Source organism: Lemur catta, chromosome 1 (genome assembly GCF_020740605.2).
Source record: "Lemur catta isolate mLemCat1 chromosome 1, mLemCat1.pri, whole genome shotgun sequence".
Taxonomy (NCBI): Eukaryota; Metazoa; Chordata; class Mammalia; order Primates; family Lemuridae; genus Lemur; species Lemur catta.
Window position 1 is genome coordinate 174,446,129 of NC_059128.1, and position 144,179 is coordinate 174,590,307.

The 144,179-nt window shown below is 39.6% G+C and overlaps 2 protein-coding genes across 2 annotated transcripts; both read right to left on the reverse strand.

The window, feature by feature from the left end:
* Window positions 1-14,573: 14,573 nt before the first annotated feature.
* Window positions 14,574-76,870, reverse strand: PCOLCE2 (procollagen C-endopeptidase enhancer 2). Its single transcript, XM_045539394.1, has 9 exons — window positions 76,514-76,870; window positions 75,424-75,532; window positions 43,732-43,987; window positions 41,090-41,214; window positions 29,315-29,451; window positions 24,336-24,490; window positions 19,507-19,590; window positions 17,195-17,362; window positions 14,574-15,175 (listed from the first exon to the last, which is right to left on the reverse strand). The coding sequence occupies exons 1-9, from the start codon at window positions 76,594-76,596 to the stop codon at window positions 15,045-15,047; spliced, it is 1,248 nt and encodes a 415-aa protein (XP_045395350.1). The 5' UTR covers window positions 76,597-76,870; the 3' UTR covers window positions 14,574-15,044.
* A 64,686-nt stretch (window positions 76,871-141,556) lies between these two features.
* Window positions 141,557-143,728, reverse strand: PAQR9 (progestin and adipoQ receptor family member 9). Its single transcript, XM_045539395.1, has one exon. It carries the CDS (start codon window positions 143,655-143,657, stop codon window positions 142,524-142,526), a length of 1,134 nt encoding a protein of 377 aa, XP_045395351.1. The 5' UTR covers window positions 143,658-143,728; the 3' UTR covers window positions 141,557-142,523.
* Between the last annotated feature and the right edge of the window lie 451 nt (window positions 143,729-144,179).

Consider the following 144,179-nt stretch of genomic DNA (forward strand, 5'->3'; position numbering starts at 1 on the left):
TCCTGTGGAAGAAGTGTTGCCCTTTCCTTTGCAAGTGTGTTGCTAAACACATACTTGTCTCAGGAATCAGAGAAGCTGAAGGAGGATCCAAGGAAAGGTGGAACAACTATAGGCCTCGCAGCTCTCCCCTATTAACAAAGTGAGCCAGCAGGTAAGTTACAACATGTGGGAGCTACCAAAGTGCCTGCAAAAAGAATGAAATGACTGCGCTTCACTTCTGCCCTCCAAATCTCACACTAAAATATCTCTTGTAACTGAAAGAATACATCCAAGAAAATTTTGGGAAACATAATTAGGCCTAGCCATGTTGACACATTATAAAGCCACTACAAGAACAAAATACAAGAACTGATAAATGCAATAATGTGGATGAATCTTAAAAGTAAGTGAAAGAAGCCAGTCACGAAAGGTTATACACTGTCTGATTCCATTTATATGACAATCTAAAAGACAAAACGAGAGGAACTGAAATTAGATCATTGATTACCAGGGTCTGATTGGAAGAGAGAATTGACTGCACAGCTCATCAAATTGTATATTTAAAAAGGGAATTTTAATGTATGGAAATTATGCTTTAATAAACCTGACAAAATATATAATGCTACAACATACTAAAATAAAGAAATAAGAAATTAACAGTGGAATCTTAAAATTCATTACTGCTCCAAAAGAAAACAGTGCTTGAATATGCAAGTTGGTAGCCCATCACTAACACATAGAGTGGGGAGAAGTACAGTAAGAAATGCCAAGGTGAAGAACTTTGTATTACTTTTCAAAATTATTTTTGCTATTTAAGTTTTCATTTTTTACAAGAAGTTTGGAATCTGCTTATCAATTTCTAAAAAAAAAAGCCTGTTGGGATTTTTATTGCAATTGTGTAGACTCTAGAGACCACTTTGGGAAGAAGTGATATCTTAACAGTATTGTCTTATAGTCCATCAACATGATGTATCTCTCCATTTATTTAGGTCTTTAATTTACCCCAGCAATGTTGTATAGATTTTAGTACTGAAATCTGATAGCATTACTATTATTATTATTTAAGACAGTCTCATTCTGATGCCCTGGGTAGAGTGCAGTGGCATCATCATAACTCACCGCAACCTCCAACTCCCGGGCTCAAGCCATCCTCCTGCCTCAGCCTTCTGTGTAGCTGGGACTGCAGGCATGTGCTACTGTGCCCGGCTAATTTTTCTTTTTCCTTTTTTCTTTTTAGTAGAGATAGGGTTCTCACTCTTGCTCAGGCTGGTGTCAAACTCCTGAGCTCAAACGATCCTCCCACCTCAGCCTCCCAGAGTGCTAGGATTACAGGGATGAGCCACCACGCCCAGCCTAATACCATTATATTTTAATAACTACACAAGTAAGTTGAAATTCTACCTCCCAGGCCATCCCAATGAAGATAAATGTGTTTGATCATTTAGTTATGTGTTCAGATTTCAAAGCTTAATATTTTTCCTAAAAGTAACTAGAGGTTGTTATTATTAGTTGTTTGAGGGACACACATAACCAACTATTAATCATTGACAGTCTTTCTTGAAAAATGATAAAACTGGAAATGTTCTTGATCCCGTTGCTAGTAAGTACTTGTCTCTCCTCTACCTAATAAAGGAAATTTTCGTTCCTTAGACTATTTAAAATTTTTGTTTTATTTATAAACTACCAAGTAGGCTGAGGTTATAGACCATGGAGAATAAACCAACTGGGTCTAATTAGTCATAATTACACTAAGAAAAATATTAATAGTAGGAGGGATAATGGCTGCTCTGAATTTCTCATTTGTAAGTTAATTTGTTAGCTTTCTGGCATCACTGCCCCATTTGTAAACATGCTGTGTTTCTGAAGGATATACTTACAAGAATTCCCCTTTACAGTGTTTCTGTTCATTTGATAATTTCACATTGTTTTTTCTTCTCCTGTGTACCTATCCCCAGATTGAAATAAATATTTTAGATATGCAACACATAAATTAGGAAAAACTGTATGTGCTACTTACAGGCTTTAAAAATAACCATCTTTAAGAGACACAATTTCTGATATAAATTAAATTATACTAATACAAAAGGCAAAACTGTGTTTGTATAGAAAGTCAGTGTATGTTTTAAAAAATAACTGTCCTAGCCAATCAGATAAATGACAAGTAAGCTCCATTTTCTTCATCCTGCTACCAGCAATCTGGAGGATTCTCTCTCTCCCCATTTAGAAAGATTATTTAATCTACCCTTCAACTTAGGCAAAATTATTCTTATTGAAAGATATTTAAAATGGTCAGGTGCTATTTTAAAAGAATTTTGAGGAGGAAAACACGAACTGCCTCAATAACTCATTCAGAAATTGAATTAATTCTGTGAGGTAATTCAGCTTCATATTTTAAAACTCATTTCCCCCATTTTATATTTCAGTGAAAATAGCAAACAATCACCATATTTCCTATAATGTTTGTTTTAATGCAGATGTTTCCTTTCTTTCTTTTCTTTTTTTTTTTTAAGAGATGGGATCTCACAGTGTTGGCCAGGCTGGAGTACAATGGCTATTCACAGGTACCATCATAGTGAACTACAGTCTCAAACACCTGACCTCAAGCAATCCTCCTGCCTCAGCCTCCCCAAGTAGCTGGGACTATAGTCTTTCTTTCTTTTTAAAAGCTATAAAACTAAGTACAGTAGGGAGCAGTTCTTCTCTTATTCTCTTCCGTATCCTCAGCCTAAGTACTGTGTTAATGTTGAATGGCACAAATTTGTTGAATGAAAATTTAACCATTATCTATTAGTGTAAATATTCTAGGAGTGACATCTAATCCGTTAGATACTCATGTAACAATTGTGTGCTCTAGATCCTATTTCCTCAAATTGGATTGGAAGAAAACTTAGATTACTTACTTCAACTTCCAAATTAATAGATGGGAAAACTGACATTTTAAGTTATTTGTCCAAGGTTATGTAATGACTGACTTGAGATCCTAAACTCAATTTATTGTTTATGTTAGTTAAGATATATCAGAAAGCTTTGCTTTTTTGAATTAATTTCTCATTGTAGGTTTATCTCAGTCAGCAAACAGAACTTAAGATGTCTAGTCCCTTCTTTTCTAAATGACTAGTTCATTAAAGATTTTTACCTTTATAACCATCATCAAGCAAAGACCAGCAAGATGAGCAAGAGTTAGAGGGAGAGGATGGACAGCAGGGGGTAAACATACATAGGAAAGCAGGAGTTAGCCTCAGAAAGTAACGAGCCAGGCCAAGGAGGGACCAAAGTGTTTAGCTAGACTGGTTAATTTTATTTCTGTGTCACTTTCTATCCTAATAAATTTCTAGATCCAATCAAGGATCTAGAAACAATTTAAGACCATAAGGGATCTCAGAAGGGATTCAATTCAACTTCCTGATTTTACAGGTAAGAAACTAAAAAGTTCTCCTAATGCTACACTATAAATGAGAATCCAAGTCTTTTAACTCTTCATCCAGGAGGCTGTTAATTGCATTATGTTACTGTTAATTTCAATTTTTTGTTTGTGAGATGAATTAATCAGATGTATGAAGTCTTACTTTAAGCTTGTAAATTTTCTTAATAGGTTTCTATATTTAAAAGATCCATGTCACTGTTTAAATGTAACCCAATCTTAGTATCAGAATGCCATAGGGACATCCTTCAAGGAAAAGATAATCTTTCAAATTTATACTGAATCAAATTTTAGCCTTTTAAAATCCAATTTATTTTATTTTTTATTTATTTATTTTTTTTACAGACAGGGTACTGTACTTTTGCCCAGGCTGGAATGCAGTGGTGCTATCATAGTCACTACAACCTTGAACTCTGGGGCTCTTGCCTCAGCCTCCTGAGTAATTGAGATTATAGATATAAGCCACCATGCCCTGCTGACTTTGTTTTTAAGAGGAAGAAGCAAATGACAAAAAAGGGGAAAATCAGAATTTTTACTAATAACTTTAAAATCCCTTAGAACCAATTTTTATGTATATCCCAGAGCTACTCAATCAGAACACCCAATTCTATAGATCTGTGTATACTTCTATAGTTATATATCCATAGATCCTGTGTTAAAAAGAGACTGTTAATATGTGGGGTCCATAATTCAAGACTCTTAATTATAAAAGATAAAATAATATTCAATATTTTGTCCTTAGGCTAGTGCTTATTTGTACATCTAAGAGATAAACGTGTTAAACTTCCTATTAATTCTAATCACTTACCTGCAGTTTACCTTGAGTTTTCTATTTGGATAATGACATCATCTTTGTGTTATAATAGTCTTGTTTCTTCTTTTCCAATCCTGATATATATTTCATTTTCTTGCTTTACCATACTGACTAGATCCTTCACTACAATTTCTAATGGAAATGATTTCAGGCATTCTTGTCTTACCACTGATCTTAAAAGAAATGCTTTCAGTATTCACCATTACAAATGAAGTTTACTGCAGGTTTTCTCGTTATCTTAAGGACATTCCTTTCTATTCATAGTTTGCTCAGGGTTTATCTTTTGTCATGAATAAATGTTGAATTAGGTCAAATGCTTTTTCTGCATTATTAAGATCAAATGATTTTTCTGCTTTTAATCTGTTGTGAAGAGGGTTTTACAGAACCTTTCCCCATTCTGTGAAGAATTTGACCTTTAACTCTAGGTTACCTAGTAATCTGATAATACAGTGTGTCAACTGTGTTGCCAGGCAAACTTGCTTATAGTAAAAATAAGCCCTAATTGGTAAATTGAATTTGAATTGGGAGGAACCATAATTGAATTATGAATACCTGATGGAGGAGCCATAGCGTTGGGCTTTCTTGAAAGGGAACTCTCAGAACTAGGCCTTTCATCTCTGAGGAGTCTGGAAGCAACGGTTATGGAGTTGTTAGGTATTGTGGAGATGTGATCTTTAAGCTGAGGTGTCTACTCCCATGTACATTCACCTGACATGAATCTTTTCTCCTTGCATCTGAGACATCCTCTTGGGAGGCCAAAGAAAACAGCTAATGGATGACTGTGTAAACTTCTGCCAGACTGCTACAAAGACTCCCACAAAAGACGAAAGTCTGATACTGTCCAACTGTTAAGTTCTGGTCCGTGTGCCATATTCTTCTGAGGAAATTGATACTGAGAAAGGTCTGTAGTACTCTTAAGAGTCTGAATGTTTAGTTGTACCTAAGCCTCCCTAGTTAGCATTGCGAATCTATTAATGCAGTAAAGTATATTCATTGATTTTCTAATGTTAAATCAAACATGCATTCCTGAATAGACCCAACTTGAATCATGATCTATTTTGTTTGCTGGATTTTGTTTGGTAATGTTTTGTTTAGAGTTTTTACATCTGTGTTCATAGGTGAAATCAGACAGGAGATTTCCCTAGCTTCTACCATCTGCTCAAGTTTTGGTATTAAGGTTATATCAATCTCATAAAAAGAGTTGCTGCATGTTCCTTCTTTATTTATACTCTGGAATAGTTTATGTTAGATTGACAATATTTACCCCTTAAATGTTTGGTAGACCTTCCAAGTAAAACTATGTAGGCCTGGAGTTTTATTTGAGGAAAGATTTTAAACTACTGATTGAATTTTTTCCTAATGGTTATAGGAATATTTATTAACAGGTATTCTATTTCTACTTGAGTCTGTGTTAAGTTCTTGACTCCTTGCCTACAAATTTGTTCACTTCATCTAAGTCTTTCAATCTATGGGATAAAGTAGTTCATAGTATCTTCTTTTATATATATATATTTAAGAGATACTTTTATTCAGAAAAATCAAGATACATTTTCCAAGTTTCTTCATAATTTCTATGTTAACAGTAAAATTTTTTTGTTAGGTTGTTCCTTTTTTGCATAAATTTATGGGGTACAAGCATAATTATAATTTTGCATAGATTGCATAGTTGTAAAGTCAGGGCTTTTAGGGTTCCTATTGCACAAAATAACATGCCCAAGTAACATGCATTCTACCCATTAAGTCTCATCATGCACCCCATTCCCACACCCTCACCCTTCCAAGTCTCCATTGTCTTGTCTGTCATTCCATACTCTACATCTGTGTGTACACATTATTTACCTTCCACTTATAAGTGAAAACATACAGTATTTGTCTTTCTGTGTCTGACTTCTTTCACTTAAAATGATGGCCTCCACTTCAATTCAAGTTGCTGCAAAAGACACGATTTCATTCTTTTTTTATTACTGAATAGTATTCCAGTGTGTGTGTGTGTGTGTGTGTGTGTGTGTGTGTATGTATATATATAACATATTTTCTGTATCTAGTCCTCACTTGATGGACACTTAGGGTGATTGCGTATCTTTGCTATTGTGAATAGTTCTGTGATAAACATACAAGTGCAGGTATCTTTTTGCATATTGATTTCGTTTCCATTCAGTAGATATCCAGTAAAGGCATTGCTGGATTGTGTGATAGTTCTAGTTTTAGTTCTTTGAGGAATCTCCATACTATTTTCCATAGCAGATGTAGTAATTTACATTCCCACCAACATTGTGTAAGCATTCCCTTTAATCCATATCCTTGTCAAGATGGATTTTTTTTTTTTTTTTTTTTTTTTTTTTTTTTTTTGAGACAGAGTCTCACTTTGTTGCCCGGGCTAGAGTGAGTGCCATGGCGTCAGCCTAGCTCACAGCAACCTCAAACTCCTGGGCTTAAGTGATCCTACTGCCTCAGCCTCCCGAGTAGCTGGGACTACAAGCATGCGCCACCATGACTGGCTAATTTTTTCTATATATATTTCTAGTTGTCTAGATAACTTATTTCTATTTTTAGTAGAGACGGGGTCTCGCTCAGGCTGGTCTCGAACTCCTGACCTCAAGCGATCCGCCCGCCTTGGCCTCCCAGAGGGCTAGGATTACAGGCATGAGCCACCGCGCCTGGCCAGATTTTTTTGGTATTTTTAATGATAGCCATTCTGACTGCTGTAAGATGATATCTCATTGTGATTTTAATTTGCATTTCTTTGATAATTAGTGATGTTGCACATTTTTTCATACTTTTGTTGGCCATTTGTTTGTTTTCTGTTGAAAAATGCCCATTCATGTCATTTGCCCACTTTTCAATGTTTTGTGTGTGTGTGTGTGTGTGTGTGTGTGTGTGTTGTTGCTGATTTTTTTGATTTCCTTGTAGATTCTAGCTATTAGTCCTTTGTTGGACACATAGTTTGTGTATATTTTCTCCCACTCTGTAGGTTGTCTGTTTACTCTTTTGATTACTTTTTTGCTGTGCAGAGTTTTTTAAGTCCCATTTTTCTATTTTTGTTTTTGTTGCATTTGCTTTTGGGTTCTTAGTCATAAATTCTTTGCCTATGCCAATGTCCAGAAGGGTTTTTCCTACTTTTTCCTCTAGAATTTTTATTGCTTCAGGTCTTACATTTAAGTCTTTAATCCATCTTGAGTTAATGTTTGTATATGGTGAGAGAAGAATCCAGGTTCATTCTTCTGCATATGGCTATCTAGTTCTCCCAGCACCATTTATAGAATAGTGTGTCCTTTCCCCAGTGTATGTTTTTGTCTGCTTTGTCAAAGATCAGTTGGTTGTATGTATATTTTTTTTTATTTCTGCATATTATGGGGGTACAAATGCTTAGGTTACATATATTGCTTTTGCCCCACCCGAGTCAGAGATTCAAGCATGTCCATCCCCAAGATGGTGTGCACCACACCCATTAAGTGTGTATATACCCATCCCCTCCTCCTCCCTCCCATCTGCCCTACACTCGATGAATGTTATTACTATATGTGCACATAAGTGTTGATCAGTTAATACCAAGTTGATGGTGAGTATATGTGGTGCTCGTTTTTTCATTCTTGTGATACTTCACTTAGTAGAATGGGCTCCAGCTCTATCCAGCATAATACAACAGGTGCTAGATCACCATTGTTTTTTGTGGCTGAGTAGTAGTCCATGGTATACATATACCACATTTTATTAATCCACTCATGTATTGATTGGGCACTTGGGTTGTTTCCACACCTTTGCAATTGTGAATTGTGCTGCTATAAACATTCTAATGCAGGTGTTTTTTGTTTGTTTGTTTGTTTGTTTGTTTTTATAGAATGTCTTTTTTTCCTTGGGTAAATGCCCAGTAGTGGGATTGCTAGATCAAATGGTAGTTTTACTTTTACTTCTTTGAGGTATCTCCATATTACTTTCCATAGAGGTTGTACTAGTTTGCAGTCCCACCAGCAGTGTATGAGTGTTCCTTTCTCTCCTCATCCACACCAACATTTATTGTTTTGGGACTTTTTGATAAAAGCCATTCTTACTGGAGTTAAGTGATATCTCATTGTGGTTTTGATTTTTATTTTCCTGATGATTAGAAATGTTGAGTGTTTTTTCATATGTTTGTTGGCCATATGTCTGTCTTCTTTTGAAAAGTTTCTGTTCATTTCCTTTGCCCACTTTTTAATGGGGTTGTTTGATTTTTTTCTTGCTGATTATCCTGAGTTCTATATAGATTCTAGTTGTCAGCCCTTTTTTGTATGTGTAGCATGCGACTATTGTCTCCCATTCTGTAGGTTGTCTGTTTACTCTCATGATAGTTTCCTTGGCTGTGCAGAAGCTTTTTAATTTGATCAAGTCTCATTTATTTTTGTTGTTGCTGTAATTGCCTCTGGGGTCTTCTTCATAAATTCTTACCCTGGGCCAATGTCTAAAAGAGTTTTTCCAACCTCTTCTTCTAGAATTCTTATAGTTTTATGCCTTAGGTTTAAGTCTGTGAGAGGTGAGAGGTGTGGATCCTGTTTCAGTCTTCTCCGTGTAGCTATCCAATTTTTTCAGCACCATTTATTGAATAAGGATTCTTTTCCCCAGTGTATGTGTTTGTCTGCTTTGTCAAAGATTAGATAGCTATATTGGGATGCTTTCATATCTGGGTTCTCAGTTCCTTTCCATTGGTCTGTGTCTCTGTTCTTGTGCCAGTACCATGCTGTTTTAGTTACTATAGCCTTGTCATTCAGATTGAAGTCTGATAAATTGATGCCTCCCAATTTGTTCTTTTTGCTTAAGGTTGCTTTTGCTATATTGGGTCTTCTCTGGTTCCATACGAAGCATAGAATTATTTTTTCTAGATCTGTGAACAATGATGTTGGTATTTTAATAGGGATCACATTGAATCTGTAGATCACTTTGGGTTGTATAGACATTTTAACAATGTTGATTCTGCCAATCAATTAGCATGGTATGGTTTTCCACCTGTTTATGTCCTCTGCTATTTCCTTCCTCCGTGTTTTGTAATTCTCTCTGAAGAGGTCTTTCACCTCCTTAGTTAAATATATTCCTAGGTAGTTTGTTTTCTTTGTGGTTACTGTGAGGGGTATTAAGTCTTTGATTTGGTTCTCAGTTTGACTGTTGTTGGCATATAGGAATGCTACTGATTTGTGTACATCGATTTTGTAACCTGAGACTTTGCTGAATTTGTTTATCAATTCCAGTAGTTCCATGGCAGAATCTTTGGGGTTTTCTAGGTATAAGAGCATATCATCAGCAAAGAGTGGTAGTTTGACCTCTTCTGCCCCCATTTGGATGCCCTTGATTTGCTCTCTTGTCTGATTCCTCTGGCTAGGACTTCCAGCACTTTGTTGAATAGAAGCAGTGACAAAAGTCAGCCTTGTCTGGTTCCAGTTCTAAGTGGGAATGCTTTCAGTTTTTCCCCATTCAGTATGATGTTGGCTGTGGGCTTGTCATATATGGCTTGTATCATTTTTAGGTAAGTCTCATCTATGCCTATTTTGTTAAGTGTTCTTATCATAAAAGGGTGTTGAATTTTGTCAAATGCTTTTTCTGCGTCTATTGAGCAGATCATAGGGTCTTTGTTTTTGCTAGTATTTATGTGGTGAATTACATATATAGATTTGCATATATTGAACCATCCCTGTATCTCTGGGATGAAGCCCACTTGGTCATGGTGGATTATTTTTTGATAAGCACCTGAATTCAGTTTGCTAGGATTTTATTGAGAATTTTTGCATCTATATTCATAAGGGATATTGCTGTGTAGTTTTCTTATTTTGTTGACTCTTTTCCTGGTTTGAGTATCAGGGTTATTTTGGCTTCATAAAATGTGTTGGGAAGGATTCCTTCCTTCTCCATACTGTGGAGTAATATCTGCAGGATAGGCACCAGTTCTTCTTTGTAGATCTGTATATGGTTTTATTTCTGGATTCTCTATTCTGTTCCATTGATCTATGTGTCTACTTTTATGCCAGTATCATGGTATTTCAGTTACTCTAGCCTTGTAATATAAAATTTGAAGTCAGATAATTTGGTGCCTGCAGTTTTATTCTTTTTGTTTAGGATTGCTTTGGCTAAGTGGGCTCTTTTTCATTCCATATGGATTTTAGGATGGGTTTTTCTAATTCTGTGAAAAGTGATATTGATATTTTGATAGGGATTGCATTGAATCTGTAGATTGCTTTAGTAGTATGGTCATTTTAATGACATTAATTCTTCCTATTTCTTTTTTGCTGAATGGCCTAAGCTGTCTGTGGCTAGCCGGGGCTAGGCAGAGGCCCCCCTTCCCCTGCCTCCATGTGGTGGGTTGGAAGGCTGCTGGGTCTCAGGAGCCTGAGGGAGCACAGGTGGATGGCCCCACCTGTAGAAGTGCCCAGGACCGTTATTGCTGGACAATTGTTGTGGTTCTTTGTTTGTATTATATTTCCTTCCTTTTTCCTGTTTTCTGTGTCCTTACCTTGATATCTGTGCATCAGTAACAGTAACAGTCACTTCTAATTTTTTGAAGTTGCTTTCATGGGGAAGGATTTTTTCCTGAAGATGTATGTATGTTCTTGGTTGAGTAGGACACTTTGGTTTTGATTTTGGGTGCCCGTGGTATTATGATGTCTGTATGATTCTTTTGGCAGTACATAAGGTCAGTGGTATCTGTGATTTCCTCTGTGGCTTAGGGTATGGTTATTAGTTGAGGCTGTTGTGATGTTTTGCTGGGAACTATGATGCCTAATGGGCTAGTCTTTGGACCCCACTGATGGGCTACGTATGCCTATTCTTACACACCAGTCTGGCTTATGCGGGGACCATTGTTAGTAGGTCCCGGAGAGCTTCTTCTTCAACTTTCAGGTGGCTTGCTCAGATGCTGGTAGTGACAGTGGTAGGCCAGGTGTGGGGTGGGTTTTCAGTTCCTTGAGCAGGTGGTGTGATGTGGGTGATGGCAGTGTTGGTGGAGCAATATACTGGGACCCAACTGGTCTATGTTGGCATTGCTGGTAGATGCAATGAGTTGAGTGGGACAGCCCCCTGGCCCACTGGTCGTGGGTGTGGTAGGTGTCAGTTGTGGTGGTATCAACAGGTTGAGTCAACCCAATCTCAGACCCCAGTAGGATTGATCAGGTTCCAAAAGTGATGGACTGGGCTGTGAAATTTCTGGGCCCTTGGGTAATATACTCAAGTACGGGGGTGATGGGTTTAGGCGAGCAGATTTTTCCTCAGGTCCCCTGGTGCCTTCACATGCTGCCTGTGACAGACAGAGGCAGGGTGCTCTCCAAGCCAGTGGTGGAATACTTGAGTATGGGCTGTGTTGGCTGTGCTGTCAGCCTGCCACCAGGTAGGTTAGGGGCCCTTTCAGCTGGAGCAGCTTTGAAGAGTGCTACCTCCCCTTGCCTTGGCTTCACAGAAGTCCATAGCAGAGTGGTGAGACTTGTCCTAGGGGTGCATGGGAGTGCTGAGTCTCCCCTTTCCCTCTGGGGTCTGGCAGAGGTTGTGGCTGCATCAACCTGAACTCAGCCCAAGGGCAGGATACAAACTTCTAGTAGCTGAACTCTCAGAATGGTGCCAGCTATGGGCCTGCCACCAGGGAGTGCAGACCCCCTCTCAGGTGGAGCAGCATGGATAAGAAGCTGTGGGGAGTTCAGACTGCTCCCATCTTGTTCCCAGAGTAGCCCACAGCAGGGCAGTGGGAGTTGTCCCAGGGATGTGTGGGAGTGCCCTGTCTTTCTTCTCCCTTCTTGGCCTGGTGGTAGCTCCAGCAGCAGCAGCCTGAATCTGGCTCAGGGCAAGGTGCAGCCCAGCATTAAACTCTGAAGTGGCACTGGCTATGGGCTGGTGACCAGAGAGGGGTGGTCCCTCTCAGATAAGCAGCATGGCTAAGAAGCTGTGAGGAATGCAGTCTGCTCATGCCTTGGTTTCACAGCAGCCCACAACAGGGCAGTGGTATTGTCCTAGGGGTGCAGGGTAGTACCTGGTCTCTCCTGTTACTCTTTGGCCCAGTAGTGGCAGCAGCAGTGGCCAGGTCTGGCTTTTTGTTATTAGTTTATATCATTTAAATAGTCCAGAAGGTATAATGGGAGCCTGGCAGCACTATCCTACATGAAAAAAAAAAAAAAAAGAAGGTACATTTCTTTCAACTAAGATTAAACTTCACATAAATAAGTAATATAACAGAATTTAAGACTTGGGAACTTTTCAAGATTCTTATTATTTTTTTTCTGTTTTTCCCTCCCCCTGACCAAGATTCTTATTTTTTTAAATAGGAATTGAATTCAAAGGATGAAAATCAAGCTAGCAAAATGTGCTAAAACACATCAGAGAGTCTTATTTATAATTTTGAAATGTTTTGTGATATTAATATATTAGTACGGTCATTTATTCATTCTTCATGTGTAGTCGATTCCCCAAGTACTTAAAGAACAACTATCAACTATTCTTGAAAAATAAATAAAATTTTAAAAAGAAATAATTCCTAAAAGAGAACATATTATGGGACCCCAGAAATCATCTAGTCTAACTCCCTTAATTTATAACTAAGGAAACTGAAGTTTAGTCAAAATAAATGTGTCTTAGTCTGTGCTGTGCTGCTATAACAATATCTGAGACTGAGTAATTTATAAAGAAAAGATATTTATTTATTACAATTTTGGAGGCTAGGAAGTCCAAGGTTGAGGGGCCCACATGTGGCAAAGAACCTTCTTGTCACATCATCTCATGGCAGAAGGTAGAAGGGCAAGAAAGTACACGAGTACATGTGTGTGCACAAGAGAGAAAGAGAAATGGGGGAGGAGGCCAAATACATCTTTTTATCAGGAATCCACTCCCATGATAACTAACCTGTTCCCATAATAATGGCATTAATCCATTTATGAGGGCTCTGCCCTCATGATCTAATCACCCCTTAAGGGTCCCACCTCTCTACACTTGCACTGGGGATTAATGAACTTTGGGGAGACACATTCAAACCATAGCAACATGATTTTATGAATAAGAAAGAAATTACAGAATGGTTTTTGCACCAGAAAGAGCAGCTTCACTATTCAGCTTGATAATCTCTATGTTTTGAATAATTCAATTAAAAGACAAAGCAGTGCCATACATTATTAACCATAAATCCTCTAAACATTTGTTAATATCGTGTCAGAGATGTCAATGGTATCAGTAGTTCAGATTACTTCTGTGTTACCCCATTATGACTCAAACCCATATCAGAAACCTATAGAAGTCTTTCTACTGGTAATGCAAGAGGCTTGTAATGCACCAATAAGAAGATTCTATTAAGAGAGAAGAAATACTGAAATGTTTGGTAATCACGCCTAAGTCCCATAACATGTATTCTTGAAAGGAACTAACTTGCCTTGAGAAGGCTAGAATCAATTAGGGGTCCATAGTTACATCCCGGCTGGTGCAGCTAGTCTGTGAAGTCCACCCGGCTGAGAGGGCCCTTCTAAAAGGTGGTACTGGCCACTGAAGCCAACCATCGGTCAGCTGTGTCCTCTAGTTCATCCACTTCCTCAGCTGGTGAATTCCCTGGTACCAATGGCATCCTGGTGGGAGAGTTTAGGAAAGATTCCAACCTTGCCAGCCAGCCTACATTTCTTGCTTCCTTTTCCTCACTCAGTTGCCAAAACAGGGGTATTCTTTTTTTTTTTGAACTTCTATTTTGCTACCCTTTAAATGTCTGGTTACCCTTAAGGCTGGGAATTATTGTTTTCACCCAAAAGAATATTTTTCCTTATTCTTAAAACTTCTGCCATGGAGACTTTGTGACCCGAGTCTTTGTTCATCTCTAATGTTCATTCATCCTTCTTTGGATAGGGATGGTTGTCCCTTCTTCCACAGCCACTGGCTGGCAACCTCCTGGAAGGCTAGTTACCACACATTTTGCAGGTATAGCTGTATTTTAAGCAGCTCTGTGTGAATGATGGGAGTCCTTTTGCAGTCTATCCACTACTGAGTGAAAATAGATTTTTCACAGGCAATGGCAGTGAGGGCACTGGGTTTGGAATTAGGACTCTTGATCAATTGTTCTGTCTCTTAGGAGATGTGTGCTCTGGGAAAGTCACTAAATATACCTGAGTTTCCGTTTCAATTACAAAATGAAGGCATTTGGACTAGATCCCTGAGGGATCCCGTTCTAGCTCTGACATTCTCTGTTTCTGTGGAGAGAAGAATTATTAGTCTATTGACATTATTGGATCCATTTAGTCCCTGAAAGTCTTGGAATGCTAACTCTTTTAGCAAAGTATAAATTGATACAAAGACAACCTTACATAAAAATAACAATATTCATGTTGTTAAAGGGGAATATTCTTTTCGTAGTGTCCCACTAGCTATAAAAACAAGTGGCTGCTATGTAATCCTTTAAAAATATTTTATTAAGCATTGATTTAAAAAATGCAAGAGAAGAATGTAACACCTCAGAGCAAATGCTTAAAGGTAGAACAAATATCACTATAAATACTGCACTTATAAAATCTCTTTTTTACATCTTCACACAACTCAATTCTAAAATCTCCTTTTACAGGGATGTATAAATAAACTGCTTCCAAGCTCTCAATGCTTCAGCTTCACACGTTTAGTTGCCTGTCACTGCACTAAGTTGGCAGGTTTTCAATCATATCTCTGCTCCTCTCAGTGCAGGCACAGAATGCCCATCAGCTATATCAGAGGTTGCATACCTACCTCATGTGAAGAGTAAACCAGCCCAATCTTCCAGAATCCTCTTTCAGAATATTTAATTTTATAAGTATTTTTTTCTACTGAGAGAAAATAGATCTTTCAAAGGCAATGACAGAATACAGCTTAAATTGATACAGTTCACTGTTAACATTGCTTGTTTTTTAAGGCATCGAGGAGCTTCTGATTCTTGGTCTTGAACATCATGATAAAGCTGTTTGGCATGATTTTGCCCCGCCCATCTTCACCCACCTGGCCCATAATAATGTAATTTAGACCTAAAGAAAGAGAATGTAAAAATTAATCTTTTTTACCATGTGTATCATTTGAAACAATATAGACTATAACCTACCTCTGGATAAATGTTCTCTTCTGTAAATGATATAATTATACATTTATTCAATCTAGGATAAAATCTGGTTTAAGACTCTCATCAGCAAAAAGCTAAATTCAACTTGTATTATAACATATTACAGGTCTGTTAACACAAGGAAACTTAATGGAGTGGTTAGATCCAGTCATGTCCCTCTGCAGAGCTGTAGGTCTGGTGTAGTGACCAAACTTACAATGAACAATGCACTGCATTAACATGAAAGTCTCTTTCCTTAAGGGGCCTCTAGTGCTCCATGATGGGCCATCCTCATGGCCTCTCATAGTTCCATCATGCGTCTTGATTTCCCTGGCATTTGGCAACAAATGATTTACTTTCTTCTGCTATTGTCTTGAATTTTTATCAACATCTCAGGCATTTATACTATGTAAGTTTCTTGAGGGCATGGATGGATCATATACTTCTTACATTCGTAGGGTTTCTGGCAAAAAATAGGTATTAAAAAGTACTTACATTTGTTATACTGTATTTTTATACATTGGTATGGCTAGACTGGTGCCTGAGCCAGGTTGTGTTGGGTTCAACTCTGAAGATTTATATTACTTCACAAAAATGTCATAAAGGAGGTATATATTAACTTTTCCTTTATTCTCCTTTCCCCGCCCCATGTGTCATAGAGAAATATATGTTTCCTTTTTCTTTTGCATAACCCTTCCTGTGTGGGCTGACATTGTCATCATAGTGGTCTTGAGGCTGTGAAAACTTGAGAGACTGGACAAGTGATGCCACCTCAAGGCTGAACTGCTAGCATCATTATGAGACCCTACAGAATCTAGATGTATATTATCTCCTGTTCCTGGCTATTCCGGAAAGAAATGTCTATCTTTTACAGAGCTTTGGCAATTCCCTCTGGAGAGTCAACGTGAGACTGCTAGCCTCCTGACTTTGCTGAACAATCTGAATTCATAGTAAAACTTTCTTGAAGTGGATATTTTGTATTTCTGTGGGTATATAGTTTAGTTTGGTTTAGTTGTGGGAGAGGTTTGTAACAAGATTGAGGAAAGGAATGAGCTGAGACTGGACAGAGAAATCATGATATATCACACAGTGGAATACCAGGCATTATTACCATTCCAGAGAAAAAGAGATCTATCTATATGTGCTATTATGGAAAGATGTCTACATATACCTTATGTAGGATAAAAGTTACAATAGAATATGTATAGTATGATCCCATAAGTGTGTATGCCTGTGCTTTATACAGATATAAACTTTCTGGAAGGAACTTTTTTTATAGTACCTCTGGGGAAAGGAAAAGGGTTTCACTTTTTATTTTATACCCTTATCTACTTATTTAAACTTTTTTAAAACCATGAAACATACATTACCTTTATAAGTTAAATATTTTTTAAAAAACTCATGTGGCTCTGGCTCTGGAATAACTTTCCTTTTTCCATAATTTTGCTCAATAAATGTATTCCCATCCGTGGATTTAACAGTCTTATCTTTGCAAATAATTCCCAAATGTTTGATTCTAACCCAGATATACTGCTCTTTTCTGAACTTCTACTCTGCATTTCCTGTTGCTTGCTGGATATTTTCCTCTAAACACAGACAGAATTGGTGTCTTAAGTGCAATATTCTGAAATCTCTTTCCCCTGAACTGCTTTCTCTGTGTCTGTTCCTTATTGACTCAATTTCAAATGCTTCCTGGACTCATTCATCATTTCCACTATCCCTTCCTCCTTCACAAGTTACAAGAATTGGGATTAGAGCCCAGTTTTGCCTGACTCCAAAAGGCCTCTCTTCTCCCCACCAGAAGTGGGACATATATTAGCCCTCATTTTACCTCCCTAGACCAGCCATGGCACGGAAAGATCCAAGACTTGCTCAGAGAGGCTCCCTCATGCCCTTTTCTGTCCCTCGGCTCCCCTAGATGAGAGACTAAAGTTTTCTCCTTACTTACCTCTTCTGAGGAGAGGGCACTGCTTGCAAACCACAATGATCTTGGCACTCATGTTCTTGCCAGCCTGCTGAATGGCCAGATTTCCCTCCTTATAGATGTTGATGATGGAGACTGTGGCATGCAAACTCCCACCTCGAGTGACAGTTGTGATAACAGTGCCAGCTAATACTGTAGAAGAAAACATTTTTGAAATATGTGACAGTGAAGAAAAATGCAAGCAGAACTGAAAATAATTTTACATTCTTCTAAGTTTCATATATGAAACATTTTAATGTTAAAGAAAAGGCCCTAACAAAGTTCTTGAATTTAATTCTGTACATTTGTCACCAAAATTCAGGTTGAAAAAAAGGGGTCATAGAGCTGTAATGTTGCCCTGCTTGTTAGGTGTTGATAACTAGGAGAGAAACCTAAATACTTGCTGCCCTGCAGTCTGTTGCCAAGATGGGGACTCAGAAATGTCGTATCCAACATGTAGATCAATTGCCAAATGAGAGATAGTCAGGCTTATGAGCCTCTACCTGTGAATACTTTGAGGCAATAGTCTTTGAGGCATTGAGGCAATTTGAGTCTTTGAGGCAATACCATACTAAGGTTGCATGAAGGGGATTTGGGCCACTAAGATCTGAGTCTTTATGTCTGTGTGGGTGAGTCTCCACCTTTCTGTGACTTTTCCCCCCATGCTTTTCTTCAGCTGTCCTTTTATTCATCCCATGGGTCCTCAACTCTCTCTAATTATCAGTAAATCTCTGATCTCCTTTAACAAGTCAAAGTATAGAACTGAGGTATGACTTAAACATTTTCTTGCTCAAAAAAAAAGCTCCACCAAAATTCTGTTGATTTTCATTATGTAACTCCTTCTTTTTCTGTCATGACATTCAAGAGTCTCTCTTTTGAGCCACACAAAGAAAGATGCTATCTTCCTCAAAGGGGTACTTTTGGCATTTTGCGGGGGTAGGAGGAGAACAATTCCTTGTCAGGACTTGCACTGAATGACTTTTTTTTACCAGCCTTGTCCCTGCTCAGAAAACCAGTAGTACTCCCCAGTTACTGTGACAACCCAAAACTGACTCCTAGGGGAGTGTTACCAACCTTGGTTGGGAGCCCATGGGCCACTTGTGATAGATAGTACTTGGTCATTTTGCCATGCAAGTGACTTAATCGATGGGGTAAATCAAGTTTTGGACTTGGCTAATATGACCTGTTTAGGATAAAGTGACCATTCACTGCTTATGCAGTGTGCAAGGCTCATAAAATCAGAATTCTTATCATGCCTTCCTTTGATTCCTAGTAACAAGTATTCACTGCAAAATGGCAGTGTGTTGCCAAGTGAAATCAGTGGCTTCCAAGTGACAGGGAGGGAGATTTCCTGAAGCACCTCCTACAGAAGAGGAAACTGGATATGGTAGAAATGACACCTGGTGCTGTTTGTTTTCATTTTTATGACAGTTATTTGAATTTCAGCATACAAACCTCCAGTAAGATTTAGGGTCTCAGACTCTTCAATGTCTTCACACCTTCACTGTGCCACAGCTCCCCGGGGTTGCAGATAGTTACCACTTCCGGGCACAGAAAAAGCTAGCAAAGCCTCTCTGGGGAGGCCCTTTGTTTTGGGTAACCTAGTTAGGCCCTAGCAACTTTCTTTTCCTGATAAGACTTGTCTTAAATGTTTCATTTAAACTGCTGTTAAAAATAACCAACATAATTAAAGTTAGTGTATTTTGCTCTTAAGTAATTTTCACAGATGATACAATTTATTAATTGGAAAAAGCTCTTAGAAATTCTAAATCATTAAGTAATATCTCCTCAGGTTCCAATTTATAAGAGTTTCCAAATGGACTTCAGATTTCCAAGTTTTAATTTAGTACTTTGGAAGGACACCATAGAAAAAATACCTGAATTTCTTCTGAGAGAAGCCAGCTTCTGAATATAAGCTTGAGTATGTTTCTAATTTACTTGAGTCGAATTACAGATGCGTGAAAAAATACTTGGTACATGAAAAGATGTGAGGAAAAAAGTATACAGGTTTTTTTCAGGAATAGCCAGAATACACAGAGTATTATGTACCAAGAGTCACATTAAGTTTGTTTCTATGAAAAAAGTATGTTTTCTAAATACATATTTTTCTCAGTTGTGAAATCTAACAATTCAAATAGCACAAGTCAACACACCCTAATGTATAGGGAAATATTTTCTTGGGTAAGTGAACAGTGTTACTGACCCTTTACTATTAAATTTGTGGTAATTCCTTTGAGATTAAGCATGCAGTCTCAAGTTTCTGGTTAAAGAGAAAAGGCTGTTTTTTTATTTCTTACCAAAGTTACTTGAACAATAATTGCTCTCCAGAGTCCCCGTCCGTCTACACTTTTGCTGACACAGGGCCACAGTGGGTTTTAAACCTTAATTCAAAGAAGAAAGACATATGATTCAGGAAAATGAATTCAAGTATAATTGATCTGAATCTACCCATTTAAAATTACCGTTTATTTCCCTGAGCCACCAATCTCTCATTGCAATGAAATAATTAAAAACCATGCAAAAGAAATTCTTCATGCTACTAACAACTGCTCTAATTTCCTCAGGGCAACTCAATACCCTCTACTGAATTTTAAACCTGATATCAAAGATAGTACAAATTTAGACCTGTTGTCTTCTTCTGTTTTTTATATAAAACTAACATTATAACCCAAAATAGGTATATTCTGTTTGTGCCCTGCTTAGAAAAACCCAGTACAACAAATCTGAACTCATAGAATGTAGGTTAATCCTTCATTTTACAAAAGAAATCCTATGATGTTCCTCTAAGGACGGAAGGAGCCTTCTTGGTGCATTTAAAATACGCAATTGCCCAAATGTTAGTACAGGGTTTTAGAAATGCTGCTCACACATAAAGTGTGTCACATCTGTAATTAAATGCAACCAATCACTAAATATTTATTTTGAGCCTGGCATTGGCTATAAATATTTTAAGAACTGAGAAGTAGACAAATTTAAAAGTAAAACTAAATAGATAAACACAGTAGTTCTCAATCAGTGGGTGATTTTGCCCCATAGGTGACATTTGGCAACATCTAGAAACATTTCTTGTTGTCACAACTATAGGGTGCTACTAGCATTTAGTGGGTAGATGCCAGAGATGCTGCTAAACACCCTACAATGAACAGGACAGTTCCCACAACAAAGAGTTATCTGGCCTAAAACGTAAATAGTGTGAAGGTTGAGAAACCCTGGATTAACAAGATGAAAATATTTAATCCCCATTATCATCTTAAAAATGTTTCAAAAATTTTTACTAATTACGTGCTTATGTGTGGCAATATGCTAGGAAGAACTGAACAAAACTGTAATAGAATTGTACTTTTGTAAATATCTGCACTTATAATATTGCCCTTCTAATACATTCCACCAACTCCTCTGTGAATTTATTATTTATTTACTTGTAATTTGTACCCCTGCTTAACTCCAAAAAGGATCTGAAGTGAATGGCAATATGAAAAACATACAGTTTAAAGTTAAAATACATAAAATAGCTTAAATATGCATTTTTTTAAATGAGAAAAAGCTCAGAAAACGTTTAGAGTGAGAGAGATACATCGTTTCAGAAGTTGGGACCTCACTTTGGGCACTAAATTTACCTAATTATCTGAGTCAAAAAGTAGTGGTGACAGCGATTCTCCTGTCTGATGACAGAGAACGTGCTTTCACGTGGCCCAGCAGAAACTGGCTCCTTCTCAGCCTCAGAATGCCAGTCTGGAAGTCGGGTGGGTGTCCCACACTCCTGCTCCACCTTTGGTAGAGCCCTGCTCTCTTGCCTGTAAGTCATCAGCTCTACCCCCCTCGCCCTCCTCATCTTACTCTCTCCTCATCCATTCACTGCCCTGTGCTCACACAAGCAGCCCTGGTTCTCAGCTTCCTCTCCAAGTGTTCCTGTGACCATCTCTGTGGGTCCACTCTCCCCATGGATGATCCCTCAGTCCCCTGGCCTCATCCTCACCAGGGACTGTCCCTCTGCTCCATCTCAGACACTCAGTCCCAGGCTCAGATGTCCTCATGCTAAAGTTGTTCATTGCCAATCTCTCAAATTTAGACACCCTAGTATCCAGTATAGCCTCCTCCCCTTACAAGCTTATTTATTTAATTACTCTCAGGATGACTTCTTTTTCTATCTTTGGAGGTTCAGTACATTGACCTCTTTCATTTTTCCCAATCCATCAACTCTGGCCTGTCTTCCTTGGCAATTCCATTTAGTTTCCATCGTCCATTATTTCAATCATTTTCTTGACAATAACTTAAACATCTTTCCCTTCTGTCTTCTGACCCTGTACAAACCCTGTAGGGGGATCTGTTTTTTCTGTGCCTGACCTCAGACAGCTGAGTATGGAATGAACCTTCATCAAGGTGACAGGCTGGTGGATCACCTTACTCTCCAATTTCTGCAGCTATTTTTCAAATTCCATCTCATTCTCCTAACATCTAGTGCTGCCACTTCCCTTCTCCCTCTCAGCAGGTACCTGCCTGTTATCTAGACAGAATAGAAATCATAGCAGAGAATGTCCTCGAGATCACCACCAAACCTCCAAGCCATCTTTATTGTGCCTTCTCTCTTCCTTTCCTCCTCTGAGAGAGGGGGTTGCCCCCCTCTGTCTAAATTCCCTCTGTGAGTCCTCTGGAGCCAGACCCTCCCACCTTCCTGCTGGGTTTATCCCTTCCGTCTGCCATTATGGTCTCCTTCTTCTGTGCTGGCTGCTTCCATTAGCATTAACAGGTACAAGACTCTCAAGGCCTGTCTCCCTCCTTTAACGCCAAACTTGTGGAATAAGTTGCTGGAATGTTCTGTCTCAATTTCTTAGCCTTGTATACCCTCTGGCTTCTGCTTGCACACCAGCACTTACATAGCTCTTGCCAGGGTCTCCAGTAGCCTCATGTCACAAAATCAAATAGAAACAGTTTAGTCCTCCCCTTACTTGAGTCTCATCAACACTTGACTCAGTGACCACTCCTGTTTTAGAACATCCTCTCCCATGGCTTCCAGGCACGTGCTCCTGGGTTTGCTCCCTCCTCCCTAGCCACTCATTTCTAATCTCTCCTTTGCCAGCATACCCTCCAGCTTTAGAAAGTTGGATTTTCTAGAGGCTTAATCCCAGCTCCTCTCTTCCTTTTACCCTCAACGTCTCCTTAAGCAATCTCATTCTTGATCATGGTTTCTACTATCTATATGTTGTTGACTCTTAAATTTAAATTTCTGGCTTAAATCTCTCTTCTGTTCTGGAGACCGACATATGTCTGCATGGCATCTCCACTTGAAAGTCTCACAGACACCACAAACCCAACGAGGCCACAGCTTAATTTATGAATCTACCCCCAAACCAGGGCTCTACTTCAGTGAATGGCAACACTATCCCCCAAATTGTGTAAGCCTGAGAATGCACCTGGGAGGCACTCTTGACACCTTCCTGAACCCTCCATGCCAATCAATCACCAAGCCTGTCACTACCTCCCTCTCATGTCTTGACTGTCTCTATATCCAGGCCACAGCATGGGTCACCTGAAGAACCACAGGAACCTGCCAATCCTCTTGATCCCTGCAATTCATTCACCTCACTGTGGCTGGAATGGTCTTTGTACAGTACAAATCTAATCCTGAACTTTGTTTAAACCCATCATCAGCTTCCCCCACACTGAGGATAAAAACTAAAATACTTAGAGCATAAGGAGAGAGCTGGCAGGGCCTGAAGATGAAGCTAGAAAGGAAGGCTGGGGACAAAGTATGAAGGGTCTTATATACCACATGAAGGAGTTTGGGCTCCTGTGTTGTCCAATTTGGTAATTACTAGCCACATGAGGCTTTTAAAATTTAAATTAATTAAAATCAAATTAAAAGCTTAGTTCCTCAGTATCACTAGCTATGTTTAAGTGCTCAGTAGTGGCTGCCATATTGGATACGACAGCTGTAGATAATGAATTTAGCAGAAGAATGACATGGTCTGCTCTTGGGTGGGGGGATGCAGTGGGGAGGTAAGACAGAGGATATCGAAGATGACCGTGTAAGTGTGGCTGCTGATGCTGTGAACATGCTTGGGAGAACAGGTGGAGAAGCAGGGTTGAAGCAGAAAATAGTGTGATAAAAACGAGTTTTGCAATGCTTTAATTTATATGTCTAGCATTTGCAAAATGTCTAGGAGATATTTATAAATCCATGTTTTCAATTTCAGAGAAAGTTTAGGATGGAGATAAAAGCAGGGCTTCCACTAGCACCATGGGTGTAACCAGATAATTCACCAGAAATAATCCGAACACCAAGGCCCACCGAGATGAGCCAGAGAAATACAGCAGTGACATGAGGCAGTACACATCCAGGCCACAAGGTGGCCCACTTGTGGAGCGTCAGAAAAATCAGACCTAGGAGTGCCTGCCTGTACTCAGGACAGCCCTATCCTGGGTGTACGTGGAAAATCCTGGGCAATCAAGCTGAGCTTATTTCAGTCTATTTCATATCTGTACCTTAGATCTTTCCTTCCCACCTTTTTTCCCCTTCTCCTTGGATTTGTAATTTTAGATCTGAAGCCTGAAATCCCATGGGGTGGAGCTGACAGGATGTAGAGTAAGATACACGTTTTAGATCATGCCCCAGACCAGAGTTTCCCAACCAGCTTCTGTAATATGTTGAATATTTTTGTTTGATTTACTCCAATTTGAAAAAAAAATAACATATTTTATAAGACTTTTTTGAAGGAAAAAAAAAAAAAAACCCAAACACTGGCAGATATGAAAACTGGCAGGTATCAAGGCTCTAGAACTTTAACTTAAAATACCACAATTTTATGTAATACAAAGAAAACCATAATTTTGTAAGTACCAGAAAAGGAAACTCAGGCTTATAATGATCTGCTTATAATAGCCTTCCTAGCAATGTTTAAGTGGTCGTAACTTTCTTAGATGACATTTAAAAACTATTAGCTTATCAGCATCCTTACACCCTTTACCTTTCATCAGTGGAGTCATGTTATTCTCTCACGTAAGTTTCATCCTATTGAACTTATTTTAGTTTCAAGTATCTTCCTCTTATTTAATTTTTTTTCTACTTCAAAAGAAATCTTCTTATACTCCTGAAGTGTTTTTACAAACTTCCAACAGAGAAACTTACCTGTAGTTACAGGGAACATGGTGGTAACAGGTGGTGCTGTCGTTGTAGGCAGGCTTTTTGGCCTGAATTTGTAGTGACCAATAAATCCATCTGCAGTTAAACTTAGGTCTGATAAAAACTGAATAAGAAGTTCATTTCTCTCAGATACAATTGGCCTAAAAGAAGAGAAACTTGTTTTTAAAAATACATATATATATTTAAAGTTGTGGTACCTCTCTGAAAATGTAAACTTTTCTAGCTTTCTATTAATTTCTGACAATAGGTTACCATTTGTTTAAACTTCAAAGCTAAAACACTTAAAAAGGTGAAAGACTTAATCTGCTAAATACTATTAACAATTCTAATAGCTAACATTTTATGAGTCTTTGCTCAGCTTGGTGCTGTGCTTTATATGAATTGTTACATTCCATCTTCACAACAACCTTATTATTATTATTCCATTTTTATGGAATAAGCAACTGTTCAGACAGTTCAAGTGATGTGCTTGAGACCCTACACAAGTGAGGGTCAGGATTTGAACCCAGGACCAGGTGACTCTAGAAACTGTGGTAGACATTGGGACCAATGTAAATGCTGAAGCTGTGGCTGGTTTTCCTTCCACAGGCTCCTCAGGGTTGCTGACTTGGGAAGGCACATCTTTGAACTAAGACTGGGTTCAAGTTTGCCTGGGAGCCAGATGCTGGCCACAGAGAATCCAGTGGACAAATGTGATGAACAAATTCTCACACCCTGTGGAGATCCAGCCAGAGGATGATCTCAGTAGCCTGGTCACCCTGGGATAAGAAAGCCAGGCAGGATTTAAAGGGACTTCCATTTCTTTTTTCTTTTCTTTCTTTTTTTTGTTTGTTTGTTTGTTTGTTTTTTTTTTGAGATCAGAGTCTCACTCTGTTGCCCAGGGCTAGAGTGCCCTGGTGTCAGCCTAGCTCACAGCAACCTCAAACTCATGGGCTCAGGTGATCCTCCTGCCTCAGCCTCCCGAGTAGCTGGGACTACAGGCATGCGCCACCATGCCCAGCTAATTTTTTCTATATATTTTTAGTTGTCTGGTTAATTTCTTTCTATTTTTTAGTAGAGACGGGGTCTCGCTCTTGCTCAGGCTGGTCTCGAACTCCTGACCTCGAGTGATCCTCCCACCTCAGCCTCCCAGAATGGTAGGATTACAGGTGTGAGCCACAGTGCCTGGGCCCATTTCATTTTTAATGGAGTTCTTAAACATTTCTGAAATGGAAACATTCTGTTGTAATATCTATCAGCAAAATGCTGTGAAGGAAAAAGAGAAAGTAAATAGTATGTTTTGGTGGTCACAAATTATATCATTGATTAAGAACTCTAATTTCAGAGGCGTGCTGGTTAGTTGATAACACAGATTTAATGGAGACAACTGAGGCTCAAAAGTTCTCTTAAATCTTAGGGGATAACTATATTATACAAGACAGTAGCTTCATCTAAGTTTTGTCATTATTATTGAATTTTTACCATTGCTATTAAACAATGGTTAAAAATGCTGCTTGGTTAATTCTGTTTAAAAACTAATTCAAGAGTAGAAAAAAATTAAACAAGTTATTTAATTGAATTAATCGGTGGTTTGACTAAACTTTTCTGAGGCATCTTCTCAGCCACATCACTTTGTAGGCATCATGGACAGCAAATAATGGGTGATTCTGGGTTTTTTTCCCCCTCCTATCAGCTACTTTGAGTGGGATTGGGTGGCAGAGAGGGTAGATCCTGTACTTGACCCAACCAGTCGGAAAAACTGAAGGATCTTTTCTGTCCTGAATAATAACATTCTGAGCCAAGGGATGGGTCAAACCTAAAAGTAAGGTTGTGACTTACATTTACATTAATAGTTTGGTTCAGTTTGAATATCTGTCCCCTCCAAAACTCATGATGATATTTAATCCCCAGTGTGGCAGTACTGAGAGGTGGTGCCTTTAAGAGGTGACTGGATCGTGAGGGCTCTGTCCTCATGGATGGATGAATCCATTGAGGGATTAATGGATTAGTGGGTTTATAAATTAAGGGGTTATCACGGGAGTGGGACTGGTGGCTTTATAAGAAGAGGAAGAGAGACCGGAGCTAGCATGTCAGCACGCTCAGCCCCTTGCCATGTGATGCCTGGAACCACCTCAGGACTCTGCAGAGTCCCCACCAGCAAGAAGGTTCTCACCAGATGCAGCCCCTCAACCTTGGACTTCTCAGTCTCCATAACCGTAAGCAATAAATTCTTTTTCTTTATAAATTACCTAGTTTCAGATATTCTGTTATAAGCAACACAAAACAGACTAAGACATAGTTCTAGTCACAAAAGTGATCAGGTCACTTAAATGCTTCTGAGATTCAAGCCTTTAACAGAAATATTCTATCTTGCTTTTGAAAAATACATTCCATTAAATAAATAAAACCAGTGCACTGAACACAATTCTTACCTACAATTACAAATAAAACATGTTAATCTTGTTTAAATGATAAAATTACAAAAAGCAGTTATTATAAAGCAGCAAAGGAAATCTTAAGACCCACCCAGGTCAGGCTTCTAGACATGATATTATAGTGATCATTCACTGCCTTTTCTATGAACTAATCTCAGAGGCACTATACTGGAAATTAAATCTTCTCAAGGAAGAGCATTCTAGTAACAAAGACATAATTTCGTTATGCTGCTACTGAACTTTAGTATAAATGGGACAGAATCACAGTGCCATAAATGTACTGGGGGCCAAGTGTTGCATCTGCAAATTAGCGTTACACGTCACTAGGAAGACAAGAGGAAATCTCACTTAGATCCACTCTGCGTGAGCAAATCCCAGGGATGGATTAAGATACTGTCTCCTGTGGTACAGAGCCAGCTATGTTAGCTGTCTCTGGTTGCCATTCCATAGTCTTCCTGTCCTTCAATTACTATAGCCAACCAAACACCATGACCTGCCAACTTTGCCTCCTCTTGATTCATATCCTCCTCTTCATCTCCATCACCTTTCTCTACCACCTTCACTTTACCTGGACCCTTGTATTAGCCTCCTAATTAACCTCCCTGCTCATCTTGTCTAGGATGGGAGTTCTAAAGCCCCCGCCTAAATGCACTTGGAGGGCTTCCACCTCTGCAGGACATGGAACCCAACTAACTCAACCCTCCTGCCTCATCTCTCTCTAGGCCCCAACTCAAGGGTTAGGCTCCAGAAATAGCATGTATCTCCTTTGTGTATCTTTATAAATGGAGTTGCCTCTGCTTGGAATGAGCCTGTCCTCCTTCTGCCTCTAACTCTAACTCTTCCTTCAAGGTTCATCTTCTCCAAAAAGCTTTCCTTGATCACTTGCACAGATTGGGCCAAAGGACTCCTCAAAAATCCACACAGGACACTCCTTTTCCAGTTTACCTGTTGGCCTTGTTTTGTTCCTTCCCGCTACTTATCTCAGTAATTTTTATTTATCTGTGCATTCTGGGTACCTAACATAGTGTCCAGCTGGGCACATAGCTGGGCTACAATAAAAGTTTTGAACTGAATTCAATGGCATTGATACTACACTGAAGCAGACACAGGTATGATGAGGTGCTGTCTTCCTGTTCTCAGTGCTCCTCCTACTCATATTTTTAACAGGGGAAATGCTACACAAATAGATCTTGTCATTTTCTGCGGGGCCCTATCCCAGAAATATTCTCATTATGGAAAAATACTCCTCTGGATAAAGGTGTGAGTTGGTGGGCTGGCAGTCAAGCTACTCCAGCCAAACCCCTCAGAAAAGAGTGATGCTCACTCGACAGCCACCTCCATCGCCTCCCCCAACTCCCTTCCTGAAGGCAAACACTACCCTGAACTTTGTGCTTATCATTTCCTTATTTTTATCTATAGGTTTATGTCATATATATACACACATACATACACACATACACATGCATGTATCACTACACAATATACTGTATAGGTTTGCATAATTTAAACTTAAATGAAAGAGTATGGTGTGTATTTTTCTTTTTTTTTTTTTTTAACCTCTCAACATTGTAACTGTGAGATTCATCCACTGTTTTCATTGCTATATGGTGTGTACTATATCACTATTTAGTTCCTTGTTAAATCTGTTTGATTATTTCTGAAAGTCCTTGTTTCTTAGTCATACTTTCAATAACCTGCACTTTGTAGGCCCAGTATATTTTGAATGAATTTCTTTAAGCACACTTATTTTACATTCTGTATCTCACAATTTTAATATATATGACCTCTGTGGGTCTGATTATACCACTTGTTTCTACTAACTCTGTTTATCTTGGCTCTTCCTTTTTGATTGGTAGTTTATGTTCTTTGAAACTTTATTTATGTAGATTCCTAAAGCTCAAATTAAGAAGCATTCTTCCAGCAAAGATTTGTGTTTTCATCTGTCAGCTCCTGTGGACACTATTGACTTGGAAACTTTAAACAAAATTCTTGACCTAGTTTTTTGGGACAGTCAAGTAGCATATATTCTAACCCCAAATTCATATGTGGGCTGGTTTTTGGTTAGAAATTCTCATCAGAGACTATCCTCCCCTTCACCAAAAGCCAAGGCAAACCCAGCCAATTTTCATTATTATCTCCAGGTTTCCTTGACTGAGTCCTTAATATCACCCCTCTGTTTTTCTTCAGAATTTTTCCATTCCATTCATGCTGATCTCCCCCTTGCAGGGCAGTGATGTGTCCCAGCATGTGGGTGAGTTGGGGATGCCCCAGCATCTGACCTCTGGGGCCTCACCAACTCTGCTTCTGTTTACCTATTTGGCTGTTGAGGTCTCTCTACACTCTTGTTAATGTTGCCTCAGTTTCTAGGTTGGGTGTTTTTTGTTGGTGGTGCTGTACAGGACACCACTTTTATGGAACCCAAGACTTTGTTAACAAAACAACAATATAAAATCTTCCATAAAATAAATGTAATTGGAAAACTTAATTTGAGAAACAAGTTTAGAGCCATTAAACTCTAAAATATTAAAGACATAAATAGGTGCTACTTACGCAGGTGGACTGTCACCACAATACTTTCCAATTCTTTTAGCATCATTGACTTCCCCACCGTTAAACACAGCCACATAATCATATCGGCAGTAGTTATCTCGCTCAACATCAAACTTCTCAAACTTTAATTCTATAAGCTTTAGAGAAAGCAAAACATTAGAACTGTCAAAATGGTATAGTTTGAATAACCTCAAATGGAATTCTTCCTCTCCCTAGATTTATAGGGTATCATAATTTTCCTTTGTAAAAAATGTGTTCTTTGTGTATAGATGATTTTTTTCTTGTTGCATATTTCTTATTTGGTTAACAAAATTGAGGTATTCTTTTGCTTTCATTTATAATCATTCCAAAAGATCCTTTCAAACTGAGGTCAACCCTAGTTAGGATCTTAAACTTACAAGTATAAAAGTATGGGAACACTGTGTAACTCTAGACCTACATTAAGACTGTAATTGGGTCTGGAGATCTACTTTGCAGCATGGTAACTATAGTTAATAATAATGTATAATATACTTGAAAATCACTAAAACAGTAATTTCTCACCACACATACACACACACACACACACACACACACACACACACACACAGATAACTATGTGAGGTGATGGATATATTAGTTTGATTGTGGTAATAATTTCAAAATATATACATATATCAAAACACTAAGTTGTGCGACTGTAAATAGATACAGTTTTTATTTGTCAACTGATATGGTTTGGATGTTTGGCCCCTCCAACTCTCATGTTGAAATCTGATCTCGTGTTGGAGGTGGGGCCTAGTGGGAGTGTTTGGGTCATGGGGGCTGATGTCTCAAGAATGACTTGGTGCCCTCTTTGTGGTAATGAGTGAATTCTTGCTTAATTAGTTCATGTGAGAGCTGGTTGTTTAAAAGAGTCTGGCCCCTCTTCTTCTCTCTCGCTCCTCCTCTTTCCATGTGACACACCTGTTCCCCCTTTGCCTTCTGTCTTGATTGGAAGCTGAAGCCCTCACCAGAAAGGGATGCTGGCACCAGGCTTCTTGTACAGTCTGCAGAACTGTGAGCCAATAAATTACCCAGCCTCAGGTATTTTCTTGATAGCAACACAAAATGGACTAACACATCAACTATACCTCAATAAAGCTGGGGAAAAGAGAAAAATATAGAGAAAAAAGATGGTAATTGGATAATTGTGTGTTGGAGTGGGAAAGGGGGCTATATACCAACTTCATTCTTCTCTACAAGACTACTAGAAATAAAAAGTATTAATAGGGATCAAGATGGCTGATAGATACAGGTAGTTTGTGCCTCATCTAAGGATAGAAATGATAATAGTAAGCAGATATTCACACTTTGAACAAATTTTCTAGGAGAGGAGAGTAAGATTCACCAGAGGAGAGACCAGAAGCACCAAAAGTAAGGAGAGGGGTCAAGGCAGCTTGCCCGGCGAGGGAACCTAGATACCAGGGACCTAAGAAGGGAGAGTGGACACCAGGCACTCCCAAGTACCCGTGGGAAGGTCTCCACCAGTCTGATGTGGGCTGCAACTGAGACTGAGATGTGAGCAGACTGCATTCCCCATAGCTGCTTGCCCATACTGGTTGTCTAAGAGGGGCCCTACACTCTCTGGTCACAGGTTTAAGGCACCATTTTGATAGTTTAATGCTGGGCTGCACCATGCTCTCAGCCCAAGTTCCAACTGACACAGCAAGTAGCTGCCACCTGACCAAGGACGGACAGGAAAACCACACTCTCCTATGCATACTTAGGACAATACCCACTGCTCTGCCACAGGCTGTTGGGAGACCAAGATGTGAGTGGACTGCACTCCCCACAGCTTCTTACCCACACTGCTTGCCTGAGAGGGGCCCCTCCTTCTCTGGCCTTATACCCAAGGTCCCATTTTGAGAGTTTAACACTGGGCTGTGCCCCACCCTAAGGGCAAGTTCAAGGCAATGCAGCTATAGTCGCCACCCAGCCAGAGAGGGAGAGAGGAGACCAAGCTCTCCTAAGCATACTTAGGACAAAACCCACTGCCCTGCTACAGGTGGCTGTGGGACTGGAGACAAGCCTGTCCAACCCACTGCAGCTATCAGCAGCATCAATATGGACCACACAGGTCCCATCGGGTTGCTCCCACCCTACCACTGCCATCACGCACATCACACCAGCTGCCCTGGAACCTGAAAACCCACCCTTTAACCTGGCCCACTGCTCCCACCATTAACTTCTGAGCAAGCCACCTGGAGACCAAAGAATTGGCTCTCCATGACCCATTAACACTGAGGTCAGTATAAGCTGCTCTGGGGCTAAAAACAGGCACATTCTGCCCACTGAGGCTACCGCTTGGGACTGAAGACTGGTCATTTGTCATCCAAGTACCCAGAAAAACTTCACCACAGCCTCAACTAATAATTGTACCCTAGGCCACTGAGGAAATCACAAATACCACTGACCATGTGTACTGCTGAAAAAATAATACAAAGATAACACTACCACAGGCACCCAACATCAAAACCAAAGTGTCCTATTCAACCAACAACATATATACATCTTCAGGAAAAAATTCTCCGCTATGGAAGACATTTCAAAAAATTGGAAGAAGCAACTACTATACCATATAAGCAGTATCAATGTAAGGGCACAGGAAACATGAAAAAGCAGTAAATAAGACATGTGACAGCTCCAAAGGACTATAAAAATGGTCCAAAAACAGATCTCAATTAAAAAGAACTCATCAAAATGCCTAATAAAGACTTTAAAATATTAATTTAAAATAAGCTCATTGAGATGCAAGAGAATTCTAAAAATAGTACAAAGAAATCAGAAAATCAATTCAGGATATAAATGAGAAATTTACCAAGGAGATAGATATCTTTTAAAAAAACAAATTCTGGAACTGAATTCACTGAAGATAATACAAAATACATTTGAAAACTTCAATAATAGACTATACCAAGCAGAAAAAAGAATCTCAGAACTTGAAGATAGGCCTTTTGAAATGATCTAGTCAGATAAAAAAATAGGGAAAAAGGATTTTAAAAAATGAACAAAGCCTTTAAGACATGTGGGACTATGTAAAGTGACCAAATTTATGAATTATTGGTGTTCCCAAGGGAGAGGAGAGAATAAAAAGTTTGGAAAACCTATTTGAGGAAATAACTAATGAAAATTTTCCAAGTCTAGCAAGAAGACATCCAGATACAGGAGGCCCAATGATCCCCAGACAAATACATTGCAAAAAGGACTTCACTACAGCATATTATAATCAGAATGTCAAAAGTCAAACTGAAAGAAGGAATTTTAAAATTACCAAGAGAAGAGGATCTAGTCACCTATGAAGGAAACCCTATCAGACTAACAGTGAACTTCTGAGCAGAAACTTTACAGGCCAGAAGAGAATGGGATGGCATTTTCAAAGTGCTGAAAGAAAAAAAAAAACTGTCAGGCAAGAATTTTATATCCTGTTAGAATAAGCTTCATAAATGAAGGAGAAATAAAGTGTTTCCCAGACAAGTAAAAGTTGAGAGAATTCAGCACCACCAGACCAGCCAAGAAGTGCTCAAAGGAGTTTTAAACATGGAAATGAAAGGTTGGTATTCACCATCATGAAAACACATGAAAATATAAAACTCACAGGTCTTATAAAATAATCATGCAAAGGAGAAAGACAAAAGAATCAAATGGCAACATGATAGAATTTTATCAAACCACAAATACAAAAACACAGAGAAAAAGAAAAAAAGGAAGAATTTATAAAACAACTAGAAAACAATGAACAATATGATAGTAAGGCCTCACACAGCAATGTTAACCTTGAATCTAAATGAATTAAATTTTCCACTTAAAAGACACAGATTGGCAGAGTGGATTGAAAAAAACAAAACAATCTGCACAGTCAAGGAAGCTATCATTAGAGTGAATAGACAACCTACAGAATAGGAGAAAATATTTGCATGCTATACATCTGATTAAGGGGTGATAACTAGAATCTATACAGAACTCAGGAAAATCAGCAAGGAAAAAATCAAACAACCCCATTAAAAAGTGGGCAAAGGATATGAACAGAAACTTTTCAAAAGAAGATAGACTAATGGCCAAGAAACAAATGAAAAAATACTCAACATCTCAAATCGTCAAAGAAATGCATATCAAAACCACAATGAGATATCATTTAACTCCAGTGAGAATGGCTTTTATCAAAAAGTCCCAAAACAACAAATGTTGGTGTGGATATGGAGAAAGGAGCACTCGCACATTGCTGGTGGCATTGCAAACTAGTACAACCTCTATGGAAAGTAGTAATGGAGATGCCTCAAAGAACTAAAAGTAAAACTACCACTTGATCCAGCAATCCCACTACTGGACATCTACCCAAAGGAAAAAAAAGACATTCTATAAAAAAGACATCTGCACTGCAATGTTTATAGCAGCATAATTCATAATTGCAAAGATGTGGAAACAACCCAAGCGCCCATCAATACATGAGTGGATTAATAAAATGTGGCATATGTATACCATGGAGTACTACTCAGGCATTAAAAAATGGTGAACTCTTGTATTATCTTGGATGGAGCTGGAGTCCATTCTTCTAAGTGAAGTATCACAAGAATGGAAAAACAAACACTACATGTACTCACCATTAAATTGGTACTAATCCATCAAAACTTACGCACACATATGGAAGTAACATTCATCGGGTGTCAGGCAGGTAGGAGGGGGAAGGATGGGATAGGTAAACTCACACCTAATGGTGCAGTGTGCACTGTCTGGGGAATGGGGATGCTTGTAGCTCTGACTCAGGTAGTGCAAAGGCAATTTATGTAACCAAAGCATTTGTACCCCCGTAATACTCTGAAACTTAAAAAAATTAAAAAATTAAAAATTAAAATAAGGAAGAAAATAACAAAACAAAACCAACCATGATCCTATCGTATGCTGCTTAAAGGAACTCACCTTACCCATAAAGACACATACTGACTGAAAGTAAAGGGGTGGAAAAAGATATTACATACAAACAGAAACCAAAAGCAAGCAGGACTAGCCTTACTTATATCAGATAAAACAGACTTTAAATCAAAAACAGTAAAAAAAGACAAAGAAACTCATTATGTAATGATAAAAGGATCAATTCAGCAAAAGGATATAACGATCCTAAATATATATGCACCCAACATCAGAGCACCCAGATATTGGGTGGTAGACCTAAGGAAAAAGAACACAATAATAGTGGGGTGATTCAACCCCATTCCCTAGCATTAGACAGATCCATCAATACAGAAAATCGACAAAGAAATGTTGAACTTAAATTTAACTTTAGACCAAATGGACATAAAAGACACTTACAGAGCATTCTCCTCAACAACTAGAGAATTTTCATTCTTTTCATTAGCACATGGAACATTCTCCAAGGTAGACCATGAAACAAATCGTAACAAATTTTTAAAAATTGAAATCATGTATCTTCTCAGACCGCAGTGGAATAAAGGTAGAAAGCAATATGAAGAGGAACTTCAGAAGCTATACAAATATACAGAAATTAAACAACATGTTTCTGAATGATCACTGGGTCAATGAAGAAATTAAGATGGAAATTAAGAAATTTTTTGAAACAAGTGAAAATGAAAACACAGTATACCAAAACCTGTGGGATATAAAAAAGCAGTGCTAAGAGGGAAGTTTATGACAGTAAATGCCTATATAGAAAAAGCAGAAAGATCACAAATTAACAACCTAAAGCCACACCTCAAGGAACTAGAAAAACAAAAACAAATCAAACCCAAAGTTAGTAGGAGAAAAGAAATGACAAAAGTCAGAGCAGGACTAAATGAAATAGAGGCCAAAAAAAAAATACAAAGGATAAATGAGACTAAAAGTTAGTTCTTCAAAAAGGTGAACAAAATTAATAAGCCACTAAGTAGTTAAACTAAAAAAAAAAGAAGAAAAAAGATCCAAATAAAATCAGAAATGAAAAAAAGAGACATTACAACTGATACCACAGAAATACAAAAGATCATCAGACTATTGTGAACAACCATATGTTCACAAACTAGAAAATCCAGAGGAAATGGATAAATTTCTGGAAATACATAGTCTCTTGAGATTGAACCAGGAAGTTATGGAAGTCCTGAAAAGTCCCATTAATGAATAATGAGATTGAATCAGTAATCAAAAATCTGCCAATAAAAAAAAAATCCCAGGACCAGATGGATTCAGAGTCAAACATACAAAGAAGTAATACCAATCCTCCTGAAACTGTTCTAAAAACTTGAGGAAGAGAGAATTCTCCCCAACTCACTCTATGAGGCCAGTATCACCCTGATACCAAAACCAAATAAGAATGCAACAAAAAAAGAAGACTATAGATCAATATTCCTGATGAACACAGAGGCAGAAATCATCAAAAAGATACCAGGAAATTGAATCCAACAGAACTTCAAAAAGACATTACACCATTATCAAGGGGACTTTATACCAAGGATGCAAGGATGGTTCAATATGTACAAATCAATAAATGTGATACATCACATAAACAGAATTAAGGACAAAAAAATGGTGGGCACAGTGATTCACACCTGTAATCCCAACACTCTGGGATGCCAAGGTGGGAGGATCACTTGAAGCCACAGGAGTTTGAGACTAGCCTGGACAACATAGCAAGACCTCTTCTCTACAAAAAAGTTAGCTGGGCATGGTGGTGTGTGGCTGTAGTCCTAGCTACTCTGGAGGCTGAGGTGGGAGGATTGCTTGAGCCTAGGAGTTCAAGGCTGCAGTGAGCTGTGATCATGGCACTGCACTCCAGCCTGGGTGATAGAGCAAGACCCCATCTATTAAAAAAACCAAAAACCATATGTTCACATTAATAGATGCAGAAAAAGCATTTGGTAAAATTCAGCATATCTTCATGATAAAAACTCTCAACAAACTAGGCATAAAAGGAACATACCTCAAAATAATGAAAGCCATATATGAAAAACCCACAGCTAACATGATACTTAATGGGGAAAAGTTGAAAGCATTCCCCCTAAGAACTGGAACAAGACAAGGATGCCCATGTTCACCACTCTTATTCCACAGAATACTGGATGCCCTCGTAAGAGCAAGTAGGCAAGAGCAAAAAATAAAAGGCCTCCAAATTGTAGGAAGTAAGTCAAATTACCATTGTTTGTTGATACGATCTTATATTTAGAAAACCCTAAAGACTCCACCAACACACTTTTAGATTTGATAAATGAGTGTAGCAAAGTTTCAGTATACAAAATCAATATACAGAAATCTAGCTTTTCTATACACCAATAACAATCTAGCCAAGAACTAAATCAAGAAGGCAATCCCATTTACAATAGCTACAAAAAACAATTACCTAGGAATATATTTAACAAAGGAAGTGAAAGATATCTACAAGGAAAACTAGAAAACACTGATGAAAGAAATTATATAACACACACAAAAAGGATAAACATCCCATGCTCATGGATCAAAAGAGTTAATATCATTAAAATGACTATACTTCCCAAAGCAATCTACAGATTCAGTGTGATCCCTATCAAAATACCAACATCATTTTTCACAGAATTAGAAAAAAACTATCCTAAAATTCATATGGAATCACAAAAGAGCCCAAATAGGCAAAGCAATCCTATACAAAAAGAACAAAGCTGGAGGCATCACCTTGCCTGACTTCAAATTATACTACAAGGTTATTGTAACCAAAGCTGAATGATATTGGTATAAAAATAGACAGATCAATGGAACAGAATAGAAAACCCAGAAATGAAGCCACATATTTACAATGAGCTGATCTTTGACAAAGTGAACAAGAACATACACTGGAGAAAAGATACTCTTTTTAATAAATGGTGCTGAGAAAACTGGATAGCCATATGTAGGTAGAAGAATGAAACTAGACCCCTATCTCTCATCATATACAAAAATCAACTGAACATGGATTAAAACTTGAATGTAAGACCTGAAATAATAAAACTAGTAGAAGAAAACCTAAGGAAAACTCTTCTGGACATTGGTCTAGGCAAAGAATTCATGATTAAGACCTCAAAAGTCCATGCAACAAAACCAAAAATAGACAAATGAACTTAATTAAACTAAAATGCTTCTGCACGGCAAAAGAAATAATCAACAGAGTGAACAATCTGGAGAAGGGTGAAGATATTTACTAGCTACTCATCTGACAGAGGATTAATATCCAGAATTTATAAGGAAGAACTCAACTCACCCCCCCCAATAATCCCATTAAAAAGTGGGCAAAGGACATGAATAGACATTTTTCAAAAAAAAAAAAAAATACAAATGGCCAACAGGCATATGAAAAAATGCTCCAAATCATAAATCATCAGAGAAATGCAAATTAAATTCACAATGTCATATTATCTTATACCAGTCAGAATGGCTATTAATAAAAAGACAGAAAAAAAAGATGTTGGTGAGGATGAGGAGAAAAAAGAACACTTACCCACTATTGGAGGGAATGTAAATTAGTACAAACTCTATGGAAAACAGTATGGAGATTTCTCAAAGAACTAAAAATAGAACTACCCTTCAATCTGGAAGCCCACTACTGGGTATTTACCCAGAGGAAAAGAAATCAATATATAAAAAAAGATACCTTCACTCCTATGTTTATCACAACACAGTTCACAATAGCAAAGATATGCAATGAAATTAAATATACATTATGATTGGATAAAGCAAATGTGGTATATATACATACACAACAGAATACTATTCAGCCACAAAAAAGAATGAAATCATGTCTCTTGTAGCAACATGGATGGAACTGGAGGCCATTATCTTAATTAAACAACTCAGACACAAAAAGACAAATACTACACATTCTCATTTATAAGTGGGAGCTAAATAATGTGTGCACATGAAAGCAGAGTGTGGAATGATGGACAATGGAGACTAGGAGAGGTGGGGAGGTTGGTGGGGTGGATGATGGGAGGTTGCTTGGTGGATACAAGTGCATTGCTCCAGTGATGGATGCACTGAAGGCCTTAACTTCACCACAGTGCAAAATATCAATGTAGGAAAATTGAACTTGTACCCCATGAATATATACAAATGAAAAGTAAAAAATAAAAAAAATTTAAATTAAAGAAAAATCGGAGACCTAAATGTCCAAAAAGAGCAGATAGCTATGTAAATAATAGAACTTCCATACAATGGAATACACAGGTAATATTAAATAAGATATCATAAAAATATTTATTAAAATGAAAAAAATCTTCATGATCTGTGCTAAAGGGAAGATTAGAAAACATATATATATATACACACAGATACACACAATGATATTTTATTATATGTATATAAAAATAAAATGCTAGACATTCACAAAAATGTTTTTAAAAAGTATTATCTAAGATGCCCCCTAGATTAGTGTATATTGGGGTGTGGTGTGTGCATATGTGTATGTGGGGTGAGATAAGTGGATAGAATTGTTCCCCTTTTTAGGGAAAGAAACTGACAATCCTATCACATGTAAAGGAGTCAAATTTTTAGGACCAGAGATTCAGGGAAGTGGGAATTGACTGCAATGTCTTCCTGAAGTATTGTAAACATGTGCATACAGCACAGAGCCTACTTAGGGTGTGGTTGATTTTTGAAGAGTTTGCACAGAAGTATTGATATACAAAGTCAGTGTTGTTAGAATTCTTAAGTATTTCTCAATTTTTTTTCATTAAGACCAATAATAGTGTTCTGAGTTATTCAAGTGAATAGAAAACTTTTATAATAGGCAATCAAGCATTCCCCTTGCAAGCAGATATTTTTAAGAGCACCTCCAATGTGTGAATCAAAGGAAATATCACTGGGTTTATCAATACCCATGACAGCTGATACCCACTCTTGCCGGGCAGCAAGTGGGTAGGAACACTCCCTGCTACTTCAGGGAAGATAATGGACATTAACTCCTGTTAGATAATGGGTATTAATTCATATTAGCTAACTCATACACAGCAATCTGGGTGAAGAGGATAATAGCAACAGCATCGCAGATGGACACAAAGGCAAACTTTGGCTTTGAACATAATTGCCACATATGTACCTATTTACCTATCTTTAAAAAAGCACCAGTGATGGGTAAATAATGGCTAATTCATACTATAAACTATATCAAACTATTTCCCCTTTGGGTCCAGTGACTTCTCACTAGTTACTAGTAAAATGCTTTCCAGGTTATTAAAAAATTGAACTTTCTCTACTTAGAAATTAGTCATATAAAAACTTTTGAAGAGAAGATTAAAAATAAGACAATAAATAGGAAGAAAAAGGAAAAAGTTGTGATAAAATGTGGAGGCAATTCTTTAATAAAAGAAAATTCCCATAGACTTGCATAGAAATTATTTAGGACTTAATTTTCCCATTATATTTTTCTCCTTTGGGCAGAGCTGCCAGTGATTTTAAATACTATAATTAAAAACTCAATTGGCTACAGCTAAAAATCACATTAATAAAATAAAACTCAATCTTATAAATGATCAAAAGGAAGAACAATGGAAAAGAGATACTGAATTGTAATCTTCAAGGATAATTAAGTTGGAATTATTTGGTCAACTATATTTATAAATGTCATAAAGAGAAAATAACCAATATAGTTTTTCAAGAACTATAGTTATCGAGAACTACATGATGTTTTAAATTTTTCAGAAATGCAATTTTAAATGTTATTTTAAACTATAAGATACTCTATAGACTTAAAGAACCTTCCATTATTAAATAGATGAGCATATTTTTCTTTTTAAAAATAAAACTGAGTTTTAGAACTATAATCAAAATGTGTGTGTGTGTGTGTGTGTGTGTGTGTGTGTGTGTGTGTGTGTATGTGTATGGTCAAATCACTAGCTTGCACGGTATATTGGCCTAAATGATTTTCCACTAAAAAATAAATATATGACAAATAGTATTTGTACAAGTGATATGAAAGATCAGTTTGGAAAAGATTTTTTTAAAAAAACAGTATCATAATATTTACCTCACAGTGTTTGGACTTAAGTCTACAGTGTTTGTAATAATAATAATTTTATTATATAAGGTTATTTTTAAAAGTCCACAAAGTAGGTTTCATCTAGTCCTATGCCAAATTCTGTCCTATAATTAATATCTGAAAGTGGTTCCCAGAAAGGGTAAGAATTCGTATATGTAATCACAAACTAATAAATACTAGAAAACTTGACCTCTGTTGATTATTTTAGAGTAAAGAATAAAGCTTTTTGTAAGGGAACGTGCACAAATTTTATTTTAAACAACCGAAAACACCCTACAACAGACTAGATTTTACATCAGACACCTGGTTTTTTGAAGAGATGATGTGGCTGGCTTGCGCTCACTGGCTTTGTTGAAGGGAAGCACACAGGCATTTTGATTTGGTGACTAGCATGACTATTATCAGGACGTGATGGGTTTGCTGCTTGAGCAAATGGTACCCTGAAATGTACACATACCTGGGAATTTTTATCCTCCCTCAGTTAGTCACTGCCCCTTATAACATCTGCTACAGGGTTAAACAATCTTACGTGTGATTTGCTTATCATTTGTATTTTAAGAAACTGTTTTGAAAATTGTTAAATCTATGACTTTGCAAGTCAAATAGCGTAAAGGGCAAATGTAATCTGGGTCTTCATGTGAAGAAATACCTGTGTCCAGCAGGCCTTCCTCTCCCTGTATCCTTAGCTCTCAAATATGCACCACAACCAGAGGCTCTTGAGAGCTGGACCCCTCACACTGTCTGGGAAATGCACACATACATGCCTTCTTCACATTTTCAGGGAACCTCACCTGATTCTTCGGGGCTATAATGTGCCACACACAAGTGACTCCTGCAGGGTAATCCCGGTCTGGCCAGTTGGGGGTTTTAAAGGAGCCGGAAGGTCTGTCAAGACGTCCTCCACAATACTGATCCCCTGAGGTTATTAAATATGGGAAAAAAAACCCACAAGTTTATATCCTGATATAGGTCACAGCAATACAACCATATGGAACATAAGGAATGTGGGACATTCAGTGACAGTATAGTAAACAATGGCAATGGCAGAAACTCTTAAATTTTCTCTTAAAAAATGGTTACATACATAATCTGCTCCATACATACACACACAAAATGAATGATCTCTATGTTAGCTCACGTATTACATCAACACAAGAGAGGGAAGAAGTGGAGTCAGAGGCAGGGCCTCCTTTATTTATTTATTTTTCTTCTTTTTTTCCCCTTATTTTTTTTTTAATTTCAAAAAATTTAGGGGGTACTAGCAGTTTTTGTTAGGTGGATGAATTGTATCATGCTGAAGTCAGGGCTTCAGTGTATCCGTCACCAGAATAGTGCACATTGTACTCAGTAGGTAGATTTTTGTCCCTCTTCCCCTTCCTACCCTCCCCTCTTATTAGTTTCCAGTGTCCATTATAGCTCTTTATGATGTTCTATATCCTTGTTTAGCCCCCACTTGTAAGTGAGAACATGTGGTATCTGTTTTTCCATTCCTGAGATACTTCACTTAGGATAATGGTCTCCAGTTCCATCCAAGTTGCTACAAAAGACATTATTTCATTCCTTTTTATGGCTGAGTAGTACACCATGGGTGTGTGTGTGTGTGTGTACACATTTTCTTTATTCACTCATCAGTTGATAGTCACTTAGGTTGGTTCCATATCTTTGCAATTGTGAATTGTGCTGTGATAAACATTTGGGTGCAGGTATCTTTTTGATAAAATGACTTCTTTTTTGGGAAGTAGATACTCAGCAGTGGGATTGCTGGATCAAATGGTAGGTCTACTTTTAGCTCTTTGAGGAATCTCTGTATTGTTTTCCATAGCAGTTGTACAAGTTTATCATTCCACCAACAGTGTATAAGCATTCTCTTTCACTGCAACCACACCAACATCTATTGTTTTTTGACTTTTTATAATGGCCATTCTGACAGGGTAAGGTGGTATCTCATCATGGTTTTAATTTGCATTTCCCTGATAATTAGTGATGTTGAGCATTTTTTCATATTTGTTGGCCATTTGTCTATCTTCTTTTGCGAACAGTCTGTTCATATCTTTTGCCCATTTTTTGATAGGGTTATTTGGGTTTTTTTCTTGATGATTTATTTGAGTTCTTTGTATAATAGATTCTGGATATTAGCCCATTGTTGGATACCTAGTTTGTGAATATTTTCTCCCATTCTTTAGGTTGTCTATTTACTTCATTGATTATTTCCTTTGCTGTACAGAAACTTTTTAGTTCAATTAAATCCAATTTATTTATTTTTATTGTTGCTATATTTGTTTTGGGGGTCTTACTCATAAAATCTTTGCCTAGGCCATTCCCAGAAGAGTTTTTCCTATGTTTTATTTTAGAATTTTTATGGTTTCAGGTCTTACATTTAAGTCTTTCATCCATCTTGAGTTAATTTTTGTACATAGTGAGAGAGAGGGATCCAGTTTCAGTCTTCTGCATGTGGCTATCCGATTTTCCCAGCACCATTTATTGAATAGAGCTTCCTTTCTCCAGTGTACATTTTTGTCAGCTTTGTCAAAAATCAGTTGGTCATAGCTATATGGTTTTATTTCTGGATTCTCTATTTGTTCCATTGGTCTGTGTGTCTACCTTTATACCAGTACCATGCTGTTTTGGTTACTACCATCTTGTAGTATAATTTGAAGTCGGGTAATGTGACACCTCTAGATTTGTTCTTTTTGCTTAGGATTGCTTTGGCTATTTGGGGTCTTTTTTAGTTCCATATAAAGTTTTAGGATTATTTTTTCTAGATATGTGAGAAATGGCATTGGAATTTTTATGGTAATTGTGTTCAATCTATGTTGTATATAGCCCAAGCCAACAGCAGACTAGGAAGTACCCTCAGGTGAAAGGCTGAAAACTTACAAATATTGCCCACTGCACTTATCTTTCAAGGGTAGAGGTTTCCACCCTTGGAGGCTCACATGTACTGAACATGAAAATATCCCAAGACACAGTGTTAAGTAAAAAGAAAAAGCTGTAAAATAATATGAATGTATAATCCCACTTATATTTTTAAAAGCTATTGTGAAAACACATAAATGTAGGTAAGCACACCTAGAAAGGCAGGGGAACCACTGGCCAAGGCTATTTCTGAAGAGAGGAGTACAATGGGGGGAAGGGGTATATTTGTATATCTGTATGTGCATTTATGTTTGTAAGCTCCACATTTTTAGTCCATGAATTTCCATATTTGAATTTTCATAAGAATGTATATGTACTTAAATAAAAAGACTGATTTTTTAATGGTCTCTTGACGGTTTGATAGCATTCACCAACTCGCTGAGAAGAACTGCTCCTAAGCTTTAGATTAAAGGAATAAATATATATAAAGTGCCAAAAACAGTGCCTGATACACAGAAGGCATTCAATAACTGTGAGCTGTCATTATTGTTGTGATTGCCATATATGGAAACAATACCTCTTTCATTGGGTTCAGCAGCGGAGAACATGGCCATGAAGCCATTCCCAGCTGTGTTGGCATCAGAAATCATCTGCACCATCATCTTGTTGCCACTGGACACAAGGGCTCCAGGCCGGAATGTGCCGCAGAAGCGCCCAATGCGCTGGCCATTGGAGTGGCCATTGTACACATCTACAAAGTCATAGCGGCACAGGTTGTCACTCTCAAGGTCAATGAATCGGAAATTAAGAACGACTACTTTTCCTTCAGGAACCTGCCAAGAAAAGAGTCAATTAGAAACTATGTCATGAAAACAATGTCTGAAGCCTTTATCTCTAACTGATTACTAAAGTGAGCAGATAAAAGTATAACATCCAAGATGATGCTTTTTCATCTTTTAATTCTGAACTAAGCCAAGGAAAGTGTAACTATTTATTCTCTTTTTGACAAATTCCACAGTTCTCTAGGGTACACAATCTTATTCCTTAAGAATTTATCTCAATGAAACTACAAAATATTAGATCAGCCTTATTAATTGGTAAGTCATAGTTTACAAAGAATACCAGTCCCAACTGGACCTTAGCACATATCTGCATATTCTAAAACACTATGGCACCCAGAGATATTGCTTAGCAAAGAAACATTCTAAAGTATCATTTTTTTTACAAATAATACAATAGGACAACCTCAATACCTGTATTTAGAATGTTTCTTTGAAGTTTAAAAATGAAAGGTTTATATGGCAATTGTGCAGTTAATTTACAGATAATCCATTTTAGGTACTGAAAAATCTGGATCAACTATCTACATTGATTAAATTAACTGAGTAATTGTTGAATCAACTCTTCTTAAAGTCCCTGAGTTTTTTGTTTATTTGTTTTCTAGGTAAAGACTATATACCAGGCAGCCTTGAAACACAATGAACTAATGAAAAATATGAGGTTTCACTTTCTCATAATATTTTCTTCACCATAATTTCCCATGATATAATTCTTATGATGCTTCCTTTCTTGTTGCCTGATTAGGTACCCCCCCAAAATGGCTACAAAAGCATTTGGTAGGATTCTCAGGTTTCAAAAGCCCCATTTCTTTCCCAGTTAATACCACCTTTTAACTTCTTCATTCAAGTTATTCAGTCATAAAGTCTTGATCATATTTCTTACCCTTTCAACTAGATGAGGTCTCTACTGAATAGTATAAAAATTTCATTCTGTAAAAACTTAAATGTGACAAAAATCAGTGGTTAAAAAAATACAGACACAAAACCAAAATTGTTTGATTTGTATTCATCTTAATTAACTATTTCAGACTCAAGGGTCAATAGATGCTTTAACGTTAATATGGCTTCTTCATGTTGGTGAGTTCAGTGTCGTAAACTTTTTTCCTATGACAAGATGAAGTGTTTTTGGTGCTATTTGTTTTTTTGTGACAAACACATACACACTTCCCATGGTAGAAACTAATGGGGTATTCCCAAAAAGGGGGATATTTTGGCTTTGCCATGGCTGCATTCTAACTAACAGAATCTTTTTTTTTTTTTTTTTTTTTGAGACAGAGTCTCACTTTGTTGCCTGGGCTAGAGTGAGTGCCATGGCGTTAGCCTAGCTCACAGCAACCTCAAACTCCTGGGCTTAAGTGATCCTACTGCCTCAGCCTCCCGAGTAGCTGGGACTACAGGCATGCGCCACCATGCCCGGCTAATTTTTTCTATATATATTTTTAGTTGGCCAGATAATTTTTATTTCTATTTTTTAGTAGAGACGGGGTCTCGCTCAGGCTGGTCTCGAACTCCTGACCTCGAGTGATCCACCCGCCTCAGCCTTCCAGAGGGCTAGGATTACAGGCGTGAGCCACCGCTCCCAGCCAGAATCTTATATGACTGGTGTGAATATCAGAAACTCCAAAGCCATAGCCTAAGGAGCTGATAGCAGAAACAGCAATTTAATTTCTAAACATTATCCCTGAGATCTCTGTTATAGAACTTCCCTGTTTTTTGTTTTGCATGCAACCTACATTTGTCCCATGGTCAGAAAGTTATCAAACTGTGATGTCACATCTGTAATTTTAAATACAAGCAAGCTCTTTATGAATCACTGAAAAATCCCTAGCCATGAAAACAATTTCAAACTAGATTAATTTGTTTTGTCTTTGCATGAATAATGACAATTTGCGTAATTTGCACAAATTTATGTGTAGAGAGTAATTGAAATCTATTAAACTTGGTGAAATCCCCTACAGAGTAAATATAGATAAAAAAGGGAAGCGGTCTTAGGATAGAGCCCTGGGACATTCCAATGTCATCAAGTCTGTGAGATGAGGTCAAACCACAGTAGAGATTGAGTCAGTTAAGCAGGAGGCAACCAAAAGTGTGTGGGGTCCAGAAGCCAAGTGAAGAGAGCGTGTCAAGGAGGAAGGAAGGGTCAACTGAGTTAAGTACTGCTGCTGAATTGAGGAAGATGAAGACTGAGAAAGAGCACTGCATTTAGCAACACAGAAGGTTAGCCACCAGAGGACACTGGCAACTCTGACAAAGCTGTTTTGGTGGTGCAGTAGAGACAAACCCTGGTAAGAGAAGGATCATGAGAAAATGCGGTGAGAGGAATTAGTGATAATGAATATACACAAGCCTTTCAAGGAGTTTTGCTGTGAAGATGAACAGAGTGATACCGGTGTCGCTGGAAGGGGAGAAGAGGTTAAGGAGGGGGATAAGGTGGGTTATATCAAGGCATGTTTGTATGCTGACGGGAATGATTCTATAGAGAGGGCAAAACTGGTGAAGTAAGAGAGAAGGAAAACTGCTGGAGAGATGTCCTTGAGCCGGCCAAGGGGGATCTGATCTAAGGCACAGATGGAGGAGGTGGCCTTAGTAGAAGCATGGACAGTTCTGCCCAGTGACAGAGGGGAAGGCAGATCCAGGTAGGTTAGTAGATGAGGTGGTCAGAGCATATGGAATTTTTTTCTGATTGCTCTTCTTTTCTTGGTGACATAGGAAACAAGGTCACCAGCAGCAAGTGTGGAAGGGAGAGGAGCTATTGGGAGTTTGAAAACAGAGGAGAAGGTGTGTAAGTGGATTAAGGAAAAGTAGCAGGACTACCAAGAGTGTTGAGGGCCCAGTTGAATGAAATGAATTAAAACTAAGACCTCTCTGCATGGAGGTAGTATTTGTTTTTGTTTTTTTTCCCAGCCACATTCAGCTCCTTGGGTGGAGGTGCAGGGCATGTGGACAGCTGGATTTAACCAGTGCGGGGGTTTGCCAAGTGAGGACTGTGGATAGAAAGAGGGCAAAAGAGTTGAAGATGTAGGCAAGGGAGTGACCATAACAATCCACCATGGAATCCAAACTGCATAAGGATGGAAATCAGGACTCAGCGGGGTAAGGCAGTAACAACCTAGCCTGTGGTGGAGGCCAGGATAAAATAACAGTACAAATGGGAGGCTAAGGAATGATGGAGAAGTTCATTGGAGGAGAGGAGATTAAAGATCTGAGAGAATTATCCACATAGATATTGCAAGTGCAGTGAATTATAACAAGGAAGAGTGTTCAAGAAAATGACAGTGAGCCAGGAGCTAAAATTAGCAAGAAATGAGGAAAAAAGTCCGGGGCTCTTTGGATGACTACAACAAGAAGGGGTACAGGGCAGCACAGTCTTGTTTCATGGGTAAGTTCTCAGTTCTTTGACACTGCTTATTTTGACACTACGAAATTTTGTTGACTCTGGTCCTGCAGAAATGAACTGCAGGCCTTGGATGCTCACTCCCAGTGGAATAAATCATTTGTTCCCCAAAGTTATTTGCCTGCTCCCACTGCAATGAAAAGTTGAAGTTTCTCTGAGAATGAGACAAAAATATGTTCAGCAATAGAAACTGGGTTACATCATTGCAATTTGGAACTCCTGTTGATCCCAACAACCCTGGCAAAAGTTCTTTGGAAAGAAGGATGCAGAAGTGATGTGTACCAGTGTGAGTCTCCTGTAACCAGAGACAAATGTCATCTTGCACCAAAGGCCAAAGAAAAATTCTATTGCCAATGAGATGCATACTGCTGTGAGCCTTTTCAACACAACATCTGTTCTTCAGTTTTTATATGAGTGATCAAGATTGCCTGATGCCCTGTGACGCAAACTTTGATGAGAGCTCCTGGTTGTCATTCTAAAGGACTTTGGAAAACATATTCTCTGAAGATGACCCTTCTACTTGAACAATCTACAGTCTGTAACCTTGATTTTTCTTTGTTAAGGATATAAAAAAAATACAGAAAGATTCATAGAATAATATAACAAACACCTGGATATCAACCATCCAGAACTGACTTTTGTTAACATTTTGTCAAACAATTTTTAAAGTCTCTTTTAATAAAATAACTGAAACATTTCAGATAAAAATGAAGTTTCCTTTGTCCTCATCCCAGGCTCTTTTCTCCCTCCTTCCTCAGATGCAACCACTGTCACAGATCTAGTGGGTTGCCTTTCATGCCATTCAATATATGTATATGAATCCATGCAAAATACATAGTGGTGTTTTTGTGTCTGTTTTAAAAATTACTGAAAATGGGATAATGCTAGACATATCACTCCACAACCTGGAAGGCCTTGGATTTTATGGCTGAGGAAGAAGAGAAGAGGGAAAAGTAAAGATAAGAATACACAAGGCCTTCATAAGCTATTCTTTCTGCCTGGAACACTTCCCAACTTCTGCCCTTCTCTCACTCCTCACTCGTGCTTAGGGTCTCAGTTTCAAGGCCACTTCTTCCTGGAGGTGCTCCTAGATGCCCCCCAACGCTGCAAGATGGATTCTGCCCAATTAGCAGCCCACCCCTCAGGTGTGCGGGGGTGGGAGGGCTCAGCCCACTACTCACTCTGTTATACAGATGGAGCTCTGGGAGGCAAGGATCCCTCCTGTCCTGTCCACTGTTGCATCCCCAGCCTCTGGCACAGTATGTGGCCCCAAGTGGAGGCTCAACATTACGACTATTTGTTAAATGAATGAATCCATTAGGTACTCAATGAAACACCAGCTTCTTTGCACACATCACGGACAAGGAACCTACTGGTGGCTCTACCTCTTTCATTCTAGTATTTCCTACCTCTCCTGGCAGCAGAACTCCAAAGGGCCACTCTCCTTTCTAAGTCATTCTTTACAAAAAGAAGAGACGTACCTTTCTGGAAACTTTATGTTTCAAATCTCCTGTAAACGCTAACACTTAATGCAGAAACTCAATTAAGACACTTTTTTGGTGGTAACGAGATAAAGCTACTGATTTGTGAGATTTTATTGACCAGGGGATTCGTTATCTGCCTGTAGAAAAACAATTCGATGTTTGTGTTTTTTTTCTATCAACAGCCAAGTCCTGTGTGGGCCAAAGCCTAGCGCTGCAAGAGTGACCTCAGCTCACCCCACGGCCCCTGGGATGTCCTTGCTGTCACAGGCAGACGTGCCAAGTCTTTCGATGCTGGGGCTCCTGCCAGCAAACAGAGGAGCTGCATTTTAAGCTGATGGTTTGCATTTTCAGGATACTATGAGCAAAATGCAAATATGAGGCCAGCTTCTTTTGTGTGGAGGAGTGCATTGCTGTAGAAATGGTAACGCCGCTCTGTGTCTGCAGCTTTTCCTCCCCCAACGCATCATTTACTACTTTGAGCATAAAGATCTGTTTTTGTAGCATGCCTGATATTTTAAAAATCTGTCGTTTTAATCTTCTAAGATTTCCTTCTTCCACAAACAGATTTTTGGGAAAGTGTGTTCTCAAATGCAGACCACAGTTTATTTACATAAAGCTGAAAGGCACAGCCACTCAGTGTCCCCGCTCACATGTATCCCCAAATATAATCCAGAAACATCTATAGACAAATTATGTAAAAATATTTGACTATCTTTTGAGGGGGGATAAATCATAAGCTTACAAGATCTTATTCATCTACATTCTGTGTGTATTTCAATACTATTCTTTTAAAGGGGAAATCCTATATATAAACATAGATTATGTTTAGAAATAACGTGATGTTTTGAACATTTTCTTTTGTTGTTGGGGATTTCACCAAAATAGCTTTACCCCTCGGTGTCTGGAAGGAGTGAGGAAACCCCCACTCACTGCAAGCCCAGCCCAAAGGCACCAGCGGAGATCGAGCTAACATTCCCCTGCTGAAAACCACCCAAAACTTTTCCACTGCACTTGGAATAAAATCCTCACCTTAATTATAGTGCACACATTTAGGTCGTGCACGTGAGGTGCCAGGTATTTTCTAAGCACTATACATACATTATTTCATTTAATCTCTTATAGCAACCCTATAAAGTTGATATTATTATTACCCCAGTTTTACAGTTTACAGGTGAAGAAACTGAGGCACAGAGAGGCTAAGATCCTGCATGATATGGTCCCTCTCTCTGATCTTTCCCCTTTATACAACAGTTTGGCTTTCATCCCAATCACTCTTCTATTCAGGGAACCCTCCATGCTGATTTCTACCACAGGGCCTTTGCACAGTCTGGTCCCTCTCCTCGGCGCACCCTTCTCTTTGATGTTCGTGTGTCTGCCTCCAACTCATCATTTAGGTCCCAGCTCAAGTGTCACCTTCTCAGAGAGGCCTATCCTAAGCCCCTCAGTCATTTTGATCACATAGCCATATTATTTCTTCAAAGATTATTTATCATCTAGCAAGCAGAGTTTGCCTGTAGCTATTCCAATGCTTGGCTATCACAGGTGCTCAAAAAATATCCACTGAATAAATGATTGGGATCCTTAAAATCTTTTTTAAAAAACAGTACAGGCCACAACTCCTACTACTAGCACATACATTTATATAATAATGTAAACTCACAAGTACAGGGCAAGCATTATTAACATCCTTATGGGGAGGAGGAAACAGCGCAGAGTGGTCATGATGACTTGCCTAAGGCCACCAAGCAATCAGTGGCAGAGCCCAGGTCACTTGACTTCTACCTCACTGTGTTCTCCATGACCTGACAATGGCAGAGACTGAGTAGGTGCTCCCGAATCTCGTTTCCTCTTTGGGGCACAGAGGGAGCCAACATTTCCCAGCCTCTCTTGCAGTTAGGTTGGGGTCATGTGACTGGGTCCTGGTCCACGGAATAGAAGTGATGTCCGCACCTCCAGGCCTAGCCATAAAACATCTCAGCAATCCTTTCGGAGTTTTCTTTTTGCTCTAAGGAGGGGATTCCATGGAGGAAACAAGGAGATTCTAGGAGACAGCAAAGCCACACAGGAGGAGTTGATGCTTGACAGAGAGCGGCCCATAACGGCCATCAACTGCACTAGACCGAAGTGAGCAGGAAATACCCATTTGTTAGGTTAGGCCACTGAGACGGCGGGTTGCTTGTTAGAGCTGCTTTGCACTTTGTGTTAATTACCCTGACTAACAAATGGATAGTGACATTTACCAGCTGTCCTTACTCAGCACCTCTGCGACAGGCAATTGTGGAGACATCTTTGTTGTTTGGGGCGCCTATAAGTTCCCTATGAATCCACAGGATGATGTGGCCACAAAAGCAGCTGACACAATCTCAGGCTCTCTTTGCCTGACTATGGACTGCTTGGAGTGTACTTGGTGACCTGAATTTGGTTCAAGGCACCTCTCTGTAGAGGGGACATGGACAATTTGGAGCAAGCACAAAAGAGAGAAAATTCAGAATCACTGGGGCACATGCTGTAATTTCCACGGCCCCTACAAAAGTGTAACTGGGCCCTACAGCACCACTATCATTACCTTCTGACTCCTTCATCTGTGGTTGGTCAGCTGGCGTGAGAGGCAACTAGCAGTCACTAGTACTTTTTTTTTAGTTAAAAAATTTTTCTAAAAACCATTTTATTTCACCATGATGCCTACAAATTAGTCTTTTATTGTTGTTACATAGGTGGGGTCTCACAATGTTGCTCAGACTGGTCTCGAACTCCTTGGCCTCAGGCAATCCTCCCACCCCAGCTGGGAGTACAGGTGTGAGCCACCACACTCAGCCCAGTACTCTTTGAGCTGGGAAAAGAAATGGGTCTTTTGACTGAAGACTTGGCTATGAGATGAACAAGAGACAGGGCTTCAGCTTATGCCTCTTTTGCAAATGCTGCCTAAGCGTGAAGAAGAAAATGTCAGAGAGGAGATGGTGGCTGTGGCCAGGCCCTTCGGCACCGTGAGGGTGACTGAACTCAAGTCTGCCGAGAGGAAAAAAATGTGAAGGAACAACACAGCAGAACCCAGAGGAACAGGGACTCTAACGTAGTTACAGCCAGGATGGGGAAACAGGCAACTGTGCAAAGAGCTACTGGGTTAGGTTTTGGTTGGGGAAGGAGATAAACTTGAAATGAAGAGGATTCCTTTTCACAGATGTGCACCATCTGGTTTTCCTGTGGCTAATGACACCACTAGGACTCTACTGTGGGTGTAAGTGGTGGCAAAATCTCCTGAGCAAGTTATATATTCAGCATCCACTTTCTTGAGAACTGGAAATTCACTTAGTTTTTCTTTAAACATGAGCTTTCTTTTTAGCTGTTTACTCCAAAATAAAAAAGCATTACCAAAATTTTGTTGGTATCTCTCATCTATTATTAATTCCATTCTGATTCCATTTGTCCTATGAGTTTAAACTTTTTGATTCCCTTACTGTAATTTTGGTGGGATTTTGACAGGGAGCAGAAATGAATACATGTGCTTAATTCATCATGTTTAACCAGAAGTCACTAAGGTGATTTTTATTAAGAAGTAATAAGAATGATATGACACTGTATTTGTAGGTTATATATAAGAGTATGTTATGTATAACATTATAAAATTATGCACAACAGTATATTTAAAAAATAAAAGCCAGATCTGTGAAGCACTTATCCAATACCAAGAATTATGCTAGTTGCTATGAAAAACTCCAAAGGACTGAGAGACAGCTTTAGTGCCATTTTTAATGGCTTTCTACTGTTCTAATGTATGCCTGTGCCATAATTTATAGAAGCAACCTCATATTTTTCTAAATTTAGCATATTTCCAATTTTTCCTAAATATAAATAATGCTATTATGAATGTAATTATCCAAATCTTCTTGTGTTTAATGGAATACTTTTATAGGATAAATTCCTATAAAATTCCTATCCAAGAAATGGACTTGCTAAGTCAATGAGTATGCGCATTTTACATGATTATGAAACACCCTTCAAGAAAAGCTGTATCGGCCGGGCGCGGTGGCTCACGCCTGTAATCCTAGCACTCTGGGAGGCTGAGGCGGGTGGATCGCTCGAGGTCAGGAGTTCGAGACCAGCCTCAGCAAGAGCGAGACCCCCGTCTCTACTAAAAATAGAAAGAAATTATCTGGCCAACTAAAATATATATATATAGAAAAAATTAGCTGGGCATGGTGGCACATGCCTGTAGTCCCAGCTACTCGGGAGGCTGAGGCAGTAGGATCGCTTAAGCCCAGGAGTTTGAGGTTGCTGTGAGCTAGGCTGACGCCACGGCACTCACTCTAGCACGGGCAACAAAGTGACACTCTGTCTCAAAAAAAAAAAAAAAGAAAAAAAGAAAAGCTGTATTAATTCCCATTTTTCACACCCTCTCCTACACTGGATGCCTATCAAGGCTTATCAATCTGGCAGGCAAGAGAAATGACATCATTGTTGTTTTAATTTCACAGTGGGCATTTGCCTTGGGAAAACTGGGTTCACCTAACGTGGCAGAGGCCAGATGGATGGTGGCAGGTAAAAGAAACGTCATCAAAGATAAGCTCCAGGTTTCAAGCCCAGCGGGCACCATCCACTGCACAAAAGCAGGAGGAGGAAAGGTTTTGCGTTGTTCTGCTTTAGAGAGGAGTAGAGAGACGGGGGTAAAATGTTTGGTTTTGAACATGTCAAGTTTAATATATTTGAGGCATATGTTGCAATAGCAAAAGGCAATTAGAATGCTGGTTTGAGGGGAAAAAGATTTCAAAAGGTCTAGTTCTCTTAGGAAAGAAGACATTTGATCCGATAGATGGGACGTGGGGAAAGTTTTACAAGAGAAAACACAGTCTGAGGGCACAGACGACTGTCTCACTCTAGCCAGATGGCTCACAAATGTGGAGCCTCAAATAGAGGGTAAGAGCGGAAGAGGGTGTGGGAAGGGCCCCATAGGTGCCAGAAGCTACAACCCAAGGGCACATCGTTGGGCCGGTGGCTGGGAGTGTCAACACAGGAGGCACGTTCATTATTTCCATTACTAAGTGCCCAAGCCTACCAACAACCTAGCTAACTTTGCTTACAAATTCTTTTCAAAATGAGTAAATTCTTTTCCACTCAGACTCTCCCCAACAAAAGCTTTTCAGAAAATGTAAACAGAATTAAAAACAAAAGAAAAGAGAATAAACTAGCATGCTATTTAAGAAAAATCTCAGGATTCCCAGAGGAGAGTTTAGTCAGCTGGAGAAAAGATAGTGAATCATTTTGCTCAGATGGTATGACATTTAAATTAAATGTTCTGTGACAACAAGACATTTAGGAAAAATCATAAAAAGAAGACACTAGTGTTGAGGAAAAAGAAGATTAGAGAGAGGCTCAGAAGGAACTTACTAGTCCAGACTGCATGTAACTGGCACAGATGGGTTGAAAAGTTACGGCAGGGTGGAGGTAATTATGTTCAAACAGGCCTGGCACTTCCACTATGGCGTCCGGGTCTGTTCTTGTCTTCAACTACAAAGCTTAGAGTTATTCACAAAATGAGAAAACCTGAGTTTCATTAAGCACTCTCTCCTCAAAGCTCCCAGCTGCCTGAATGTTGATGAGGAGGTGTTATCTTGTGGTTTTTGAATTCAAGGAGAAGATTGTTCATAAAACTGAGAGTCCTATAATGCCACATGCAGAAGTTCTGCTTTTTTCATTCCCCACTTGGCCACAAGTCTCAGGTAGGGTACTGTTTCCTTGATATCTCAGACTCCATTCAGGCCAGAGTTCTTCAATCCTAGTACACTTTTTTTCTTAAAAAACAACAACTTTATTAAGGTATGATTTATAAACCATACAAAACTCACTCATTTTAAGTGTGCATTTCAATAATTTTTAGTAAATTTATGGAGTTGTGCAATCACCATCACAATCCAATTTTAGAACATTTCTATCACTCCAGAAAGATCTCTCAGGCCCATTTGCAGTCACTGCTTATTCCCACCCCCAGCCTTAGGCAACTGTGAATCTATTTCCTACCTCTATAGATTTGCCTTTTATGGACATTTCATATGAATGGAATCATACAATATATGGTCTTTTGCATCTGGCTTCTTCCACTGACCATAGTGTCTTTGAGGTGCATCCGTGTTGTAACATGAATGAGTACTACAGTCCCCTTATGGCTGAATAATACTCCACTGTACGAATACACCACATATTGCTTATCCATTCATCAGTTGATGGGTATCCGAAATATATCTACTTTTTGGCTGTTATTAATAATGCTTCTATGAACACCTTTGTACAAGTCTTTATGAGGTTGTGTGATTTCATTTTTCTTGCACCTAAGAGTACAATTGCTGGGTCATATGGTAAATGTTTAACTTTAAAAGAAATTGTTTTCCAAAGTGGCTGCACCATTTTACATTCCTATCCTATTACATTGGATATGGAGCTCCAATTTCTCCATATCCTCACCAATACTTGTTATTATCTGTCTTTCTGATTATAGTCATTCTAATGGGTGTGTAGTGGTATCTCATTGTGGTTTTGAGTGCATTTTTCTAGTGGCTAATGATGCCAAGCATCTCTTCATGTGCTTAATGGCCATTTATATATCTTCTTTGGTAAAATGTGTATTCAAAATCTTTTGCTTGTTTTTTTAAAATTGTCAACGCTAAAACACTTTTAAAATACAAATAGAAAGAAAAGCATCAAAATTTAACTTGTAATAAAGATAAGCATCTGAGTCACACTGCAAAATCTGGTTTTATACATCCATTCTGTGCCAAGAGAGAGAGGCAAGGCACCCCTCACAAGCTTGTTTAATGAAGTTACTCTACACAAGTGAGTTGATGACAGCATCTCTCAAAGAATGCATTGGCTAGGAACCACTGGTGTCTCACTTTAATTTCTGGATCAGTCATAATTTCTACGGAGTATAAAAAGAAACAACACCCTGTGAAGGATGGAGGGCCTCTCACTACTTTTCAGAGGATAATATGAAAGAGCAAAAATTAAAACACATGGGGAAGTGTTAGAAATAACTACAAATGCAGATAATATGTAGTCAATGTGTTAACTCATTATGTAAATATATCAGCAAAATCAAAGTAAGTATGGAGAGCTTAGAATAACTTGTGTGATTGGGTAGGAAGAAAGGAAATGTGGGTATATTAAGATCTTTATTCAAAGGCTGATTTTTCCCTTTTAAAAAATGTGGTTCACTTAATGTGTTGTTTAGGATCACCATAATAATGATGTCTAAAAGACTCTCTGTAAGCAACAGAAAAATCGTCAGGAAAGCAAATAGAACAATGGAATAGTGTCCAGAAATACACCTACACTTATATAGTCAATTATTTTTGGCAAAGATGTCAAAGCACTTCAATAGGTGTGATGGTTGATTTTATGTGCCAACTTACTGGGCTAAGGAATGCCCAGATAGTTGATAAAACATTATTCCTGGGAGTGTCTGTGAGGGTGTTTCTGGAAGAGATTAGCATTGCATTCAGTACTCTGTGTAAAGAAGATCTGTCCTCACCAGCGTGGGTAGGTACTATCCAATCCACTGAGGACCCAAATGGAACAAAAAGGTGGAAGAAGGGCAAATTCTCTCTTTCTCTCCTTGAACTGGGACATCCATTTTCTCCTGTCCTCTGACATCAGAGCTCCCAGCTCTCAGGCCTTGGGACTCGGGGACTTACACCAGTGGCCCCTCTAATTCTCAGGCCTCAGACTCAGACTGAATTATACCATGAACTTTCCTGGTTCTCCAGCAGGCAGACAGATGGTGGGGCTTCTCAGCATCTACAATTGTGTGAGCCAATTCCCATAATAAATAAATAAATAAATAAATAAATAAATAAATAAATTCTCCTGTGGGTTCTGTTTCTCTGGAGAATCCTGATTAATACAATCGATAAAAGGACAATCTTTTCAACAAAAAGATGTTGGAAAAACTGGAAACCCACAGAGAGGAATCACTCATGACCCCTACCCCACACCATACATAAATTAGATCACAGACATAAAAGTAAAAGCTAAAATTACAAAGTTTCTAGAAAAAAACACCACAGAAGAACATCTTTGCAATCCTGGGTAGCAAGAAAGCTCTAATTGCGAGAGTAAAAACTGGTAAACTGGACTTGGAAACTTTTAAAATTTCTGCTCATCAAAACTGTTAATAAAATGAGTATATAAACTACAGAGAGGAAGAAAATATTTGCAGTACATATATCTGACAAAAAAACTTGTATTCAGAATAAATAAAGAATTACAATTTAATGATAAAAGATAAATAATCCAATTAGAAAACAAGGGTAAAAGACTTGAACAGACACTTCACTAAGAAAGACCAATATGCACATGAAGAAAGAGTTCAATTCATTAGTCATCAGGGAATGCAAACTAAAATCATAATGTGAGATTACTACACGCCCACCAGAACAGCTAACATTAAAAAGGCTGATGATACCAAATATCAGAATGTGGAGCAAATAGAACTTTCCCCATTGCTGGTGGGAGTGTAATATGGTTAACCACTTTGGAAACTGGTCTGGCAGTTTCTCATAAAGTTAAACATACATCTATCCTATGACTCAGGAATTCTACTACTAGGTGTCTACCCAAGAGAAAAGGAAATGTATATGTATAAAAAACCTTCAAAGGAATGTTCAAAGCAGCTTTATTTATAGTAGCCTAACTCTAGAAAAGGCACAAATGTCCCTCAAGAGGAGAAGGGATAAACAAATTGTGGTTTGTTTATTTATTTATTTTTTGAGGCAGAGTCTCACTCTGGCTAGAGTGCCATGGCATCAGCCTAGCTCACTGCAGCCTCAAACTCCTGGGCTCAAGTGATCCTCCTGCCTCAGCCTCCCAGGTAGCTGGGACTACAGGCATGTGCCACCACACCTGGCTAATTTTTTCTATTTTTAGTCGAGATGGGGTCTCTCTCTTGCTGAGGCTGGTCTTGAACTCCTGAGTTCAAACGACCCTCCTGCCCCGGTCTCCCAGAGTACTAGGATTACAGGCATGAGCCACTGCACCTGGCCCAAACTGTGGTACATTTATACAACAGAATAATACTCAGCAATAATAAGAACAAACTGACACATCCAATAACATGGATAAATCCAAAAACATTATGCTGAGTACATAATCAAGAAACAAAATTGGCTGGGCATGGTGGCTCACACTTTGTAATTCCAGCACTTTGGGAGGCTGAGGTTGGGGGATCTCTTGAGCCCAGGAGTTCAAGACCAGCCTGGGTAACATAGCGAGATCCTTTCTCTACAAAAAATAAATTAAAAAATTAGCTGGGTGTGGTAGCATGCCTCTGTAGTCTAGCTACTCTAGAGGCTGAGGCAGGAGGATCACTTGAGCCTAGGAGTTCAATGCTGCAGAGGGCTGTGATGGCGCCACTGCACTCCAGCCTGGGTGACAGACCAAGACCCTGTCTCTAAAATACACAAATAAAAGAAAAAAGGAACAAAGAGTAGAATCTTTTCTGTTCTAGAACTTCATAGAAATAGAATAATATAGAATGTACTCTTTGTTTCTTTTTTTCTTTTATTTGTTTATTTGGCAAGGAGTAAACGGGAAGGTTCTAGTTGCTGGAAATAATTTCTTCTTGATGGAGGTGATGTTTATACAGGTGCAGGCATCTGTCAAACTCATTGAATTGTAAATTTAAGATTTGTACATTTCACCATATGTAAAATATACCTAAAAAAACCAAGCCAAAACCAAAACAAAGAGAAACACAACAATGCCATGCAGGTGGTGGGAACATATATCAATCAATCTACTGAGTTCAGAAGAGTGCTTGCCACTTAATGCTCAATAAATGCTGGCTAAAATTATAAGCACCATCTATCACAACAAAGCCACTAGTTAAGTGTCATCCACATCACTGTGGAAACTTGAAACCTGCTATAGGAAACGTTTGAAATGCGTATACACGAATTACCTAAAATCCAGCCATAGTTCATCATCCTGTTATCTATCATAAAAATCCCATAATTGATTACATGCCATATCCATTTAATCCTGTCGTGTTAATTTTATCAACTGCATTCTTAATTTGAAATAATGTCCACTCCATATATGAGCAAATTAGAAATATCAGTGGTTAGTTTGGTAGTTTCCCAAAGGAGCTAAGGCAGAATCATTGTGGAGGATTGTGATTCGTGGTTCTTGGTTTCATCTCAAAAAGAACCTGAGATGTCTGAGAAAACTGAAGCAGAGTGTAATACTCAGAAATGAAATGGCTGTAAACTCTTCCCAAATGAATGTTAAGTTCCTTGAGGGTGAGGCAAGGAACAATGATAATTCTCTTGTTTCTCCCATGAAGGCTATCCAATTTTTTACATAAATTAACCAAATATTTATTAAGTACCTACTATGTGTCAGGTCACATGCTGGGTTCTAAAGAAAGGAAAAAGGTGACTATGGTCTCTGCTTTTAAGGGGAACATTGTCTAGGACAGTGTCTCTCAAACTTTTGGGCTCCAAGGACCACTTAATGGATACTGGTAATATACACAGTCCATCAAAGTTAGGCCTGTTTTTAAAAGTCTAAAATTAAATTAACCATAATATCTTAAAATTAATACTATTTTCACATGAATAGGAAGACATATGATTATAACATATGCCAATCCATTTGGCAATAGTCCCAAAGACAGTTTCATTTTTTATTCTCTCTCTCTACAATAGAAAATCCTAAGTCTAAGTATGGGATGTCAAGAGAGGCAGCAAGTGCTTCTAGAATCAGATAGTTCTAGATATTCAAATAAAATTAGGACTCAGAAGTAATGGAGGGATCCCTCATTACAAACCCCAGCATTCTGCAAAATGTTAGGTTCATGGATATATCACACTCAAGATCTAGAAAGCTCACTGTTTCGATTTGGGCAACTGCAATGCATGTATTCCTGATTCTATCTCTGTAATATTTAGAAAGTATTTTTCCTTCATGTTTTGCTGCAGCATCTGGGTGGGGTTTGAAAATATGCCCAATAATAAGCTACTGACTTATTTCTCTGAAGAATGAAGAAAAACATCGAGTGTTGGGAATACTCCAAACTCTCAGCAACCAAGCCCTTTGCACCACAGTCCAACCTCAAAAGCTGATACCTTATTTTCCATGTAAAATGGTGACATTTTGGCTCTAAATAGTAGATTTAGGTTAGGCAAGAAATAGGATTTATTGCTGTGATACACCAGAGCAGCCATTTGAAACAGACAAAATGCCTTTATCGACATTATTGGTGAGTAAAACAATGTTATTTTGTATATACACCATTCTTCATTTCAAAAACTTGCATGTGCACCTTTATCTTCAGCAGCCAGCACACCTAAACATATTAGTAGTTGCATACAGCCACCAGTTCTTTGAACTGCCAGTTTTAAAGACACGGACCCACCATGTCCATATTTGTCCATATTTGTCTGGACCACCGTATTTGAGATGTTTCTAATTTTTGTTATTAATACTTCCTGAAGCACTGATTCACGAACAGGAAGCAAGTTGTAATCTGCTGCCTGTTCCCTCTGCTGGTAAAGCCATATCTGGAATGGCATTCTGCTGTACCACTCAGCTTAACATGTCAAAGATCCCTTGACGCCCCTGCCACTGGTGCTCCACCCCTATCTGCCTGGTACAGTCAGTTGCATCTCCATCATTCCAGTTTGCTCAGGCCAAAAACCTTGAAGTCATCCCTGACTCCTCTTTTTCTCTTCTATGCCACATCTTGTCCATCGGCAATTTTTATTGGCTCTATTTAAAACTACATCCAGAAACAGACTATCCCTTACCACCTGCATGGCTCCCATGCTGGTCCAAGCCATCATCATCTCTCATCTGAACTACAGCAACAGCCTCCTACCTGGTCTCCCCACTTCACTCTTGCACCCACGGTCTATTCTCAGCACAGCACCCTGGGTGATCCTTCTAAAACCCATGTCAGTTATGACACTCCTCTGCTTATAACCCTGCAGTGACTCTGCTGTGGTTAGTTTTATGTGTCAACTTGGCTAGACTAGTTATTTAATCAAACACTAATCTAGGAATTTCTGTGAAGGTGTTTTGTAAATGTGGTGAACGTCTACAATCGGCTCACTTCAAGGAAAGGAGATTGTCTTCCATAACATGGGTGGGCCTCACCCAATCAGTTGGAAGTCCTTAAGCACGAAACTGAGATTTCCCTGAGGAAGAAGAAATTCTGCCTCTAGAGTGCAGCATTAGTTTCTCACAGAGAGTTTCCAGCCTGCTGATTTGCCCTACAAATTTCAGACTGGCTAGCCTCCACAATCCCACAATCACATAAAGGAATTACTTGAAAATAAATCTCTTTATATGTATATATACATTAAATATACATATATACATGTATTAATATATACACACATACACGTGTTTTTTATATATATATATATATATATGCATACACACACATATGTGTGTGTATATATATCCCCTATTGGTTCTATTAATACTTTTCTGGAGAACTCTGATACAGTCTTCCTGTGACAAATGTCTTCCATTTGTCCCTTGGGACCCACTCTCATCCCATCTCTACCCTACTGTCCTTCCTGGGTGGTTGACCTAAATGAGTGCATCCACAGCTGTCTTCTAGTTGCTTCTGGCCATGGGAAGCTCCAACAGCACATTGAAAATAAAGGATAAAGAGGGGAGTTGAGTCACAGCATTTACTTCCCTACTATGTCTCTACCAGTTCACCTTCCACTGACTCCTGGGATCTAGTAACAGCTCCCTCCCCCTTGGGGGCCAGAAGTGGTGACAGCTTGGCTGCTACTAGCTCCGTGTTGCTCCACTATCCTTTGTGACTCCCCTACTATTTTGAACAGTCCCTTTGAAAATAAACCCTCCTTGAATCATTATATTTTGAGTGTGCTGTTTTCTACTGGGGCCCTGACTGACAGGCTTTCCATCATAGTGGTCCACTGCGCCCTGCAGGGTCTGCCTGACTCTTCCCTCCGTGACCTCAGCTTCTTCGACCCTCCCCCTTGTTCATTCCACAGGCCTCTTCGCTGCTCCTAGTGCACCCGGGGCCTCTAAAGCTCCTCAAGGGCGAGAGTCTCTGTCCGTCTGCTTCACTGATGTATCCCATGTGCCTAGAATGGTAGATGCTCAGTGAATATTTGCTCCACAAGGCAGATAAAATAATCTCATCGACCCCCATACCAACAGCCTTCCTTATTGCATCCACAATAGGTGCTCTACCTTCTATCTTCATCATAGCTCACAAAATAATCCCTAAGTGAAAAAAGAAATTAGCCTCCGCTGGCCTGGCTCTGCCATACAGAACTAGCATGTCTGCTTCCCTCACACACTTGCTTTACTCAGCCAGGGCCAAGTACCATCATGAACAGGATGACAAATTTTATTTTTTATATAAAAGTTATGGCCTAAATGCAATAAATACTTAAAACTTACGTACATTATTAAAGGTGACTTTATCTAATGTTACAAATGCCAGTGCAACATTCAATTCTACAAATGTTAGAATTATGGTATAATCTCATCTCTATCATTCAATCTTACATTACTTACATTTTCATAAGCATTTATTGACTCTAAAAGAACATGTTTTTCTTAAAGTTAACTAGCTAATAATATAATATGCTCTCTTAATTCATATTAACTATTGATCCATTTCCCTGTGTAGCTATTTGCAAGTTCAACCCCAAATGGTTTTATATATAAAATTAACATCTTTCAAAGTTAACATTAATATTGCAGAATTGTACTCTTGCATATGCAAGAAGCATAATATATATTTTTACTTCAACTGAGTAGTGGAATGTAGACATAGAAAGCATATGACAGGCCGGGCGCGGTGGCTCACGCCTGTAATCCTAGCCCTCTGGGAGCCGAGGCGGGTGGATCGCTCGAGGTCAGGAGTTTGAGACCAGCCTGAGCGAGACCCCGTCTCTACTAAAAAAAAAATAGAAATAAACTATCTGGACAACTAAAAATATATATAGAAAAAATTAGCCGGGCATGGTGGCACATGCCTGTAGTCCCAGCTACTCGGGAGGCTGAGGCAGTAGGATTGCTTAAGCCCAGGAGTTTGAGGTTGCTGTGAGCGAGGCTGACGCCACGGCACTCACTCTAGCCTGGGCAACAAAGTGACACTCTGTCTCAAAAAAAAAAAAAAAAAAAAAAAAGAAAGCATATGACAGCTTTGTTCATGATTCTTCTGGAATGTCCACCTATAATTGAAAGTGAATATTCAGAAACTGACATTAAACACAAACAGCATGCTGCTTTGTTCATGTCACTGATGTTGTTACACTGACTGACTGATGGTTACTCAATACAATCATACCGTGAGTGATAATGCAGAAACCCGGGGGTGGAGCTCAACTCGAGACACAGCAATGAAGGACATAGGAAGAGAGCATCTCTTTCAACTGTAGAATTCTGTGGACTATGAAAATTTATACGTATCCTTTCTCCAGAGATCTTTGAAAACAAATCAACACTTTTCTGCAGAAATCTATTCTTTATATCTACAGTCCCCAACCCCCAGGCCACGGATCATACCTGTTTGTGGCCTGTTAGGACCGGGCCACACAGCAGGAGCAGAGTGGTGGTGAGCCAGCCAAGCTTCATCTGTATTTACAGCTGCTCCCCATCACTCGCATCACCACCGCCTGAGCTCTGCCTCCTGTGAGAGCTGTCACTGTCTACCATCACCCCCACATGGACTGTCTATTTGCAGGAAAACAAGCTCACGGATTCCACTGATTCTGGATTATGGTGAGTTGTGTAATTATTTCATTATATATTACAATGTAATAATAGAAATAAAGTGCACAATAAATGTAATGTGCTTGAATCATCCTGAAACCACCCCCCAACCATGGAAAAACTGTCTTCCATGAAACTGGTCCCTGGTGACAAAAGGTTGGGGACCGCTGCTTTAGATGGATGGAGTAGTGGACTTATTCATTCTTTCACTCAACTACTATTACATGTGTCAAGCATTATGTCACTGGGACAACAGACAACTAAAACAAGGGCCTTGTCCTCAAGAACTTCACAGTTTAGTAGGAGAGACAGAGTAGTAAATAGACGTATATAATACAGTGCAATCAGTGTTACAATCAAGACACCCCCTGCATCTCTTTGGTTCTCCTGGAGAGAGTTGGAACCCATTCTATTAAGTGAAGTATCCCAAGAATGGAAAAATAAGCATCACATGTACTCACCAGCAAACTGGTTTCCCTGACCATCACCTAAGTGCACATTTGCGAATAACACCAATTGGGTATTGGACAGAGGTGGTGGCTAGGGGGAAGGGATGGGTGCATACCTATGTGATGAGTGCAGTGAGCACTGTCTAGGGAATGGACACACTTGAAGCTCAGACTTGGGGGGATGGGGGTGCATGGGTGAAATATATAACCTGAACTTTTGTACCCCCATGATGAGCTGAAATAAAAAAAAAGACACCCCCTGAATGCTATGGGAACACAAAGGAAGTGGACGACCAGTCCACACTGGGGGATAGAGAGGTAGTCTGGCAAACTGTCTGATAATTCCCTTCTGACTTAATAATTCTATAATTTATTTATATTTTAAGAAATATAGTTTTGTTATTTCCTGATGTATATAGTTAAGATTTATAGGGAATAATAAAACAATATATGCATAGCTATGATTTATAGAGATAAACTGATATATCTAAGATTTGTGTGAAATAAAATAACTTCATTATATAATAATAAAAACAAGTACATTAGGCATCTCTTGGAGTAGCTGCCTGGCTCCTGATGATTCTCTTGTTTAAAAAATATATATGTATCTTCAAACAATACATGTTTAGTTAACCATTAAAGAACAATGGCTCAAGTTCCCAACAGCTGATAACCGTGCGAGCATCCTCTTCAAAATGCCAGTTATTTTGGACCATCAGAACATCTCCGGGGACATCTACGTAGGCCCACAAAGCAGTCTGGCTTACTAGTGAGTGTTCATCATGTCTTTCCTCTCTTCTGGAAACCAGTCTGGCAGTTCCTCAACAAGCTAAACATAGAATTAGCACACGATCCAGCAGTTCTACTCCTGGGTATATACCCAAAGGAATTGAAAGTACCAATGTTCACAACAGCATTATTCAAAATACTCAAAATAGCCAAAAGGTAGAAACAACCCAAGTGTCCATCAAAAGATGAATGTATAAACAAAATGTCCCTGCTGATGGAAGTATCCTGCAGGTCCCCAAAACAGGCCCATGCAGAGGAAGTCTCTGTTTCCAGGGTGCTATTTCCTGATGTTCCCTCCACCCCATAAATGTTGTCGAGAGTTGTGAATGAGTGTGATGAAAACAGCTTCCTTCTAACTCTGCACCACGCTGTGTCACCTGGAACCCAGGGCAACATTACTCACAAAAACAGACCCGTCAGCTCCTCCCTGTCCACATCCACAAATCATCTCTCAAAAGTCAAAAACCCAAACAAATCAAACAAAAAGAAGCAAAGAAACAAACCAAACCTACCACCCTCACCACAGGAGCTAACCTTGATCCACGAGCAAGGCCTTTCCATTCATAAACAGCCAGGACACATTGTGTTCTCTACTTACAATGAATGAGAAGCCTCAGAAATGCTATTTAACGCCACGTCGTAAATTCTCTGCACTCAGAGCAGAGGTGACCACGTAGTTTCTCCAAGAACCACCAGTGGATAGATGCTTTGCATCATCCAGGTTTCAGCTCAAATGCCACCTCATCAGCGTCACTTGCTTACATTCCCTTGTTTTATTGTCTTCATGGTACTTATTCCTGCCCTGTCTATTTTATTGTTTCTCTCCAGCTTCCAGAACATAAGCACCATTAGTGGAGGGACCTTCACTACTAAATCCCCAGAATACAAAACAGGGCCTGACACACAATAAGTGTTCAATAAATATTTTGTGAATGAACAGTAATTATTTTTTGAGTATTTACCATGTGCTAGGCACTGTTCTTAATGCCACACGTGTAATAACTAATTTAATTCCCAAAGAAATCCTATGAGGTAGGGAGTATTATTATCCATATTTTATAGATGAAGAAACTGAGGGACAGGGAGATTAAGTAAGAAGCCACAAATCATCAGCTAGTAAGTAATCGCTTTGGTAATGATTAAAACAATAGTGAACTCTTTTTTCTTATGGTCTGTGGGTCACTGGTCTTAGCTGGATGGTTACAGCTTGAATTCTCTCACACGATTACTATCAGTTAGTAGCTGGGGCTTGAGTCTTCCGAAGGCTTCGTTGGACTGGCCCTTCAAAATGACTTCTTCACTCACTTGTCTGGCACCTCAGCTGGGAAGACTGGACCACCCAGGGGCTGCCTGAGCATCTCTCTCTCTCTGCACAAAGCCTCTCTACACGAGTAGGCTGGGCTTTCTCATAGCACAGTGGTCCTTACGAGGCAGCTAGCTCCCCCCAAGTGCACATTTTAAGAGACAAAGGCAGAAGATGACAGATTTCTTGTGCCCTCACCCCACAAGTCACATAGTGTCACCTCTGTCCCATCCCATTTGCTCCACAGGGCCAACTACCAGAAAAAGGAGGTGTGGTGACTGAAGGGCCATCTTTGGAGACTCACCACCACGGTAGTGGAGCTGGTATTTGAACCTAGGCAGTCTGGCTCCAGAAACTACACTTCTAGTAACTACACTCTTAACCACTATATCACAGTGTGTCTATTAGGAACAAATAAATAAATTCTTTATATAATTTGTATAATTAGAGGGGTCTATTCTGGTGATTTGGGACTCCAAAGATAAATTAAAGTCTCTGTCTCTAAAGACAGAAAATTATTTGCAATTTTCTGACAATCCTTTCTCTGCTTCTAAACACCCTAGTTTCAAAAGTCAAGGAGAACATTGAGTTGGTGCAAGGGTGGGATGTGGCTGGTTGAAGTAGGGAAGGCTTGGAAATGTTTCTGTGGACAAAGTCCATGATCTTATGAAAGATCATATTTTAAATGAAGAAAGGACATAGTGAGTAGGAATGGGTATTTCCAATGGGAAAGCGCCATGCCCCAAAGGGATTACCATCCAGCTTGAAACAGGTTGGCCTGTAGACAAGTTCTACACAAACACCACACTTTCATGCCTTATTACAGCCTTGGAAAACAGGTTAAAAAAATAATCAACATCACCACCATTTATAGAGCGCCTGCTTCTACCAAGCCCTGTGCCAAGGGCCTTTCATCTCCTGCCTCCTTCAATCCTCACATCAACCTTACACGGCAGGCTTGACCATTATGTCTGGGATAACAACTTCAGAAAGTTCCAAAAACTTCATCACGTACCTAGTAAATGCCTGGACAGGGATTTGAATCCACCTCAGTATGACTCTCAAATGCCCATTCTTCTAGTCACTGAGCAATGTCACACACACAACCCTCCACCATGATTCCTGTCACCCTGTGCCATTGTTATTTGTTTCTGGGACGTAACAACTAGCGACAGCCTCCTAACCTCCCCAAGCCCCATTCAGGAATTTGATTTTCCAATGACTGCAGTCTCTGTGTCTATCCAGCACCCGATCTCTGGTAGGTACTTTACAAACAGTTTTAATGAATGAATGAATTATAGTTTCTTCAGAGGAGCTCAGTTGTAGCCCAGGGATTTCAGAAGGTCTGTGTCTAGGAATCATTTCTAGGAACACTTAGCAGCAATGACGTTGTCACTGGCTACCCCCCATGCCTCCTTTCTTGTCAGCCGGGTCCATGTAACAGCCCATCTCTGACTAAATGGTCTTTCCCTCCTTCACATTTTGGAAAACACTATTTTATTATATGCAGTGCTTAGGAGTGTCTTGGGGGGTGAGGTGGTAAAATAGAGGTGATATTTAGCGGCAGGGCTTGTCCTTTGGGCAGGTTTAATTCCAACTCCCCACTTCTCTGTGGGTGTTTGATTTATTTTTGGATGTTTATATTGGTTTTCCAAAGACTTGCCACACTGACTCTCATGATCTAACAAATAATGTATCAGAAGAAAACACTTCTTTTCTCTCAAGTTCCTACAGTAGGAAATTCAAGAGTGCTGCTGCCACTGTTGATAAAGCTGCTAAATTATAAGGTGCAACTGTGTAAACTGACGGTAGTGATTACATTTTTTGTAGGATCAAAGAACAACGATCCATACATATAACATTTCTCTGTGCAAGGAACATAGGACAGCAACTATCCACAGGAGCACTTTCCTAACTCTAAGCAAAACAATGTAGGAAAAAAAAAAACAAAACTCTTAGAATTAGGAGCCCTCTAAATGCTCCCCTGGTCTCCAGCATTAAGCAAGCAACAAATCAGACCATTCCCTTTTCTACTGTCAATACCTGATAGATTTTAAGGAATTTGCAAATTTATGGTATAATTCTAATTTGCCCATAATTTCACATCATAAATTGAACTCTGGAGGTAGACAAGCAATGTAAAAGTAATTTCATCAGTCTTTTAAATAATATATTCCTAAAAATCCTTTCTAGGTGTTTTACCTGTATTAAACTCCTCAATTTACACTGTTTCTAAAAAATGTGTTATCTTCATATTCTATTATTATAGTGATATTTCAGGAAAGAATGACTTTTTTGGTCGTGAATATATTAATTAAAAAAATATCCAAAGAAGATTTCATTTTCATGTGTTCTCATTTTCCTCTGTACTCATTAAATCCTTTCTAAGGCATCTGCCTGAACAAGCACTAAAAATACAAGCAGTACAAATAAGCATATTTATAATACATCAGGTTTTCAATCAGTAAAAACATACTCAATTTCCATGTGAAAGAGCAAAGGAAAACAAAATAAAAACAAGCAACAGAAGCCCTCAAAAACAAGCAGAAAACTAAACAAATTTAGAAAAATTAGAGCGAGGCCCAGTGGGAAAATGTCACCTACAGTACTTGCTTACTTATTTAGGATTTATATTTGCCCTGCTTCCCAGAAGGATTTAAGGCAACAAGGAAAACTTTTTAATCCTTCTAGTGTCTTATCAACTGAAACCCAATTAGAACAGTTTATATATCATAAGAATCATAAAGTTTCTGAATTATACTCTCTGGATTAAAAAACAAACAAAAACCACTGTGCTCTTATCCCATTCATATGATATTGGATATGCAGACATTCTCTGTAAATTATACTCATTTTTTCTACCTTTGAATGTAAATAATATTAACTCAAGCATTGGGTTAAATTACTATTCAGGCAGCTGAAATAATGAGCCTCATACAACAAATGCATATGTACTTTTTTGTTTTTTTAAAACCTATAGTTAAGACTGGAATTTAAGTCTCTATATAATTCTAAATCCTACATACAGTTCAAAGCCAGGAAATATATGTTTAAAGCCAAAATTCCATTCCCCTATCTGTCCTGCTGTGGTTATGCCAGGCAAATAATAGTTACAGTAATTTTAGAACCCCTTGCTATATCCTTAAGTATAATTAAACAACTTAAACATTGAGTTCCTGCCTAAATTCCCTATTTGTTTTCTCAAATTATATACCTAGCACTGATATTACTAGAACATCACTGTATGTCTCAATTTTCCCGCAGCCCCATCCCCACCACTGCTGAATTTCTTCCCATAAAGCCATATAAATGTTACTGAGAAGACATAAATCCCAATCACATTTTTAATCTACTAGTTCTTTAAACTGAATGTGAAGACCATTTAAATTTAATCAGGCTTCTGGAGGATGGATTCAGTATGATGATTTTAACATACATAAGTTACAAAATTACCCCCGAGGCAATGGTACAGGAATGTCTTTACATAATTGTTAGGCATATTTGGAATTATTAAGGCACACGTTAAATAGTCCTGTGAAGTCAAGCAAAGCCTTACAGAGGACACAGTAACAATTTCTCAGTCTTAGAGTAGCACAGATGTAAAATAGGTCATAACATCTTTTATTCTTTGCATAGGACGATAATTTTTATCTTTAATAATCTAAGAGCTTCAATAATTTTTAAAAGCGAAAATCAGCCTTATTCCAAATTATCAATACTTACAACTACCAACAGTGAGTATTATAATTCACACACATAACTGTTGTTGAGTCTCTTGTTTAACTACTCCCCACCAGATTATAAACTCCCTGAGGACAGAAATGATGCCTTATTTTTTTACGCCCAGGGCCCAACCCAATGCCTACTACACAGTAGGTGCTCAATTGATGTTGGTGAATGTTTATTTATTGGATAAATAGGTACATAAGAGTGTAATTATATCACTGAGTTACAAAGTTTTGTGCTAGTCTTTTCATACCATTTACAAGTATGATGATATTAGGTAAGGTACAAATTCTTTAGATCTCAGTTTCCCCACTTATGAAATGAGCGTACTAATGTCCATACTACCAATCTCACAGAATTGGATGCAAATGAAATAAAATGATTCAATATATTTGAAGGTATGCTAAAAACCATATACAGTATTATTAGTTTAGTTCTATGATTTCTATAACAAGTATACAGTCATGTGTTGCTTGACGATGGAGAGACAGTCTAAGAAATGCTTTGTTAGGTGATTTCATCCTTGTTGCAAACATTATCGAGTGCACTTACACAAACCCAGATGGGATAGCCTAATACCCACCTGAGTTCTATGGCATGGGCTATCGCTCCTAGGCTACAAACATGTATGGCATGTTCTGTAATGAATACCATAGGTCACTGTCACACGGTTGTAAGTATTTATGCATCCAAACATGGAAAAGGTACAGTAAAACTATGGTAATATAATCTTATGGAACTGCTGTTGTATATGCCGTCATCCTTGACCAAAACATTGTTATGCAACACATGACATATTTACTTCCAGCTGGATAGAAAAAATAGATAGTTATCAAAATGATAACACCTGCATTACCAGGAGAATCTGAAGATCTTTCTACATAAGATAACTTATCCTTTTTTTACTTCAGCATGAAGTAACTAAATAGGGAAAAATTTGCCACATACTTTTAGCTTAAATGGGACTGATTCTACCTACTGCCACATCCTCCTCCCATTTCTGGCAAAGGTCTGTGACTCTCTGACCCTCCCAGAGTATTTACTTCACAGCTAAAAGGATAAAAAGTTGTTTTCTGGTTGGACCCCCAGTACTAAATTTTAAAGTGCTCAAACTTTTGCTGATTTTTCCCAAGTCAGATTGATGCTGAAAAGAGTAACTGAAACCTTAAATTGGTTTATTTCAGTACCTTTAAAATCTTTTGGGGAATAAAGAGGGGATTATAAATAATAAACAAAAACCTTGTAATTTCCATAATAATTTATAACAATAGGACCACATATGTGGATTACATCATTTTAAAAACTGATTTGTAAATTATTCGCAGCTTTAAATCTAAGAACAAAATCATTTCACCAGTCTCTGCATACCAATTGCTATTTTGGTTAGGTAATAACAGCAACTGCCTTACACATTTAGATGTGATATTTGGTTTTATGTTTGGGAACCTATTTTGATTAACAATTCTTATATACCTGTTCAAGGAGAGTTCCCAGAAGGTTCCAGGCTTTAAGTTTCCTCTAATTTGCAGTTGCTGTAAACAAAGGTCCAGCTGGTTCCACTTAGCCATCCATACCATATGTAGCCCAAGTCAAACTCTGGATGGAGTTGCTTTCACAAGGTATTATTTTGCTATTGTGCCTATTTTTTATTTTAAAAAATATTTATATCAAATCATCAATATGTAGCTCTAATTCTATTATAGGAATTATAAAATGAAGTTATGGGTAAAAATATCAAGGAGCAGAACTATTGGTGACTTGCCAAGTTTGCAATGAATTTATAATGAAACCCTTAATGGAAAGATGATCTTTATGTGAGGGGTGCCTGTGGAGCAAGAATGCAAGGTGCCTGGTGGGCTTCATCTCACTTCCCACTCGCAGCCTCAGAAGCACATTCTAGCGGGCAGCTCCCCTGCTTGCAGCGCCTCTGAAGTCATCTGTGTGTCTCCAGCACCTGGCACCATGCCTGGTGGGCTCTTCCAAACATTTCTTGCCCTATGTAGCGGTGAACTACATCACACTGGCTGTGTTTTTGTTCACAATGGTCCACTGTCCCCTACTTCCTTTACAGATCTCAGAGATGTTACTGTCTCCTGCACAGAATCTTGTCCTGCAGGAGAACCACTGTAACAGAGGGGTCCAAGTGGTCAGATGTCAACATCTGGACTTTCATTTCTTGCTGCAGGGCTTGGTACAGGTGGAGCTACTAGTTCTCCTCCTTAAATCATTTAGGGCGACTTTTGCCTCACCCCTATCCTGTTGTTCTTCCAAGCCTGCTTAGAAGAAGGCTGGTCACCATTTTCCAAAGGATTATACATACCTTATCTGTCATCACACTCAACATCCCCATATGTGAGGACTAGGGTGTTTTATGCAGATGTTATTTAGGTTACAGTCCCAAAAATCAACTCCTGCAGGAAACTAAGAAACCCTCAACCCCATCATGGATTACAAAATATTTAACTATTTTGTAATACTCAGATTCTCTACGATTTAGTCTCTAGTCATACATTTTTGAGAACATACTCTGCAAAATTAATTAGTAAAATCTAAAACTAGTTGAGGTCACCAAGAGCTGGTGGCCAAAAAGATAAAGCTGAGTCAAGAGGCTTGAGTTCCAGTCACAGATCCAACAACTGTGGAGAACAAGCATCAACTTCCCTATTTGCAAAGCAGCACGGAGCACCTTTGTCTGCAACCTGTCTTTACGTAAGTAAAATTAACACCAAAAATTCTCTAGAACAGCATTTTCCAGAGAAACTTTTGGTCATGATGGAAATATTCAGATTATCTGTTGTCCAGTAGAGTAGCCACTATCCACATGTGGCTATCAAGCACTGGAAATGTGGCTGGTATGACTGAGGAACTAATTTTTTTTTCTTAGGACAAGGTCTTGCTTTGTCACCCAGGCTAGAGTGCAAGGTCGCCATCATAGCTCACTGCAGGGTTGAACTCCTGGGCTCAAACAATCCTCCTGCCTCAGTCTCCCAAGTAGCTAGAATCATAGGTGTGAGCCACCATGCCCAAACCATAATTTAAATTTAAACAGCCAACATAGACAGTGTATTGGACAGTACAGCTAAGAAATTGCTATACAAATTTTAAAGTACTTTAGTATAAGGACAAATCTAAATTTCCAACCTGCAGGCTGTACTTCCAAACCAGAAAGTCTAATACGATTGTCCAGAGAGTTTGGTTGTGACAACTGGCATTCACCTTTCTTAAAGCATACAAACATTAAAATCAGACTTTTCCCCATTCTCCCATTGGTAAGATATAGTTTAATGAAAACCATTTGGTGGTAAAAGCCACCTTGCTGGGACACATCTCCAATTTGGAAGAATGGAATGGGAGGCTGGTGACTCTCCAGCTACAGGAACTGAAGTTTGAGAGCCACTCTGAGATTTTCCCATGTCAAGCGAGTAGTCTCAGGGATGTTATAATAAAAGTGATATTAAATCGCCCAGAGGGAATTCTATTCTTGGTTTACTGGCTGCAGGAGCAGGAAAATGGACAGGACCAATCGGCTTTGAGATGGCCGTTCACATACTGCCTTAGAGAGCACAGCCCTGTCTGGAACAGCAGCCAACCCAGAGCCTGGAGCATCCGGGCTCTGAGCTGATGCCACCACACGCTAACTGCAGGCAGAGCTGCTGAGAGAACACCTTAGGCAGGAGACTCCACATTTCTTCATCTTCTTTGTTGCCACCCTTGTCCACTCCACCATATTCTGTCTCCTGGATGCCACAGCAGCTTCCTAGCTGGTCTCCCTGCTTCCACTCTTAACTGCCTACCGCTCGTCCTCCACACAGCAGTTGGAGGGACCTTTTAAAATCAGATAATCTCATTCCTCTGCTTAAGAGCCTCCAGTGGCTTCCTACTCAAATTTCAAACTCCTCACCATGGCCTACTGGGGCCTGCTCACCTTTGTCACTTCTCGTCCCAGTATCCCCTTGCTCATTCAGTTCCAGCCACACTGATCTCCTTGCTTTGTTGTTCAGACAAATCAAGCTTCCTCCCCCATCTGGCAATGAGTTGAAGGGTTTTACATATACTATCTCATTTGGTCTTCACAATAATCCTGAGTTTTAAAGAAAGTAAATCCTGGCTACACAGTTTATGAGAGATGAAATGAGAATTTGAACCCGGGAAGTCTGACTGCTGAGCACACAGCCTTTATCTTTATGTTACACCCAGATGGATTATCCATCATACTCCCCTCCTCACCCATACGCACACGGGAATGAGGCAATCGGGCTTCTCCAGATGCAAACCCCTCCTTTATCGAGGAAAACCTTCACTGTACACCCACACCAACACCATCCGTAATACCCAGAACACGTGGCCACCTGTGAATTTCTACACGTTAGGCACATGATGCCTCTCAGCCATTGATTTTCTTGGATCATTTTAAATTTACATCCATTTAATTACAATTAAAACACAATTACAATAAGAAAGTGAAATAAGGCTCCCAACAAACATAAAAGGAACTTGACTTTATTTCTCGGTGGGAATGCCTCCTTGCAAAATAGGTTTTACTTTACGTAAAGTTGGGCTTACCAACTGTTTCATCAAGTCCATTTCTATAATTGTTCAGGCCTCAGCTTCCCCATCTATAAAATGGGGATAATACTACTTTCTCACAGAGTGGTTTTGAGGATTCAGTGTGATTGTGCTTGCTAACTACTTGGTACGGTAAGTGCTAGTTTACACAGTCAGAGGTAGCTACTTTTAAAAATCATAATCTGTGGCTGGTACAATCTGACTGAATGAAGCTCTCAGTGAACCAATGTGCTCAGTTACCAAACAACTTCCCAACAATGAAAAAATGAAGATAACAGTCAGTGCTATGCTGCCTGGAAAGATGACTCATTCCAGCAGACTCTAAATCCAGGCTTTTTTTTTTTTTTTTTAACTAGCTGTCTCTAAATCCAGCTTCTTAGCTTGACTCAGCATAATCTGTGCCATTACTAACCAGCATGGGCATTTTATCGGCCCTGGGTTGCTATTTAGGTCCCCCCTCCTCCTTACTGTTTTTCCCTATTCTTAGATTGCCTTGAGTGGTGGTTTCAATCCAGGGACATTAAGTAGTTTTTTTTTTTCTTTTTCTTTTCCTAATGGGTATAGAGTAGTCAAAGGACTACCTTTGATCTATTTCCCACTGGGAATTTATGAAGGTACAAACAACAAATAACTCCTAAAGGTCATTACAACAGGACTTTGACTGAAAAATAGCCTTAATTATGAATCTATAAAACTCAACTGAGTCTGGATGGGTTTTCAGAAACACATCTGCTTTAAGCATTTATTCCTTCAAGCATTATCTTGTGCTTTCTAATCGCTAACACAGGGCATGACTAGATCTATTAATGCAAATCTTCCAAATAGTTGAAGTAAATCCAACATTTCCCTATTTTAGGCATTTGCCTCTAACTCAAATCCTGACACCAGAGGGAAAAGGCAGCAGCCTTCCACTGTTTCCAACATCCACTTCCAGGAGAATATCTTTTTAAAAAAGTGCTTACTGTGATTTTCCAAGTACATTTGCTATTTGGAGGGTACACTCCAGGAAAACCTTCGCTGCCAATAAATCCAGACTCTCCAGTAAGAATGCCGCCACATGTGAAAACAGGTCTGGGAAAATAAAAGAAGAAAGGATACTTAATTTGACACATGGTCTAACAATCAAATGTCAACTTCAGAAAGGGGTAGCATATTAATATGGATAAAAGTTAACGTTGATTATAAAGGATCTGAAAGCTTGCTAGCTCTTAGACATTTAAATTATAGCCTGATAAAGCATTCAGTCCAGCTGCCATCTGTCTCCATCATAATGGCATATAATGAAGACCTCGACTTAGTGGTAAAGTCTTGTAGGAAAACGGTAAATGGATCAATTTAACTGGGGGGAGTGGGAGAGACGATAAGAGCCAGGCTGAGTGAGACTCATGGTTTTAAAGATAGACAAGCAATTGGTTACTATAAAAAAGTTTTAAGTTCCCAGATTTGGAGAGATGCCCAGTTCTCCTCCCCTTTTCTGAAAATCATTGGCCATTGGCAGAGCCTTCCACCGAAAAGGGAGGCTCACTTTGATGGGGGTGGAAGAGGAGATGCCCAAGTTTGCCCTGGGTCGGGTCCCTCAGCCCAGGTCCTAGGGGGTCCTGAGGTAGGCGAAGAGTTAACTTTCCGGAGCGGCTCCCAGGGCGCCGCGCGACTTGAGTTTTCCCCCAGGTTTACGTCTCCGGGCCAAGCCTCTCCCGGGAGGAAAACCGCGGTAAACCAGAGTCCACAGAGTTTGGGCCCTGGTGCTTCCCTCGGCCCCATAAACATTTGGGGAGAGAAGACGCAAGTCAGATTAAGCCCCCGCCACGTGGTGGCCGGGCCAGCCACGGGGCCATCCGGCAGGCGGGTCTGGGGCGCAGGAGGGAGCCCCGCGGGCGGGCGCGGTCCTGAGGTCCTGGGCGGGGCCCACGAGGGGTGGCGGCCGCCTGCGCCCCGGGGTGAGCGCGGGGCCCCGCGCTGGGGCACCCCGGCGCCCCGAAGCGGATCGAGTAAAGCAGCTGGCGAGGCTGCAGCGGCAGAGGAGGAAAGGAGGGAGGGCAGGGGTCGCGTTACCTCTCCGGGGACTGCTGCCGCGAGAGCTGGGTGGCGGCGGCCAGCAGCAGGCAGAGCGGGGCCCAGGCGATCGCGCCCCTCATGGCCAGTGTGGACGCTCGAGGCTCGCACCCCCCTTCGCACCCACCCAGGCTCACACGCCGACTCGCGCGCTGGCATAAACACGGGCGCACGCACCGGCCCGCGCTCCCCCGCTCTCGCACGCACCGCCGCGGGGCAGCCAGGTAGCGGGTGTGCGCGGCGGGCGGGGTGGGGGCGCTTTTAAAGGCGATCACGCTGCAGTCTGACTCGACGCTTAATTTCCCCTGAGGAGCCGCTCTGGCAGCCACAGGCCACTGCTGAATATCCCGTTTGTTCTCCGGCGGCAGGAGGGGCGGCTCCGAGGCCAGAGCCGCCTCCTCCCCTGGGGCGGGCGGGCGCCTCCGCCTTGCACCCCGGCACCCACGGCCCCTCTCGCGTCCGCGCGCGGGCACCGGAGAAGGGCGGGGAGGGGAGCCCGCCGAGAGTGGCGCCCAAGCGGGCCGGCTCCGAGGTCCGCAGACAATTCTCAGGGAGGGCTTCTTGGTTTGCTTTGCGGAATGTTTTTTTTTTTTTCCCCAGTTGCTTTTAAATAAAAAGTATTAGCGCGTGCTGGTCCCTGGAAAACCTGGGGTTCCTTCTTTATTTGTCTCCTTCAAACACCCAAGATCCAAGGAAAGAAGGGGGGAAGGAAAAGAGGAATTCTATCATATGTAACTGCTGCTCTTATTCTCTCGCTTTAAACACACACACACACACACACACACACAATCTCAGTGAGGTTCTTTTCTGTTTTTACTGGTGTGTGAGAATGACATGACAAGGGAGGTGGTTTCTGTGTGGGGATTTAGACATGGGTTCTCAGGCAAGCGATTTGTGTGTGAGTTGTCATTAAATGTCAAATAATGAGGGCAGAACCAAATCATCAAATCTCACCATCCCATATGTTCTGAAAATGGTGTTTCTCTGCTGGCATCTCTCTGTTCTTAGAAGACCTTTTCCAACAATTTCTTTCTGTAGTATTGACAAGTTAAGATTTACAGAGAATTTGTTTTTCTAAGAAGAACAATTCTAGCCTTGTGGTATCAAGGTTTCCCTTTACTTAATTTATAGAAAAAGAATTTTAAACATTTATTTTTTTAAGTGCTTCCCAATAATCGGGGATTAATAAAAGAATAACGAGAACAGAATGGATACATTGAGATTTTCAATAACCACACCACCCATGGGAGACATAACATAATTTTGACGTCTCATTTGTGTTGTTCCTTCTATATTATTTTTACCTTTCTAAGCAAAAAAAAAAAAAAAGCATGAAAGTAGTATTTATCAAGACTTCATTTCTAATAATGAGCTTATAATGTTAAGAACATAAACACTCCTGGCAAGGAAATAAGTAAAACTGGCTACAGGAAATAATCTTTTAGTAATGGTGGAAGCCAGGAGCCTGTACTAGAAACGAGAATTTCCCTGTGGGATTTAGACTATCTTACTATTTTTGAAAAAGTGAAGAAAAAAACATCATAAACTACAACATTTTAAAAATTCTCTAAAGGCACCACACCCTGTATGACATTAAAAAAAAGGATTACAGAATTTGGCAAACTACATTATATCTTGAACCACCCTCAACTCAATAAAAATATCTCTAAAACAGCAAAGAGGAAAATAAATGATTGTTTATTTTGCACACATTTCAAGAATGTGTTATCCAATAGCATGTTTTAAATGATAGTTTATTTAAAAGTCATAGTTTTAAGTTATAAAGTGAAAATATTGCTCAATTCACTTTCTGGTAATGATTTGGTGTCCTCATAGCCAGAAACTACTTCATTCTTAGGACTAAGCTAAGTTTGCAAAATTAAAGAAAAAAACCCCAAAGTATTAAACATGGCTAAATAGACTATTTGAACATAAATATGCAACAGTATTTTTTTAAATTTATAAACTGATGACTGTGTTCATATCCTCTCTAAAGAGTTAGGATTTTAACACTGAGCATTCCGTTGTTAAGACACATAAGAAAGACATTGATTTTACCGTGTGATTTTAAAGTTTACTAAGACCCATATTATTTGCTCTTAAAAACACATATTTGACTTGGAAATACAGTTCTGGCCCAAATTATAAACCTTAAATATCCTGAGAAGTGTAAAGTGTTAAAATTGAGAGAGACCCAAGTGGACTCTGAAGGTGAGTGTAAGGTCCATCTCGGTGAGACTAATTTCTGCACTTTTTCAAGGCAGAATTAGTATAATGGTTATGGACCTACAGAACTACAGGCAGTGGAAAAGGGGAGAGAAAGAAAAATCCCTGTGGGTAGATTCTTGAAAGAAAAGTGGAACAGTCGGTAAAGTTATCCTTGTTATCCAAAGTATATATATTACTCAGTCTCTACAGTTCCTGGGTTGTGCAGAGAATCAAAGTTATGGGAATATATGAAAATATTCACCAATGAACTGACCACTTATAAAATTAGGCCCCACTCAAACATTGCTTGCTGCATAATATTAGCATCTAGCTGGGCTCAATATGTCAACATCATTGTAAATTAGTCTCTGGTTCATTTACAACCCCGTAAACATCTGAAAATGCAATGTAAATCCAATGCACATTCATTTCATAGTGCTGTACTGATGTAAAAAAAATCCAGAATTTCATAAAATGAATGCAAGTGATATTGAAAGAAGTGGGAGAATGATGACCTTTTTTTTTGACAAATGAAGACCTGGATGAGATACTCCAGTGAACAACTGAAGGAAAGAAACTGAAGAAGGTTGCTGACCACAAATCCCTTCAAAAAAGGATGATTTTGAGTACCAAAGTATTTAAGAGAAGCCCACAAGAAAAATGAAAAAGCCCTGTAATGCTTTTCCAAAAGTAATCTTCTATATTATTATGCTATGAAAATCAAATCTTCCCTGTGAAGGGAAGAATGTTTGTACTTTGCTATAATGTAGTTGTGTCAGGAAAATTATGCTAAAAAATTCACATTGATTCATTCTTTATTCATTATGAGAATCAGCATACAACTGAAATTTTGATAAATACAAAATAAATTTAAATTTTCTAATTTTCAGTTTCATTTTTAAAGATAAAATCCTAAACAATTTTTCAATATCCCTATGAAAATTTGGAGCCTATTTTAAGTAAGTATGCCTTTTCCAATACGACTAACCTCAGATATGGATAATCTCCAATTGTCTTGAAATGTGCCTGAGCACCAATCCAGGGCAGTGCATCAGATTGATGGCGAGAGGGTGGAAGAAGAATAATGGGAGTGGCTGGACTCTCCCCGGTCTTTTACAATGGAAGAGGCATGAGCCATATCTGGAACTCAGGAGTAGTCTCTGCTTCCTTGAATATGATACTACTTCAGCTGCACCCCTCAGGGTATCTAGATTTACAAGTGTTACAAATATATAAAATGAATGAAAAGTATCTGGAAAGCAATTAATGTGGGAATTCTTTTATGCAGCCTGTTATACAATGTTTGTGATATTTCCATAATACCTGTAGTTCTTTAGAACTATCAAACTGGAATTTCTCCATGTTTTTTTATCTTGGAAAATATAATAGTGTACAGTTATGATATTAATACTGCAGAGATAGAAATACCTTTTCTGAATTCAGCTTTTTAGATACTATCAACATTTAGGAACTCTGTTATCTTTGAATTCTTGTGCACAAACCAAATCAGTAGCTACTCTTATGTTCAAGGATTTTTAGAATTATAAGTTAGTTCAATAGTTTTTGATGTTTGTAAACATATATTAGGAAGAAAAGTAGACATTTCCTCACATACCCCTTTGCCCAGAATAAAATGTTACAGAAGAATTGTATTGATCAGGCTTCTTAGCTACAAAAAAAAAAAAAAGAGGGTCCACTCAGAGTGAGTTCACTCTGCTAATTCAAACAGTAAAAGGGATGTATTTTTAAATAGCAAATAGTTCCCATTACCATTAAGAGAATTGGAGAAACAGTCTCAAGGATAATTTTTCCAGAATAATGGCCAAAACCTCTCCTCAGAAATGGTCCAGTAAAAATCTGTTGCCACCAAGACTAAGCACCAAATGCAGGTATTTGAACTTACTGCAGTCGTTACTGCTGTGAACACCTCAGATGCTTTTCTACCCTGGGAAATGTGACCTTGCAACACTCCTGCCCCAAAGGCCAGACACCTCTGCTGCCCCCTACAGAAAGAGAGCTCATCACAGAACCTCTTAGTTCATGTTGATCTCTTGATCAATGTCTCATGCAGGTGTATGTGATTGGTGCTGTCCACGTCACATGCCTGCATCTCAGCTGCAAGGGAGGGTGGGAATTCAGTATTATGTGGCGGATGAGGATCACATAATGTAGAAATTTCCAAAAATATTAAAAGGCTACTAAAAAAATAATGGGCAGGCACAAGTATGATTAATGTCCATGAGGGGGATTATAAAGTTTAATTAGCCTGTATCCTTGTATCCCTTTGCTGAGGAAAGCAGCCCGAAGGAGTCCTTTATGTACGCAGTTGCAGAGGTAATATGATATGTTGAATGAAATCAGCTCCATTCACCTGCCCACGATGGACTGGGTCAGGGATTTTGTTTGCAGCAAAGGCAACCCACATGAAAGCTGGCCAAACTGGACACAAAGGAGTCAGCTGCCTCTTGCTGGTTTGAAATGAAGCTTTGTCCAACAGAGGCCCTCCGTAATGAATCGTCATTATCATCATCATAGTCATTGTTGTCACCATCTCTGACTTGTACTGAGCACTTATTATACACCAGTAACTGTGCTAAGTGCTTTACAATAATATTTCATTGAATTCTTTTAGCACTCTATGAGGTAAGAATTATTATCACCATTTCACAGATGAAGACTCTGAGATTTCTAGAGGTTGACCACTAATCTAAGACCTATAATATGTAAATTAAAAGCCTGGATTTGAACCCAAGCTGACTGGAAACCTCAAGCTTTTAATCAATACTGTATGCCAATGCATCAGAGCCTCTCTTGGGACTCAGGAATGCTCAATACACAAGGAGATGGTGGGTGTAGTGGAAATAAATATGTTGTTTATCTACCCAGGATCCCTTCCTTGGTTAACCAGCCCTCCTCATCCCTTGTGGTTCTGTGAACACTGATTCCATTCACTGCTCCTCCAGCCCACAGGTGGGTGGGGCATGTGACCAAGGACTGTCCAAGGACTGTGATCAAGGCTCTCCTTACCACTCTGGAGATCTTGGGAAAGAGCTTCTTGCCTCCTTTTTCTTCTGTGAGAAGCTGCATATAAGCAAACATTTTCCTGGGAAAGGAGGACCAACCCTGAGGTGAATGCTTCAGAACAGCTGGTCACCCCCTATTCCACATGGAGATGGAGCTCCAAGAATTTGGAAGAGACTGTTGAGAGAAACTAGGCTTCTACCTTGTAATACAGACAAGACTCGGTGTGAGAAAAGATGTAAGGACAAGTGTTAATAAAAAATACTACCTTGACCCTAGAAAAATAATGTGTGGGCCATTGATGATAATGAGAACCATGAAGAAAGGAGTACAATTAACACCACCACCAAATCGAACAAAAATAAATCAAACAAATCGAACACCTCAAAATTGTTGTATTATGTTGACTTTGGGGAATGAACCTTTGCGTATAAGAGTTATTAGTGTCCTCTGTAGGAAACAAATAGCTTTTTATTTGTTAGGTGTACTTATCATATTTAAGTAGTCTCATCCAATAGACTGAACCATTTAGCCAGTTGGGTGCATTCTGTAGCTAACTCCTCTGGCTGTCTCATCAGGACTCAGTATTACTCGTAATCATGAGTCATGCTATACTGGTAATTGTCTGCCAGGAAGGCAATGCAATAGGGCCACTAGAGGAAGTGCTGGGACTCCAAAGATGAGGGGAATGCCACCAAGCCTGATTGCTAACAAGATGTCAGGAATTTGGAGCAAGAAATATCTGGAGTACCAGAGGGTATCAGTCCAGATTCCTTTTCACCCAGATGACCTTAGGATCCGTGTGCCCTCCTCACTCACTGATTCTCAACACTCAGGGCAAGAGTTTGGTGTCAGCACCTGAACCCTAACTCACACCAAGGAATGAAAACTGAAGCTCTCTCTCAAGCTGTGTGGGCTCCCATCATTAGTAACCACTTCTTCTTTTTGTTTTTTAAGTAAAAATGTCCTTGATTATATCAAATCTGGAAGATAGAAAAAAAGAGAAAGAAGAAAAACATCCTTACCTTTACCACCCAAACACAATACTAGTTGTCACTTCAGTTCCCATTCCTTTCCAGTGCCTCTTCTATGATAAAATTATTACCTAGGGATTTGAAGAGATTGTTTAAATTCCAAGTCATTCTGGTTCTTTGCTTTTGAAACAGTCACCAATAAAGAAGACCAATGATAATGATTTTAATGTTAACATTATTGTAATAAGAGAATGACTTAGGATGATGACTTCCCGAGAGGAATGATAGTAGATCTTTCTCCTATCTTAACTCCACTCACAAGTAACTTCCTACATACCCATTGGTCTTCTAAACCACCATTTGGAGAACCCCATTCTGATCATTAGCAGAGTTAACAATCTACCTCAATTCAAATACCTCTTTATTTGTTCTTCAAGGAAAAGACTCACATTCATTACTCCCCAAACACCTGGAATAAAAAGGTTTGTATTTCCCATTTGAGCCTGGTTTGTTATGTGTTACAAGATTGCTTAAGGGTTATTGCTTCTGAAAAAGTAAGATAACTACCTAAAAGGCATTATCCAATTAAATATTGTATGCAAATAAAGGCATTAGAACTATGAGACTGAGTAATTTAGTGATTATTTAGAGTTCTGAACTTGAACTAGAACTGCAAAATTTATACATATATGCACACATACATACGTATAAAATTATGACTATGGACATAGTCTTAAATCCACAATACCAATAAGTCTAGTTTGAAGTATGTGCCCTGAGTCCTTTGATTTCAGAATTCTGAAAACAATTTTACAGATTTTACAGTCCTATAAATGCTTTTGAAATAATCCCAACAAAAATTTCATTTTTCCTAAGAAATAAGTAGAATTATAAATACGTGGCTTTTTTTCCACTAGGATAATTGCAAAAGAAGATATGTGTAGGAAAGCATCATTCTCAGTAAATTCTAAATAAAGCCCAAATGCTTGAATATCACCATATATTTATTGTGGGTATTAAGTGGTTATTAATTTTAAAAATCAACATGAGACTTACCCCCGTTTGATTGAATTTGATAGGATTACAGCTCTTGATTGAGTCCAGAGCCTTTTCTCAGGGACATTGGAATTGACACTTCTTAACTGAGGGATATTTGCCAGACACTAATGGCAGGCGTATCCCGGCCTGCTCTGTAGGACTAATTGTACAAATGCGACATCGGAGCAACAGAAGCACTGTCTCTCTGCCTGGAGCTGGTAGTTGTCTCTGTTTCCTCAACTGGTAATGTTTCCATTGGCAGTATCTAGAGATTTTGTTTGTTTGTTTCATTTTTCTTTTACCTTTGTGGCATATTTAGGTATTACGTGTATATACTGGGTATTCTGAGGAAAACTATAGGCACATGTTATAAATGTATGTATAATATACATATTACTTCTTAAATATTATCATTCATACATATATAGACATGGACGCATATATGAACATATGTGTGCATCTATATGTGCATATGTGTCTCTCTAAGACAAAGCTGGAGACACATTAACAAGTTTTTACTGTTTGGAACCCCCTTTCTAAATTCCAAACTGACCACCCTCTTCTGCCTGTTTGGTTTCCTTCTAATGCTTAGAGTTTCAGTACCAGCTAATCCAAAATCTTTCCTTCTCCCTCGCCACCCACTTCTTTCCTTTCACAAATTATCCACGGCCTATTCTATGCCAAGTGCTCTACTAGGCCCTGGAGATACAGTGTTGGCTAGAACAGACCTGGTTCCTGCCCTCACTGTGGAGAGTGCTCTTTAAGATTATTTCTTCAAATAATTGGTCTTATCCATATTGTATTGTGTTGGTTTGAGTTCTCTGTAAAGCAGACACCAATATGGAATTTGATGTGCGAGAGATATATCAGGGCGGTGGGGGTGGGGGGGGAATGCCTATGGAGGATGAACGGAAGAGGAACCATGAATAGGTGGGGAGCCCCAGGCTGCAATGCGGGTCTGAAACCTGTGAGAGGAGTTAAGGAGAAAAGGGAGGCCAGGCGCGGTGGCTCACGCCTGTAATCCTAGCACTCTGGGAGGCCGAGGTGGGTGGATTGCTCGAGGTCAGGAGTTCAAGACCAGCCTCAGAAAGAGCGAGACCCCATCTCTACTAAAAATAGAAAGAAATTATCTGGTCAACTAAAAAATATATATAGAAAAAATTAGCCGGGCATGGTAGCGCAAGCCTGTAGTCCCAGCTACTCGGGAGGCTGAGGCAGGAGGATCCCTTAAGCCCAGGAGTTTGAGGTTGCTGTGAGCTAGGCTGACGCCATGGCACTCACTCTAGCCCTGGCAACACAGTGACACTCTGTCTCAAAAAAAAAAAAAAGGAGAAAAGGGAGATTGGGTTGGAAGAGCTTCAGACCACAGCTCTGTGTAAAATCAAGGCAGGGCAATGAGGAGCTCTAGCAAAGGTGGCTTGTTAGAGGAGCCCTGCCTTGGGTAGAAGCAGCCTGGCTCTGGTACCTCTGTCTTGCTCGGTCCTTGGCTGGGGGCAGCCTGGGTAGAGTGTGGCCTTGGCGTGTATGGTGCAGCAGATCCCAAAGGCATGGCGGATGGAGGTTGCCAGCTAATGATGGTCCTTAGAGCAGATTCTCTCTTGGAGGGAGATCTATGTGGTGCACTCCCACGGCTGCTACACCAGTGGGTTTTAGGATTTTGTTCTCCGAGACAATTTTATTTTCAAGTTCTCAGGGTAGGTGGAAGTAGAGTGGGAGGAAGAGAGACACTTTGTTGTTGCTCCCTATAAAGGCTGCAGATATTAAGAATTTAACTTCGTGACACTAACACCAGTGCATACTTGTGTGCCTGCCAGTTCTATGAGGTAGGTCGCTCTGTTGGGTGGTTTCAATACTCTACTGAAAGTTATGTGGGGCTGTCTGTAGTGGTGTATGTCTTAGAGTGCCTGAGTCTTCAAATCCTTTCTTTACTCTTTCCCCACAAGAGACACCTACCAGCAGTCAGGTGTAGAATTGGATACACAGCAGGCATCCTGCGTCACCTACCTCTTCCAGATGCTTATGTCACAGGCCTTCCTGGTTCCACAAATCTATGGGTGCCTTTGGATTGCATTTCTCATTTTCTTAAAACAAAATAACACCTCCCTATACTACCATGAACAACAAAAACTTGTAGCAGAGGAAAAGAATGATCAAGTGCCTTAGTCTGTTTGGGCTGCTATAACAAAAATACCACAGACTGGGTGGCTTATAAATAATAAACATTTATTTCTCACTGTTGTAGAGACTGGGAAGTGCAAGATCAAGGCTCTGGCAGATTCTGTGTCTTGTGATGGGCATTCATCATAGATAGCCCTTTCTCACTGAATTCTCACATGGTGGAAGGGGCAAGGCAGCTCTCTAGGGTCCCTTTTATAAGGACACTAATCCCATTCATGAGGACTTCACCCTCATGACTTAATCACTTCCTAAAAGACCCACCTGGGGGGGTTAGGATTTTCACATATGAATTTGGGGGGGACACAAATATTCAGACCATAGCACCAAGCAAGAGAAATTAATTTTAAAAGAAAAATTACAAAACCACATGATTATCTCTAGAATAATTATGACCTAATTGCACTTGAGTGAACCGTTCTCCAAATTGCCATCTCATCAAAGATAGCTCTCACAGGTCTGAAAACTTAGGGAGTTCAAAGCATTTTAACTAGAAACAGACCACCTTCAAAATTATTTATTACCACCAAAAAAAATTTTTGAAATAGCAAAACCAACAATCAACTGAACTTTTCAGGACAAAAAGGAAAAAAAAAAGGAATCAGTAAGGGTCCAGGTGGGTAGTATTTCATATGAAGATCTGATGGTTGGATTTTCTTTATTTCCACAGAAAACACTAGAGAATCAAGAGAAATTTTTTTCTTGGCTTCTAAAAAAGGAAATGTGAGAACTTTAGACACAATGAGTAGCTAAGAAGGTAGTCAGATGCTCTTTGGTTGTTGCTGCTTCTCTATTTTTCCAAAATATTAGCTACATCATGTTAATAAATTTTGAAACATAATGACGATTACCTTAATATTGTTCTAAGGAACAGTAAATTAGAATACTTAGTGTAATTTAGCTAATTATCTAGATCTGTGCTGTCCAATATGGTAGCTACTAGCCACATGTGGCTATTTAAGTTAAATTAAATTTACATTAATTCAAATGAAATAAAAAAAATCAGTGCCTCAGTTGCACTAATCACATTTCGAATGTCCCAGGAGCCACAGATATTGGACAGTGCTGATCTAGATGAAGGATTAGATTTTAAGGTAAATTGGCCTGGTATACTGGATAGTCAAACAGCTTCTCACTTGCAAATGGTTAAACAAATAGTGTGTTTGACCTTAGCAAATGCTTGTAACTTCTCTCTTTGCTATGAGAACTTCCTCCTTCTCTTCCTCCCTCAGTCCTTCCTTTCCTTCATTTGTTTATTCTTCTGTTGTCTGATGAGAAGACAACTTATGCTCCTCAACATTCTCACCAGGGTTAGCCTGCCTCTCTCATATCTGGGGTTTAGGGCACCCCCAAAAAGATAAACTTTACATCAGTTAGAATTTCAAAATAATAATCAACTGGAGATATGTACCTTTCCTCTTGGAAATGAGCTTTTGCCTATGTTAAATCCAATGTTTTAGAATTAAACAAGATCATATGATCTTAAGTCTGTATTTTATTTACCTAACTAAAGATAAAAGAACTTAGAGTTATAAAAAATAAAAACTAAATTTGAAAGTTAAGAAAAACAGCTTTAATTATATATTCAGATATTTTAAAAAATCAATTTATTCTTCCTAAAGACTTCCTAAAATCTTTACAATACGTAGAAATATGGCCAACAATTTTAAAGATATCAGAAATATTTTTATATTTAGTTTGAGAAAATGTTATATATACTAGTGACCCTAATATATTAATCCTATTGTTTAAAATCATTATAGATTTAGGCTGGGTGTGGCAGCTCACACCTGTAATCCTAGCACTTTGGGAGGCTAAGGCAGGAGAATCACTTAAGGACAGGAGTTTAAGACCAGCCTGGGCAACATAGTGAGACCTTGTCTCTATAAAAAAATAACAAATTAGCTGGGTATAGTGGTACATGCCTCCTAATTTACTCAGGAGACTAAGGCAGAAGGATCCTTTGAGCCCAGGAGTTTGAGATTGCAGTGATGTAGTGAGCTATGATTACATCACTGTACTCCAGCTTAGGCCACAGGGCCTGTTAAAAATAATAATAGATTTAGATAATTAGATGAGATTCTCATTTTAATTGAGTAATATTTACATAAGGAAAAACATTCAGACATTTTACCAATTGTCAGCATGTATGAATTTTACAGTCACAGCTCTAGGTGTAACAAAGATGGAATTTTATTCATTCTGCTATAGCTGCAATGAAACCATCGCAGAAGCCCCAGATAGCAGAAAGCCTGGTCTTGCCAAGTGATCCTAAACTGAATGATTTTCAGATTCTTCTCAGTTTATTTTGGGTAATTACTCAGGCAATTCAGTAGTATCCTGGATTGGTAGGTGTTCCTTCTCTTCCCCTTCTCCAAGGGGTGACCTTATTTCTCCATTCATCAAATATTTACTGGGCTCCTACTACATACCAGGAACTGCAGCAGGCATTGGGGATATGGTGGCAAATAAGACAAAGATCTCGCTCTTGTGGAGTGTATGTTCCAATGGGGAAGATGGACAATAAGGAAACAAACAAATAAATACATGAGAAATATCTACAGTGATAAATGCTCTGTAGAGAATTAAAATAATGTAGGGTGATAGAGGCCCAAGTGAGCAGGGAATCCTCACTGTGGTGGGATTTAAGCTGAGAACTGAACAATAACTAGAAGCAGCCTGGAGAAAGGGAAAAGAGCCCTTCACTTGAAGGGAACAGCAAGCACAAAGACTTGAAGGTGTGAGAAAGAGCCTGCTGTATAGGTCCAGAGGCTTCCATGGTCTCCAGCCATCGGCAGAGAGGACACTGCATCTCCTCCCTCACCCAGAGCAATGCACGAGGCTGCCTCAATAAGTGAGGGGCTTAGGCAACTAGAAAATTTTAGGAAAGAGAAACTTCAATATTATCTTAGAGTTATGTTACACAAGAATAAAAATTCTTTGATAAGCTTGTGCGTCTCTTACCTTTTCTTCTCTATTCCTTGCATTGCTTATTTTTGGTTTTTAAAAGAAAATAGAAAGTGTCCTAGGAAAGTCTAAATAGAGCTTGAAGTAGCATAATTTGAAGCAAGAGATGAGATGATCCCTTTTCCTTGACAGGAGCATTGCCTTTCTCAGGGATCGCACCAGCCTCTTGTCACTCTTGCCTCAGCTGAGCACCTAAAAAGACAATACATATCACAAAGTAGTTTGGGACCTTCTTTGTGTAAATGTGATTTTTAAAAAACATGTAATACAAATAAACTAATGTACTCCCTATTTCTTTAAGTTATTTTTTATTCCTTGAGGATATGTCATTTTTCCATCCATCTGCCCCACCATCCACCTGTTAGGCAGATGTAACTGATCATCCAAAGGGGAGCTGGTTCTCTGTCAGTCATCTGTGATTCCATCAACCTCACTTATCTCCCTTTCCTCAGAATCCCTTCTTCCATACTGCACGGTTTAGCACCTCATGATGTGTTAACACACATTATCCATTCTGATCGTCACAAAGGTGGCAAGAATTAGACAGGGTAGATGTTACTGTATTCCTATCTTGCTAATGAGGCAGCCAAGGCCCAGAGTGTTGACATATTTGAGTTCTCTGTTCTTCTATTAAATAGCCATCTGCCTATTTTTTATAAAGTTAAACATACCCTTTTGGTCCAGCAATCTCCTAGGTATTTGCCCAGGAGAAATAAAAACATATGTGCACACAAAAACTTGTACACAAGGGCTCATTGTAGCTTTATTCATGATAGCTAGAAGCTGAAATAGCCCAGGTGTTCATCAGTAGGAGAGTAGATTAACTGTGATATATGCATACAATGGAAAACTACTCAGCAACAAAAAGAAACAAATGACTGATATATGCAAGAACATGGATGAATCTCAAAAACAATAGGCTGAGCAAAAAAAGCCAGACCTAAAAGAACACATACTACATGATTCCATTTATATGAAATTTTACAACAGGCAAAACTGTTAATAATCTGGAGTGACAGAAAGCACATCAGTGGTTGTCTGGGACCAGGAATTGGGGTGAGTATAGACTGAAAAGAAAATATGAAGATTTTTGGGGTGATAGAAATGTTCTATGTCCTAATTATGGTGGTGGTTACATGGGTGTATGCTTTTGCCAAAACCCATTGAACTATATACTTAAAATAGGTATATTTTAATGTATGTAATTTATATCTCAATAAGGACGATTTAAAAAATTCATTATCAATAGTTTGGGGCCAGATTATATAGAGCCTCAGCCAAAAAATTTAGACTTTCTATTATAAGTAGCAGGGAATGATGGAAAGCTTGGTTCTTTTTTAAAATTGTGCTCTATTGACCCTATTTTCTAATATAAAGCAATACCTGATCATTGTAGAAAGTAAATTAATAAAATAAAATTAATAAAATTAATTAACTGTAAATTACAGAAAAGTGTAAAGAAGGAAATACAGATCGCCTTATTGAATGGTTACCTTAGGAGAGATTTATTTATTATATCCTTTCATAGTATTTTTATTGAAACACTTAAAAACATGTACATTTGTTATTTTAATAATAAAAAAAAACTAAACACATAGAAAATAGAAAACCATATCTACCTATAAAGTGTAGATGTGTATATATACATATATGTATATATGTGATGTGTGTGTGTATATATATATATATACACATATATGTATTTCCTCCTCTTATCTGTATAGGAAAGGCTAGGGAGATATAGGGAACTGTACATAAATCAGAAAGTTCCAGAAAAGGAAGACACTATACCAAGAATGAGAATATTTCTTAGCTTTGAGGATAATAGGCAATAAGCAGTAGAGAGAGTACAGGAGCGAGCTCCCTTCACAAACTTGAAGCTCAGATGCTGGGATATGAAGCCTGTAGTTGCTTGTACCAATTACGAGATTCCAATAAGGTCTAATAAAAATAGAAAACTGAGGTGGCACTCCCTGTGGTCCCCGGTAAATGCAGGGACTGAGAGGGGGTGGTACAGCAGGAGAGGAGGGAAGGAAGAGACTGTGTCCCCATCCGTGGGTAAGCCGGGGCTTCCCCAAGACTTAGGGAGCCTTTCAGGATTGCGGTTGTTGGCTGGCTCCCTCCAGAGGCTGGGGCTCTCCAGCAGGAATGAAGTGAAAATCCTTCCCAAAGTGTGGAGTCCAGAGAAGATGGCTGCTTACAGGCGAGATGACAAGAAATTGGTCCTTTTGGAGAATCTGACTTGGTGCTGGTCACTTGGAGCTCTATGATGCTGAAGTGCTCCAGATTCCTGGCCACAGAAGGACTAGTGCTGAAATGAACATTTGTTGTAAACCCCTTCTCATGAGAACAATGCCCAGATTGTCCTTCTAAACAAGCTGTTGTGGTGAGGATGGCTCCACTCCTGTCTCTATGTGAGAACAATGACTCAGGCCATAGAGCTTTACCCTTTCCTGGCCACAGTGATTTCTTCAGGGATGGGCAAATGACTGCCACCTCCCCAGAGCCACTGGGGTGCCATGAGACATTTTCTGAGACGAGTGGCGAGTGGCATGTGGCAGTACTCGTTCCTCTAAAGCTGAAATCTGAGACAATGTAGGGTCAGATCTGCTGTCACCATCTTGACAGTACTGGAGCCATCTCAGAAGAAATAGATGAGAGATGGAGAAAAATCAAGTCCTGAAAACAGTCCTGAATCTGGGGTCCTGAATCTGGCCATGTCTGACGTGTCTATATGTGAACTTTTTTTCTCACTCAGTTCCCCAGTTAATTCACTTCTTGCTTCAACCAATTGAGGTCAGGTTTTCTGTCACATGCAATTGAAATGGCAAGCTCTGGTTGCTTCCTCTGCCTGGGGTTTCCCTACTTAACTACATCCCCATCTTCCAGCAAATCCCGCCTTTGCTTTCAAGAGTCACTTTAAGCACCAGTCATCTGCAAGCCTTTCCTGCCCCCTGCCTCTTGTGGAACTGACCCCTCCTTTCTTTTCCCCCTTTGTACTCTGTATGCACTTTTATCACAGTACCTAAATTGCTCTAGGTACCTTGTTCTTATGGGTGTGGGTCTCTCTCTCTAAGCTCCTAAGTCTGTTGAGGGCAGGAGCTGTCGATTTGTGGGCTTTGTATCTTCAGAGTCTAGCCCAGTGTCTGACACACAGCAGATCCTATGTGTTTATGTAATACTAGGTTTATGACTAGTTTTTTTTGCATGAATGAATGAATGAGGCAAGCATCTGTCCCTCAAATTTTCCAATAAGAGACATTCACATCTCATCACGTAGACAGAGTGATGCCATGGAGAATTTAGGATGGATAATGGAAGAAACCAATCTACCAGTCAGTTTGTCTGTTGCAATGTCCTTGGGCATCACCCAACACTGGTACTCCCAGGACAGGAGATGAATTCATGCTTGGGAGCAGAAAATTCAGTGCTGTTTAAATGCTACCTGTGCCCACAACTGATTTTTGTAGCAACTATTGCTGAACTCTGTTCTCAGTTATGGAGCTCAGTGGGCATCTCTGGAAAACCAGAGACACAGAAGCTGAGGAAATGAGATGGGAGTTGATGAAGCAATTTATAAGTATTTAAGAAATTGTTATTGATCAATCGAATTTGTTTCTTACAGGCATTTTTCTCTCCATTAATGTGAAAAACTATGGGATTGTAAATATAATCAACAACAGAATAGAATTAGATTAATAGATGTAAATAAAAAATATTTGAAGCATCAAATAATTTTCTGAAGTTATCCTCAGGGTAATCCCAATAAATAGACCTGGCTAACTGTTGTGTTTTGGTGTACTGATCTTGTTGACTTTCCCAAATCAGAGGGTAGCCAACTCCAAACTCTGTCACCCATTAGCTAGAAGATTTTGGGCAATTCATTCAACAAAGTTATAATTTGATCACCTCTTCAATGGGACAATAAAACCATTGCCTCTGCTTACATCTCATAGTTGTAATGAGAACTAAATGAAGGGAGAGAAGAGAAACTAAAATTGGCTCACATGCCTTTATGTTCCCAATCTTGTGCTGCTTAGTTTCATAGATTACACCTATCAAGATTTTCTTGATTGCAAGTGACAGAGAAAAACACCACAAACACCCTTAAGCAAAACCAAGATGCATTAGCTCTCATAACTGAAAAGTCCAAACGTAGATTTAGGCTTAAATGGTATCACTGGAACCCCACCACCTTTTCTCACCTCTGTCCTCCGGGTTTGCTCAGTTTCCAGTCATTACTGTCCCATGTGGTTACAAATTGCGTGCCACAGCAGACCTCATTCATGTCTATTAGAAAAGAAGTACTTACCTTTTTCTTAGGATTCCCAGCAAAAATCACATTGAGTTTTATTGGCTCTGTTTGGATCATGTGAGCATCCCTGAACCAATCATTGTGACCAAAAGTAAAATAATATTCTTTCTGATTGGCTAGGCTTGAGTCACATGCTCATACCTGGAGCCAAGGGTAGTGTCCACCCCATCATCATTTTATAAACTGAGAGAGGTAGAGCTGGTGCTCCCCCTGAAGGAAATTGTGAACGGTTACCAGGTTGAAGAGTGGAGGCTGAGTGACAACTGATGTCAATTACCCAGATGTATCTCAATACCTCGGGCTGCACAAACGTGGTAGTAGTGGCAGGAGGTGGATTGTAGGAACAAACAGGATCACAAGACTTACAAACTAGACTTCCTCTGGCTTTATCTCTACCAGCCCCTCAGCTTCCTCCCAAATTATTCTGGGAGGACAAATCTAGAGACTCTCCGAACAAGGAGCTTCATGTGTACTATATAAAACAGTTCTTTTGGGTAGTCCCTGTAACCACCCTTCCCCTTTGCAGTGGCCTCCTGTGATGTTTCTGTGGCTGCCAAGGCCAAGAATCTTCAACTACCAGTGCTGCTGCTGCCGTCTCAAATGCCCCTCCAGAGGCAGCAGAGACACTGCATGTGTTGCCAAAGTACCAAAGCCTTCAAAAAATGATGTCTCTTCCCACTTCTCCAAGGGGCCCACACTTGAGAACAGTACCCTTCACTCCCATTTCTGCCACCCACTCCCTCTTCACTGACAAATGGGGGCCAGTTGCTGTGCACCCAGCCTACAGGTAAGCCAAGAGATGAGGCTGGGAGACTGTTATTCGTGGTTGTAAAACCAAGGAGCCAAGGGCAATTCCTGGATGTGGGGCCCTGGTCAAGCCCCAGCTCAGAGCCCAAGTACAGGAAGTGAGGGGCCCGGTAATTGGGGTGCAGCAAGGTGAAGAGATGGCCTTGAGTTTGAGAGGGTTGCCTGATGAGTATCCCACGGCTTCTTGCCCTGAGCCGCTGGCCTGGGCAGGCTAGTGTTCTGGGAGGGGCTACGCTTATTATGTAAACAGCCTTCTGAGTTGTTCCTTTCTCTTTCTTGCACTGTGAGTCCCAGGGGCTGGGCTGGCCACCAGTCTACGTGATAGACTCCTCTGAGAACCTTCAGTGGTAGCTCGTTACTGCTCTTGGGCCAGGCCCAGTGTCCCAACTCTTTCTCCCATAGGTGGGTATTTCCCGGGGGCTTCTTTCTTCTTTATGGAAATACATACCTGGGAAGAGCGGCAGCAGTGGAGCTGATCACCCTGCTGGTCCTCCAGGCAGGCTTCCAACACTGGAGAGTGGACATTATACACAATGACGACATCTAATACTAAGAGCTTGCTATGTGCCAGGCAGAGTTTTAAGAACTACATGTGTATTATCTCATTCACTTTTTACAGCAATCCTCTGAGTTAAAAACTCTTATTATTCATAGCTTAGGGATGAGGTCATTGAGGCAAAGAAAGGTTTAGTAAATTTCACTCTACCTTGTCAGATACTTGTCTGTCTCTATCACTGATACATTCCCAGTTTCCAGCACTGAGGTATTCCCAGTGCCGGCCGTATAGTAGTTAGCTAGTACCTGTTTCTGGACTTGATGGATGGTGCAGTGGGTGCCGGGATGAGCCTCCCTGATCTCTCGTTCAGGACCAAGGCACTCATTCTGCCGGCTGCTAAGGGCTCCCACCTGGCCTCTCTCCAGGAATTTCCCACAGAACAAGGTTATCACCCCTCTCTAAGAACTGCACTCAACGACTGGTCTATGTAGGAGTTAAAAATTGGTCCCAACTTGGGAAAACTCTGGAAGGGCCACCCCAGTTCCAGCTGAGGGCAGAATCAGCTGAGGTGTCTGTTGCATCTGCATTGCTGCTCAGCCTCTCCCCGTGCCCGGTCCTGCTTCCCGAGCTTCTCTATGGGTGTCATTGCTGACTACGCTCCTCAGTGACCCACTTTCACACTCGTGTCCAATGCACAGTTTGTTCCCAGGAAGTTGAGCCAAGGCCGATGGAATGTGTTATTCACCAGCCTTGTGGCTCCCACCTCAACAGTACTCTCCATAGATTGGCTCTTTCTCTGGAGCCGTTTGAGGCCACATGGCAGCTGGTTGCTCCACAATGTGCTGTTGCAAAGCCTTTGCTGTCTTCAGTGAAACCTGGAAAGTTCAGGAAGATGCCACTCTCCTCCCAGCCGTTCTCACTAAAGCTGGAACTCCTCGTTCAGCCCTGTGGCTGAGGATGGCTCTCTCGCCCCAATGCCCCTGCCTAGGCCACAGCAATAACTCGAGACACAAAGAAGGATGCCTCTTCCCAGTGAGACTCTCAGGAGCTCCCCTGCCCCCTGCCCCTGCCTTATAGCACTTCTAGGTAGCTTACACTGGCAACCCTCTCAGGTCATGCCAGCTGCCAGGGCTTCAGTGACCGGTACCAACATTCCCCCAGCGAATTAATGACACCTGCAAGGTGAATTCCCTCAGAGTTCTCTTGTTCTTTCTTCCCATCTGCCTATTGTAGGGCCACATTATGTACACTTCTGAACCACAGAATGGTTCCACTTCCTCCCCTCGGCTCCCCTGTCAATTTGCCTGACTCTCTACTCTCTTTGCCTCTCCCCAGGAACCATGGAGCTCTGCAAATAGTCTTGCATCTGTTGAAGCCAGGGAGGAGGAGGAGTGTGGGAAGACGCAACATCTGTTTACAGAGACAGGACCCAGACTACCTCTTGTTATTTACAGCGGAGGAATTAGGAAGTCAGATAAACCTGGCCTCCTTACTCATCTGTAAATCGGGGATACTTCTTTAAGTTGTTAAGGCAATTCAATAAGGTAATGCCTGTAAAGCACTTACCACGGTGCCCAGCATGAAGTGAGTGCCATTGTGCCAGTTGAGGTTTTTGTCTGTTAGCTCCAAACCCACCACCCTTCTATGCTTTGCGATGCTGGGGCTGGGACCCTAGAGGCCACATTTCTGCTTTCCCAGCTGCTCCCTCTTGGGCTCTGCCAAAAGGGAAACCAGAGGGTGGCTGCAGGAAGGCAAAGGGATTTCCTGTTTTCCTGTGGGCTTGTGCCTGCTTCCTCTTCCTATGAGCAGCCCATCAGCAACACTTTTTCACTCTGCTAGCTCCTTCCTGGAGCAGTGTCTGAACCCAGTTTACGGTTTTGCCCTCACTTGCAGTACCAGCCTCACCTTCCCCCTCAGAGGCATCAGCACCAGCCTGCTGGTGCCCCATCCTCATTCTCCCAACTTCTCCTTTTCCCCAGCTTGAGGGGCGGTAGCTGTTCCTGTAGTTGCTACTGCTATTCCTTAGAGTCCTCTTTTTGCCTTTTCATCATCAGTTCACAACATTTTTTTTTTTTTTGAGATGGAGTCTTGCTCTGTCACCCTGGGTAGAGTGCAGTGGTGTCATCAAAGCTCACTGCATCCTCAAACTCCTGGGCTCAAGTGATCCTCTTGCCTCAGCCTTCCATGTAGCTGGGACTACAGGTGTGCACTGCCACACCCGGCTGATTTTTTCTATTTTTGTTAGAGACAGGGTCTCACTCTCGTTCAGACTGGTCTTGAACTCCTGACCTCAAGTGATCCTCCAGCCTTGGCCTCCCAGAGTGCTAGGATTACAGGCGTGAGCCACCGTGCCTGGCTTCTAGTTAACAAACTTTATACCTACTTAGCAGTTGTTTATATTTAATTCTCACTGCTTGTTTAACTGGTATGGTTTCTGTCTCCTGATGTTACGACAAGTGTTATAGTGAGTGGTCCTAGATCCAGGAGCGGCAAGATGGCTGCCTTGCCTCCACACACTAATGGCCACTGTCCTACTAGTCAAGGACACAGACGGATGGTGACACCTACAAAACCTTAACATCTTTATCCCCAGTAAATTAACATACTCTATTATCTCCCGATATCACAACCTGACTCACTTAGAAAAAACAGCCCTCACACAGCTACTTGCCCGGTACTACTACATCGCCAAACTTCCATCCATTGCGACAGCAGTCAACACCCACTGCCAGACCTACACTAAAAACAACACAACGGTCAGACTAAAACCTGCCCCAGAAATTCAATACACCGAAACCTCTCCATTCAAAGATATGAAAGTTAATTTCAGAAAAATAAAACCATGTCAAAACAGTTCCTACCCGGACCTAAAAAACTAAAAAAATGACAAAATTTCTATTAAAAAAATCATCCCCCGATATAGTCTACCACTCTCATTTGACAGTGACAACAGACCAAACTTCACTACAGAGGTCATACAAACCCTCACCAAGACACTAAAAATCAAATAAAAACTACATACAACCTACAGGCCACAAAACTCAGAAAAAATAAAACACATAAACCGGACCCTCAAGACCACTCTAACAACACTATGTCAAAAAACGCAATTACCCTGGATAGACATACTAAGCCTAGCTCTATTCAAAGTCAAATACACACCAGGGCCCACAAAATATTCCCCCTTTAAAATCCTATTCAGTAGACCTCTCCCACTCATCAAGCAATTAAGGAGAGACATCAGACAACTAAAAAAATTAAATATAAACACACACCTCTAAACCTTAGCCAAAATTGTATACCATATCCAACACACTGTCCTAAAAAAAAAACCCTATCGCCCTGAGTCTCCCTGTCCACCCCCACCAACCTGGAAATCCAGTCTAAATAAAAAACTAAAAAAAAAAAATACCCCTAGAGCCCACCTAAAAGGGTCTCCATACTATAATATTAATTACTCCCACTACTATTAAAATTACAGATATCACTCCGTAAATCCACCACTCCCGGGTAAAAAAGGCCAAACCAGACAACAAAACTAATCTCTAGACTACACATCAGGACCAGCAGAACCCACTAAAAATCCAACTTAACCATCTGCCAATGAAGACAGCCACACCCGGGACTAAACAGGACTAAATAAGACCACTGGCCCTGACCCTCATTGGGATTATAATGACTTTACTAAAAATTAGACTCTTCTCAATAACTCCAAAAAATTTAACTATATTACAGAAAACATCTATAACTATAATATATTGACTTATTATAAAATGTCTACTCTTACTTCAGTCCCTACAGTCCTCGTGGTTGGGACACTCACCCTAACAACTATGACAAAAAAACCCTGCCCTAAGACTTATACTAAAACTGAGATTCCCTCCACTAATTAAAACAAACCTAAAATTTCAACTTGAGACAATAAACTTCATGACTACTACCTCTGGCTGGACCACTAATAACTATTCTTCTCCTTATCACTATAGACCCCTACATACTCAACACAGTTATTAAATTTATAAAAACAACTATAACCCAGAGAAAAACAACTCACACAATGGCCTTATGAGACTATCACCCACTGAAAAATGATGCCCTATAATAAGACATATAAAAACATCAAAAAATAAAAATAAAAAAAACTTCCATCTATTCCTTAACACAACAGCCACCTGAGACCCCCACCCCTCACAAAAGACCCACATTAACATATTACTAACCTAACACCTGATACATATACATATCACTAACCTAACATCTGACACATCAACATAACGCTAATCCTATTGCCTGGTGCAGACACTAAACTTATTACCTGGCAAACATTTGTCACCTAAGACACCCTCCCCTTAAATCACCCCAACTTAATAAAAATAAAAAAAAATTAAATAGACAAGACTCAAAATTTAATGGCGAGACCCCTCTAAACCTGCCGACAAATAAATCTTAATTCTCCGACTCTCCATATGCCACTCAATTTGTCCTCGGGACCACTCACTATAACACTTGCCGTAACACTGACAGGACCCTCATGGATACAGCATCATTTTTCCATTTCGTAAATGAGAAAACAGAGGCTCATGTTGGTTAAGGAGTCTCCCCAGGCTCACAGAGCTGGTAGGTGGCTCTTGGGCTTTGAATCCAGGTCTACCTGTTGCCAGAACTGGTACCTCTTATACTCTATAACACAGCTGAGATAAACCACGTTACTCTCACTCCAAGGCACCCTCACATTTTTGTCCCTGCCTCTGCCTTCCCCATTCTTGTGCTGAGATGTACCCCACCCACTGGCCTGGAACGAAGGGTTAAAGTACAGCTGCTGCCTCGTTGGAAGTACGACATTGAGGCTTCCGAAGGCTCCTCTCTAAAATCCTCTATTTAAGAAAATTATTTTAACCAACTTCTGAATTTTTTATTAAGTAAAAAGGAATAAAGTGTAAATCAATTATGAAACTTTCAGATACCCGTGAATCTAAGAGGATTCACTAAGTGTTATAAAATTATCTTGACAGAAACTCATTCTCCAGGCTTGACCCAGAATTCCATGAGGAGAAAAAAAATCTCAAAACGTAGCTATTCTGATTTCACTTTTATTTTAAAAGGAGTTTCATGGAGTACTTTTTGATGGAAGACAGGTGGCCAGAAAGAAGAAAGGGACTCAGGCCAAAAGAGAAATCTTTCACATCAAACAAGGGTGGACTGCTCATCTTTTAAAGATGAGAAGCCAGCATTCTAATAGACTATTTGGGGGAAAGGCACAGTGACATTACTGGGAATCTGGCCAAAGAAGGGACTATTACTGGATATTTCTGACTTTGTTCAGAATATTCCTGGAACTCAATGTCTTTATAATGCCATAGAGATAGAATTTTTTTCATATGAAGGATGCCATAGTCCATTAGCAGAAATTGAGCTATACTTTAATTTTATTACAATAAATATCTAACTAGAAATAGTACCCCAAAGAAAAACAAGTGAGTTGTCAAATAATCATTGTCAAGAAATAATGAGTAATGTTATTAGATAAATGGAAAAAAGCCTACCATAATGTGTTTTTAAAAACAGAAAATACAGTCCAACTCTCGGGTCATTACCTAGGAATGAGGGCAGGGTTCTCATTCCAGGCTGTGATAAATTAATATGCCTGATGATTCTCTGCTAGGAAAAACAAAATCAAGTTAGTAAACAAGTCATTTTTACAAGTTTGAAGAACTAAGACCACCTAATTTTGTGTCACCAAGAAAGAATGTTCCTAGGAAAATTACTGAAAAATAGAATTTTTGTAAGAAATTGATTCTCTGAATCATGCCAGGGACTTGAACAACCAGAATTTATTAAATATTAAATGCTGCCAAATAGAAGCCAAGAAAAGTGAATAATTCCCCTATCTAGCTGCTTTTCTTTGTAGTATTCCAACATCTCATTTTTGCGTTTCCTGTATTCTACCTGGCTAGTTCTTGGAGGTTCCTATTGTTTGTGCTATTTACTAATTATTGAATCATAAAGAAGCAAAAATGACAAAATCCACTGATTTTTCTGCCAATCTGACAGTTTCTTAAAGTAGCATATTTTACAATCTTCTGTATGACTATTACTCAGAACACTGCATGACTATTACTGAGAACACTGTTAGAGCATTTCCTATTAATAAAATTATTTTTCTCCATTCAAGTCAGCAATGAAAACTGAGAAGTCAGCAATGGCAGTGTGGTGTCCTGGATAAGATCACACCCACAAAAAGACATACAAATGGCCAAAAGCATATGAAAAATGCTCAACATCACTAATCATCAGAGAAATTCAAACTGCCAAACTGTCTCCCAAAGTAGCTATACCATTCTGCATTGCCACCAGCAATGAGAGCTCCTGTTGTTCCACATCTTCACCAGCATTTGGTGCTGTCAGTGTTCTAGATTTTGGCCATTCTGTTAGGTGTGTAGTGGTAGCTCATTGTTTTAATTTGCGTTTCCCTGATGACATATGATGTGGAGCATCTTTTCATGTGCTTATTTGCCGTCTGCATATCTTCTTTGGTGAGCTGTGTGTTAATATCTTTGGCCCATTTCTTAATTGGGTTCTTAATTTTTTATTGTTGAGTTTTAAGAGCTCTTTGTATATTTTGGGTAACAGTCTTTTGTGAGATATGTCTTTTGCAAATATTTTCTTCTAGTGTGTCACATGTCTTCTCATTCTCTTGTCAGTATTTTTTGCAGAGCAGAAAACTTTAATTTTAATGAACTCCAGCTTATCAAGTGTTCATGGATCATGCTTTTTGTGTCACATCTAAAAAATTATTGCCAAACCCAAGGTCATACAGATTTTCTGTTATGTTATCTCCCAGGAGTTTTGCATTTAGGTCTGTGATCCATTTTGGGTTAATATTTGTGAAGGGTGTAATGCCTGTGTCCAGATTCATTTTTTGACATGTGGATATCCAGTTGTTCCAGCAACATTTGTTGAAAAAAATTGTTTTCTCCATTGTATTGCCTTTGCTCTTTTGTCAAATATCAGTTGACTGTATTTACATGGGTCTGATGCTGGGCTTTCTATCCCATCCCATTGACCTATTTGTCTGTTCTTTCACCAATACCACACTGTCTTGATGACTCTAGCTTTATAGTGTGTCTTGAAGTTGGGTAGCATCAATCCTTCAATTTTGTTTTTCTCCTTTAATATTGCCTTAGCTATTTTGGATCTTTTTGCCTGTCCATGTAAATGTTAGAATTGGTTTGTTGTTATCCAAAAAATACTTTGTTGGGATTTTTATTGGAATTGCAGTGAATCTATAGATCAAATTGGGAAGAACTGAAATCTTGCCTGTGGGTTTCCTCAGTTTGAGGGGAAGCGGTTTGCCTTGTGCCTTCTGTTATAGATCTAAGAAGAGTTGATTTTTCTGTATGTTTGGCTTTTTACTTGTTAGGATAGAGTGGCAATTTCTAAGCTTCTTACATGCTGGACCAGAAACTGTTTTGCTTATTTTTTAGGATTCACCTTAAGTCTCTTCCTTCAGGGAAGCTTCCTTGACTTTCAACTCTGCATTGGGGACTCTACTATTCGCTCCCATAGTCCCTTTTGTTTCCCACTGCTTTCATATTTATGTATTGGGATTGTCAATTAACTTGTCAGATTCCCCCTTTAGACTGTTAGCTCTGTGTGGAGAGGACTGTCTTACTCATTCCTGTATTCCCAGCACTATCTACTAGTGCCTGGCATATAATAGATATTCAACAAGTATGTGTCGGGTGAATAAATGAATGAATGAAATAGGTTATTATCATAATTACAAATAAATTAGAAACAGCAGTTAAATATTACAATTCATTCATTCAACCACTATTTAGTAAGGGCCTACCATGTGCCAGGCACTGGGTGAAGAAACTGATTATGACAAAGCTACAGAAATATGGGAGTGTGTTTTTTAACACAATCTAATAAAAGGAAACCAAAACAACCAGAATACAAAACTATATGTACACCATGATTACAACCTTATAAAATATGTAGGAGGCAGCCTGGTGTTGTGCAGTAGTTTTAAGATTTTCTATTTTTAGTTATTGCATTTAACTCTAATGCAGGCTTTTTTTTTCAAATGAAATCTTAGAAGGCCAAAATATAAAACATAAAAAGCAGAGATTTTCTGCTTGACGGAAGGGCAGGGAACAGAGCCTGTCTACTGTTCTCTTCCTGGTCTGCTCTCCTCTCTGTCCCTGGCACCACTACTACACCCCTGAGCTAGAAGCTCAGCCACTGTGGCATCTTCACAGAGGATTATTTGAAAATCCCTGAAACAGACTTCTGGTTAAGCACTGCAGTATAAAAACATGAATTTTCCTTTGATCCCTTTCAAAATGCCACTAAAATGACAGTAAAGAAGCCAAAAAGGCCCAAGCCCACAGGACAGAAGGCAAGGGTGAAGAGTCTATGTCATCTCATTTGTGGAACATGGACAGAGGCTGCACGAGTGGCAACTAACCCAGCAGAGCTGAGAAAGCCTTCGGAACCTCAGCGTCTGCAGGTGAGGAGCTGTTAAGAAGGAAGCTAGTTCAGGGCACAGTACCCCAGAAAGGCCCTGGAATCAGAGGCACCAGATTCTACTGAAAGGAAGGTTTAGAGGCAGGGCTGAAAACAGAAGGTTTATGGAACGTCTTTGGAAGAAGTAATCAGACTCCTAGATTCCTTCCTCATGTCTCAGCAGCCTCTCCCCTACCCCAGCAGAAGCCGGGTTTACTGTCTGGGGAAAGGGAACCACAAGAGGCTCCAGACTCAGGGACAAAGACCAGCCAAGGGTGGTAGAGACAGCTCACTGAAAGAGAATTAACTGATTGGCTTAGGGTTGGACATGTGACCCAAATTGGGTCAATTGAGTCCATCTTTGGCATTTTTATGTTCTGAATGTGTGTGTGTGTGGAGGAGGGGGATTGTGTGTCCTGGGTAGGTTGAGGCCCTTGTTCTAGTCCTTGAGGGTCCTGTCTCTGACTAGTTCCTGTAACTTTTTAACTTTGCAAACTCCCCAGTCTCCTTCTGTCTTAGTTTGTTCAGGCTGCATTAATGAAGTACCACAGACCAGGCGGCTTAAAACGGAATTTATCTCTCATGATTTTGGAGGGTGAAAGTCCAAGATCCAGGTGCCAGCAAGTTTGGTTTCATTCTTGAGGACTCTCTCCTTGGCTTGTACATGGCTCTCTTCCCTCTGTGTCTTCGCATGGCCTTCCTCTGTGCGTCTGTGTCCTAATCAAATCTTCTGTAATCTGATCTTCACCAGTCAGATCGGATCAGAACCCAACCTAATGACCTCATTTTACTTTAATTACCTCTGTAAAGGTTCTATCTCCAAATATAGTCATATTCTGAGGTACTGTGAGTTACGACTTCAACACATGAATTTTGGGGGACCCAATTCAGCCCATAACACCTTCCACTATGGACAGCAAATAAATAGCTTTTGAAATAACTTAAGCTATTTTAAATTTTGTTTCTGCCACTTGCACTCACAAAGCTCTGACTTATCATTCACTTGGCACTTGTGTATTACCCTGTGGACACTCTAGTCTACATTAACTGTTATTTAAATCTGTACTACCATTCACCTTTTCCTATGTTTCTTTTCCTTAAAATGTGAAGTAGATCACAGTTTGCACAGCCTATGGAGCCAGATGACCAAATTAGCAGAGTTCTGCTTATTAGCTGCCTGATCTTGGTGAAGTTCTCTGTGCCTTAACTTCCTCATCTGTAAAATGGGGATGATGACAAAAGCAGATATTCATAGGGTTGTCATGATGATTAAATGTATTAATTAATGTAAAGCACTTAGAATAGAGACTAGCATATGGTGAGTGTTATGTAAGTACGTGCTATTATTTATTCATTCAGTAGACTCTATAGGGAATAACTATGTGCCATGTATGTAGTAGACATTTAGTAAATATTTATTAATTCTACCTTGTTAATGTATGTGTTATAATAAGTGATTCTTAAAGCTATCTTCAAATCCTCATTAATCAGTATATTGTTATCTGCCAATGGTATCTTTAGAACATTCTTTTTTGTTGTTTGGTCAATGGCCAGTATAAACAGCTGTAGCTTTAAAGCTCCTATCTTAAATACTTTAAGTAATTTGATATGATAAACAAGAATAGAGTCATTTTCTTGTACTTTGGAAACTCTTCTGTTTAGGATGAGAGACAGGTGGAAGTCAGGACTGCTGGTTTCTAGTTCTGGATGTATCCGCACATGGTGAGACCTCGGACAACAGTCTTACAATCTCTGGCTTCCTTATTTACACACTGAGGCTGGACTATGGAATCTTTAGGGTCTTTAACTGTAACATTCTATATTACATATCTTTGAAAGAACATCTTAGGTGAGCTGCTCAGATTCTTTAAAAGTTTCATTTCCCCTCCTTTCTGACTTCAAATATAATGGCAGTTATAATGTTTGGTAATTCTAAAACATATTAGATTCATTCCTGGGCATCAGTTATATGAATGAGAAATAAATTATTAAAATTTGGCAAAGATTAGTACCAGTTATAATATCTTTTTAATAAGTTGAACATTTTATTTTCTGAGTATCCTCTCTCCTGTCCCCCAAAAAACTGATATGGTAAGACAAGAGTGAAAAAAAAATACTATTTTATTTTATTGAATTTTAACTCCTTGGCCATTCTTAATTTCTTCAGAATAGTGTTTTGAGTCCTGACCATGTAAGTCAATTGGTTAGTCAATGTGCAACTGTAGAGGCTCTGGCACTGCCAGGAAGTGGGACGGGTTGCCAAAGAAGCAAAATATATAATATCTGCTCTTGATGAGGCTTCCATGGAGTGCTGTGAACACTCACACAAAATACTTAGAAATATTAACACATGCACTCTCCAATATGCCTAAAGTAATACCATATTATTTCTTTTCATTCAACAAAAATATATTGATTGCCCACTCTGTTCCTGGGGGTCTATGTGAACAAGACAAAGTTCTAGTCCTCATGGAGCTGACACTTAAATATATATCTCTGAATAAAAGAATAAGATTGGGGATGGGCAATAACCTACTTAATGGGTACAAGGAACAGTGTCTGGGTGACAGTCACACTTATAACCATGACTCAAGCATCACAAAAGTGATCCATGTAACCAAAAATATTTATACCCCAGTAAAATTTTGAAATTTAAAAAAATTAAAAAAAAAAGAATAAGATTAAGATAAAGCGAGGGTTAATCCCCCCTCTATAAACCTCATGGGCGAATTCACCCCAGCAGCAAGGGGCAGTGTTCTGAGGCAGGGCAGCTCTCCAATCCCTAACCGTGGATCTGCAAGGAAGTCTTGGGACTCTGGGAAGCAGGGTGCACCTTGTGTATGTGACGTACGGAACAGATCATTTTTTAACACGCCCCTCCTCTACACAACATTATTGTCAGTAACAATCAGGAAATTAATAATAATAATGGACTGAAAAGAAACACATGAGATTTTTCTTTTATTGAACTTCACATATGTAATAATGCCAATAAAAATGAATAAATAATAAGTTATAGTATAAAAAAGGGAGGGAAAGTAATGGGTTTATACTTTTTTAATTACATTACTGTTTTTCAAACAAAAGAGAAAAAACATATACCTACATATTAGTCTGCCACAGAAATGAATAATAACAATACAGAGTAATAGTTATTAAATAAGAAAAGAAAAAGAAATCAATTAAAAAGAAGTTAAAGAAAGAAATTAAAAAGAAATCAATTTTGATTTTTAAAGACATTATTCAAATGCAGTAAAATATTTTATGTATGAACTAAAACTTGCACTTGTCAAACAAAAATATTACACCTTATAGTTTGCACTGTTTCATTATTTTAAATTTTAATCATAAAGACTCCAGTTTTTACAAGTTTTTATGAGAGAATTAGATTGAATGAGAGAGAATTGAAGTAGGTCAAGTTCTGTCACAACCACAGTGCTACCACTCCTTATTTCAAATCTCGTGTTTACATGCAGAAGCAGGTAGTTCCACATGGGTTGGAGACAGTTTGAAGTGTACCCAAAGCAAGCACAAATATGAATAATTCTGAACCATTAGGAACTTAACTCTCAAGCACATGTGGATACATCCATTTATATCAGGACTTCTCTGAGTTAACTTCCATGTAGAATAAATATAATGTTTATTAAAGGACAAGCAATAACATATGTTAATTTTATTTATTACAAAATTGAATAGTAATAGAGCTTAGATCAACAAAAGATTTTGAGGCAGGGAAGAGTATTTGACATTGTGTAGAAGTGCCAGTATGTGACTATAGAAAAAACAGAACAACTCTTAGTCTGTTTTACTATTATTTCAAAATTCTCTACAGACAATATGTTCCTTATTGCTTAGGCCACTCCTATGACTAATCTTGGTATACCACAGGAATACTTACAATGCCACAGAAATGAAGAAAAATAATATAGGAACTATAACTTAAGCCATATATATGTAGCTGTCGTGGATACATCCCTCCATCGGAAGGAACCCCACAAAGTCCCACTGGACACTCCAGATCCGGCAGCAGGGTAAGGAGTCTGCCCAAAGTTGCTTTTCATAGGTTCTGAAATGACAGCACAAGCTGCTTACTACTGGGTGAATGCGTGTGTGTGCATGTGGGTGAGGTTCCAGAGGGCAGTAAAGAACACGAAGAATAAGATGAATTTGTGCCCCCTCCTGGAAACAATGGGAAATTTTGCTTTTAAAATTAATGTGGATTTAAATAGCTTCTCTTTTCAAGTTCGAAATACCTTCTAGATAGCATTTAATTCTTACTTTTAATTTCCCTCTGAGTTTGGCAAGAGATGCCTACCACCAGTTGATAAGGAGAAAATTGTGATGGGGTTATTCAGTGATTTCCCCCCCAGAATGGATTTATGGATCAATAGATGAGTGTTAGATGTATCTATAAAAAAAAGAAAAGAATCAGACTAAGGCAGTAAAAGGCAACTAAAGCTATTATTTAGGAGTGTAATTTGACAATATCTAGCAAAGTCGAAGATGGATATTCCCAGTGATCCAGCTGTTGCACTTGTAGATATACACCCAAGAGACATTGCCTGTGCGTGTACCAGGAGATACCTTGTGAGAATGTTCTGACAGTTTGAGTTTATTGGTCCCCAGCCATGGTTTTCTACTCAATACTACTAATGACCCTCCAGGAAGATCACCTTCTTTTGAGCTGCAGAGAGGTGGTTTGGTCATCATTGTAGAGAAGCTATTGGAACTCCCTCGCTGCAGAGGCCTCGCTCCCTCCTTCTGCTCAGCCAGCTGGGCCCACTGCCAGCTGCTTCAGGTCTACCAGCTCTCCCAAGGCACAGCCTAAGATCACACTACCTCATGCCTCACACCCCAGACCTCTTCCCTCCTACCCTGGGCCCTCCCTATTGCCTAATCACTGAATCACTAAAAGGCACATTGGGACCACTGGGGGCACCCCGGCTTGATAGGGCCCAAGAGGCTGCAGGCTGCAGGCAGAAAGGGAAGGTGCCCAACTTGTGCCTGCTCCCTGACTTACCTGTGTTCAGAGGCTCAGCAGGGTGACGCCATTGCTGCTTCTCCTGTAGCTGCCCAGAGGGGCCAGGTAAGCAAATTTTAACCGTGGAGAGGCAGAGGGTAGGAGAGAACCCATGGATAAATCCTTCCCCTTCCTGTCCCCCAAAGGACTCTTCCAAGTAATGTTTCCATGTGATCTCTCTGGAAACCTCCAGGTGACAGAGCAGCTAATTGTGCTTTCTAGTGACGCAGAGGCCAGCTCAGTAATAAGCCACCTTCTCTTTGCTCCCCTCCTTCCTGCCTCATTGGCCTGTCCCCCTTCACTGCGCTTCCTTGGGCTTTCCCCCTTCTCATAAAGCTTTAGAATGTAAATTTTCCCTCAGACTATACTTTTTAGGGAACTCAGATGCAGACAAAGAATGTTTACTGCGGCAAAATTATCACAATGCTCAGACATTTATTTTATGAGCAAAAAAAAAAAAAAGTAATTAAACCATTAGTACAAAGAAAGAGAAGAAAAAAATAGAGAAAAAAAGAATTTCCAAGCTGGAAACCAGAATTGAAACAAACATGAACTCAAAGAATAGTCTGTGACTTAGAAGATTTCACTTCCATTCTCTCTCTGCTGCTTATTTGCAAACTGCCCTGTAAACATTATATTTCAGATGGTTACAATATTGTGAAAACCTTTGAGCTCCTTAAAAATTGCTTAAATATGGACACCAATGATTTGTCAAGAAAAGGAAAAATAATATTCAGAAAAGTAGTAGTTGTTTCAGGTATAACTTTAATATATTTTATTAGGTAAAATTGTCTAGAGCCTTAGAAGTTCATCCAAGGGTTCTGGGGTCAGGTGATCTGGTATGAAAAACCCAGCTGTAGCCATCACTTAGAAGTTACCAAACTCTTTCAAACTTCCATTTTTCTCCTTTTAGATAAGATAGGATAGTACGTAAGTCCCAGGTTGTTGTGGGTTTTAAATGAGATAATTCAATGTCTGGACCATAGTATTTGATAAACATTATTATTATGACCCATGATAGATAGTCCCAGTGGGGAAAATGAATTCTTTGTGAGGAAAAATTGATGCTGAACAAAGCTACATTTCTGCTTGGGAAAGATGAATTCGAGTTGGAACTTTTGCCATAGAAAACGGATACGACTTTTTCATCAATTTAACTGTGTGTGTGTATGTGAACTCATTCAGCTCATTTTACGGAGCACCTACCTAAGGCCTGACATTTTTCTAGGCATGGGGATGGATGGAAATCAAGGTAGACTAGGCCCCTGTCCTCAAGGATTTTCTGTTCATGAAAAACAGCTAGTTAATTGTTTTTATTTGTTTTCTGTTGCAGAAGGAGCAGTTCAGCACTTGACACAGTGATGAGAGGCCAACATCTCAAGACAGAGTGAAAACCTGAGGTTTGTATTTTTTTATTTTTTTGAGACAGAGTCTCATTCTGTCCCTGGGTCTAGAGTGCAGTGGCATCATTGTAGATCACAGCAACCTCAAACTCCTGGGCTCAAGTGATCTTCCTGCCTCAGCCTCCTGAGTAGCTGGGACTATAGGTATACGCCACCATGTCTGGCTAATTTTTTAAGTTTTTTATAGAGATGGGGTCTCACTCAGGCTGGTCTCGAACTTCTGACCTCCAGCAATCCTCCCATCTCTGCCTCCCAAAGTGTTAGGATTACTAGTGTGAGCTACTGAACCCAGTCAAGGTTTGTATTTTGATATACCAAGTTCTCTTTTGAAGGAAACCAAGAAATGTTTGGTTTCTGGCAAGGTGTGAAGGGAAAAAGACTAATGTCCAAATGCCCGAAGGCACAGGTGTGGGAAGTGGCCCCAGTGGAGAGCTGTTGCCTAGGAAGTCGTAAGCATGAGAGTTGTAAGCAGGACCACAGCAGGGACAGCTAGTGTCAAAAGCCCGGCTGAACCAGTTCTTCATTCACGCTGGCTGTCCACCCTTCAGTGGGGAGGACTAAGTATTGCAGGCTGCACCAGCCAAGATTTCTCCCTTCCCAGGGGTGGGAGCTGGCTCCTTCTACACCCGTGGGAGCAAACTTTGGTTCTGCCATTGTCTGGTGCTCACACCTCCCTTCCCTGGCACAAGCCAGGTCACCGTAAGCCTGGAGAGGACTTCCCTTCTCCTTGGGAATTGCCAACTCCGTGAAATGAATGATCCTAAACTGTGTATGCAGACTTAACATATGAGGAAAGGCTTTACCAGATCCTCTTTGAAAATGAAAACTCAGCTTCCATTTGCTTGTTGTACTCTGAGCACACTTGTGTTTGTTCCTTTTCTTCGAATATGTCACGTTTCTGTTTCAGGGTCTTAGCACATGCTCTTTCTTCTGCCAAACCATCACATGGCTGGATTCACACTGCTCAGACTTCAGTGCTTCAAGGGGGCCTTTCCTGAGCACCCTATTTGATGTCGATCTCCCCACCTGCAGCCATTCTTTATGTTCTTATGCCTCATGTGAAAAGTAATCAATCATATAACTCAGGTCATAGTATCTATTATTACCTTTCTTTCATGGATATTTTCCCCATTCATTCCTGATTTCCATTCCCATTTTCTCCCCTTCCACATAATCATCCACTATAGGTATTGTGATAATGTCCTTGGATATAAATGTAATATTGTGAAATGTAACATGTTGCTTGGTATGTTGTATGTTCTAGATTTTCATAAATAGTATTGTGCAATAGAACTCGATCTAGTTACTATGTTTTGCATTCAGCTGTGGGTTTCAAAGATCATCTATATTTGCTATATATGTATGTCCACTTGGTTCATTGCTTCCAGTTGGTGCCCAGTATTCTGCAGTGTGCATTCATCCCTGCTAGAGTTGTATCCGGCTCCCAGGTTCCATATACAGCTCTTCTGTGAGTATCCTCATTTTTGTTCCTTTATGGATCTGGGTAAGAATTGATCTGGATGTATATCCAGGGGAAGGATTACTGGGCCATATTTGTATATATACTTATATCCCTATATGTTTTAAGTGCTTTGCATATATTAACTCACTCAGGCCTCACAGTTAACCCTAAGAGGTAGGTGCCCCATTTTACAGATGAAGAAACTGAGACACAGAGTGATTAATGACTTGCCCAAGGTCTTTAGTAAGTGGCAGAGCTGAGCTTTAAACTTTCAGGGGAGTCCCTCCAGGTGAGTATAAGAAGAGTCTGCAGTGACACAGCCTGGGCTTCCCTACCCTAATTCTAACTCCATGTGCTGTACACAAATGACCCTCAGGGAGCCACTGCCACTGTCTTGCCCATTATCCAGATTGTTTTGTCCTGGTCAGTAATCACCTAGTCCTCAGGCTGTGGAAGGGACTGGGGTAGAATTGTTCAGGGTCTAGATGCCACCACCGTTATCTGTTCCTCACCCTCGCTGGACTCTGCCATTGCCCTGGTATTACCCCACCACTCCTGTCTGGCAGATATTTTGCCTGAGGGTGGTGTCAGGCCAGGCAATGATCTGCCAAGGCTGGTGGTTGGAGAGAGAAGACAGCCTGTAACTCTGCCCTCACCATGCCCTAACTGTGACTTCCTCTGCTTCACCTATCTGCTTCGCCTACCACAGCTCACAGCCACCCCTTCTCTCTGCCCATGGGTTTCTTGTGGTTTTTACCTTGATTTACATTGATTTATAGATTTGTATACTTCCCTCTTGCTTCTGAGGCAGTATCAGGGTTGAATTTTGTACAGGTCCTTATGTTCTTTATAGTACTAATCACTACCTGAAATTATCATCTTTGTTTATTGGTTTACTTATTTATTGTCTGTCTCCCTCACTGTAAAACTGTAAATGCCACATCAGCAAGGACTTTGTCTGTTTTATTTATCTCTATATCCCCAGCTTCAGTTCAGTGCCCACATGTATTGGTTAAGAGTAATATAAGAAATAGCCATGTTCTCTACAAAAACACAGTTGAAAACACAGTTCATTGTGTTCTTTGGTTTCCTTTATTTAAGGATCAAGGATTAGAAAAAATAAGTGCAGCTTTTGTTGATGTAATGAATGACATTGTTGATAATGTTCTTTATTTATTTGTGTCTCATGGGAAGAGGCATGGTTGCAAAAGAGAAGATAAAGTAGAATGTAGACAAAGCTTATTTGATACTTCAAACCAGTAGTTCTCAAAGTGTGGTCTAGAGACACTTTGGAGGGCCCAAGACCCTTTCAAGGGGCTTGTGGGGTCAAAATCATGCATGCACTAAAGATCTATTCAGAATGCAAGATATATCATTGAAATGTAATATAACAGAGTGCAAAATGTTCGTAGAGATGGTTGCAGCTTCCACACTGTTACTAACCTTTAAGAAACTACCACTTACAAAGTTTTCCCGTAGTCTCACAAAAGAATACCTTCAATTATCTGAAAAGGCTGTTAAAACACTCTTCTATTTTTCTACTTCGTATCTGCATGAGTCAAATTTTTTTTCATATACTTCAACTAAAATAGCATATTGTAACAAATTAAAGTCAGAAGCAAATATGTGAATTGAACTGTCTTCTGTTGGACCAAACATTAAATAAAGTTATAAATATGTAAACTAGTAAACATTTGAGTGCAGGTGTCTTTTTGATAAAATAACTTCTTTTCCTTTGGGTAAATACCCAGTAGTGGGATTGCTGGATCAAATTGTAGGTCGACTTTTAGTTCTTTCAGGACTACTGATTTTCAGTCCCACCAACAGTGTGTAAGTGTTTCTTTTGCTCTGCATCCATGCCAGCATCTATTTTTTTTGGACTTTTTAATAAAAGCCATTATTAATACTTTAAAATACAAAAAAAGTAAGCCGGTGCTACCTTCTCACTACCTATTTTTTCCTGTAAAATATAGCGGTTTTTTGGTAAAAATATGTCATTTATGTTAATATTTAATGGGTTTATTATGGCTATCTTAAAATGAATTAATAAATAAATATTTAAAAATTTCTCAGTTTTAAGTTCTAATATAGTAAATACCTATAGATGTAACCCACCAAAAAAAAGTTCTTTAGGGTTCTTAGTAATTCTTAAGAGTGTAATAGGATCCTGGGATGAAAAAGTTGAATAACTTCTACTTTATTCCATTGCAGGGAGATGAACCACAAGACTAAGAAATGGCTATGGAGAATCTACATTATCAGAACCTTGAGTCTTGATTTTTAAGAGCAATTTTTATTTACTTATTTCTGGAAATGTCTTTATTTTTCCTTCATTTTTCCCCAGATTTATTGAGGTATAATTGACAAATGAAAATTTTATATATTTACATATACAACCCAATGTTTTGGTATACATATACATTGAGAAATGATTCCTACAATCAAAGGAATTAACATATCTATTACCTCACATGGTTACTTTTTTTTTGTGATGAGAATACTTAAGATTTACTCTCTTAGAAAATTTTGAGTGTATAATACATTGTTATTAACCATAGTCACCATGGTGACATTAGGTCTCCAGAACTTATTTATCTTATAACTGAAATTTTGTACCCTTTGACCAAAATCTCCCCATTTCTCCCAACCTTGACATCGGGTAACCAGTCTTCTACTCTCTATTTCTATGAGTTAAACTTTTTTAGGTTCCAGATATAAGTGAGCTCGTGCCGTATTTGTCTTTCTGTGTCTGGCTTATTTCCTTTAGTATAATGTCTTCCAGGTTCACCCATGTTGTCAAAAATGGCAAAATTTCTCATAGCTTGGCTATTGTGAATAATGCTGTAATAAACATGAGAGTGTAGATATCTCTTCGAGATAGTCATTTTATTTCCTTTGGATACATATCCAGAAGTGGGATTGCTGGATCATATGGTATTTCCATCTTACTTTTTTGAGGAACCTCCATACTGTTTTCCGCAGTGGCTGTACCAATTTACAATCCCACCAATAGTGTACAAGGGTTCCATTTTCTCTGCATCATTATCTTCTGACTTTTGGATAATAGCCATCCTAACAGGTATGAGGTGATATCTCATTGTTGCATTTGCATCTGTGGATTGTCAGATCGATTGTTCTGCAGAGGCATGACAGCAGAAAGCTCCTATTCTGCCATTATGCTGACATCCCAATTTTCTTAAAATCAAATTCATTCCCAGAAGAACTGGTAAACATAATTTTAAAATAAGCTGATTATATGATTAGATACTTCTATGAACAAACACCCACAAAATCTCAGAGGCACGTGACCATAAAGTTTTTTTAGCTGAAGGATCTCAGGGTTGAGCATCAAGGCTTCTGTGGCCTGGGCTTAGAACAGGCACATTTTCACTCCTGCCTCGTGCTATTAGTCAAAGCATGTCACCTGGTCAATCCCCAAGTCAAAGGACTCACTGTTAGGGAGAAGAAGTGCAAAGTCACATTGCAAAGAGAGTGGCTACAGGAGTGGATTGGGGCCATCAGTGCACTCTACTGTACCGATAGAGTAAGTAAGGTGGCAAGTCCAACTTTCTAGTTACTGTTGCTTAACACTAGAGACACAGAACTTCTTTTCTTACTTAGATCCCTGGAAGTTTAGGGAAAAGTCTTTCACTGTTTTTAAAATTGACCATAAACTACTTATGTAAATGGACATTCAATCCAACATATCTTGCTTTTGTCAAATTTCCAAGTTAATTACTTAAGCTAGTTACTTATTTAACTCTTAATGGATGTTCAAAAAACTCCAGAAACAGATTCTTTACAAGGCTCATTGGCAAATGATGAGAGTTAGACAAGCTGGTCTCTTAAGTACTTTCTTGCAGTTAGATTTGCTGAATAGGTAATAGACTGAGAACAGTAATTATGAAACATATTATTATACCAATTCAGGCAAAGGGGATTAGTTTCGGCACTAAACAGGGCAAGGCATGCTTTTGAAGTAATGTGTCTCTTCTAATAACCAATTGTGTTAATTGTGCTGTAGACTGGGTGGGAAGAAAGAGGTAAAGAAAATAATTAAAGACATAAACCTGGAGGTAACACGTCTCATGAATGAGACCTTTCTTGACAACTTTAGATGTCTAAGAGAAATATGAACAATGCTTATATTTAGATGAGGCTTTTTTACCAAGTAGTTCAGAACTTTTTATAAGGAATCCCTATGGTCCCTTTTATGTGAAAGACAGATGTTTTATTCTCATTTTATGTATATATTGAGTTTCTATGAGAAACTAAAACAACTGGTAAAAAGTCCAGTCATTTAATTATTTGATTCACTTTAATTTTACTTTAGTAGTGTTAATTAATTGATCACTGACAATGGACCAGTGGAGAACAAATCTTTAATTTATTAGTATTTACTGAGTACCCACCATGTGTTAGGCACTAAGGGAATTCTGACATTATAAACCTAGTCCTTGTTCCTATGGAGCTTATAGTCTATTTAGGGAGGTAATAAGTAGATATATAAATACATTTTTAAAAACGAATAAGGGAAGATATTAAAATATAAGTTCTGAAAGTCCAGTGAGAGTAGCTGGGAAGGGGCCAGTGTTTTCTCCCCAACATCTATTAAGCCTCAACCCATTTTGAAAAAGTCGTGTTATTTACGTGGACTTGCCCCTACCTCAGCCCCAGGGATGATCCTTAATTTTCCTAAATCGATGGAAGTAATCCCAACCTCTGGGCTGAACTGGGTTCGGGCAATTCATGAAACCCCTGTGGTCACAAGGGACTGGACATGGGAACTCAGTCAGCAGGAAGCTCAGGACTTTTATGGGACTTCTGAGACATGGATATTCTCTCTCCCTCTGAATGACTCTAGTGTGTGCACGTGAGGCCTGGACCTACATCTGAACACCTCCCCCAGTTTGGAGATATCCCCACCACATTCGTATCACTGGGCGGCAGAGATACCTTCCAGTGTAGAAACAGCCAGGGCCAGATAGTCCCAGGCCCAGGCAGTTTCACGGCTAAGGCTCAGGCGTTTCTTCTCTACTTGGCCATCAGACCTACCTGCAGGGTACTGTGAATCCCAAGCTAGGGAAATGAAGTCACGGGGCACTGAGGAATTCATTGGTAGGGGCAGTGGTAGTGACAACAGTAATGTTCTGTGACAACTGTTTCAGGAGTAGCACTGGGCATCCTCCCCCCCAGGGTCAGGATGTAGGACCACCAGCAGCACTGTCTTCAGCAGACGGGTTCTATGGCCTAATTTTGGCAGTGGTTCTTTCTATCCAGCGTTTGAGTTACCCAACATCCTTACAACAAATTTATTATTTTCTAAATCAGTCAGAATCAATTATTAGTGCTTAGACTGAGAACCCTTGGTATAACTATTAGCCACAATGTCCCTTTTACTGCATCCATCTGAACTAGACTTTTTGTTACTCGAAGACAGAAGAGCCCTAACTGATGCAGGAGTTCCAGCAGTAAGTGTTGTCAGTGCTCTGAGCAATAATAGTTGTTAGAGCAGGGCATGTGCATAACTGAACTTAGCCCAAGGCATCCACTGCGCGAAAGGTGGTTGTAGCAGGATGTGGGCACATGATGACGGCAGTAACAAAGAGGCCTGCAGGGTTGAACTGAGCTCAGCAGCCTGCCTTCTCCAGGAACTGCAGGTAAGCGTCATGCCCACCCCACTTCCCTTTTTGTCGTAGGTAAGACAGATAGGGAGAATGACAGATTGGCTTACCCTTTCCAATTGTTGTGTGCTCTCCTTACCCCACCCAATCCTACTTTGCTATTGTTAGCTCAGGGTTCACAAACCCATCATTGTGCCAGTCCAGCGGGGTCAGCTGTGTGGTCTAGACTCTTGAGGAACAGATCTAATTCTGAGATGCCTAGGAAGGTGCCCTCCCATCTAGCCCCTATCCCGACTTGCTGAGCCCAGAGCACAGAGGACAATCATTCAGTGTTGAGGCCTTGTTCATAGGGTCTTCAAGACATGGTAAGAGTACATTTAGAAACTACCTTGAGTAAATAATACTGGCTTAATTACTATGCTTATTTCTGTGTTTCCATCTACACTTAGATTTTGGCTCGGTTATTTCTTACTATTTTGTTAGCTCTTTAATGCCTTTAAAGTTTGTTTTTCTAATTTAGCTAGCATTTTTAGTTATTTTCAATGGGCGAGTGGTCCGAAATATCTTAGTCATGATATTGTCAGAAATGGAAGTCTTCCATTGATTTTTAAATTTCATCATTATATTTTTCATTCTTATAAATTTTCATTGGTTCCTTAAATCTCTTTGAAATTTTAAAATTATTTCTCATTGTCTGCCTATATTTTCAAGGTTGCCTTGTATTTCTCTAAAATTGTTAAACATAGTTGTGTTATATTTTGTGTCTGATATGTCCAATATTAGAGGTCTTTGGAGTCCTTTACTGATATCTATTATTTTTAAATTTTTAAAAAATTTTTTATGTTTAATTATTATGAGTACATTATAGTTATATATCTTTATAGTGTACATGTGATGTTTTGATACAGGCATATGATGTGAATTAATCAAATCAGGGTAATTGAGGAATCTATCACCTCAGGCATTTATCATTTCTTTGTGTTAGGAAATTCCAATTCCACTCTTTCAGTTATTTTAAGGTGTACCCTAACTTATTGCTGACTATAGTCACTTTGTTGTAGCTATCCAATATTGCTAATTCTATCTAACTATATTTTTGCACCCATTAACCATCCCTACTTTATTCCCCCCTCCTTGGTACCCTTCTCAGTGTCTGGTAACCATCATTCTACTCTCTGTCTCCACAAGATCAATTGTTTTTAATATTTAGCTCCCACATATGGGTGAGAACATGTGAGGTTTGTCTTTCTGTGATTGGCTTATTTCACTTACCGTAATGTTCTCCAGTTCCAGCCATGTTGTTGCAAATGGCAGGATTTCATTCTTTTTGTGGCTATTCCACTGAGTATATGTACCACCATTTCTTTATCCATTCATTCATTGATGGACACTTAGGTTGATTTCATATCTTTGCTATTGTGAATAGTGCTGCAATAAACATGGGAGTGCAGATATCTTTCCCGTATATTGAATTCTCATCCTTTGGATATATACTCAGCAATGGGATTGCTGGTTCATATGGTGGTTCTATTTTCAGTTTTTTGAGGAGCCTCCATACTGTTTTCCATAGTGGTTGCACTAATTTACATTACCACTAACAATGTATGAGGGTTCCCCTCTCTCCACATCCTCGCCAGCATTTGTTATTGGCTGTCTTTTTGATAAAAGCCATTTTAACTGGGGTGGGATGATATCTCATTGTAGTTTTGATTTGCATTTCTCGGATGTTGAGCATTTTTTCATGTGCCTGTTGGCCATTTGTATGTATTTTTTTTTTTTTGAGAAATGTCTACTCACATCCTTTGCTCAGTTTTTAATAAGATTATTTAATTTTTTCCTATTGAGTTGTTGGAGCTCCTTATATATTCTAGTTATTAATCCCTTGTCACATAGGTAGTTTGCAACTGATATCTGTTCTTTTTGCTGGTTCTTGCTCATAGTGCCTTGTTTCCTAACATATTTCATGTTTGTCAATAAGGGCTATTTGTTTCTTGGAATTTTATATGTGTGTGTGAATTTCCAGAACCGAGGAAAACAAAATCCATAGATTCAGAAGCATCTTTTTCCCTAAGAGGGCAAATTAAAAAGCATATACACATATACAATTTATATTAATAAAATTATATTAGCTTGAAGAAAAAACTTGGAAAGACCCTAATAGATTAGATTGTTAGCATGATATATATGGGCATGGAGGTGAAGAGAAGTATGGAGATAGGAGAATTATGTGGTGATGAGGGGAAGGAGAGAGGGGAATAGCCACAAAGTGAAAAAGGGAACAAAAAATGTAAAAGTTCATAATTACTTTTAGGAATTTTTTTAAAGACAGAGTCTTGCTACATTGCTCAGGCTGGTCTCAAACTCCTGGCCTCAAGTGATTCTCCCACTTCAGCCTCCCAAGTCACTAGCATTACAGATGTGAGCCACTGCATCTGGCTCAGAATTTTTAGAAATGTATATATGTAGAAATAAAGCTTAATAAATGAAATGTATAAACAAAGTAAAACAATATATCTCTACTTTTGAATATATATGTATACATATGTACGTCTGTATATATATGTATATACACATACATAAAATAATTGGGAACTGAATGTAATAGTGGATTGAGAGAATAATGCCCTGTGGCCACATGCAAGGATGATTCAATCTTGGGAAATAAAATATATCAACACACTATATCAACAATCAAAAGTAAATAACTTGTGTTGGAATAAATATATTCCCCCCCCCAAAGAATTGATAGAATTCGGAAACCATTCCTAATCTATAAATAAATTTTTAAATTGGTGAAAAAAACCCAGCAATCAATTAAAAACAAGCAAAGGACTTGAAGAGGTTAGTTGAAGAAGAGGAAAAGCAATAAAAACATGAAAAAATTAAGTTGTCATTAAATTGTGAAGAAAACACAGATTAGGGAGCTCGTACTTTAATTTGTCGTATCTGCAGTGATATGCTCTTCAAGTCTGATTCTGGCTTTCAAATTCTTAAAAGTTATCTTTTTTATTGACATATAGACTTAAAATGTTTTTTGTGCATGCAGATTTCTCATTCTTTTTCTTTATGAGAGTGATGTCATTTTTTTACCCTTGGGTTTGCAAAAACTGGAGGTTATGCTAACATATAGCATTGAGGATGTGAGGAAATCAACATTTTCATCCGATATTGTTGATGGAAGTGCAAACTGCAACAGATTTGAAATATAATCAAAGCAACAAATATTAAAGTTTAAACATGTTCATCTTTTGATCTTGCAATCCCACTCTGAAGAATCTATATTGCAGTAATAAATGAGCTAGACAATACAAGGATGTCTTGCAGTGCTGTTTATAGTATTCTATAAAATTCTGGAGGAGGTTGGGGGGAAGACGACTGAGCATCTGTCAGTAACCAAAGGGTATATTCTGTGGTTATTTACAACAATGAGGTTTTTTTCCCCATTATTGACACTGTATTTTCATTGTTTACTTTATATGGAGGAATGTCTATGATATACTCTTAAATGAAGAAAGCAAGATACAGGGTGTAATACACATGTGTTGTTTTGCTGGTACAGGATTCATTAACCTTTCTGATAAAACAGAACCTGGAGTTTTCTTTTGGGAGCCTAGTCTCAATCTGTGTGTGCCCATGACACAGGCCGGGATGATCACAGTCAGACCATTCCTCTAGCCACAGGGATTGATTCAGGGATGGGCATTTAATCCAATCAGAGGCAGTGAGTACAAAATCGCAGAACTTTTCTTGAGCCTGTAGAATGAGAGGCATACCTCTTTTCTCCCGGTTTTGGAACTGAGGATGTGAGCCTGGAACTGCAGCTTCCACCTTGCCATCATAAGGGGAGACTTACCTAAGAATGGACCAATATAGACAAAAACAGAGCTAAAACCGAGCAAAGCCAGATGCTGATTTAAACCCCTAGATCCAGCTATTCTGGAAGCCTTCTCAGTTATGTGAATCAATAAATCCCCATTTTTACTTAAACTACTTTCTGTTTCTGTTACCTGCAACCAAAAGAATCTTGATTAATATATAGATGAATGTGAATGATTTGATTCTGACTTTATAAAACAGAACCTTTATATTTATACCTTTGTGTTTGGATAAATGTATATGTACATATTTGGTGTGAAGGATATATATTGAAATGTTAACATAAGTTTCTGAGGGGGATGAGACTGAAGGGGGTGAAGGGGAGATTAATAACTTGTTCTTTGTACACCTCTGTAATGTTTGACCTGCATACAAGTGTTTGTCTTTTTCGTAATTTTTACAATCTTATAACATTTAAAAAATGAGTATCACATATATTTTGTGTTTTTCCAAATATCAGATTTTATAGAAGGAAGAACGATGCAAGTGACCTGAAGGGGGAAAAAAGAAGCTTAAATTTTAAACTAGAAATTTTAAACAAAATAACCATCATTACTAGTTGATGAAACACTAGAAAAGTTTTTCTGAGTAAATTCACGATTTCAGAAATTAAATATAATTGATTATTGCTCTTTATATCTTACTCTTGAATGTAAATGTTTAATGCTCTTTAAAATGTCCATTTCCCCAGTTAACCTGATGTACATATGACATTAATATACTCAGGAATACGACACAGAATTCCTCTCCAATGATTAAAGTATGCCCCCACTCATGTTAAGAAAATAAACTATTAAATTATTTCACTATTGATCTGGAAATTTGTCTTTCTCAAATTCTAATTCTGAGTCAATAAACTAATTATAAGTCCTTAACATGATTTGTTTTGCAATATGTTTTAAATAATTACTTACAACAATGTTCGAGCCTTTTTTCTACACTGATGTCTTTCATTTCTTGATTATAAATGTAACCGAGTGTCTGAACTGCTTAAATGATCAAAAGTCTTGATCTCATAATTTTATGAAAACACAATTTGTAGACATACATATATATATATATATATATATATATATATATATATATACATATATATAGTGTTTACATTTGCATTATTTAGTAAGATTTTTTTTTTCTTCCTGGAGGCTGGGGAATGAGGAGATGAGGAGGAACACTGATGACAGGGTGCAGAGGAAAACAAACACTTCCAACTCTTGCCTTGGAGCAGCATTTCCCAGGACTTCATAGCAGAATCCATGTCAAACCCATAAAAGGTCATTTACCTTCTCTCACAAGCTTTCAATTCACTGGAGAGATGGGCCTAGACAAAGGCAAAGCTCCTGTGAATTGGTAACCTGGCTTTGGAAAAAGATTTAAACAGTAACTAAGGTGCTAGATAAACAGATGCTAACTGTTTATTTACAAGCCTCCTAGCTATGATCATTATATCGATCATTTCTTCATAACAAATTGTGGCTACCTGGAAGCTCCTTTTTCCAGGAAGCCGATCAGTTTCAACATAATTAAAAACTGGGAATTGTTTCCTTGAATTTGGGTATATTAGACTATTAGATTGTTTTGTTTGCTGCAAATCCAGTAATACCATGTTTGTAGGTAGAAATGATTGTGTTTATCAGCAATATATAGGAAAAAAAGGTATTTTTAACAGAACAGGATTTTTAATTTACCATGTATTAAATATCATCCATTAAATCCTTCCAAATGAACATTTTGACAAATGATAGTGAAAGAAGTAAACAATGCCCCCTGAAAAGGCACAGTAATATGTAAATAATTTTTATCTTATAAAATCTATCCCACAAAAGCATAATCGATTTTATTGATTTACAGTACAGTCAACATTCTTATAATGTAAAATTTAGTAGGTAGCTTAGACATTAAATTTTAAACTCAGAATCATCATCAATCTTTCATTTAGATCTGATAAGCTTCTGGGGTTGCTCCAACAGTGGAATTCTAATATGCTTCTCCCACATGGAGCAATTTGCCTTCAGGATATTGTATCCTCTTTTACAAATCTATACACAAATGTATTACTACTTATTATAAGAGAAATCATGGACAACTAAGTTTTTTTCACTTTACATTGGAATAAAGATTATGTTGCTTTGACTAGCAGCTTATATTTTTTTCTCATCTTTATTAGCTCCAGCCAAGTCCTTAATTATCATGAATAGAATTGAAAATGCTGTTCTTTTAATCTTGTGAGTTGAATTCTGGGTCATGCAAAGATTAAGTGAAGTGACTCCAAACCTAAAATCCTGTAATTACAGAATGTCTGTTTAGATTGGTGCTTGGTCTTCTTTTTCCTTCTTCTAGGTTGGGAAGAGAGATTTCTGAACTGCAAATTAGGAAAGCCTTGGCTGCTTCATCTGTGGTAAAGCAAACAGATTTGAAGCAGCCATTTATTTAGCTACCACTTGTTTTGTTTAATCTGAGATTAGGCCTAGGTTTGCAAAAGAAATGTACTAAATGTAGAGTGGACAGAATTCTTTAGGACAGCATTACTTGATGGTTGTTTCTTCCGATAGCTTCTTTTGAGTGGTTTGTGATGGCGGGCAGTAAAGACTTAAAGTTCTGAAAAATTTGAGGACACAATTTTGGAGGCAATAGAAGTGTAAGTTGACCAAATAACTTATGACAGGACTTCTAAATGGCAGCATATGTCCTTTAACTAATTTTTAAAGAAGCTTGTAATAATTCCTCCAAAGATCTACAGACTGTTTTTACCACTGACCATCACCTAAGGGAAGACCACGTGACTCATTACTATAATGGCCTGTGTAAAGAAACCCCGAGGGGAGGGAAGGCTTAGAGCTACAGCCTCATTTCTAATTGGACTGTGGTGACAAAGAACTAGCTGGAACAAGGGGCCAGAAGTGCTGCTGGCCTGTCTGGGGCAATCTGTGCTCAGCAAAACTGTGCATCCACATGTAAGGAGATAATTTTTTTACAGTTAGTTTGGGGGTTTAAATTGTGTAAAGTCTCGAAGGGACCTAATACAAGACATTTCCTAGATTCGGAATCTGACGCTTTGTTTTAAGAAAGACTGTGATAGGTAATATGACCTTCCACCTTAGAGATGGTATTGTTAATTAATAAAGGGTATTAGTTTGGTTTTATTTTTACAACTCCCATAAAATTAAGAAATGTCTTGGTGGTCCTAGAAAGTGGGAAAACATATTTGTGATGCTGTGTTTTTCTGCCTGCTGCTTTCTTTGCTTGGAGAGCTTGCCTGGAGCAGATGGTGAGCTGGAAGGAGTAAGGACTGGAGGCGAGGCAGACAGACAGACGTGTGTTCAGATTGCAGCATTCACATTCTTGAATTCAGTAGTTCATTAGTTCACAGTTACTGGCTGGATGAGTGTGAGCGCGAAACTTATGCTCCTCGTTTCCCCAGATGTTAAGTGGGATCAGTAATAACTATATTGAGGGGATGTGGAGATAATGAAGTAACATGCAAAGTGCCCAGTACATAGTGGATGCCCCAAAGTGTTGCTTTCCTCCCTCTTTTCCTCAGGTCTGCCTGGCAAATCACTCATCCTTCAGATAGACTCAACGATTCCCTTACTTTCCAGCTCTTACGGAATTCCTTTCCCTTACGGAAATGGAAAAATTAGATATTTCTCTAACTTTTATATCTCAATATCCGTTATTTCAATAACAGTTGAGATGTTATTCCCAGGTGGTCTTTGGAACACAGGAAACTGTGCTCCTTCAAAAGACAGAGCAAATCATCTCCAAAGAGCTAGAATTCCAGCAGGAGCAGGAGTCGCAGAGCACTTGGATCTTCAAAGTACCAGGCCCCAGAGGCGGTTAAGGAAGATCTTTTGTTCTCTTTTGTACAATCCAATCATGAGCTCCTCAAAGTCAACTGACTAATAAAAAAATCATCTGCCTTTATCATTGACCTCCCAACCTAATAATATCTTCACCGACTAACCTTCCCAGTTGATTTGTCCTTTGGACTAATTTTTCTCCCACTGTGTTTGTCTGATTGGGAAATCTGCTACATCTGCAGAACCTGCCCAGTCAGCAGTCACACCAACCCAGCTGCTACACTGACTGTCCTTAGATACACTTTCCCCCTCACCACCGCCCCGAGGTCCCCGACCTTCAGAGTGACCCTCACAACTCTGTGTAAATTTCTGTCATACTTCTTTGAAGAGAGATGGCTAAATCAATGATTTTAATCTGCTTTGCTGCCAGAATTTGATGATCTGCCACAGTTCTTGGCCAATACACTCAATCATTATTATTAAAATGTTTTTTAGCTTTGTTTATAGAGTTATTTTAACTGGTTTACTCACCTGTCTCTGAGGCCTCAACTTTGAAGTATAACTTTTTTTTTTTTTTGAGACAGAGTCTCGCTGTGTTGCCTGGGCCAGAGTGAGTGCCGTGGCGTCAGCCTAGCTCACAGCAACCTCAAACTCCTGGGCTTAAGCGATCCTACTGCCTCAGCCTCCCGAGTAGCTGGGACTACAGGCATGTGCCACCATGCCCGGCTAATTTTTTCTATATATATATTTTAGTTGGCCAGATAATTTCTTTCTATTTTTTTAGTAGAGACGGGGTCTCGCTCTTGCTGAGGCTAGTCTCGAACTCCTGACCTCGAGCAATCCACCCACCTCGGCCTCCCAGAGTGCTAGGATTACAGGTGTGAGCCACCGCACCCGGCCTGAAGTATAACTTTAAGCAACATTTTACTATACTTTTTCACAACCCAGAGCAATACTATTTTATGCTTAATGGTTAATCTAAGTGCACAAATCTTTTCCAACTACCCAGTATTTTTCCTGTATTTTCTACCTGGGAGGGTTTTTGCTGGTAATCATTCTGTCCTAAATCATCCCACAAACCCATCTGTCTCACCAATTATGGCTTCTAACCTACAAACTAAGCATAATTGGCTCTAAATGATCTTGAATAAGATGCTATGGTTCTATAAAGTCTTTGATATTCATTTCTAAATTTAATCATTTGTAGATTTTCATAAATACATCTTTCACTTCTACAGGGAATGTCTATAAATTGCTTATGTTAAACAATTCCTCTATCATGCTTTTCATATTAAACAAAGTAAGCCTTTCAAATCAATTTTCTGTTGTGTCTATGATATTATTATTTGATGGAATAGGTCAGGGGAGGGATCCACAAACTTTTTCTGTAAAGGGCCAGATAGTAAATATTACTATTTAATCTTTGCAGGTCATACAGTTTCTGTTTCAACTACTCAATTCTGCCATTGCAGTGCTGATGCAGTCATAGGCAATATATAAATGAATGAGCATGGCTGTGAGCCAATATAACCTTATTTATGAACACTGACATTTGAATTTCATGTAATTTTCAAGTGTCATGAAGTATTCTTCTTTTGATTTTTTTCTAACCATATAAAAATGTAAAGACTATTCTTAGCTTGTATGTTATACAAAAACAGGCAAAGGGCTGGATTTGCCTGCTGACTATAGTTTTCTGACTATAGCATAATTTATGGCCAGGAGCAGATGCAGATTTTGTGGGGACTGAACCCTTTACAATTTGGGGGGCCCCCAAAACGAATACAAAATTACAAACGTAAAATTAGATACAGTGCTTTGGAAGAGAGCCATGCAAAGGAGAGGCCCTGAAAATTGAGCCTCTTTGGCATCCTGATGAATCTGCCTCCGGTAACACTTGGACAATTCTGCTGCACAGGTTCCCTGACCTGGCAGATCACTGAAGTCACCAAGAGAGCTTTTCTAACTACAGGTTCCAGAGCCCCAACAGATTGCCTGAATCTCTAAAGACAGAGCCTGGGAATCAGCTCTCTTCTAAAGCTCCCTAGGTAATTCTGCTGTGCACCCAGGCTCAGCAACCACCATTTTACTAATCATTTTGTAACACTGAATGAATCCATTAGAACTGGTGCCACAAACATTTATTGCCTTAAATTGTGTTGCTTGCCCAGAAATAGGTTTTAACTATTGTTAATGACCCCTAGTCCCGATGTTTAGTTTTATCAAGACTGCCCTATTGTTAAATGACCTGGACAGAGCCCATATATATACTCTTATGCTAGGCCATTTATTTTCTTTCATTTTAGTAAGATAATATATAGTAATAGTAGATAGTAAATAGTATATACTGTATATAGTAAACCAGCTCTTCACCCTTTGAACTGAGTTTAATATTTTTTATATTAAACTTTATTTTAAAAAATCTTAAGTCTTCAAGTTGGCATACAATTTAGATACTCTATAAAGTAAATAAATGGCTGTTGAAGAACATCTAGGACTTATGTCATCACAGTTGGGAGACTCAATTTTATAAACCAGGACATAAAGGTAGCAGCTGAGTCCTTTGCTATATTGCTTGATTAATCATCGAATTTATAGAGACTGTGTTCATCCCCCTGGGAGTATTTTGTATCCCTTGTATTGTTCTAACATAATATTATTATTGCCACAATATTGAGGTATCTTCTTGGTCAATTTGGGTAGTTCTGTGGGTAGAATAGGTAGATGTGCTACTGTGAGGTTCTATTTTTGGCAAGAAATGAAACAAAGTTAAACAAATGCCTTGTCATTGCTGGTAATAAAGCTCTAGTATCAACTGAAGGTTTTATTTTAAGGTTTGAGAAAATCTGTTCTAACTTCTTCCTATTACCTTTATTAATAAGGACTTGAGAATTTAATATCCCAGAAAATATGCAAATATCAATTCTTCTAATTTTGTTCACCTGTCAGAAAGCAAACCTATTTACTTTCCTCACTCAAAAGCACATACAAAAGGTAACGCATACTTTCTGATGCATTGATTTTAGCTGTTACTGGCATAGTATTGGCATAAACAGAAAATGAAGGTGACTTTCCCCCTTGTTAGGAGTTTTTAGTTTTAGAAGTTAAGACAACATTATATAGAATCTGTTTCTTCCAACAAGGACTACCAGATTTAGTAATTAATTTATTTGTTAATTCATTAATTCATACATTCAACAAATAATCATTGAGTGCCTACAATGTGCCAGGTACTATACTGGGTGCTAATGATCCAACTCTGCAGCCTTAGAGTTTAGGTTCTATGGAGAGAGAGGAACAATAAACAAGGGAATTTCACATGGCAATAAAGGTGCATAGAAAGTAAAGCAGGGTGAGGCCATGGTGAATGTGTGTGTATGTGGAGTTGGAGGGGGCAAGGGCAGCTACTTCAGGTAAATAACTGGTCACAGGTGGTGGTGACATGTGAGCTGAGATCCGAGAGGTGAAAAAGAGTCTGCCATATGTAGATCTCAGGCAGGAGCTATCCAGAGCTGCGCTGTCTAGCACACGAGAGACTGAAGCTCTTGGAATGTGGCCAGTACCACATAGTGAAATGATAGTATTTTGGACATAGTGGGTTAAATAAAACATATTACTAAAATTAATTCACCGGCTTTTTTTACCCTTTTAATGTGGCTCTTGAAAACTCAAAAAATACATATGTGGTCTACATTATGTTTCTATTGTACAGCACTGATCTAGAGAGAGTCTTAATTCAGTTCCTGCACACAGGCTCCCAGGATCCTCATAGATTGGCTATGTCAAGTGTTCTTGAGAATTTGAGCTATTGTCATCTAACACCAGCTAGAAGTGTACTGAACAGTTACCATGCACCAGGCACTGAGCCCAATTGCTTTACATCAGTTCATTGTATCCTCATACTACTATGAAGTAAGAAATATTCCAACCCCATTTTACAGATGAGGAAATGGAGGCTGCGAGGCTGAGTAACTTGCCTAAGGCGACACGACTATGAAATAACAAAGAAGTCAAATGCAGTCCAGGTCTGCCAATGCAAGAGGCAAGGAGCTACAGCAGGAAGAAGGGGCGCCAGGAGCTTCGGGCGCCCACGCACCCCCGCGGTGGCCCCTGCAGTGCTCTCCCCTACGCCGCTGCAAGCCTCTGGGTCCCGCGCCAGCTGCCCGCTGCCCCCGACCATGTCACGCGCCCGGCCAGGAGGCCTCCTCACAGACCTCCCTGACACCCAGGCTGACCCCCCGGCCGACCCTGCTGCCTGCACCCAGGTCCAGCTGGATCCATCTACCTGACCCGGACCCACCAGCTCTAACGAGCTGCTGCCGCTTCGCCTGACCGGTGCCCCCAACCCCTGACCCATGCGACCCCTCCCAAGGCTGGACACCACCAGCATCCCTCACGCTGCTCAGACCGTGTTCCCTAACCCTGCATCGGCCCTGCAGGAACCCAGCCAGAGCCACTTCCCTGCCCCGCCCATTTGCCCTCTGCTCTGTCTTTCGTGGCTCGGCAAGGGGTCTTCCCGGGAACCTTTACAACTTGGGGATCATCTCGCAGTGACGGGGTGTTTCTGAGTCTGGAGAATCTCCCCACCCCCGACTTGGGAATCTCACCTTTTTCTTTCTTGTAAGGAACTTCAGGTTGCCCCTCCTCAAGGTTGACTGTGCAGTTATCTAGGTCCATGTCTGCTGCGGGGACAAAGGGGACAGTGTGCCAGACACAGGACAAGGCTGGACCCTAAGATGACCCAAATAGCTGGGCAGCTATTTCAGATATAATCTTCTATTTTTCAGGATGGCGCTTGTTTTCTCTTTGGGATTTCTTAGGAGAGGTTGTGAATAGTCACCAGCACTTGGGGGTGGGGGTGGGGAGGAAACAAAGTGACAGTACAGCTAGACAGATGTCTTTGTCAAAACATTTATGGAACTGGACAGCAAGGACAGGGAGAAGAAGGTCTTTTCATAAAGGTACCCTGTATTCATAGGACAAGCTCCATTTTGTCACGCTGAAGAAGAAAGGGAGAACCTCATCTTCACCATACTCGAGTCTGAGTCACAGGACAGCTGTGACTCACTTTTCTAGGACAACTTCCCCACCACAATAGAGCAAATGATGGCCTTGGGAGATAAAATGATTCTGTAAAACAGTTGGATGGGGAGAAGGCAGTAGAATTGCCATCTGATGCTAAGAAAAACCCCTAACCTTTTCTTTTTCACTATTCTCTTTAAATTCATTTTAGCCAGATTTCATGGTGAGACACCATGATTTATACCATTTGCCCCGGATCCCCTTATGTGTTTATGTGACAAATTAGCACCCATACATTCACAAGCCTTGAATTGGGGCACCAGTCTTACATTTGGCAAGACATAGGTAACACCAGAAGTCAAAATGAGGGGCTTCTGGCAAGATTTCACATTTGCCATCTTTTATAAGTGACCCTTTCTCTAGCTAAAATTGACAAAAAGAAAACACCAAAACCAAAACCAAACAAAAAAACCAAAACCAAAAAATCAAACCAAAACAACAATAACAGAAGAAAACCAGGACATGGTCCATGATCTTCTTATAGTTGGTGTATTATATATGTAGTTCTGTAGAAACATTTATTTCTGGGGGGGGGGGGTGCAAAAAAAATAAAAAATAAATAAAAAGAAACATTTATTTCCTTAAACTTATTTCTTTTTGTATTTTATGACATTTCTGTGTAACTAAAATAAGAATATGAGAGAACTCTAAACTGATATTTATAGATCTTACCATCAAAAGAGATTTATAGTGGAGTGAGGATGAACTAATACAATTAACCATTGAATTAAGAAGAGCTAGAGTAAAACCCAGCTCATCAGCTTCACTCAGGGCATCTTAAAGTAATAATGTAGCTCTTAGAGAATTACATTTTGTACTGATAAGTGTTCACATGACTTCTCCCCATCCTTCAGTTTTCCATATATATTTTAAGGTTGTAAAGGATCAAAATAAGAAGGAAGGAAATTATATGAGTAGGCAGGATGTGGGACTTCTCTTATTAATCTTATGATTTTAGAAATTATAAATTGAAAAGATAATCAGATTCCTTAAATCTTTTCACTTTTAGGAATTTCTTCAGCCCTTAAGAAAAAATTTTTGGAGGTCAGAAACTGATAAAGGACTTCTGAGACAGAGAGGAGAGAAAATTTATTTATAAGTGATTCAAAAGTCATGTCATATCTATATATGGGATTTCCTTTCCTTTCAAGCTGCAGATTTTGAGTGGGTGGTGTACTAGTTAATATTCTTTTGATTTTTTTCTCCCTTTTGTCTCCTTGTATTCCCATTGAGCCTACATTATAGCTTTGTAATTGTCCTACAGTTCTTAAATATTCCCTTCTGGTTTTTTTTCCCACGTCTTTTTTTTTCTTTGTTTTTCAGTTTTGGTAGTTCCTATTGACATATCTTCAGGCTCACTGATTCTTTACTCAGTAGTGTCCAGTCTATTAATGAGCCAAAGGCATTCTTCATTTCTGTCACAATGTTCTTTATTTCTAGCATTTATGTTTCTTTCTTAGAATTTTCATCTCTCCGTGCATTACCTCTCTGTTCTTGCATATTGTCTACTTTTTCCATTAGAACCCTTAGCATAATTGTTTTGAATGCCAAGTCTGATAGTTCTAACATTCCTGCCATATCTGGGTCTGTTCTGATACTTGCTCTGTCTCTTCAAACTATGTTTTTTGCCTCTTGGTAAGCCTTGTAATTTTTTGGTGGAAGCTATTTAATAGACATGAGGTACTGGGTAAAAATAACTCAATACTGGTTCATGCCCTTGTAAATTGTGGTTCTCTGTATCCACTTGTTTGTCTCTCCAATTTTGAGGGCAGCAATTTGCCCTCAAATTGCTTTGACCTCATTTCTCTGATGGATCTAAGAAGAGTTGTTGATTTGTCAGTTCTGCTTTTTACTTGTTAGGATGGAGTGACAACTTCCAAGCTCCTTACACACCATTTTGGAAACTAAAAGTCCACAGTCAATATTCTTTAATCGCAGGAAATGGAAATCTTCTGACTAACTTAAGGCGGAAAAAGGAAAAAAAAAAGACAGAATGTACTGAATGGCTATGGAGTCGCTCAGAGAATTGCATGAAGACTTGTGCAGGCAAATCATGGAAAGTACAGAAGTGAGAGAAAATCTGGGCTTGCATGCCTACCTTGAGTCACATGCTCATGTAAGGCCTGGGAGAGCAGTCCCACTACGGCTCAGTGGGAGGGATACTTCCCCAAAGGAAATTCAGGGTACTGCCAGCAAGAGCAGGGGAATGTGTTACAGGGATAAGCACCTTTGTCCAGGGAAAAAGGAAACCAAGCGGCTGCTGAAATCCTGACTCACTGCTCGCCACTCTCCACTGGGATGGAGGACCATGGTTCATTTTTTAGATCAAAGATTTATAGAATTCTTATCCAGTGTTAGCATTCTGTATACTCTTTATATTTAATGGCTTTTTGGCTATTAGGGGTTGGATCTTTATATGCACATTTTATAAACCACATTGATACATGGGAATACCACTTATTGTTTATGGGATTTGTTATTTTAGATTCTTTTACTTGGCATATATTCTAAGTATCCGTATCACGTCTCCCTTCATCCATTTTAAGTAAACATTAAGGAAAAAATTTCCTAGGTAATTCTTTTCCTAAGGTTTATTTTTTGTTTTAAAATAGAACCAAACTCTCTGAAGATGCTGCCTGATGCAGAATCTACTCTGTTTTGCCAAGGAAAACTAAAGGTAAAAAAAGTCAGAGGGCCAACAGACTACTTGCCAATGATAGGTTTGGGGAATAAAGAGCTACGGCTTCTCATTTCCGGCATTCTTGATCACCATTCTTTCCTATTTACCTGGTGTATCAATGTGGGGACGATTGCAGATAGACATAAACTTCTCAAGCTGATTGGTGCTGATGGGGATTTATTAGTAGGCATTGGTTAGCTTGCAAACTCACTGAAAGAACTGAAGTAGACTCAAAGTTGAGTTTTCTGAACAAGAATTATAATGCCTCTGCTTCGAGCAGGAAAGCTGACAGGAAGCGGCAGAATAAGGAAGCTGCTGACCGAGTCCTTCAACTATACTGATGTAGATGGTCTGTGCTCACGCTGTCAGAAAATTGACATCAGGGATGAATAGGGGAAGGTAAGTCAGTAAAGAAGGTTATAAAAGAGCAGTACAGAGTCACAGAGGCCAAGGGAAGAAGGTTTCAAGGAGAAAGGAATGGAAAAGAGGACCTAAGAAATGTCTATCAGTCAACAAGGAGGTTGTTGGAAATCTTATAAGAGTCACTCTAGTGAGCTTAATGAAGCCAGAATGCAGTGGGTGAAGGAGAGAGTGGGAGGTAGGAAAACAAAGACAGTGTGCACCACTCTTTCAAAAAGCCTGGCTGTGAAGAAGAGCGAGAGAGGGGGTGGTTGTTAGAGTGTGACACAGCGGGGGAGAGGGCGACTTTCTTATTTTAGAAGATGGGAGAGAATAGTAGTACATTTTTGAATTTCTTGTGGGAGGAATCCTATTGAGTAGAAAGTAGTTGAACATACAGGAGAACAATGTGTAATGGATAGAGTGTGATTCCTGAAAAGGTGGGAAGTGGCAGGATCAGAGATTTGAGGAGAGGGTGGGAGCGGTAGGGTCAGAGATTTGAAACACCTGCGATGGAGAATAAGTGAGAAAGCAGTTCAGGCATTACATCAGGGTCACTGGGCAGTATTGAGTCCTAAGACAGAATACCTGGACTTAAAAATGAAGTATTGCAAATATCTACTAGGTAGATTCTAAAATGTGGGACTGGCTGAGTCAAGGTGGGATGGGGACCGTGCAAATTCTATTATACGTGGCTGGGAGGCTAGAAAACTTTATGGATCTGTTAAAAAAAACTTCTGATTACAAGCAGTAAATACAACTTAAACTCAATCATACAATGAAGGAAATCTATTTGCTCATATAAGGAAGAGTCCAAAGGTATGTAGGCTTCAGGAGCAAATTGATCAAGGCTTCCTTTGTGAGTTACTCTGTTTGGCTCCACTCCAAATGCTGGTCTTATTCTTACCTTGTCTTCCCTCAGGGCTATACTGTGACTGGGAGCAATCAGGGCTGAGGATTCCAGAAGGAAAAAAAAACAGGAAAAATTGGGAGGAAAGGGTAAAAATACCTGCCTTCTGACCCCCCTTCTTCCAATCCAATGTTCCACCATTTCTCCCCTTGGCAGGACCTAACAAAAAGCCAGAGGGCAAGGGAGCCTAGAATCAGCTCCAGTACCGAGCAGGTGAGGTGAAGGATGGGGAAATGGATCCTAAAGCAAACAAGCAGATGTTTGGCATAGGCCCAAGAGATACTAGGCAGCCAAAATGGAGTGGCCCTCTTGGGAACGGCTCTGGAGCAAGATAGACAGACATCCTCCCAGAACACAGAACCTGAGGAACTCATTCCACTACCAGCTTGTGAAGGCCTTTTCCTTCTTAGACCACAGGAAGTAATGGCTGTCACATATTGGTGGCATGTATGCTGTTAGAAGTGGTATGCTCTTCCGAGTAGGAATTTGCCTCTCAGCAATCCAATTCTTCTCTACCATTGTACAGTGAGTTGGGAGGTGGCTGAATGTCTTATTTAGCCACATCTTGAAATGAATGAGGGAAATTCACATCACATGGTGATCCTGGATGCTGAGAGCTGGCTGCAGTTCTAAGTGAGGTCTTTGGGCTGTCTTTGGGAAGGGTTGCCTTACATTAAGGAAAGCATAGATGGAAAAGAGGGTGTGTGCTAGCCAGCCAGGGGCTGGGCTGTGGTTGCTATTGTTTTGGGCTGTTAGCACAGTTTTCCTCCCTCCTTCTGTAACCAGATACTCCAGAGCTTTGACAGGGACCCCACATTGGTAGGACACTTGAGCTTGGAAAAGTGCTTTATATAGCACACATAGCCCAAACCCTTAATCTCCTGTGATCCTTGTCCTCACACCCTTCAGGGGTGGGAAACATGGTGGTATGCCTGTGTACCAGACAGCCAAAGGATTGGATGAAGTGGACAGCTGTTGTTTTTGTCTGCCCATCGTTCCTTCTTATGGGGAACTAACTTCTGACCTCCACTTGGTTCTGGAAAGGGCTTAAATCACAGGCACCCATGCCTTGTCTCCAGAAGAGTCCATGTGATTTAAGGTAGGCCAATCAAGTACTCTTTCCCAGGAATTCGAATTAGGAACAGACACAACAGGGCAAGAGAACAGCTGAAGCTGGCTCATCTCATGGCAGTGCCTTGATGTGGGCTCATTTGGTAGCAACACCCCGGAGAGGCTGAGTTCCTGGCTGGAACCTCTAGCACTGCTCTGCTCCCTACCCATCCTGAGGCATGGTTGTCAGCTCTGTGCACTCTGTGAACTCCCCGATGTTCCTCCTATAAACCTTCTCTTGCTTAATTGAGAGTAAAGTTTTCTGTTCCTGATAACCAAAAATCTCTAACTGAAACAAGAATAAATATGATTTAATGACTTAGCAATCACCAAGAGCATAAGAACTGAAGTTGGATCTCCCTTGCCAGGGTTATTTGGGACAGAGATACTGTAAAATCACACACATCACCAAGGTTCTGGGACAAGCTGAATCACACAGAAGCCCATGGACCACATGTCTTTGAAAAATAGGAAGGTGTAAGGAAAAGTTTCATAACCTGGCTTATGTAAGTATTTTCTTAGAAGATATGGTTTCAAAGTAACTCACCTGTTTTCCTTTTCATTTGACTAATATTATAAAAAAGTAATGTACTAAGGGTGCTTATCCAGGGCAAACTTATAATCATCTGCTTGCTGATTTTTATAAAAAGGTTGATGTTTTTTCTTACTGTTTATTAGTGTTACACATATTTTACTGCTAATTTAGGTATATTTTGCTGAAAGATATCTTCTGAACATGCACAGAAGCATACAAATGTACTTACAAATAACTTATTCTTATTTCACACATTTGTTTTTCAGCAAAAAAATGCATAGTTATATTATTTATGCAGAATTTCATATTCAAGACTGTAGGGAACAAATGTCTCAGAAAACCAAAGTTATAGCAAACTATACAACAGAAATGAGTCACGATTTTGTTCAGCTACATGCACAGAACTGGCCAAAGTGTTATCTATTCCAATAGATTATTTTGTTTAATTTACGATGCAATACAGAATTAAGTAATGCTTTCCTGTCAGAATATGCTATTGATTTGAAACCACATTGTAGTCCATGTCTAGAAGTTCACACATCCTGAGAATGCTTCTCTAGCTAGCTAAATACAGTTCCTTAGGACATAGGTGAGGAATAGAGTCAGGGTAGCCTAAAAGGAATTAATTTAACAAGCAGTGGGAAAAAATTTCTCTGTTTTTTTTTTTATGCCCATGCTATTCTTTACTCCCTTCCTCCTCCATTATTACCATTAAATGAACTTAAAAAACAAACAAAACAAAAAAAATGGAACAAGAAGTTCTCTGTTTGATCACTGTTAAATCCTCCCTCTGCTTCTGACCTGAGGAAAAAAATAAGTGTGGCCCTTCAAACAATGCCCTTTACTGCAAAAGGGGACCTGCTGGTTGTACATGCTTGCAAATCCGAGGACAGTCATCATCTTCAAATCCTTAGTTTAGAAATGGATGAACCGCATAAGGCAGATGGCAGGCATGGCCTAGGAAAAGGCTAAAATGAAGAGAGTTCAGAGCTACCACATGCTTTATAAGATTTAAAAGAAAGCAGCCACAGGATCCTTCCCCAGCCCTGAAACACAGAAAGCCTTTTCCTGGTCCATGCAGTGATGGCATGAGGCTATATTCTTCCTTCCACTCTGAAGAAACAAGGGACAGAGTGTCCAGGGCTGCACATTTTACTGGCTGTGTTATTCACTGTAGTTATGCCCTCATCAAAGTGAAGTGTGCCTCACCTCTTTGTTGCCTTGGTACTCAGTTGCTTGGTTAGAATAATTTTCTTCATAGCCTCCAGAAAAGAAAACTAACCTGATGGAAAAGTAGACCTTCTGGGCAAAGCTATGCTGGGAGAGTGAATTTAATAAAGTTTCTAACCAGAATTTTAAAAAGACTTTTACATTTAGCCTTGTTACACACCTAGAACCTATCTAAAAAGAAAAAAAACCTATGCTTTTTCTTTTAAAAAATGATATTTGTCCTTCTTTAAACTATACATTATTTACAGTTTTAAAGACCTACTAGGTCTTTATCGTTTGGATAAGAGCTCAAGGTGATTAAACTCCCAGGACAAAGATGAGTCTTTCCAAAAAGCACTGGTTCTCATCTATGTGGTAAGGCCTGTTTTTACAAACAACTTGCTATTGTAAATTTTTAAAATATAAAATTAAAATATTTCTCTTTAAAAATTTTTTCCATGAATTGTCTTTTTTGCATCTAGCATATTAAAAACAGATTATGCTTTCTAACTAGAAATGGAACTAAAAGAAGAAAATTGTGTCCCTCTACTTCACCTAGAAACAAGGGTTTATTTACATGATGTCCTTTCTCAATGTTGTGGTCAACTGTGAGGAGCAGGGCCATCTTGACAGCAAGGCTAAATAACCACTTGAAGACCCCCCCCCAACTTGGCCATGCATGCTTATTGCATATTTTGGGTGGAGTTATAAGGCATGAGAAAGGTGGCCTGTCACTTGTGCACATTCAAGAATAATTTTGCACATTCAAGAAATTTTCCTTGATAAATGCCATGTTTGGAATAGCCTCCAGAGATCATTTGAGAACAAAAAACATTAAAGCTCGTGCATTACATTTAGAAGCACAATACATTGGGGAACATTTTCAAAAGCTCAAGGAAAACGTTGTTTTTCCATTGAGTTAAATAGTAAATAAGTGAGCATATTGTTGCATATAGGTTTGTGTTCAGGGCTTTCAAATGTCACATCCTGCCACAATTAACAGCTAAATAAGCATTCTTGGCCCCTGACCTATAAATAAACGCTCCAATTCTGCAACTTGGTCACAGATTCTTACTCTGCAACTTGCTCACAGATTTTTAAGGAGCTATTCTAGAAATCTGCAAACCACAAATGCAATATATTTGTCCCTTTAAAAAAAAAACAATAACAGAAATTTGTATTAGCTTTTTGGAATAGTGACTAAGAAGAACTGACATCCATTCTCACAATTAAATAATTATTCATAATACTGAAGAAGTCAAAATTTCAATAGGAAGGCATGTGGCCTCTCACAAAGGAATACAGTAGTGTGCAGGTGCAGCCATTGAATGCTTCCTTTTTCAGTTTGTCTAGGCTTGTTCGCTTTTTGTCAGGAGTATATGTCGGGGAATATTAGCACTCCTTTAAGAAAAGAATTCAAAAGGTGATTTATAATTTGCTGGTGCTATCCTCTAATGCCTTTTTGTCTTATGTCCTAATTTTATGAAAAATTAAGGACATTAATCCAGGGGATAAATGCACTACTCAGGATATACCTGGGCACTAGTGCTCAGGTCAAAGGCTTAGGATGTGGTTGAGCTGACAAAGAGAATTCTTTGCCAACCCATTTGAACACTAACACCCTGGGAATTCATACGCTTTTCTAAGGACAGAATTTAAAACTCAGGCAAACAGTGCGCAGCAGAACTTGCTGTCCCATTCTGTTTGAACCTAATCTTCCTTGCTCTCCCTTTCCCGTGGCTTCTTCCTACCCTTTTTATATCTCACACTTTTTAATGATTTCCTCCAGATTTATTTTTTCTAAAACATATTTCATAAGTTATAACACAAAGATCTTAAAAGAGGAGAAAGGGTAGAGGATATTAGTTAATCTTAGTTAATTTTGGAGATTTAAGCATTTAAGCTCATATACATGTGGTCTGTTTATTTTTTTACTTTATTACACTATAAAATTCAGACTTAACGACATTGCAGTTTAGGCACTTTGGATGATCCACACTTCATAATGGTATGAACACTATTAACCTTCCAATAGTTATTGTTATTAGTGTCTTTATTAATTAATAGTGATACATTTTTCAGTTCTTTACATATGCCCACTACCCTTTCACCTGGATTGTACATCAAATTTTCAAGTTATTTTTAACCATAGGCATAGGAGCAGACAGAAAAAAAGGAAAAAAAGAAAGAAATTGATTGTGGGGAAAGTTAGCATGTTAACCGAAATAAGATTCTATGCGTTGCACTTATGCTAACAGAAAGGAGAAAGACCCAAACTCAGTGGCTTCTGACATCCTGCTTGTGGCCAAGGTCAGAGTTTGGTCCCTTGCCAGAGAGACTTTCCGGTGCTTCTCTGTTCCACCAGAAGACAAAAGGGTAATGGCTGTAATAATATGGATGGATCTTTGCCGCTTAATGATCACTAAAGGGATTACACCAGAGTGAATGAACATCAGCTCAAAGGACACTGACAGAGTGAAGTCAGCAGTGGCAAACTTCAAAAATTGAAGAACAATATGATAAAAACCATTTAAGTGGCTGGTAACATTTTGTTTAAGATTTTATAATCTAATTTCAAAGACAGCTATATCTTACTTTGCATTATTTTGAACTTATAGTCAAAGTACCCTATATATAGATATTATCTATATCTATATGTTTATATCTCCAGTTAATGTCTGTGTGCTTGACCAGGCATCATTGCTGTGCAAACTACTAAATATAATTGAGCACACAATTGTCCCCAGTTTGAAAACTTAATTCTGTCACCTTGGACCAACTATAAAACCTTGAAATGGAGACAGTTCCTACCATATCTATCTCTTACTACAGCTTGGTGCAGATTAACTAGTTATGAAGAGATTTGAACATAAAAGTTCCTATTTATTATTGCTGTTAGCCCTCAGGTTCAGCACCACATCAAAAAAAAATTATAAAAATCGCCTCTAGCTCCAAATTTCGCATTCTTAGAAATGATTCCCACAAAGTTGCATAATGAATTAGGCTAAAGGGCTTTTTGACTGCAAGCACTTCCAGGCAGGATTTATGAATGGAAACATGGGAAGGCCACTCTGACCAGCTCTGTAGCCCCATAGTTTCTCCCTGGGCTATTTATAGAAAGTGTATGGCCAGTGGAAAAGATCACATTTATTTTTACAAGCCAGTCATGACATGACTGAAGAACTCACTTCCTCTGTCTGGGAAGGTCATCCTCTTCACCTGAGCTGCAAGAGGGCAGGGAAGAAAGGAATCACTTTAGCCAACTAAGTCAGTCTGAGTCAGCCCCAGAGACCAACCCACAGGGTGACAGGCACTGAAGTCAAACACCCTCGTTTCCCAGGCACCACTGTATGGTGCTGCTCCTTGAGATGTCATCCAGATCATGACTAACAAGGAAAAATGAAATGTATTACATAATATGCTTCAAAATTCTACTGCCAAAATAGGTTGTATAGAGATAATGGAGTGAATTCTTATATATAATTTGTCCTACATTTCAAACAGCTGAATACAACAAAGAAAAACTGAATTTTAATGATGTGGCAAAATGGAAAGTGTGAAAATATTTATGAAGATATTTTATTCTGATTGCCACATCACCCCTGAAATATGTAATAAACCTGGATAATTCTATGCAAATGGGGAGACTGTAAGTAAACATTTGCTTCTAAAATATCATGATTTATCTTGACAGAAATATGATATAATTTATCGAATAGCCTATACAGTTTAATAAATCAACCCTGGTTTCAAGTAGTGTATAGGGTATCTATTTGCAAACATGAAGGAAAGCCAAACCACTGTTTTCAACTAGAATGTCCTCTTATCAATGTTATATGCAGTATATACAATCTAAGATGGAACGGGAAAGGGGAAGTGGAGAAGGGAAAAGGCAAAGGAGAAGGAAAGTGAGACCTCATTCTCTCTGGGACACACTGGGTGCTAAAATCTTCACAGGGAAAAGTGTGTCATCTCACTGGGCTCATGCATCATAATCACTTGAAAATGATATGGGCATAATTTTATCCTTAAGTGGCCTCTGCTTAAGGTCAATGACACAAGGCAAGAAGAGAATTCTGTTTGTGGACCTGGATGACCTACAACAAAAACTTAAAATGACAAATTTGGGGTTTAGTTCATGTTCTTAAACTCATCAATCCTCTTTAGAAGTCTTCCTCTTGCAAGTTCCTTCTGAAAGGGAGTTCCTATTTAAAAGGAAGCTACAAAATACCCTTCAACCTGTTTTTCTAGCTTCCAATTCAACATTCTTTGGGGCTCTAGAAGAGATAGCAATGACATGCAAGTAAATTTGCATGTGGAAATATCCTGATTTCCACAGTTGTCCTTGAATACATGTGCTGAATTAAGTTACAGCTAAAGAATAACATCTGTGGTAAGCACAAATTATCAGCCTCTGTAACCGAACAGGAATCTCCCTGCATTTCACAAAGGACACTGACACTCAGCAACTGTGCTAAGTGTATTTACAATCCCAATAAGAGGTTCTAAATTAAATATAGACATATATAAATTTCACTTCTGTGTGAAAATTAACACACACAAGGATACACACATACAAGAATACTAGTTCCTCTGGGGAGTTGTGCTAAGCTTCTCTGTTTACAAATACAGAAGTGATTAAAAGCATAAGCAAAAACAGCAATCTTTTCAGGAATGCCAGCTTACCAGTGCTGAGGTAAGTGTTCATCTACCTTATGTGCTTGATCTAAATTATTCCATGAAGTCAAGACTTCTAATTCAATGACTTATTTGGTTCTTAACCAAATCAACTTCCCAGTTAAGTGTGGTTAAGTATTTAAATAAACCACCTCCGTGGTCTGTGTTAATCTAGAGTGGCCATCTCAATTACATTTATAAGAAATACCTAAACAACACTGGCCAATCTGGTTGTTAGAAAGGATCTCAGGGGCATGTTCATGAATGTTTCAAGGATTTAGAGTGACTGCCAATCATTTCAATAGTCTGGATCCAAATGAGACTTCACTGTTTAACTGGGCAAGTGTAATTTTATTTACCTCAACGTTTTCAGTTACAGTTCAATAATATGCTCCTGATTTTCATAATAAAACTCCCTCATTTATTCCTGAATATTATGTTTTTAATTTTAAGCAAGGACTGATGGCATCAGTTTAGAATAGTGTCCTCTCTCCTTCCCCCATGGCTGCATTAAGAACCACATCCACATTAGTGGGTTGGCTCCTGCTCCTTGTAGAGAAGCCAAATGCTCTGCAAGCCCCTGTAAGCTGCTTCTGGTCCTACCAAAAACTTAAAACCAACACCATCTTCCTTCCCTTCTGGGTGGAACGTTAAACCTTGATTTGAAGTAAAGTAAGACAAGCTTATTGTTACTGCTCTCCCCATGCAAGACACTATGTTTGAGGACCAGTCATTTGGGAATTGCTTCAAAAGGCACATTTATTCCAGTGGCAATTTAAATAAGTAAAGAATAAGATTAAAAACAAAACAAACAAACAAAAAAAAATAGGATGGGTTCCATGGAATACATTAAAATAAACAAGAATCTGGGATCTATACAAACCACTTGAGCTCCAATAGTTTAATCAGAGTCCCCTAAGGTAGAATAATTCACAGTTGTATCATGACACACACAGGCCTTCAGAAAACACTGTTTAAAAAAGTAGTTGAGAATGCTCAAGCAGCTTGCCCTGATGTCCAGTTCAAGTGTATGCAATGCAGAAGGCTGCAAAATTCAAAACTATATGACAAAGAAAATTCAGTGCATATCACAGGCTTTGATAAATTATGAAAAATCATTGTATATATTACTATTTAAATAACATCTGAGAAACATTTTGAAATAATTAACTTGTGTTCACATTCCATGCATTTTCTAGCAGGTTAAGCCCTGGGTTTGTGTCTGGGTGCCTATTTCCTACAAAGCTCCATTCTTTTGACAAATCCAAGCATTCCTCAGACTGAAATGGAAGTACCCAGGGATTTTGCCTATTTACCCTCTTTACTGCATACCTGACCTCACAAAGGCTACTCCTTATTACCACTGGCACAGATGATTGGAAAAGCCAACTCTTTGGGGTTTTGAGATATTATTTGCTGCCTCTGAAAAATCCCTGGATGTCACAGACACCATCTGAATTTTTTTCCAGGAGCAAGAATCAGTGACCATGTCCTTCCTGCTCGACCCCCCCACCTCACCTTCTCCGCCTTCCAAAGCCCCAGATGGACTGGGAGCCCTTTGTAGCAGCGGGCATTTCCCCTATGGTTTTGCAGCACCCTCCTCGAGCAAAGAAGGAAACATAACAAAACTTGAAAACAAACCAACAATAGCAACAGACACTCCAAACATACAGGTGGGCAAACCAGTGGCCTCCTCCAAGTTGGAGGCTCACTTTTTACTGCAGATTTCGGCGCTGTTTAGGAATTTCCTGATGACCAGCCCCAGGCAGACCACTAGCAGCAGCATGTAGCCCACGGTGCCTGAGAAGGTGGGTGCAGCAGGCGGAGCCTGGAGGAACTGGCGCAGGCCCTCCTCCACGTAGTACACCTGGTCGTAGATGCTGAGGAAGGTGAAGATGTGGAAGAGCTGGTGGCTGTGGCCGATGATGTCAAAGAGGCCTGGCTGGATGCGCTCAGGGATCTTGCTCACGTTGAAGAAGGCGGCCACCACCAGCCAGAAGTAGCGGCGGTAGAAGTGCACGAAGAGCGTGGGGTTCTCACCACGCAAGTCGAAGAGCCAGCTCTCGAGCATAATGGGGCAGGCCATGCTGAGCGGCATGACAAAGACGAAGGTGCGCAGCGCGAACGGGTAGGTGCACCAGTCGGTGCGGCTCTTGCAGCAGGCCACGGTGCAGGCCACCGCCAGCACGAAGGCGACGGGAAGCACGAGAGCGCGGTAGGCAGCGATGAGGTGCGTGCAGTCCACGTGCCAGCCCAGGCGCTGCTGCACGTATGGGGTCATAACCCTGGCATCCAGTAAGCTCAGGCCAGGCAGCAGGTAGTAGTAGTAGGCCACGGTGCTGCCGAAGCCATAGTAGCTGATGGACGCGTAGTCCAGGTAGAAGAAGACGGCACGCAGGCGCAGCGACAGGCAGCTGAACACGTGCGCCGTGCAGCTCATGGCGAAGGTCAGCAGCACTCCCGACGCATAGCACCACAGCGGCAGCAGCCACGGGTGGTGGAAGGGCACGTCGCCACCGCTCAGGAAAAACAGACGGCAGAACTTGCTCAGGAACAGCAGCAGCGGGATGAAGTGCGTCCAGAAGTTGAGCGTCTCATTGGTAGGCTTCAGCACCGAGGCTAGGCACTCCTGGGCCGTGCACGGCAGACGCCGGTAGCCCGACAGGATGAAGCACTCCACGAAGTCGTCAGGCACCTCGTCCCAGCGCAGCAGCGGCTTGGCCGACGCTGGGGGTTCCCCAGAGGTGGCGGGGTGGGAGTGCCGGGCAGCCACCGAAGCTGCCGGAGCCGTGGCGGGAGGGCCCTTTGTGCCCGAGCCCCGAGGCTGCAGGCGCCGCGGCATGGTGCCCGGGGCTCGGCTGGGGTGCGCGCAGGCGACCTCTGGCGCCTGCTCCCGGGCGCTAGGCAGACCCCGCTGGCCGCCGTCGGAGCCTTTGTGCCCGCGCCAGGGGCGTCTTTACAGGTTCAGGAGAAGACCTGCGCCTCCGAGCAGCCGCTCCTAAAAAAATAAATAAATAAAATAATCAATTAATAGGCAGCGCGGCGACTGGCAGGAGCGCGGAGCGCGCGGGGCTCGGCGGCCCCCTCGCCAAGCTCCCGCCTACCGGCGCGCGGCCGCCCGCGCTGCGGCAGTGGCGGCGGCGGCGGCGCGGCGGACTGCGGCGGCGGCGGCGCTGCTGCGGTGACTGGGCATCGCGCGGTGCGGGCACCTCCGCCGCCGCCCCCGGAGCGAGAGGCGGGGATGTGCGAGCCGAGGCGCGGAGGAAGGGAGGGACGGGCGCACCGAGGAAGGGCGGGGGCCTCCCGGGCTAGGGTTTCGCGGTCGCCTCGGAGGATAGAGTTGTCCCCAGTCTCGAATTCCATA

Bases quoted from the DNA above. Each gene is read 5' to 3' on its own strand.
- PCOLCE2 (XM_045539394.1), bottom strand. From the start codon at position 76,596: ATGAGGGGCGCGATCGCCTGGGCCCCGCTCTGCCTGCTGCTGGCCGCC. The intron at 75,533-76,513 runs GTAACGCGACCC...TTATTTTCCCAG, and splicing joins CGGCAGCAGTCCCCGGAGAG to ACCTGTTTTCACATGTGGCG. The intron at 43,988-75,423 runs GTAAGCACTTTT...TTTTCTTGGCAG, and splicing joins AATGTACTTGGAAAATCACA to GTTCCTGAAGGAAAAGTAGT.
- PAQR9 (XM_045539395.1), bottom strand. From the start codon at position 143,657: ATGCCGCGGCGCCTGCAGCCTCGGGGCTCGGGCACAAAGGGCCCTCCC.